The 134,010-nt window shown below is 38.2% G+C and overlaps 2 protein-coding genes across 2 annotated transcripts; both read left to right on the forward strand.

Moving 5' to 3' along the window:
• Positions 1 to 51,958: 51,958 nt before the first annotated feature.
• On the forward strand, positions 51,959 to 101,623 carry prkx (protein kinase X-linked). The gene is made up of 8 exons (XM_056254411.1): positions 51,959 to 52,667; positions 76,854 to 77,022; positions 77,992 to 78,255; positions 88,187 to 88,306; positions 95,484 to 95,579; positions 97,905 to 97,962; positions 99,475 to 99,552; positions 100,642 to 101,623. The coding sequence occupies exons 1-8, from the start codon at positions 52,505 to 52,507 to the stop codon at positions 100,765 to 100,767; spliced, it is 1,074 nt and encodes a 357-aa protein (XP_056110386.1). The 5' UTR covers positions 51,959 to 52,504; the 3' UTR covers positions 100,768 to 101,623.
• An 11,426-nt stretch (positions 101,624 to 113,049) lies between these two features.
• On the forward strand, positions 113,050 to 117,897 carry LOC130087776 (asparagine synthetase [glutamine-hydrolyzing]-like). The gene is made up of 3 exons (XM_056254254.1): positions 113,050 to 113,793; positions 113,980 to 114,509; positions 117,853 to 117,897. The coding sequence occupies exons 1-3, from the start codon at positions 113,088 to 113,090 to the stop codon at positions 117,895 to 117,897; spliced, it is 1,281 nt and encodes a 426-aa protein (XP_056110229.1). The 5' UTR covers positions 113,050 to 113,087.
• Positions 117,898 to 134,010: the final 16,113 nt, after the last annotated feature.

The following is a 134,010-nucleotide window of genomic DNA, read 5'->3' on the forward strand; positions in this document are numbered from 1 at the left end:
TATTTACTAAGACTCTGTGACATATATAGTAACACCAGGAAACCATGTACAACAGGAAACAACCACAACAAACTGGCAAAGGACTGAGAAACTCTCATTTCTTTTTTGTCCATCCTCATTTCCTTTCCACATATCTCAGGGATCGAATGAAATCTTATTTGTATATTGGAATATTCTTGATCGCTTGAGCGTCAGTTCATAGAGTCTTCAGCTGTGCTTAAGGGATCTTCCCTTATTTTGATAAAGTTAGCTTTTTTAAGAAATTCATAAACAATAATAATAAAGCAAGATGCCCTGTTGAAATATATATGATATATGCAACTGCAAAGGTAAAGGATAAATTAAAATTATTGTGAGGGAGGAGAATTTATATGTGTGTCAGGCTTCTCGACAAGAAAGACTTCCATATAGGATACACCTGCGCATCCTCACTAATAGCTCCTCTGGAAGCCTCCTCGCAGTGCAATTAAAGAATTGAGATGTCTTTAAAGATGGCTAACTTTGATCGGTTTCTGGGTCACAGGCTGGAGGAGCGAGGAAGCATCAATTTGAGTATTGAGAAGCACCCAAGGAAATGAGGAGGGTTACAAAGGGAGAGCAGGTGGGGCAAATTAACCAATAATCAGGTAACAAGGTCAGGGTTAAGACAATAGACAGCAGAGCACATGTACATGCAGCCAATGAGAGCTCTCATCGACTGAGTGTCCACACCATGACAGGAAAGCATGTGGTATGCTACACAGAACACAACATGAAAGTACACAGCCAATGATAAACTGGAGCTACGTGCAACACAAAATACAACAACACACAGACAAAGGAGCTTAGGTATTACCTTCTATCAAATGAGCAAATGAGTAAAAGGGAACAATACAACCAAATTCTTCCTGTGATAATGATTCGACCCGTTCATAAAGAGTTGCAGTTGTTATAGACCGTTAAAGAATGCGACACACTCGTCTTCCGGACAGAACTGTGCCATATGCATCAGACGTTTAGCCAACGGTCTGTGGGCGTGACGTCTGAGGCTAGGACTGCCCGAAGCACAACCTCATTACTTCAAAGCATTGCCTATATGAAGCTATCGGCTCCGTCAGTTAGAATATATTTAAATAGGTTAAATGTTATAATTATAATAGAAAAATATTATTTAACAGTTATACAAGGCATCTTTGTTTAGTGATAACTATGAAGAAAACAGATAGGCTGTAAAACCAATCTAAAACCTAACATAACCGTCTTAAGTAATTGTACGCACTTCAAGGTAAAGCCCACCCCTCTTCCGGTTTTATCTGAATATAGATACGAATAATTTTGAAATTGTTATGGATACAGAAATTGGCTCCGCTGCAAACCCCTAGCGAGGAGCAATCCAGTCAAAAAGATCAATGGGTTGGATGCAGGAAATACAGCTCACACATTCTCACCTCCTACTTCATCTGGAATGCAGCGCTTCCTTTCATGATGTAATGTGGTCAGCATAACATTTCCAATATTTTTCATAATTTATTCTGTATAATGTTTTCTGAAGTAATTCAGACACATAAATCAACATTTTGCTCTCTCACCCATTTTACAAAAGCACTTGAGCCTTTATTATGCAGTTACTCTCAATAAATTTTCTACTGCAGACAAGTAAATATATAACAGCACCCATACTTTTATGAAAAGCTGCTCTCAAAAGCATACATATGAAAGAAAATTGTGAAATGACATTGATCATGCTGCTACTAAATTAGAGTAATTACAGTGAAATAAACATAAGGACAGGTTTTTTGTTTTTTTTTTCACTAGAAACAGTATATGACTCCAGTCTGAACAATGCAATTAGATATAGCTTAGGTGTTTGGTTTCTTTAAAATGCTGAAGAGGTAATTAAGTGGAGATAGTGATAAAAAAAAAAGAGAAAAAGTAAGAGTTGTTTGATGAATATACCGGTGTGCATTTTTTGATAGAATACAATTGCATCATTGGGTCATGTTACAAGATGAGGATGAGATAACAGGTTCCAATACAAAGGTATTTTAATAAAATAAACTCAGGTAAATCCAACAAGAGTAACAGTGTGTGTCAAACAGACAACAACTTAAAGTGAACAAGGAGGCACTTAAATACTGAGAGAATGAACTAAATGATATGCAGCTGTGACGATTAATCTGTGTCCGTAGAAACTAATGATTGGTGGAAGACTAAGACAGAGGAGAACATGTGACTGAAAAAAGTCCATGAAAATGAAAACTAAACTATTGCGCCGAGAAGGCGCAACCTCACGCCATAACTGAAGAGGTGAGGGAGGAATCGTGAGTGCTTAGGAGGTTGACTAGGAGATGGCGAAGGGATGGTGAAAGGAGATGGCAAAGGGCTGGTGAGAGGAGACAGATGAGACCCTGGAGGCGATGATGGTAGACCCAGAGCGCAGTTGGGATGACAGGCCATGGCAGAGCTACAGGATCCTCTTGCTCAAGCAAGGCTGGTGGTTGCATGACCTGCAGCTTCAGGTACCAGCAAGGCGTTCCCGGGGAAGACGAAAGGCTGCAGGCATCCAGCAGAGGCGGGGCTGGAGGACTGGCTGAGTTTAGAGGTCAAGGTTACAGGGGTAAGCTTGACGGTATCAATAACGGTAATCCCAATTCCCAACAGGTCAACAAAACGGTCTCAGTGCTGTCTTGAAACAGCAATGATGACGAATAAACAGACATTTCACAGTCCATACAAGTTTCAGTTCTGTCTTGAAACAGTGATGATGATGATTCAGAACAGACAGATAAATGGGTGAGAGGAAGTACCTCCATGTCCAAATCCATTAGCCAGTCCCCAGTTTACAAATCCACTGGGATTCCCTCTGTTTCTGCTGCCGTGGGCTTACACCCCTGGTCAGACTCACTCTGGGACTCCTCTTTCGGGGCGATGGTCGGCGCAGTCCTCTTCTCCTCTGAATCTTTTCCTCGGGATCGGGCTCATTCATCATGGCAGGCGGGTGCTCTCTGTCTGCAGCAGGCTCACGCAAAGTCTCCGCGGTCGAGGGTGGTGGTGGTTTTGTGGGAGGTGGGTGCTCTCTGTCTGCGGGGGGCTCACACAAAGTCTCCGCGGTCGAGGGTGGTGGTGGGTTGGGCTCTGGGGCTGGCTGTGTTCTGGATCGGGGATAGATGCTCTCCAAACCCCTGATAACGGCCTCCATCCAGTCAAGTCCTGTGGTGTCTGGGAGGTCTACTGGTTGGTGGTACTTAACACCTATCCAAAACAATGACTTCAGGGTGTCATCGTCATAAGTGCAGGTGATGGTGAGACAACAAAAGTCAACTAAACTATCCAATAAATGAAGGCTTCGGAGGGATAAAGCAGCGAATTATGTAGTGATGGCAATTTCAAAACAGTGCTTCATGAAGCTTCGAAGCCTTTACAAATGAATTGTTCTGAATCAATGGTTTGGAGCGTGTATCAAACTGCCAGAGTCACGTGATTTCAGAAAACGAGGCTTCATTACATCATAACTGTTTCGAAACATTTCGGAACACTTCGGAATTGCAATGGTTCACCACTGGGGGTGATGATCTCTGTCAACCCATGAATCATGAGGAGTCACAGAGAACCATTGGACAAGTGTCTGTGGGTTTTACCTGATCTCTGATCAGTTTTATACATTTGTAGACTATTTAATTAGACATTAGTATAATTAAAATAACTAATGGTAGTTAATAGTCTTATTGGCCTGTTTAGCTGAGCCATTCATAGAAATGAAAGCTTTAGCATAAGTTCTGCCAGGAAGACTTAATTACTGCGTCACTTGTTACCTTCAAGTTTATCCAATCACGCCCTTATTCTTATCGTATAAAAGATCGGTACTTACACATGTTTGAGTTCGCAGATGCCGATGCGACAACACCCTCCACCCTCCCCACCACCACCAGGATTCTTCCCTGGGGGGTCGGCTGCGCCCCTGCCTTCGTCTTCAGGCAGGAGATGCTGATCCGCTACCCTCGGATTACGATCTATGGACGGGGCCTACGCCAAAGAACTTTACAAATAATTGCTTGCTGGGCTGCCAATAAATGATCGTTACATAATTTTATCTCCCGGGTCTTTCTGGTAGAACTAACAAAACAAGCCCTGACAATTGATAAAAGAACATATACTTGATAATCTTATTCGATGATTAGATAATTGCATTTGAAAGATTTTACTTTCAATAAAACATTTGCAACAGATTTGTGAAAGGGGTTTTTATGCATGTTTGGCCCGGGTTTTTGTTACATTCACACTGTTCTGACCACTAGGGGTCACCATGGAGACAGGTGTCGGATTGTTTCGAAGCCTCGGCACAATTGCTTCAACTGTTTCAGTGTTTCACCGTTCAAAACATTTTTAATAATAAAGTAAATCCAACAGGCGTAGCAGTGTATGTCAAACACACACAACAACCAACAACTGAAAGCTAACAAAGAGGAACTTAAATACACAGAGATAATGAACTACATGATATGCAGCTGTGACATTTATCTGTGTCCATAGAAACTAATGATTGGTGGGAAACTAAGACAAAGGAGAACATGTGACTAAAAGTCTAACTAAACTGACAGTTTGTGACAGCTCAGTTATTACAAACTAGTCTAACTAAAACTTTCCGATTTGTAGATTTGAAATAAAGACTGAAAGACTTGTCGGAAGCTTAGTGGTGGTGGCATTGAAGTGATGTAACTTTGGTGTAGTTCTTTTAAAGGATAATTCCGGTATTTAGCACTTTGAGTCTATTTTCTAGTTTGTTTTGGATTAACTAGAGTGGTGGACACAGAAATTTTGACGATGGGTCCTGTCTCGACTTTTTGACTATTTTAGAATCGCCTCTGACCGCCTCAGAGTGGCTGTCTATGGGCATGCACAAACATGTCCTTAAAACAACCCTTAACATTCGTTTTCAAAACTGTGCAACTCACCGAGTGGTTAGTGGTGTTGTAGTTGATGTTCTAAAACAAGTAGCGTAGCGAAATACAGTTTCTGTCGTGTTTTTATTTGGCATTTTGTAAAATCGCATGATTTCTGTTGGAGGACTCAGTGCTCGTTGATATTACTGCGCTACCGGAAACTGAAATGGGTCTGTTTACATTTGGTTGTAGACTTTTCGCTCGGTTCTCCGTCTCTCAGAAGGCTAGCGTGTGAGCTGAGCAACTGCGGCAAAGTGGTTGTCGCCATCAAGTGGTCGGGAGTGTGCTAACGCTTCAGACTCAAATATCGAGCGGAAGTTTATATGCGGTTGTGAGGTATCTGAAAAAATAGTTCCACTATAGCAAATAACACGGAATGAAATCATACATTGCGCCGATATATTTGTTTTTAATCATCAACGAACACCACTAACCACTCGGTGAGTTGCAGTTTTGAAAACGAACGTTAAGGGTTGTTTTAAGGACATGTTTGAGCATGCCCATAGACAGCCACTCTGAAGCGGTCAGAGGCGATTCTAAAATAGTCAAAAAGTCGAGACAGGACCCATCGTCAAAATTTCTGTGTCCACCACTCTAGTTCATCCAAAACAAACTAGAAAATAGACTCAAAGTGCTAAATACCGGAATTATCCTTTAACTTTAACTTCTGGAGATTGTATTTAGGCTTCAAAATTCATTAAACTTCAGTTTATTTGTGAATATTTTGTTGACAATAGTTTATCTGAAGGAGAAACCTGACAGTAAAAAAAGAAACAAATCAGAAGACTACCTGTCCCATGTTCAACTTCCATTTCCTTTTCCGGTCACATATATCTCTGTGAATCAAGCTCTTTCTTTCCTCCTTTGCCACAAAATTCCATAAACTGTTGTCCATTTTAATTTGCAGCTCATGCTTGTTAATGTAAGGGTCTCATTCTGTTTAGTTTATATTCTGTTCCCTGTTTTGGTTTGCCTGAGTTCTGTCTACTAGTTTGTTTCCATAGTTACTCATGAGTTCCACAGCTGTTCTTAGTTCTGTTGATTACTCTGTGTGTATTTAAGCCCTTAGTTTCCTCTGTGCATGGTTCAGTGTCTTCTTAGGGGGCTTTTACACTGGGCTCGTTTGTTGCGGTCCGAGCCCGAGCGCGTTTGTTCCCGGCGCCCCCCGCAGCGTTGGTCTGGTTTCACACTCAACTTGATTCTATCGAACCTTGGTGCGTTTGCGTGCATATTACGTCATCGCAAACGTGCACGGCGCATGATAGAAAACAGAACGCGGGGCAATATTGTTTTTTTTATTATTAATTCGCTGCTATTATGCGCAGTTGAGTGAACAATACAGGTTTACTGTGCGTGTGTCACATAAGGTGGCCTTCTGCTGCTTGCAAACGGACGCTTTTGAGGAGACAGGATTTCCAAATTTGGTGCCCTGATTTCACGCGCAATGCACGAATACACTGCAGGCTCACTCTCGCTCGTATCCAAGGTAAATCATCAACACTATCATCCCTTACAAGTGTTTTATTTAACTGAATACATCACAATGAGCTGAAACGCATGCGCAGGTCACTTTACTTCCTGAACAAGTGCGCACCCGAGTCCGTGCTGCTTTCACATTCACGCGAACCGCAGCACGGTTCGGGAGCAACCGAACTCAGACCACCTCCTCCAGGTAGTCTCGGGTTCGGTACCCCAGTGCGCACCCGGGTCCCATGACAGCGTTCACATTAGCGATTTTTCATGCGAACCGTGCCCCGTTCCGAACTAAACTGCCAGTGTGAAAGCCCCCTTAGTTTGAATGTTGTTGTGTTATATTATTTATCCTTATAATTTTCCTGTGTGTTTCCTAATTGGATTTATTGAAGACTGTTTGTGTTATTGCTCATCTTCATGTGATCTACCACCACCCATTCGTGACAAATTATGTTAGAGAGATGTACCATGTAACTAAGAGCCTCAATGTTCTTTCATAATGTTGCGAGAAAGCTACCGCTTATCTGTAGGGCTGAAAAGTTATGGAGCATGAAGTCCTCTGTTTGAAATTGATAAAGCCTGGAGAACTGTGTTTCCCATGAGGTCACAAAGCTTATCGGCACTACCAGCCTGGAGTGATGGCCTGCAATTCTGCGTTCTGAGGACCAACACCAAGCCAGTCATGGGGGATATTCTCTTTGGAGACTGTTGATGTGGCTGAACTGGAGGCTTTTCTTTATTAAATTGAAGAATCCTGCTGGTGTTTGGGAAGTTTTCAAAGGAAACTACTTCCTAAGGGGAAACACATGTTCAACTGTTGTTTCTGTAGAAGAACTGACATTAAAAGGTGGTTGAAGTTTGGGGAGGGGATTGATCATGGTAATGATTCAATGAGAGTGTCCACGATAAATAAATGGAAAAATATTTATCATTACTTTAAAGCCCATGTGCCAAATTCTCCACTCTTTGCTTTCATGCAGTTTTCATATGGTTTTAAAACCATTTTCAAGAAAGTTTCAAATCACTTGCTGTAAAAATTTCTTATGATTTAACAGTAAATCACACATTTTTATTTTATTTTTACATTTGAATGATTAATTTTAAAAATACATATATATAAAATATCATTTTGCTGCTAATCTTCATATTGAACGAGCGCTGCTGCGTGCATGCGCGGCAAATAGGAGCCCAATAATTCTGACTAAAATATACATTTTGCTTGAAAAATTAATATGCAATATTTTATAGCACTAGAAATATCTTCTAATTATAATAATTTCTCTTTAGGATGTTGGATAAGTTGCAGTGAACTTCTAGCTCATTACACTCATATATTTTATACTTCTAATAAAAAAAAAGAAACTGAACAGAAGTAGCCTAATTCAGGGAAGATTTTTTTTTAAGAAACTAAATATATAAAGATACAAAATATAGTTTTGGGTATAGGACCTATGCTACTTTATAAATATGATATATACTTATTTAGAATGCTGAGAATTACAGCTTTCAATGCAATAATTTTTTTGAGAAAGCAAGAATCCCCAGTTTTAAATGAGTGGTTAGATTTAATTTCTAAAGTACATTATGGAGAGGATAACATTAAATTAAGAACAAATGTATACATTTTGAAAAGATATGTGCAACTCTAAAATCAAAGAATATTCCATAAAATAAAGGAATATATATTGGCCTACATTAACTACATTTTTATGTAACCTTCCCTTTTATTTCTAGTTATTTGTTATTTTATTTATTTACTTATTTAATATTTAAATAATATTACTTGAATAACTATTAGGAATTATGTGTCATTCATTATAAGAGTTTGATATATGTGAATGTTATATTTTTATTAATATTTATTTATTGTTTTTATTTATATGTATGTGTTGGTATTATCACAAAAGAAAAAAAAGTAGAAGAAGAAATAAGGAATATTTATTGGGGGGAAATATGATGTATTTAAAGGAACTGTGCATTTGTATAATTGTGTTAAATTTGTTTGAATTGAAAGACATAATAAAGTACAATATATATATATATATATATATATATATATATATATATATATATATATATATATATAAGAGACAGTGTAGAGAAAGAATTCTCTGATAACCGAGGCATTCCTTAATTAAAATGTCTTTATTACAAAAATGACATGTCCTAAACGGACAACTTTAAAACGCCTTATATATGTGTCTATATTGTAGCCTTATTTAAGTTGATTTTCTCTATACTGTGTATTTATAAAGTCCAATAATGGTAGAGACTGTCAGTGGTAATATCATCGTGTTCTTGTCGGTCAGTGTTGAGGATCTGTGTAACGAGGCTTAGCCTGACAGTTAGCCTGCCCTGGACCAGGCTAGTTTCCCAGCATAAGTTGCCAGGGTAACTGAGTTTGAACTTTTTTAAGTTTGATTTATGAAACCGAATCTACCAAAAATAAGCCTGACTAACCGAAATAAGCCTGGCTTATACTCTAATCTTGGTTTATGGAACAGCCCCCTGGGGGCTGTTCCATAAATGAAGCTTAGAAAAGCGGGGATTAAACTCCAAAACCGGACTTGAATGAGCCTAACAAATAAGTTGGGGCTAAAGTGGTTCCATAAAAGGTAATTGAAGTTCACGCAATCTCACTAATTTGATCCAGGTTTATCTAGTCTAGATAATTGCGTGTGCACGCGTTTCTGAAGCAGCCCTAGAGGTCGATCGTGGATCAAATCGATCCACCACCAAACAGCGTATATTTTGTGCTGTTTTATGCGTTTGTGACATGTTTTTTTTTTTCCTCAGTGCAAAAATGACATTTTACAGTTATATTCTCCATCTGTAAATGTTAGAAAGTAGTGCAAATGTATCCATTTTGCTGCTAATCTTCATATTGAACGAGCGCTGCTGCGCGCATGCGCGCCAAATAGGAGCGCAATAATTCTGACTAAAATATACATTTTGCTTGGAAAATTAATATGCGATACTTTATAACACTAGAAATATCTTCTAATTATAATAATTTCTCTTTAGGATGTTGGATAAGTTGCAGTGAACTTCTAGCTCATTACACTCATATATTTTTATACTTCTAATAAAAAAAAAGAAATTGAACAGAAGTAGCCTAATTCAGGGAAGATTTTTTTAAAGAAACTAAATATATAAAGATACAAAATATAGTTTTGGGTATAGGACCTATGCTACTTTATAAAGATGATATATATAGCCTACTTATTTAGAATGCTGAGAATTACAGCTTTTTATGCAATAATTTTTTTGAGAAAGCAAGAATCCCCAGTTTTAAGTTTAGTGGTTTAGATTTAGTTTCTAAAGTACATTATGGATGGGATAACATTAAATTAAGAACAAATGTATACATTTTGAAAAGATATGTGCAACTCTAAAATCAAAGAATATTCCATAAAATAAAGGAATAGCCTATATATTGGCCTACATTAACTACATTTTTATGTAACCTTCCCTTTTATTTCTATTTGTTATTTCTTTACTTATTTAATATTGAATATTTGATATTTAAATAATATTACTTGAATAACTATTGGGAATTATGTGTCATTCATTATAAGAGTTTGATATATGTGAATGTTATATTTTTATTAATATTTATTTATTGTTTTATTTATATATATATATATATATATATATATATATATATATATATATATATATATATATATATATATATATGTTGGTATTATCACAAAAGAAAAAAAAAGTAGAAGGAAAAATAAGGAATATTTATTGGGGGAAAATATGATGTCTTTAAAGGAACTGTCCATTTGTATAATTTTGTTAAATGTGTTTGAATTGAAAGACATAATAAAGTACATTTTATATATATATATACATTTTATATCTAGACAGCGTAGAGAAAGAATTCTCTGATAACCGAGGCACTCCTTAATTAAAATGTCTTTATTACAAAAATGACATGTCCTAAACTTTAAAACGCCTTATATATGTGTCTATATTGTCTATATTGTAGCCTTATTTAAGTTGATTTTCTGTATACTGTGTATTTATAAAGTCCAATAATGGTATTAGAGACTGTCAGTGGTAATATCATTGTGTTCTTGTCGGTCAGTGTTGAGGATCTGTGTAACAACTGAGGCTTAGCCTGACAGTTAGCCTGCCCTGGACCAGGCTAGTTTCCCAGCATAAGTTGCCAGGGTAACTGAGTTTGAACTTTTTTAAGTTTGATTTATGAAACCGAATCTACCAAAAATAAGCCTGACTAACCGAAATAAGCCTGGCTTATACTCTAATCTTGGTTTATGGAACAGCCCCCAGGTGTGCTAAAAAAGGTAAACATTAATGGGAATATACTTCAGAGATATTTTACTCGTAAAAAATTCTAGGGGTACCAATAATTGTGGCCAACGTGTTTTGGAGAAAAACATTTATTTCATAATTTGATTTCCCACCCACTTTCAATTATTTTACTTCAATTTAAGGTTAGATTAATGAAAGATCAAAAGGATAAACGATGCAGATTTATTTTTTACAGACTGTTTTGATCATATTTACCAGGGGTACCATCAATTCTGAGCACGACTGTATACAGTTTTTTTTTCCTTGTGGCCAAATGTACAGTATACTCTTCCAGTATGTACAGTACATTGTTATTGTGGTTAAAAAACAAACCAATATTCATTATTAACCAAATAAGCGCCTCAAGAAGGTAGGAAGAAATCTGTGGGGGAAAAAATTCTGAATCTGTTTTTGTTTGGACAAAAACAAGTCAGTTTCAAATATCTTATGCTTCACAGTTGCTGAAAAGAACCCACGATTGTTGTTCTCTCTCTCTGTCTGACAATCTGTCTTTAACCAGTCAAACACTTTACTTGACATTCTGTTTCACCATTAGTGTCCATCACACCCCTGACTGCAGTCTGTTGCAAGAAAGTAAGGTTTATGTGTGTGCATGTGAATGAGACTGCGGAAGCAGAAGGCCCACAGGGCAAACTGCTGTAACGTTCTGATAATTGAGTTTCTCCCAGCAGTGAGACAGTCAAACCAGGGCTGAATCCAGTTGTCCTGTTCTTATCAGTAGTGTAATACAAGGAGCAGAGGTGCCTTTCCACACACAGGCAGTATGAATTAGAGCGAGCGAAACAGGGAGAGAGAGAAGTACACACGCTGTAAGAAAGTGAGGCTTTCATATAGAGGTGTTCAATGGGAGGGGAAAATGGCAACTGTCATACAGACAATAAAATGGTCAATGCTATCTCTGCTGAATGGGCAGCACTGCCTTGCACTTTATGTCTTTAGTGTGTTTCTAACAACGGTCTCTGTTCCTGATTGCCTCCACTCCATCAACAACAGAGTGACACAATCTGTACACTCATAAATCCTGCTCACTATCAGTGATGAAAGGGGGGTTATTTCGAATCATGCCTGCGAGAGATGTCTTTAATTTCTTCCTCTCCCTCTCCCTCTCCCTCTCCCTCTCTCTCTCTCTCTCTCTCTCTCTCTCTCTCTCTCTCTCTCTCTCTCTCTCTCTCTCTCTCTCAGGGTGGTGCTCCCTCTCTCTCTGATTGGTCTCTAGGTATTCCCAGCGTTGGCTGACAGAGTGAGCGCCTATAAAACATACAGAATGCCATCTGTGACTTTTCCCTTTGGGCATGACTTCTAATCAACAGCAGTCACAGAGCTTTGTTCATTTCTTTTGTTTTGTTGATGCACACAGCATCACAACATCCAAGCACTTCACTTCAATTCACCGCTGATAATTGGATTGCTCGAACAGTACGTTTTTGCAGATTTATAAATATCTTATTCTGTGGTTCACAATATGGAGTGTGCCATGTTTGTGTGAAGAGAAGTAAAGTTCACTGAGCTTTTATCGGTGTGACTATTAAAGTTTTCCGCAAGCAGTCTCAGTCTTAGAGAGCACATTTCTGGTTGTCATCAAAAATGAGTTTGTTCAGATTACATAAAGGATTGCATTTCTGAGGTCTATGTTCCCTGAAGAAAGCTAGTTAACATTAGCATTCCTGGGCATCTCAAAGGCAGTTGGAAGGTACTCGCATCTCTGCTAATGCTTTTTTTATTAATTACCTGAGCCATAAATTATATGTCACTAATTACTGTGGTGTCACAGAAAAATTGTGAAAAGTTAATCATTACACAGCAATTTCCCAATCGTTGTGATATACCCTTGTGAAAAAGAAGATAGCATACTTAATATGGAAATAACATAACACATTTAAATGATACTTAAGTGCAAACAAATTGCATGTTAATTGCAATTTAATTAATGTATTTATAGTTTACATTTATATTAAATGCAATTAGTTGAAATCAAGAGTGCTTTTTCGACCAACTTTAGAAGGATTTAAGTACATTTTTATTTGTAATTTCATAATTACTTCTTTTGTCTTTGAAATATGGTTAAGTGGACTACTGAATGTACTGACAAGCACTTATGGTAAACTAAACTTTAATGTAATTTTAAACTTGAATATTATGTGTTCAAACATGTTTATATTTATATTTTGTAATAATGAAGTTGCAATTTGGTATATTTATAATATAATTTGTAATATAAAATAACAAAAAAATTATGTGTTTTCGAATAACTACATTTATTGTAAGTACAGTACTTTACATGTAGGCCTATGTTATATAGCATCCAAATACGTGTATTTTTAAAGCCCAACAAATGATTTAAATGGAAATAATTAAAATGTACTTCAAAATACAAATTTTTATTTGTCATTATTACAAAGTGCACTTTTTAAAAAATGTGTTAACATATTTATACACTTAAGTGGCCTTTTATTTCATTATATTCTGCATGTACAGCTTTTTAAAAGTATATTTTTAAGATTTAAAGTACACTACAAGTGCACATTTAATACGATTGAGTACAACGTTTTTGATAAGGGTATGTCTGTGCTCCTGGTACATTATTAAAAACATATATAAAAATTAAACATGGAAAAATGTATAAGCTTGATTGTAGCTGTCACAATCTGGACTTTCATGGAGTTCATGGACTTTTAGTTTGTTTCTCTTCAGTCACATGTTTCCCTTTGTTCCATTTCCCGCCACTAATCTGTTACCATGGACATTCATTAACTGTTTATCACACCTGTTTGTATTCTGTTCATCATTAGCCTGTCTCTTGAGGTCTCATTCATTGTCCGGTATTGTTTTCTCTTGCGTGTCTGTGCGATCTCAGATTATACTATTTGCCTTTTTAATTAAACTGAACTTTGATTTATTATCTACCTTCGTCATCCTTGGACCTAAAATGTTACAGTAGCATGTGTGACAATTAATTGTGTATGGACTCGGATAGTTTGCGCTCTCAGCACAGATAGGCTACAATAGATGGCTGTTATGGCAAAGAGTACAGAATTACCATTTTTATTTGATATGGTTCTTTACATGGCTTCAATTTATATACATCCTTTTTTCCTCCAGCATGTTTATTGGTGCTTTTAACCAACATAATGGTGTAGTTATGACACTTACCAGCATGGGCTAAGTGCCTTGCATGCTAACCAGCCATGCCTTGTATTTTTTAGACTGAACATCAGATTTTGCACTTTTGATTTTCACTTTGCAATTTATTTAATTATACATGTATGTCTTTCCTTTTCAGCAGATTAAAATTTTTCTCTCTTTCTCTCCTTAGAAACCATCGTATTGCAGTAACCAAAACACAAGCTAGGGGGCAATAGTAACCACCGAACAGATGGTCGGGACAAGAGACATGTCAACACAGGGATATGTAGACACATTTCCAGCCTTCTCGTATAGAAGCCCCTAAATGAGAAATTACACACTCAGTGATTTGAGTGATGAGTAACTTAAGCAGATGGCTTAAGAATCTAGGATGTACGTGTAGGCTGAGGAGTTTGCATGTGGATTTACCACAGTGAAATTCATTGGATTGGTGCCGAAAATAAGCTTTTTGCTATTGTTGCATGTTACTGTAGACTAGAGTATAGTACAGTTTCAGATTTAGTTGACTTTGATTCTAACAACTGTGTAATATCAATTTAACATAATGAATGAAACGGTAATCAATTAATCAATCAATGAGCAGACAACTTTTAAACATGTATGACTCCTGATGTGCTGCCTGCTACTTCCGTCCTTGATTTATTAAGGACATTAAACACACAGACTACTCAGAGGTTACTCCATAAAAAGCAAGAAAAGTCTCTGTTTCACCTTTTCCTGCAGTTGGGATCCAGCTGCTGTGGAGTTGGAGAATGAAGTCTGGCTGAGGATATCTCCATTGGGGTGACAGCTGTGGTTTTTTCATTATGGATGGTGATGTGTGTATACATTTAAAACAAATATTTCTGTCAGAAAACTGAATTTTCTAATGATGGATGAGAGTTTACTTCAAAATGGTGCATTTATAAATAAGGGTAAACTAATGTACTGACATTTTTCCTCTGTCTGTGTATAATCTCACTCTTCCCACTGGAGTGGGAGCAGCTGGTCATCTTCAACAAATGTTGCCCTGCTATAAATGGCAACCCAGACAGCTGAATTATGGGCCTAACCCACTTCTTTTTCAGCAATATAGTCTTTTTATAAGACTGGCAATCATCGCCTTTTAGAGACTATGTTTCACAAACAGGAAGTGCCGACATGGAATTTGGCTCTGCTTGTCCATTACGCTGATTAATGTTTTGTGTATGAACTAACTGTGTATTTTGCAGTACACTATAAAATGCAGTTGATTTATTCAAATGGCTTTGCATGCAATTTGTCTCCATATCTTAACTGTATTGTGCATTTAATTTTGTGTGGTATGTGTATGGAAGTAAAATAATGTCAAATGTTTTTGAAACAAAAAAGCCTGTTGAATTGCACTACTTGAAAAAAAATATGCATTGCATTTACCATGCTTGCATTTTAATGCATTGTATTTTAGGGCTTGCATTTGTATGGGCTGAAATTCAGCATGGTTGAATATTTAAGCTGTGAATATTTCAATTCAAAACATTTTCATTATTCAAAATTCAATAATCCACACTCACCTTTCATATTTCACTTCCAAAATATTCAAACTGTTTAAAAGTACAACCTATAATATTCAACAGGCAATTTGCGGTCCATTTTATTTCGCTTTGTAAATTTGCTTCCACAAATTCAGTGGTTCAGATTCGACAGTAAATGCAACGTTGACATCCATGAACTGCAGGAAAAGCAGTAGATTACTGATCATAATCTCCATCTGCTGTTAGTCGACCTCACCAGCAGGGGGTGCAAAAGTGAGTGTTGTTGACGAAGACCAGAGCAACAGTTAGAGCAAGCCATAAAAACAAATTTACAGCAATGTAAGTGTATTTGTGATTATTATGATGACTGTTTTATGTTAAATTCAGTGTCTTCACGGTTACTTTTCCTGTGTAGCCTACATGCATCTTTCTCTACCGTGAACGAGATTATAATGTTATTCCCCCGATGCGGATGTACAGATCCAATGTTACATTTGAGGTAGACATATATTTCTCTTGGTTGTTTAGTTGCATGCAGTAGGCCTATAGGGTTTCCCTCAATACTTCAGGATTCCCCTGCTGGACATATAAAACGCTTAACATAGCTTGATGGACTAATACAGTGATATAAAAGACCAAAAGACGAAACTCGCAGGCAAGCAGATGGACTCAGAATATGAGTTTAATGCTGAAAGTTTAATGCGCAAAGTTTAATGCTGAGCGTTTCCCAGTGATATACTGGCATAAAGTTGGCTTGACATTGGACATTCGCACATTTAGGGACCGTCTCTAAAGTTACATACGACATTAGTATACACGTTTCTAACTTCAATAGCATTTGAAGAGAACGACTTACAGTCATAAAACCAACTGTAAAGTGTTCATGTAGGTGTCAGGCATAATGCGCACCTTTTAGATTTTTGATATTTATTCAAATAAATTGAAGTTTGCTATTGAAGTTAGAAACGTGTAGGCCAATGTTGTATGAAACTTTAGAGACGGTCCCTAAATGTGCGAATGTCCAATGTCAAGCCAATTTTACATTTACATTTAGTCATTAAGCAGAAGCTTTTATCCAAAGCGACTTACAGTTAAACAATAGGACAACAATATTCAAGTGCTATGACCCTTCCCAGTTTAATCTAATGCAGTACATACAGGCATACATATATATATATATAGAATAGAAGAGAAAGTGTTAGTATTATTGATCAAGTGTTGATTTTATGCCAGTATATCACTGGGAAACGCTCAGCATGAAACTTTGCGCGTTAAGTTCATATTCTGATTCCATCTGCTTGCCTGTAGGCTATATATTACAGCCTACATCCCCAATAAGGTGTGAGTTCAGTTTGGTCTTTTATATCACTGTATTAGTCCATTAAGCTACGTTAAGCGTTTTGTCCCAACGGAAGGGCAATCCTTGAGTATGATGAGGTAGGCTATTGAGGGAAACCGATTATAATCCCGTTCATGGTAGAGAAAGCTGATAAAATGTAGGCTACACATGGAAAGTAACAAGGAAAGTTATTGAATTAAACATAAACACAGCTTTTGTGTCTTTATCATCTTTTCCGCATAATACTGACCCAGATAATCATCACAAAAACTTAATGCATGCTCAATTGCTGTAAATTAGTTTTTATGAATGAATGAATGACTAGCTCTAACTGTTGCTCTGGTCTTCGTCAACAACACTCACTTTTGCACCCCCTGCTGGTGAGGTCGACTAACAGCAGATGGATATTTTGCTCTGTAATCTACTGCTTTTCCTGCAGTTCCTGGATGCCAATGTTGAAAATACTGTCGAATTTGAACCACTGAATTTGTGGACGCGAATTATCAAAGCGAAATAAAATGGACCGAAAATTGCCTGTTGAATATTATAGGTTATATTTTTAAACAGTTTGAATATTTTGGAAGTGAAATATGAAAGGTGATGGATTATTGAATTTTGAATAATGAAAATGTGTTTGAAATGTTTTGAATTGAAATATTCACAGCTTAAATATTCAATCATGTTGAATTTCAGCCCATAAAAATGCAAGCCCTAAAAATACAATTTATTAAAATGCAAGCATGACTAATGCAATGCCTATTTTTATCAAGTAGTGCAATTCAACAGGCTTTTTTGTTTCAAAAACATTTGGCATTATTTTACTTCCATATATGTGATTACATAAAATGGAATAAATGTGGTGTAGTTCTAGTGAGTCATGTTCATTTGAATGTACTGGATTCAGCCTTCTTTTCACATTCAGTTTACTGTTTCATTGAATGCATCTGTGAGGGACCAAGCAGTCAAGGGCACAGAATGCAGGATTTCCAACAAAAAAAATATATATTTATTAAATGCCAAACAAAGTTACAAATTAAATTACTTGAAAACTGAATGAAGTAAAGTCAGGTCTGGGCCCATAAAAAGGGTCAATTGAACAGAAGCAAACTTAACAGTAATCAAACCAAACTAAACAAAAAACATGACCTCCCAAATGACACACATGGGGAACTTACACTCACCTAAAGGATTACAAAGGGAACATCGCGCGCGCGTCTGTGCCATTCATTCATTCACACACAGATGCAATTCATATTTAAACAGTCTTTGTGCAGTTTACAGACACTATTCAATAACGCGATTAGAACAAAACACTTAAGAATAAACTTACTTCATCAGCTGAATCCGTGCTCCTCGAAATGAAACTACCAGCACTTCTGAGGTAACCTTTCCAGGATTAATACGATAGTATTATTCCTCACAGCGCAGCAAGACGAGGTAAAGTACAAGATTCTTATTAAACTGGATGTTTTATCCAGCTGATGTGGGCGTTTTCATGGCTTGCCTCAACATTTGCGTTTGAATAGCACGCGCTCTCAGTGGGCGTGGTCAGATTAACACGTAATAAACTATAATGACCTAAAAGGAAAAAGACATCTCTCTCTTTTCATACAGATTACATAATCTGAGAATATTTGTTTTTTTTTATATAAATTACTTCTTTTAAAAGAAGAGAATTTCAGCTTCATAACGAAAAATCTTTTGTGCCTGTGTGACAAGTATTGACTGAGTTACAGTTCATTTTCGGACGCGTTTCAGAATGAACTTCACTGACAGAGAGAAGGGAAAATTTGCATCATGTTTATTTTTCTTTATTTGACAAAAAGCAGAACACTTTGTTTTTATTGTGAGTATCCACAAAAAAATAGACACTTAACAGGATCTGATGATGTACAACACTTATATGTAAGATCAAAATCAACAGAGTAATTTGAGTCTCTTTTGCACTGATAAGGAAAAAAGTGAGCTCGTCGCGCCGGCGCGATAGCCGACCCCGGAGGGTTAAGAGTTAAGGGGATTTCCAGTGCTTAATTTGTAAATAATTGCCGAATCAAAAACAGCAATTAAAAGGCACTGTATTAATACCATACAACTTAAGTTTTCCCAGAACATTAAATGACGTCATAAACAGTGACGGCACGAGCATCATTCACAAGTTTCTGCACAGCCCTAGCTACAGCCTAGTGTGTTATTCCGTCATGTGTAAAGCTACGTTGAGACCAAGAATCATTCAGTTGATTAGTGATACTCTCTCACGGACGCTGTCATTGCCTTTTCCAATTCTAATTGTCAAGTGTTTTTCTAACTGTTGAAAAGGACCAGACTTCGGATTTCACTCAGAAAAAGATTTATTTTTGACCAGTTGACCAGGATCAAGATTAGGAGTAACAGGTGAAAAACCTTTAAATAATAATAATAAAAAAAAAACACAAAAAGCATGTTGAATAAACAGGTACTTTCCCAAACACAGGAAAGGTAAAATGCATTTTACAGAAACCACAGCTCAAGGTAAGTATTTTCTTGCCTGATTTATGTTACGAACCCCACTATTGATGTGCTCGTTAAAGGAGGGGGTAAGCAACATAAAGACACGAAATGCAAGATATAAACGTTTAACAATTTATTCTTAGAACACGACTCACGTGTCAGAATACAACAGGTAATATTGACAGAGATTAACAACCATAGACCCACAAAACACGGAAACAAACAACATAGAAACACAGCTTATCAGCGGCTGGCGGAAACATCCTGACGCGCACAGGGCTCTCTCGTCCGTCCACTCATGCCCTTCTCCTCCAGTGCACGCCAAGCTCTTGACAGAGCTAAAACAGTGATCGAGACGATCACGCCGCTATGGAAAGCAATCGTAGTTGGTCAACCTCCGCGCTCTTCTCCTTCCGCTCTCACATTATATATCCAGCCCAGGGGCCGTATTCACAAAGAATTTTATCTTACCACTAGGAGTACTCCTAAATCGCACTAAAATATTTTAGCTAGGAGTTTTCTCTTAAAAGTTATTCACAACGCCTTTCAGACCTACTCTTAGTAAGGAAAAATGACAACTCCTAAACTAAGAGTGAGTCTTCGTTGCTATGGATGACGTCAATTCTCATGCACGAGCTTCCTCGCAATGATCACGGTGATTGGTTGTTAGATGACAGGGCCATCATGCGGAACATAACACAGACGCAACCAATCATGGAATTACGACATCTAAATATGTCTGTGTCCTACACAAAATAATAATAGCAGAGATGTATAAAGTACTAGAGACCCAGACTTGAGTAAAAGTACAAGTGCTCTATCAAAAAAGTGACTTGAGTAGAAGTTGAAGTGCTCTTTAAGCACCACACTTAAGTGGAAGTACAAAAGTATTCCAAAAAAATTGTACTTAAGTATTGAAAGTAGTTTATTTTAAAATTCACTACTCAAGTACTGAAAGTAAAAGTACAAGTATTGTGTTATGTAGTTAATAAAGAAAGCATATGTCCCTTCCCCCTTTAAAGCATCTCTCCCTTCTCTTCCCTGCTTGTGCCTTTTTTCATTTATCTTCATGTTACAGCAATCTCTGAAAGCTTTGTTTATGTCAGGGAGTTCCTGCCTGGAATGTCACATGATATGGCTCTTCTTCATGTGTTCCATATATGGACTAAATGTGCATAGGGCGCCCTCAGGCTGCCAGTATGGATTGAAAACACAGTATATCAGATTATCCAACGCTCATAATGATTACATCGGCCCATTTTGGGTATAAATTCTATAAATTCTACTCTCTATAGAAATCTGACGTAAACCTATGAAAATCTATCAATATTTGTCCAAATCTGCACAAGCTTAAAGCCCAGAGGGACGTTGTTTTGTCATGAAGATCTCACTGGAGTTTTTTTTTTTTTTTTTATGGGAGCGGCTGACGCTCATAATTCATATTAAAGGTATCGACTCATTTTTTGATTACATAACTCCTGACACAAATTAAGACATAATTGTCACTATAAGTTTCTGAGAATAAAATAGTGGTCAAATACTGAAACTTGAGTCTTATATCTTTTTAATGATGTATAGTTTGTCAAGGTAATAACATTAAATCTAATAGTAACTTTGAACTATTTAAACAAAGAACGATTCAGTGCGTCGGCGTCCTCGCACATTCTATTTGAATTGTCTTTCACTCCGACAAATGAAAACATGGACTCTAAGTAGGGCCAGGGGTCTCCTTCCTCACCGCCATGATCACCCAAAGTTGAAGGTGGTGTTTCTGGTTCTTCCATCTCGAAACAAACTAACAAATCTCAAGTGTTCTCAATGGAGGCAGGCAGCAGCGAAAGGCAGAACAGGAGAACGCGTGGTCTTCTTGATCGCTTGATTCCCTCAATGATGAGCAAGCTTCAACAAACCTGGTGACAGAGCCATCTACCGCTCTGGCAGTGATTATGTGGGTTTGGAATGATTCGTAACATTTTTATAATTGTAACAAGTAACGATGTAGCACATAAAAAATGTATCGGAGTAAAAGTATTAAACTCATCGAAAATATGTACTGAAGTAAAATGTATCGGAGTAAAAGTATTAAACTCATCGAAAATATGTACTGAAGTAAAAGTGGAAGTAGGAGAAAAAAATAATACTCTACTAAAGTACAGATACAGCCTTTTAGTACTTAAGTACAGTAGTGAAGTAGTTCTACTTCGTTACTATACATCTCTGAATAATAGTAATGTCATCGAAATGCATATCATATTTGTGCATGCCCCAGGGAAGTGTAATTCTAAAAAGGCAGAGAGAGAGAAAAAAAGTTGTGAATTAAATTAAATTAAATCAAGGTAGCCTAATAGCCTACCCTAATGAAAACAGCCACTTGCCTAATAATGAAAAACGACACTTGCATTAACACTTTGCATTAACACATTAATTGACATCCTATTAGCCTAAATAGACTAAGGAAATGTTGCTCCTATTGAAGTAGCCTAATGTAATAGTTGAATGACGGTGGATTATGAACTCGACAAAACGGAAAAGAAAGCCCAACTGGACGCAGGATCAGTTATGGTGTGTTCACACCGAACGAGAATAGAGCGTCAAATAGCCTACGCGTCTATCACGTCTAGTTAGACGCTTGAACATTCGCTCGAGTTAAAAATTTTCAACTTGCGCGGAAGACATTCGCGGCAAACGTATCGCCCAATTCGCGTCATTCGCAACGCCCGGCGCGAATGATGCGTCTATTCGCGTCTTTGCATTGACTTTGTATGTAATCTACACGCGCAAACAGTTAAATTCACGTTCGGTGTGAACACACCATTACTGCTGCTGGCTCAGTTGGTGCTGAAAAAAAAAAAAAAAGATAAATGGGAAATTCGGCACTGGGATATCAAGCTAAACTAAGCGTGAGACATGGGAGAGGATTTGTTTGCAGATCAATGCAGCATTCCCGCTTGTGTCGCGGACCCCGGACGACTGCGAGAGGCAGTGGTATGCGCTACAATCCTTTGTGAATAGGTCTTAGTGAGTTAGGAGTCCTCTCGACTTCTTTTAAGCTGTCCCAGACTTAGGTGTTACTTTTAGGGCTAAAATGCTTCGTGAATTACTCAGTGAAAAAAATTAGGAGTCCTAAAGTTAGGAGTGACACGCCCATTATTTTTAGGAGTTGCTCCTAATTTCGCCAGTTAAAATTATTTGTGAATACGGCCCCAGAACATCACTAAACAGGCTGCAGGTGTGCAGGGGCGGAGCCTATTCCGAGAGAGAGAGAACCAGATTAGCCCAAGTAATATATGCCAAAAGATCAAAACAAACAGGAGAACTCGCTGTCATTTCAGCCGCATTCAAAGACTCCGGAAAACTATTGTCTCCCAAGATTTTGGAGAAAACAGAATCACTGAGGTTACTTTCTTGAATATCATGTTTTACTTGTGCTCGTGTAGTAACAGCACTAGCTGAAAACACATCTGGAAAACTTTTATCCAGTACATCAGAGTGCAAATCAGTTTTCCGACATGCCTCTAAACCCTCAACACTAGGTTGATATATAAATCTGTTCAAATCAAAAGTTGTCTTTTTTTTTTTTTAGATTGTTTAAGTGGAGTAAATAAGGAAAATCCATACGCAACCCAGACCTACCTAACAAGAAAACTAACTACGTTCTAGCTAGTCTTCAGAGGGTACCGATTAAGAGATTTCTCTCTCCCCCGGAATACCTCCAAAAACAACAAACTAAAATAATAAAGAAAAACAACAAAACAGTAAACCATAGCCAGAACTGGCGCTAAGCACAGTCCCGTTGGCTCACTCTAAGGCTATGTTTACACGGAAACGATCTAAAGAGAAAACGCAAAAGTGGCGTTGCGTTACCACTTTTTATTCTGCGTTTAGACGAGCGTTATGGTTGGGAAATCCGCGTGCATATGGTGACGCAAAAGTGTGTGAAATTCGATGTAGTATGCACTCCAGGCGGCTAGGTGGCAATGTGAAGCACTGCCACACAACAACACCAATATCTTAGAATATTTTGTACAACTGCTGAAAAGACTCTTGTATGTTTTTCAGAGCTGCTAGGGCAACTTGAAGGTCCGACGTATGGAAATAATCTGACATGTTGGTTGTTATTGTCCTGTACAGGCGGATGCATGTGACGTAAACGCGTACGCGACGAGAGCCACCGTGAGCAGATTTGCGTTTTTTACCGTTTAGACGGGAACGCGACGGTGGAGCGTTTTTAAGATTTCCACTCTGGAGGGTGGTTTCACTTTTTTTGCGTTTTTAAGTCCCCAAAACGCCGTTGCCGTGTAAACGAAAGGCACATCCGATAAAATATTTTTACGTTTTCACCCGGAATCGTTCTTGTGTAAACGGGGCCTTACTAACCGGGAAATGCGCAGGACAAACCTGACCCACACAAAGCAAATCAAGTAAATGAATTACTTCCAGCTGAACTCTCAGGACACAGTATTTACAAGGTATCCCAGATGAGCCCCCATTTATGTTACGAACCCCACTATTGAAGTGCTCGTTAAAGGAGGGGGTAAGCAACAAAGACACGAAATGCAAGATATAAACGTTTAACAATTTATTCTTAGAACACGACTCACGTGTCAGAAGACAACAGATAATATTGACAGAGATTAACAACCATAGACCCACAAAACACGGAAACAAACAACATAGAAACACAGCTTATCAGCGGCTGGCGGAAACACCCTGACGCGCACAGGGCTCTCTCGTCCTTCCACTCATGCCCTTCTCCTCCAGTGCACGCCAAGCTCTTGACAGAGCTAAAACAGTGATCGAGACGATCACGCCGCTATGGAAAGCAATCGTAGTTGGTCAACCTCCACGCTCTTCTCCTTCCGCTCTCACATTATATATACAGCCCAGAACATCACTAAACAGGCTGCAGGTGTGCCGGGGCGGAGCCTATTCCGAGAGAGAGAGAACCAGATCAGCCAAAAAAATACACACACATTAACAGAAGGCATTTAGATGCTAAATCACACACACAGGTAAGTAATACACAACTAAACAAAGATGAACCAAACTCTATTTTTTTTTACACAAAATAACTTGGTTCTTTTTACCCTGCATTTTACTAGACTTTCCATATAGATTAATTCCTAATTCTTTTTAACTATACCAATTTAAGCATTTGATCAGTTTAGTATCTCTTTAAGCCATGCAATAACAATTACTTTAAAACTTTACCCGCAACATTAACACATTAAATTAATGTTAAATACCACCTTTAATACAGATTAAATACCAAACAGACAAAGGATCCAAAACGAGAGTTCATGTGAAACAAGAGTCCATATGAGCTTTAGTGATGTTACGTATGACACTGAAGCTTCGATGTGCGTATCGCGAAAGCGAAGCAATTTCTAGTGAAGCCCCGTATCGGAGTGTGTATTGGTTTCCCAGAGGTCACGTGATCGATGACAAACGAAGCCTCACTTTCTGTCCAATCACGTGCGCGTTTCGCTTTGGGCGTCAGAAGGCTCGAACGCTCGAACGCTCGACCCCAGATCTTACTAAACGAGTCCTTGTTGGCTCAGTCTGGTTGATGGGTTTGTGAGGAGAGTGCTGTACTTTGAAAGTTAATCAATACATTACATTTAAATAACCAAAACTACTTATTATTTTGTTGTTGTTGTTGTGTCTTTTTGTTTTTGTAAGACTGTTGCACTTTTGGTGTTTTTTAGGTAATTTGGTGTTGGTATTTGGGTGTTTGGTGAAGGGTTTGTATTTAGGCTACAGCAATGGCAACAGCCAAAAAAGGAAGACTTCCCCTAACTGGGAATATTTTGAGTTTATGGCTTCCAATTAATGCATTAAAATATATATATATATATATATATATATTTATTTATTTATTTATTATCATTTTATTTTTTATCATTGACACATCAACGGTCAACAATTATACAATTGTATTGTATAATTGTTGACCGTTGATGTGTCTTATATTCAGTCAATGTACATACAGTAATTCCCAACACAAAAAATTCTCACACTTCTGAGGTGGAAACCTTTGTCTTCTGTTGGAAAGTGCTGTAGACCAGCACAGACAAAGCTCAAATGCCACTTCTGATGCGATCGTAGAAGTGGATAAACACCTTACAGAGACAAACATACAGAGCTGAAGATCAACTTGGATACTGGAGAATGCAGAAACATGTCTACCCCCGTCTATATACATTGGCATTACAGAATAATTAAAATCTTTATCACCTTTCTGTCATTCCTACAGTTACATAAGCACTATCACTGCCAAGTGTCAGATGAACAGATGATCCTATCACACAATGTACTTATTCACTATATGTATATGTGTGTGTGTGTGTGTGTGTGTGTGTGTGTGTGTGTTTGTATAGAGAGAGAGAGAGAGAGAGAGAGAGAGAGAGAGAGAGAGAGAGAGAGAGAGAGAGAGAGAGAGAGAGAGAGAGAGAGAGAGAGAGAGAGAGTAGGCCTACATTAGATCTCATTAAATAATATGCTCATTTTATATTTTATTGCCACACTTTAATGGGTAAAATAATGTATTTATTAATGGACAAATCAAACACAAACGTGTAAGGCTTTTTATTTGTACACATAACATTGAAATTATGGAGTGTGTAGTGGTTGCTTCATCTGAGCTTTTAACACAGGCTTCTGGCTGCTTAATTTTAAATAAACACCAGATGGCGCTGTTCTCGACACTCTCGAAGCTTTGAATCTTTTCCCGGAACAGTCAGGGGAAAGCCTCATTGCTTCACGAGGCTTCATTTCCCCATCCCTAATGAGCTTACCGATAGCCCGTTACGATCAGAAGTCCCAGTTCCTCACAGTGAATGCGTTTGTGCCTCTGCCGTCCTCTTAGTCCGTCACACCCCAGTCAAATGACTGATGCGCGTATTTGAAATCCACCGATTGAACTGATCTTCTGATTTCCCCAATTCAATTCACCTGGTCGAGCATGCACCAAGGCATGCACGAGAAAGAAATGACGAGTACACGGAGACAGCCACACCTCCACCGGGTTAGCACGACACTAATTCCCGTTAATCGTGTCTCCTGTCCTGCTATTCTGATTATTATTAGCAGTTCCATCTTCGGGATCACTTTTGATCAGAAAAACTACCAGCTTTACTCGTGGATATGGAAAATAAAAAAATGCTTGACCGTCTTTCAGACATTTTGGCGATATGAACTTAGTTATATTCGAATAATAGGCTTTATGCACAGCTTCACTACTTCCTGAACTTCAGCCAGCCCTTTGTTTCCTGTCTGTCATTATTGGACAAACTGATTAATCCAGGTGTGCCTGATTATTGTTACTGAGGCCAGGCACACCTGGATTAATCAGTTTGTCCAATAAAGACAGAGAGGAAACAAAGGGCTGGCTGAAGTTCAGGAAGTAGTGAAGCTGTGTCATAAAGCCAATTCACCAGGGATATATGCTATCTCCAAAATTGATCCTACTCTCCAAACGCTATGCTTTACTTCATGCAAAACAATAAGCAGTAAGCACCAACAAATGATATTGATGTTGAACATAAGAAAGCTGATCAAAATATATTTGCTGAGGGCCGATAGCAAAACAACCTCCAAATACCTTTGCATTAACCCGTTTTTGAGTTCACATAGTGTAACAGCGCAGCGCTTCTGTGTTGTACGTCACACACATGACCAGCATCGGCCAATAGTGAGCTTACATTCTGACGTACAACCCAGAAGCGCTGCACTGTTACACTACGTGAACTCACTCAGAGGCCCACACGGAAGAAAATTAATAGTTGAATAAAGTTGTTATTTTTGTTTTCTTGCGCACAAAAAGTATTCTCGTCGCTTGATAAACTTATGGTTAAGCCACTGTAGTCACTTGGACTATTTTAAAGATGTTTTACTAACTTTTCTGGGCCAGCAAGTTTCAATAACACAGAAGCCTATGGAGGAGTGAGACAGCTCTCAGATTTAATCAAGAATATCTTAACTTGTGTTCCGAAGATGAACGAAAGTCTTACGGGGTTGGAACAACATGAGGGTGAGTAATTACTGACAGAATTTTCATTTTTGGGTGAACTAACACTTTAAGGAGTTGTTTAAAGCAAAAACAACATCCCCGTTTCCTTGTTTCAGTCAATTTCAGTATAAAAATCTTTGCTGCTGACTCACTCATAAAGACAGTCTTTGCTGCCATCTGATGGTGTAACAGTAGCTAACTTCCAATGAAGTCGAAACCAAAATCACGAACGGACCCTTTCTTAAAACCAAATACGGTTATTTATATAAAATATTACTTATTGATCAATAATATTTAAATAAACAATATTAGACATTATAAAAGTATAACAAGTTTGTACAATAGGAAATAAACAAGCAAACAGTTCAATCAGAAGTACAAAAGCAGTGCTAGTTATAGTAGCCTACAGAAGTTATGAAACTATGCCCTTAGCCAAAACAATTTGCTCTGGAACAGGTAAGAGACTAATAAGACCAAAAATTGCCCAATTACGCAAAATTAATTACATTTCATTTTTACATTGCATTCATGTTTAAAGGGGACCTATTATGGTAAATTATCTTTTATAAGGTGTTTGAACACAGATGTGTGTCCACAGCCAGTCAGCATTTCAACCAAGGTTGAATTATGTTTCGATTTTGCAAATTGAATCAACGTTGATTTTGCGATGTTGTTTCACCGTTGATATCCTGGCGTTGTTTCACCGTTGATGTCGCGACGTTGTTTCACCATCTCTTCTTTCAATATGGGTGAATAAATGTATGTGTCGACATTGAACCAACGTTGAATTATGCTTCGGTTTTGGAAATTGAATCAACGTTGATATAGTGACGTTGTTTCACTGTCTTACCTTTCAACATGGGAGAATACAATTGTACATTCAATTACAAACTAGTTTGCAGTTGGAACATGAGTCATGACAATGCTAACAGAATTAGTGATTAACTATACAATAAAAAATTGTTGAACTGTCAAATGACTGGGAGCAATTGCTTAATTACAAAAACATTTAATAAAGAGTTAACACATGAGCAAGATTGTTTTATTTTGGAAAACAAAAAAAGTCTAAAAATACCTTCTAAAACATCTCAAACTTTAACTTGCAGAGTTTTCGATGTAATGTTAAAAACCTGTAAGTACAAATGGAATATTTAAAGACAGTTTTTGTTCAATTACAGTTAACCTTAAATTAAATACAACATTTACTATTTAAAATGTAAAGTAACAGTAGAAAAAAGTTTTCAAATTCTCAATAAAATGTGACAGCCTTGTGCACTGCTCCGACAGAGTCCCAGCTCGAGTTCCTTTCCGATGACATCGCTTCCTTTCGCTCCCTCTTCACTTCTTGTCTGCTGTCGGTACTATCCTTTTATAAATAAAAGCTAAAACACTAAAAACTGAATACAAAATAAATAATGTACAAGATTTTCACTTTACAGTTAAATTACAGTCGGGTTGAAAACAAAGTATCACAATATCCGTTCTAAAAAAACATATCTTATGTATTCAGATGTAAATTAACAATATCAACCATTTATTCACAAGCAGTTCTTCGGAGCCCCAAGGTGGAATTGAAAAAATGTAAATATTACTCCATGTGTCAGTTACGGTTACTATCATCATAAGGTCATGATTTCATCTTTGAAACAGACGAAGAAATAAACAAATTGTGGTGTTGAGATGAGAGGGTTGTGGTATGTTGTTCTTTAGCTTATATCTTTCAATGCAGGTCACCGACTCATACAGTAACGGACGTACATGTATTTTCAAACATAAAATAGGCACGCACATTGTCATTGGCCAGTTTCCTGGAAGACAGACAGATTAACCAATCATGATCAAAGTAAAATGGTGAAACAACCAATAACAATAGTTTCAGCGTGGTAACATAGCGAATGTGTACAGTGTATTTAGTTTTATTTACAGTCTGTATTATTTAATTAATAGGTCAAATTGTGTTTTCATGACTGTATGAATAAAAATTGGTAACACTTTATACTGTTATACTTACTGCATAACTAATAGGGAATTATTGAAGAACTAATAGGTAATTCTTCATTAACTACTTCTTCAATACTGTTAACTACGAAGTAAGATGTGTTAACTAATCAGTATGTCATAGAATTTTATGATTGTGTTAAGTAACAGTTAGTAAATCAATAACTAATGAATTCTGTCATACCTCCTGAAGAACTACTACTAATTATCTACTAATTAAGGTTCAAGAAAAATAACTATGAAGTAACTAATGAACAGTCATACAAAACTACATTGAGTACATTGTACATTCTTATTCACTGATGTTATTAATAGAAGTAGCAATTTTAACAAATACATTTAATGTTAAAGTGAAATGTTTGCCTGTGTGGTTTTGTGAGTGTGTTCTGTAAGAAATCAACAGAAAGGAACCCCACACAAGTGCTTTGCCATAAATAACCTCAGATTAGTTTTTATATTTTATATACAGTACTGTGTGTGTCTGTTTTCCTCAGCATAGAATAGCATTGAGTAAAGTCATGTATTTGAGGCAACGACTGAGGGAAACAGAAAATATAGGGAAATTAATTGTTAATTAAAGGTGCTATTTGGAACTTTTCTTCTAATGGCTCGTTTCCACTGAGGCGTACGGTACGGTACGGTACAGTACAGTACGGGTCGGGTCGGTACAGCATGATCCGGCTAGCGTTTCCACTGCCAACAGTACCCTTACTTGATAGGCGTGGTGTTTGCCGGAAAGAAGCGATCGACGTCATTTTCGCGCGAAGAAAGCGACATATTTTACAACAATGGATGACAGACAGCAGATCTTGTTCTTGCTTCTCGGCATGTTTGTCACAAGAAACTAGCGCTGGCATTAGGCGTTTCTCAATAGTAGCCACGCAAAGTCCGACTCAGGAGAATGACTCCCGAGGACGTGAGTCCAGTAATTCTGCTGATGGAACATCGCGTTGAATGCGCCACTCAGCTCGCTCTGCTACTCCGGTTATGTACATTTTAGGCAACAATAAAACGAAATATGTTATAAAACACCACTCTGCTTCTTTTCGATTTAATTTAAATACATTTTAAACATTATAAGCACACAAATGTGGTTCAGGCAACGCATAGCCTATTGATTATATTCACATGTATGTAACGTTATATTTATAACAAAACTAAATATAAAACACAACCCTGCCTCTTTTCGTTTAAATTTAAAAATATTAAACATATTCCAGGCAATGTATTGCATATTGCATTGGTACAAATGTTGCAATAAACAACATTACAGATGATCTTGTAATAAAATAAAAAAAGGACAAAACTGTCTATTTTTGTTGAATTTCAGTTTTATCAATAATAGCCATTATAAAAGTATAAGTAAAAGGTACAAAAAGATATACAGTAAAGCTTTAATAACATAAAGCAAACAATTCAGTCAAATATACAAATTCAGCGCTCAAATATATGAAACTTCACTTAGCCTTCTGCCAAAACTATTGGCCAGGGAACGAATTATAGATTCACGAGACCAAAGATCGCCTGTTAGGTCTGTACAAGACGAATTATATCTCATGTTTAACCACTACAGAGACGTCAGAGTCAGCGGCAAACATCAGAATGACTAGCCGGGGAAAGGCTGCTCCAGGCGGGGTGCACGAGCGCCGAGCGTCCGGTGATTGCTTGGAATGGATCTTCAAATTATCATAAATCTATAAATAAACCACAGATTTGAGCTTTAAAAAACTACTTTCTCGCCTGAAAAACTCTTAAAACTACATTTCGTGACACAATAACAGTAGTATTATATTTCAACTGTATGCTTCTAATGCCCTTTGTAGCCCGCGCAAGTGACGATACTCTGTCAACCAATCAGCGTTCTGCCGATTTAGCTCCACCTTTTAGTACCGTACACCTGTGCTAGGTACCCCAACGGAAGGGTACCCAAAAAGTGGTACGGTACGGTTCGGCTTTTTGGTACCATTCACAACTTTTGACAGTGGAAACGCAAATAATTGCGTACCGAACCGAACTGTACCGTACCGTACCACTCAGTGGAAACGAGCCATTAAATGAATCCTTTTTTTTATTGCCTGTGTGTGAAGGGGTTGTAATCACACACATTACAATGATCCACTTGTTGTCGGGTTCTGCTATTACCTCTGAAGGCCAGTATTCCTATTTCTATGTGAAGTCTCCGGGTCGGATTTTCTGCGAAATCCTTCGGATGTGACATGCATGCGCGCTCCTGAGCCTCTCTCCTTTTTATATACAGTCTATGCGACGGCACTGCAGCTGACGACATGGAGTCTGATAACACTAAACACGACCTGCCTCCAACACAACACACACTCCAACACAAACACATAAATATAAAAAACAAAACAAAAATGTATCTACTGAAGCTTGTCAGGCCAAACGTGAATCGGATCGACTTAGGACGAAAACACGGATCAACATCGGCAGAGCGTTTGAATTATGGAGAGACCTCCGCTATTTTTATTGTGATAAATTACAAGTTTTCAGATATGCTGAAATAAATAATGGTAAACTGTAATGAAATAGCAAGGTAAACTACAACATGAGATATGAAATGAATACAAAAGACTGTTCCACGATAACAAAAATAGGTGCTTTAGGATGTAACTTTTATTTTATGTACACTCATCCCACTACTATCATATTGTTTATAATACACATTTCCAGACACGTTCAGTACAGTAATGTTACTTCCTACGATCTTACTGTTACACTGAAATTGTTCAGTCTAGTCACTAACCGTTTTCGTTATCATATTATACATTCACCTATGTTGACATTGCGCTGCCTGATTGTGAAAGATACACGAATAGTTAGTGAAATGCCTTATGCTAACACCACATGCCGGCTAAATGCAGTCAATGTAACGTTATCATGGTACGAGCATGGAGCATTAGTTCAACGTCAAGCTGATAAAAGAAGCCTATTATTGTAACGTTGCAGTGGGAGTTTACATGAGTTTCCAGCATGTTGTGCGATGCTTTCTCCGGTGTGTTGAAAGTCTCAGTGTGGCTGTGTACCATGAGTGCTCGCTCTTGTGTTCGAGCACGCGCAAGAGCACGAGCGCTCTTGTAAAAATTGGTTGCAATCTGAAACATCACCGATAGAGCCCGCTAAAAAATACATATAGCACCTTTAATGAATAATTATTAGATAATTCTTCAGGAATTACTTAGAACCTGAAACAGTATTCTAAAGTGAAAATATAGGGAACCCATTAATAATTAATAAAGAATTACCACATACTTCTGACTCAAATCAAACTTACTGTAAAAAAAACCCCACTATGAATGTAATTTACATTATGATAAGTTTTGCTAATGAAATAAAAAGTAATTTGCAGATCAATATATCCTATAGGTAAATGTCTGCACTTATCTTTCTTATTAGAGCTGATGAATGAATAAAACTGTCTAGAAAAAAATCAGTGCTTTTTACTTTTCAAGTACTTTAAAAATGGTTTACCTTTGTACTTTTACTAAGGTAATTTTGAAAATGAATAGGCCTAATTATAATTTTACTGGAGTAATATTTTATTGTGGTATCTGTACTTTTACTCAAGTACTTGATTTGTGTACTTCATTCCCCACTCCACTGCTAAAATAAAACAGATTATTGTAGTAACTACTGTGTATGACTGTTAGTTACTTCATAGTTATTTTTCTTGAACCATAATTAATAGTAGTTCTTCAGGAGGTATGACATAATTAATTAGTTATTGATTAACTAACTGATACTTAACACAATCATACAATTATATTACATACTGATTAGTTAACACATCTTACTTAGTAGTTAACAGTAGTGACTTAAGTGTTAATAAAGAATTACCTATTAGTTCTTCAGTAATTCCTTATTAGTTATGATTTCCATTACACGAGAGTAGATGTTAAAACTTCATGCTGATTTGTACTCGGCTTTCCCCAAGATAAGCAACACTAAGACGTAGCTTTACAGTAAACTATGCTTCACCCATTTACGCTTCTTTCCATATGGTGGTGTGACTCCCCTTCTGTCCGGCGTTAACGACTGCAGTGTACTTGGCGCGTCAGCACACACGACGGCTGCAACTACAGTGTGGTCTCCCTAGTGGACCAGCACGACAACCGTCTGGATTGAGCCAAGTAGGAGACATCTCTAGGGTCTTCAAGTGGGCACCTTCCGTCCTCAGTGTTTCGTCGACTAGCCCACGACACCTCAAGAGGGCTCGACAGTGACTCTGGCATCCCAGAGTCACCCCCCTCCGTCCCCCACTCAACTCAGCCCAGCTTACTGACCTCTACATCCCTCCTGCTGCTGAGACCTAACCTCAATCTCACAATCTCTCCGCAACCCAACCATACGCGCCAACCCGTTTGACTAAGGCTGTCGAGCCCCACTGGTGCGTTAACCCTCTGGGGACCAGAGTGTTTTTGGGGCCCTTGGGACGTTTTGACATGCACTGACATTTGTGCTTTTTTCAGTTATTTATAAACATGTTAATGGCAAAGGTGTAAATTCACTCTATATAGCACAAACTTGGCTACCATGATAAGTGAGCAACATGTATGTACATGTTTGTATTTTTAATAGAATGTTTATGCGTGGTTATTGAAAAAAATAAAAATGAAAGTTGCTGAAATAAGACCACAAAACACATATTGATTATTTCTTCACAAGACTTTTGAAAATTGTATCACATAGCCTAGAATATTTGCTCCAAAACTATGTGAGAATCATCCTGACTGCTCATTCAGATAAGTCAATAAAGTCTTTTACATTTTTAATGACGTGTTTTGTTTGAGAAAGCTTTATGCAGGAGGCTTGATCTCTCATTAATATGTGTGGCATTCCACACCTGAGAAAGACAAAGACCCTCCCATAATGGCCCTATTAGGTGCTATCAGGCTATATCATTACAGGAGCCTTGCACAAAGAATGAGGAGATTTAAAAAAGAATGGCTTTTAGATTGTTTGGATTTATATAAGGAAAATACAGGGTGCATACGTCTGGACACTTCTATCACACACCCTTCACCATATAGACATGGTTTTATTTCAGTTCAAAGTTCAAAGTTAGAGTTGGAAACATCTTGAAAAGAAAATAGTCTTTTTCCATAAATGTCTTAGTTTGATCATACATATTTCAAAGTTGAGGATTCATTATTTTGATATAGCTTGCATTGGAACAAACATCTTAGTTGATTAGTTTATTGACAAAACATAAGCTTATTTGATGTCTTTATTTTGAAGCTTATTTGATGCTTATTTGATTTGAAAAACTTTATCCAAAACTAGTCAAAGAAATGTTATTTTATTTCGTCTGTAACAGTGCGTATCTGTGCGTTCATTCATTCATTCACACACACACACACACACACACACACACACACACACACACACACACACACACACACACACACACACACACACACACACACACACACACACACACACACACACAGAGAGAGAGAGAAACATAATTCACATTTAAACAGTAGGATATGCTATTTGTCCGTTTACAGACACTAACGTTATTCTATATCGCGATTAGAACAAAGCACAAAACACTTACACTTCTCAGCTGAATCTGTTGCTCCTCCTCGAAGTGAAACCAGCACTTGTTCTGTGGTAAATGTCCCAGGATTATTCCTCATAGCCGCGCAAGACGAATCTTAATCTGACTAAAAAATATTGTGTGTTTACAGCATTTGCCTGGGGGCGTTTATCTATTTTGCAAATGACCTCAACACATTATCTTATGAATAGCGCGCTCTGCGAGTGGGTGTGAACAAATTAACGATAATGAGCTGAGACAGGAGAAACTGTACTTCTCTTTAGTTTTTGACAGATTACATTGCAGGAGAATATTTGTTTTAAATGTGAATTGTTTTATTTAAAAGTAGAAATTTAAAGCGTTCTTTAGACGTATGTTTCATGTTTGTGTGATAAGTATTAGCGGAGTTTCCGTTCATTTTCCAGACATGTTTCAGAAAGATTTTTGCGGAGACAGAGTGAGCTGAAAGCGCACCCTGTTTATTTTATTTATTTTAAAAAAAGTACAAGGTTTTGATGTTAATGTGAGTGTACACAAAAAAAGAAGACCCTCTATAGTTTATAATCATGTATTGATTTTATTTATATGACCATAAATGACGGAGTATTTTAAGTCTATGTTGCTGCTATGTGAAAAAAAAAACAGCAAAACGCGCGGGCGCGTTCTTGGTCCCCAGAGGGTTAATGCAGTTTCAGTGGCAACGGTTCCGTATGTCATACCACCTACCGCAAAACACAATATCTGCCCAACCACCCATCATTCACGCAATATACGCAGGAACGTAATGACTGTAAATACTATACAACCTATACAAATAAACCAACAGACTCTTCAAGTTTTCAAGAATTCTACGAAACTGTAGCATGGCGGCCTGTACACAGCCAGCTAGAATCTTTCCGTCTCAACCACAGCCAGTTGCTGCTCCTTTCTGCTGCTTCAGATTAGTTCTTTACTGTGCAACGCAACTCTTGGCCACTGAATCCGACGTCTCTGAGGAACCGGGTTGTAGAGTGTGCCACAAAACCTCGACAACCCACTTCCACTGGATAAACCTGGACTCTCCATCCTCGCTGTTCTGCTTCAGCGGCCAGATGAGCATACCGCAGTTTCTTCCTCTCATATGCCTCATCTACCGCATCCTCCCATGGCACTGTTAACTCTTATCAGTTGAACAATGCGTGCTGATCCAGACCACAAAACAATATCTGGTCGTAGGTTAGTGGTGGCAATCTCAGGTGGAAAAATAAGCCCCAATAAGAGGAATATTGTCTTCTGCGTGTAATGTTTTGCTAGAAAAGGCGGCAACTTATTGGTCATACTACGCTTGCCTTCCAATGCTAAAGCCAAACATCGCAATACTTGGTCATGGCGCCAAGTAAACCGACCTTGGCTAAGAGCCACCTTACATCCTGTCAAAATGTGCCTTAATGTGGCAGGTGATGAACACAAAGGACAAGAGGGATCCTCTCCTACCCAGAGGTTTAGGTTCTGCGGTGATGGTGGTGATCATATGTTGACCTAATAAGGAAACTGATCCTACTCTCTTCCATTGACCAAAGGTCTTGCCAGCCCATCTTGCATTGTTCCACACTCTCCCATCTCATCCACTCTCCCTGCTTGGCCTGGGAAATGGCCTTTATACACCTCATCCTCTCCTCCTGCTTTTGCACCTCGTTGACTACCAGCTTCCTCCTTTGAGCTGGGCCTGCCTTGTGCCATTTAGGAGGAGCTAAACTGAGCCCAAAACCCCCTCTTCCATGCTGTACCTGTCCCACGATATCCCCAATTTGAAGGTCAGCCTTTGCCTCTACTACAGATTTCTTTGCTGACCACTTTCTACCAGTTTTTAACTCAGGGGCTGCCTCCCTTACACATTTGTCGCGTGACTCTACTAAGGTAATTTCCAGTCTGACCTTGGCACACTTAAACTCCTCGGTTAAAGCAGAGACTGGCAGCTGCAAAATTCCTTTACTATAAAGTCCCACTCTGCTGAGGCAGCGTGGAACTCCCAACCATTTCCTGATGTATGAACTTATTAACGCTTCCAGCTTATCCACTGTTGTCAAAGAACCTCGTACACAGTCAGTGGCCACAGCAACCTCGGCAGTAGACCAAACTGAAAGCACCAGAGTTTTAGTTTGCCTGGTAGAGCACAGCTGTTTATGCTCTTCAACCCTTCCACTGCTTGTCGTCTAACTTCTCCCACTCAAACTTTGTCCTTTAGATCCCCATCGTACCATCTCCCAAGACTCTTCACTGGCTTCTCAGAAACTGTTGGTATTGCCTCACCATTAATGAAGAATGTTTTATCTACTACCTTTCCTTTAACTATCGAGATGCTCCTTGATTTAGAGGGCTTAAATTGCATTCGTGCCCATTCAATATTATCTGTTAACTTCCCCAATAACCGATTAGTGCAGGCTACTGTTGTTTTTGCATTGCTTTAGGTCCCGCCTTCTCGCACGCCACCATTGGTCAGTCGGTCATGTACGCAGGAGCGCCGCCAGCAATTTTGGGCCCTATGAAAGAATAAGAGGTTGGGCCCCCTACCGCACCTATTCCATTAATAAAATCGATCTCTGGGGCCCCCAAAAGTGCGTGGGCCCTTAGAATCGTCCTAAATTTCACACCCTTAGCGGCGCCCCTGCCTACGTAACGCAAACATTGGTCAAACTGCATCTCAGTCATTACCCTCAGCACCACGAGAGCACAAGAGAGAGACAGAGCAGCGTTTGCTTATCAACAGTGGCACATGGCTCCTGAACAGTGTAAAAAAAAAAGCCCAAATGTAAATTCACAGATGATTTACAGAGACAATTCCCGTGTTTTCTTTTCGGTCAGGATCCGTGTAAAGCAGAATGCATGACCTGCAAAGCTGGCACGTAGGCCTAGTTGTCAGTGTCAAATAAAGGTGCTATATAGCGACCTGGAAGCCCACATAAGGAAAGTATACAAGAGAACATCAGGAGGATTGAAAATATTTTTTACTGAAATAGTGTAGTAGCCTATATTTTTTTTTATTTTAACCTATGGCCATGAAAAGAAACAATGTCATGTAAAAGGTGTTAAAAGCTAAACTATTTTTTCTTTATATATATTATTCTATTGTTGCGGGCCAAACAAAAGATGCATTACTTTATGTATTAAAGTACAATAACATAGTTGCAAGGTTGTGAATGCATTTGTCAAGCATTTTTTTATGCATTAACCCCCCCAACCACGCCCCCACCCCTACCACCCATCTCCCCACCCCTCAACCACCCATCTCCCCACCCCACCCATCCTCTTTTCTGAAAACTAAAATATGGTCACCCTATATCAACCTTGTTTCAATTCAACTGACATTATTTCAACCATATTTCAACATTGAAGGTCGGTCATGTGCCACCTGGGCAGTGTGTGTAAACAACCAGCCTATAATGGTAAAAATCCATCCAATACTTTTTTATAATCCCCATATATCATTATCAATCTCTCAGAACAAGCGGTTTCAAATTTACCCCTACTCCAACGTAAGAGTAGGGAAACCCCGCCCAGGACTGGTGACGATCTGCACTAGATCCCACCCTGAAGCTGCCTTTCCACTACACACGACAAACGACGGACCGGAAGTCATTCATTTCCAATGGAGAGTCGTACGGGAGCTGCGTGGAGTTCCGATCATATGCGAATGCGGAAAATTCTGATCCGATGTAAGCTTTGGATCCGTGGAAATATCTGAACTACTGCGAATAGACCATATGCGACCGGCCGACCGGATGTGATGTATTCTAATCAAAACTATACGCACAACTGGCACAACAGATTCACGCCCACTTTTAGGGGAAAATAAACTAGACTTTCCATAGACTTCAATACAAAATAGTGTCACAAAACAACGTCCGTACACAGCCGACAGGCGTGAATAACTTAAGAAATCACTAAGATTAAACATGTTTAAGAAATCACTAAGATTAAACATGTTTAAGAAATCACTAAGATTAAACATGTCAAGTAATTATATGTCCACCCTGCCCGCCATAGAGCGTGAAAGATACATCAACAAACTTAATTTGGTCAATTTAAAAACATGTCCCTTCATTCTCCCAGCGTCAAATTGGTGTAACAACCCCACCCAGTGGCCAGAGGTGTCTTACCCACTGATCTATATAATGACTGGATAGCTCATGACGTTCTAAACTGCCACCAAGCAGTGAAGCCACCGGAAGTGTTCGAGCGGCCATCTTACGATTCCCTACCAGCAGAGGGCTCCAACGGCCGTTATTCAGAGAAAGTAGCTCCGACGGCACTTTTACGATGACCCGCTGTGCATCAACAAGTGTAAAACGAAGATCACCAAAGGATCTTGAAAAACTGCTCACAGGTTGTACTTTAAGTCCATATATAGTAATTTATATGCACAATTGTCGCTATTTCCGTGTTGTTTTAAAAAAATGTATAGCCTACTATGCATTCTTTCACAGACGTATTCAAGTTTAAACCCAATAAACGTATTATTCAATGCATTACTTCTTATAAATTGAATTAAATGCATATATGTAATATTTTCATGTCAATCCGTGTTCAGTTTGACCACGAACCATGCGCTGTCACTTTAATTCAGCGCCTGCAGCACAAACGATCTGCACGCACCGCACAGGACGGGCATCCGCGTGCAGTGAAAGCTCCAACCTGTTGACATGGGTATGGTAAAAAAATATGCACTGCAAACGGAGTAGGCCTATGTGTAAACCCCGATTTGTGGGCGCGATCAGCTCCGGTAGCCGTGTCGCAGCTGTAAACGCGCCGCAGACGTGTGCAGTGTAAATAAGGGGTAAATAAGAGGTGAAACAGGTGTACATTAACCCATACAATTTGTATTATGCATTTCCTGGACATGTTCTTGCTAACTAATCAAATACTTGAGCAGACTACTGATCTATCTGTAAAACACAATCAGAAAGAGCTAAATTTTAAGTTCACAATTCACATATACTTCATTTTTAGTAAGCAGGAATAATTTCCGACTTTAAACAAATACCCATTTAAATGCTTAGGATGTTTGCGTTGTAAGACTGTTCAGGGAGACTTTAGTTTTAAAGACGGTGTCTCGTTATGCAATGTTTTCTCAGTCAAATCATACAATTTCCTATTGATTCAATAGAACGCGTGAGCTCACTAGGGAATCACAATATGGCGGCGCGGTGGCTTCACTGTTTATGACGTCATGAGCTATCCAGTCATTCTATATAGATCAGTGGTCTTACCCAGACATTTACTCGTAGTCGTACAGCATCGAGTCACCATGGTAAGCAGAGAATGATTTTACTTCGTTTTTGAAAGTAAACATCTTTAAATGTATATATTATGTCTTATAATTTGTTGATGTATATTTCACGCTCTATGGCAGGCAGGGTGGACATATAATTACTTGACATGTTTAATCTTAGTGATTTCTTAAGTTATTCACGACTGCCGGCTGTTTACGGACGTTGTTTTGTGACGCTATTTTGTATTGAAGTCTAGGGAAGTCTAGTTTATTTTCCCCTAAAAAGGGTCGGTGACGAAATTGACAGTTAAGTTCCCGGATGTGCCGGTAGTACGTATGAGCGCGAGGCTAGAATTACCAATATTTTAACTCTTTAATGTTATTCTGTAAACGCTATTTCTGTAAAATGTTGGTTATTAATAATTATGGCAGAATTTTTTTTTATAATTATTAAATCAATATATTGATTAGCTCTATAAAATATACTATGTTTTTATTTTAGATGTATTGAGGGTCATTTGTTTTGTGTGGATATATTCATGCATGCATTACATTCATTAAAATCATTCATTTTACCATTGTGAATAGCCGAGGGTAACGGTTGCTTCACGACCAATTTCTAAGTTCCGTGCGACTGACACTAGGGGGCGAAATGCGACAATCGTATGCGAATGTCGTGTGCAGTGGAAAGGCGGCTTGATGGCTCGAGTGAGGAGGAGCAGTCCGACATTATTACCGCAAACAAAACGATACCTGCTCTATCTCCATGCAGCATATATATTTTCTGGCTCTGTGGGCATCCTAATACAATTCCCACAGAAGCACTATACAACAGTTTATAGATTAACATGACAGTACAGGCTAGTCGATTAGATGAATCAACATAACTCCACAACAACTAAGTTACAAAATGTATCCACTGACCTTGAGAAACGTCCATGTATACAGCCTAACAGTTGCAGCCTCTTCCTGAGACTCTCCATCTGTGTCTGACTCCGGTTCAAACATGTAAGGCTGCTTTCCGCTAATGGGTATTAATGGCATTTTTGCCTGAGAGAAATTCGGCTGTTATGTTGTTCCAGTATCCGAAGCTCGTGTAAAGAACATAGGGCCGTCGTCTGAACGGAGGCGGGGAGTAGCAGCTCATTTGCATTTAAAGGGACACACACAAAAAACTGAGCGTTTTCCCTCACACCCAAAAATGGGCAACTTTGACAAGCTATAATAACAAATCTGGGTGGTATTTTGAGCTGAAACTTCACAGACACATTCTGAGGACATCAGAGATTTATATTACATCATGTGAAAATGGGCATAATAGGTCACCTTTAATCAAAATCCACTTAAGGTGAGCAGTTAAACCCTTGTGCAGTAGGCTACTTATTAAATCCCAAAGTGATAGAGTTGTGACGTTCGCGAACGAACCGATTCTTTTGAACGGCTCATAAACATGAACGATGGGAGCCGAGTCGCGGCTGAAGGGGAGCCGTTCTTTCTGTCGTTCTTTTTTTATGCGTGTTTCACACAGATGCACACAAATTAGCTCCTCAGTTATAGGGGAAGGGGCGCACCCAGCGCAGGGGTGCTACTGCCTAACAGCATGATGATAGTTGTGCACGCGCGCGCATCCTTTACGTGAGTACTCCAGTGGGAAAAAACCCTACGTGCTGTCATTGGGTAGGAGCAGAGCCAATGACTTATGCCGTCACATGGTTAAGGCCTGTACACACCGGGACGAATATCGGCTCGCGTTATTCGTCAGCGTTTTTCAACGCGTTTTTTGTGTTCACACCCAAGCGATTTTCGCTGACGATGAGCCGAGTGAACACGCAAATTCATTCCCTGACATTAGATGGCGCTTAATGTAAAACAGAAATACCCCGGTCCACAAAGTGGCGCTGCGCAACTACGCTTCTGACACTCGCTTGTCACTCAGAAGAAGAGAGCAAGTTTGTCGCGTTTGTCATATAGTTCTTTATTGTCGTTGGTGTCTCTTTATAAAGACACCAACAAGACCAGCAGCTCTACATTCATCTAGCCTTGCATCTTCCTCGTCTTATTTCTTCCCGGCAGAGTATAGACGCTGTATATCTTCTTCGCCATTACGTATGTGTGCTCAGCAAGACCGTTTTGTGTTTGAGCGCCCCCAAGTTGTGTTTTACTGTAACTTCAGAAGCTCCAGACACGTGAGCAAAAGCGGCAATCTCATTGGTCGGATAGTTTTTGACGTGGCGCGTCAAACCAAAAAAACGAACCCGAGGCGTTTTTTAAAAAATGACGCTTTTACGCGTGGCTTTTTACGCGTCGGTGTGCACACTCGCATAGGCGCCCTTTGTTTAGTCACGAGGCGTTAAACGTCGGCGAATAACGCGCGCGAAATTCGTCCCGGTGTGAACAGGCCTTTACTCCAGTTAAAAAAAAAAAAAAAAAACCCCACTAAAGTAACACTAAGTTCCTTTGTAAATAAATACAAAGGAACTGCTTTGTATTTATTTACATTGCATTTTGTGTTCATGTTATTGTATCTACAGTATATATTTACAACTTTAAATAGTTTTTGTTTTTTATCAAAATGTTCTTGTGGTATTGTATGAATAACATAAGTCAACATAGCTTTACACATACACATACTTTGTACTAAAGGTAAATCCAAAATAGTGATATCACTTTCTAAGCAGAGGGATGTTGTGCAACCCTATGGAATATAGTCCACACATGACAAATGAGGTAATAATCAATATTTCAGAATAATTCAAACTCAGATATTGGTGTGTGATATCTGAGTTTTAATTAATTGACTACAAATCTCACCTCATCATTCCTCCCAGTGATTATTTCCAGGATAAACTGAGATTCCCCCAAGCTGGCTTCTTTAAACTGACTAAATATTTAAAAAGAGCCAAAAGAGCCGTTCTTTTGAACGGCTCTTTGAAAGGAACGGATCGCAAAGATCCGGATCTCCTCAAAGAGCCATAAATCCCATCTCTACAAAGTGAATAGATACAAAGTAAACAAAGAATTGACTTGACTTGATACTAGTGATGGCGATTTCAAAACACTGCTTCATGGAGCTTCAAAACCTTTACAAATCTTTTGTTCCGAATCAATGGTTCAGAGCGTGTATCAAACAAGCGGCAACATTCTAATCTGAAAAATGAAGCCTACCCGGAAGTGCGAAAAACTGCAATACATCGAAAATCCCCTAGGGGCAGGTCCCAAAAGGGAGCAAATATCCATAGACCCCATGTTAAAATGTCCATTTTCACAGCATAAATTCATGTTTTTACAGGTTGGTCCCATGGACTTTTATTGTATTTTTCGATAGGTTCCGAGTGCCTGACAACTGTGAGGGGGGTGAATTTTTTTCTAACTCGTTAGTTTAGATCGTATTTAGATATAAAATGTATTACAAATAAGGGCGTGGTTAACTTTGATTGACAGCTTGATTGACAGCTGATAACGGGCTGCGCCGAGTGGAATTCCTGAAATTTGACGTCTCGGCCATGATCTGACAACACATCATACCACCTCTGTATCCTTTCTGAACATTTGTATTGTTCAAATATATTGTACATAAATACCGTACATAAAACGGGTTGCTCTGCTATAAACTGCACTAACCGACACTGAGTACTTCGCTCCATTTTTTCCGGTAAGTGACATTCCACTACTATTTCACGTAGTTAGCACTATTTAGCATCAATGTTTGTGGGCAGTGGCACTGCAACAGTTAGCATTAAATCGCCTCAGATAAATTAGCGTCCGAGGTAGGGACAGGTGGGGTTTTGGGGGGCTAATACAATGCTAAATCATAAATCAGATGTACATGTACAATAACATACCGATGTCCAGCAATCGATTTAAATAGTACATTGTGTTTAATTTGTCTTTTAATGAGATCTAATATGTCGTTGTTGGTGAGAATTTTCACGTGAAGAAATACATAAATCCGACAATTACATGCATGCACTTTAATGGTCAAGTGGGAGAACTTTTGCCAAGCGTGTCAGAGGTTCTGGGTTCTAATCCGCACTCGTATAGTTTTTTGTTTTTTTCTCTCTCATTAAAACCGATTATGTTTATCAGTGGTTGTATATCAAGCAGGGACACATTTGTGTGCATTTTACTTTGTGATTTCACCGGAACGAATAGAGAGTATCCGCAACGGATTAAAGCGCGCGTCCGAGTTCAAAATTGGTGGGGACAATATCGATTCTGGCAAAAAAGTGGTGGGGACATGTCCCACCCGCAAATTACGCCTATGCCTATGGTTATAACCGGTTATAACTGAGGTTTGAAACACTGTAAATGCGTCTGCCAAATGAATAAATGTAACATAAGAATAGACTGATATGTCCCACATTGGAGTGTGAATGTAGTAGCCATAGACTGTAAAAAGCCTAGTCTGCCAGTCGATCTTGTAACGTTACAGATAGCTGCGGCTGCTTGGCTGAAGAGGCGCGTCCACCGGCCGGCTCAGTCTCACACAAAGCCCGCCCTTTTACCCATATATGGATTGGCCAGAAGGTGGGCGGGGTTAGGATTTCCCAAGATTTTCAAAAGATGGCGCCGCCCATACCCCCATAAACGGCCTCAAAACCGTTATTCAGAAAGTGACGTCACAGACGCTTTGTCCATTTTTTTTACAGTCTATGGTATCAAACTGCCAGAGTCACGTGATTTCCGTAAATGAGGCTTGCGTCATAACTGTTTTGAAACGTTTCAAAACACATTTCGAAATGTCAATGGTTCACCGTTGGGCGCGATGATCTCTGTCAACTCATGAATGATGAGGAGTCACTGAGAACCAATGAACAAGTGTCTGTGGGTTTTGATCTCTGGTCAGTTTTATACATTGGTAGACGTTTTAATAGACATTATTAACTACCATTATTCATTTTAATTATAGTCTCTATTGGCCTGTTTAGCTGAGCCATTCATAGAACAAACAAAACAAACCCCGACAATTGATAAAAGAATATAGACACTGTAATCTTATTAGATGATTAGATAATTGCATTTGAAAGATTGCAAAAGGTGTTTTTATGCATGTTTGGCCCTGGTTTTTGTTGCATTTACACTTTTCTGACCACTAGGGGTCACCGTGGAGACGGGTGTCTGTTGGATTGTTTTACGAAGCCTCGACACACGGCACATTTGCTTCAAACTGTTTCAGTGTTCCACGGAGCCTCAATCTGCCCGCCTCGATCCAAAGTTAAAGCAAACCCAAACCAACATGACATTATGTTGAAACACTATCTTAGAGCCAGCGGCAAATTCTCGATGACTGGCCGAGATAAAGTTATTCTCAGAGAGTACATGCGCTGAATGGCCACTGACGGTCTGGAGTTCAATCTCTGAAATGAACTCCATGTTTATGCTCTATGTTTAAGTACAAGTCGCATATTTGACATCTAAATAAACATTCTTGCCTAAAAAAACTCTTAAAACTGCAACAGTAGTATTTGAAAAATTATGCTGGTTTGTTCATCCACCATGACACACTCCTAGGTATGATACAAAGGTTCCAGTGCTGATACTGGGGAAATATCACACGGCTAGAAAAGGCTCTCAGCCAATTACATTCGAGAACCAGGACGAACTGTTTTGTGTGTGTGTGCGTGTGTCTTTTGTCTCATTTTAAAGTTTTTGTCTTATTTTAAATAATTTTAAGTCAGTTCGAGACTCCCTTGGAAGTTTGCTAAGCCTACCTGCTTCAAAATCACTGCTCTTACCATCTCTGATATTGTGTGATTGGTACTGCTCAGCCAATGATGTGAGATAATAATGGAACCCTGCCTCATCCACATCACACATTAATTATATAATTCCTGATACACCATTACCATGGCTATACGTATACATTAATCTGATACATTTGAAAACGGCGTTTTCGTTTCAAAACGATCTCCGTTCACACTAGTGTTTTCAGGAGTTTTCCAAATGTTTCTCATCCACACTGAAACGTCAGAAAATGCTGAATTCACCTTATTGTGCATTCATAAAAGCTCATTGAGATAATACAGACAGAACAGACATAATAAAGTTGTAATGCTATTCTTCTGGCAGGATAATTTTATTTAGTAAAATATCTCACCACTCACTGATGGGTCCAGGTCGCACTCAGTCACCATTATATGTTTGGTCTAAAACGAAACTGCAGCAGCAATTGCAAGTACATTTTCTGTCATCTTTGCAGGACTGTGATATGAAGAGTGTACACTACAAAGTAACATATTGTATCTCTAGACAGTGTGAAAGAAAGTGAATAGAACATAACAGACACAATAGCAGTATAATACTATTCATTCATTCGTTCATTATGCATCACGTCTAAACATGTGTCATTGTTTTTTAAATACCATCGTTTTCAAAGTCCACGCTACAATTATGAGCAAACAGCGTTTTCAAATTCATCCACTTGGGAAAGCATATTCAAAAAACTAAATTTTTGCAGGACAAAAACACAGTCTCAATGTGGACGGAAGGCCAAAACGGAGAGAAAAAGATGCATTTTCAAACAAAAACATTAGTGTGGACAAGGCCTAAAAAGACCTAGCTGACGTACAACTGATTCATGTTCAACAAAGGCTTGCTATGCCAGTTTCTGTGAGTATAAGATTACCAGCCATGTATGTTGCAGCAGTGTCACAGAATTCTACAGATTGTAAATGTTAGAGCTGACATTGTGTGTGCATGCACTGCTGATTCTAACACTCAGAAATGCAATGTTCCAAGGGCATTGGTGGCGGCAGCGGCTGTTACCCTGTCAGTGAATATGATATGTACTCAGACTGACAGCCTCTGAAAGGCTTAATGGAGTTCTGCAAGCTAACCATGCAAGCCAACAGTCTATTTCCTCCCCCAAAGACGGCTGCATGATATGACATTGCACTACTTGCTACACAGAAAAGACTCAATCATCGTTAGGTTGCAAAATACATACATCAGAAGGACTGAAAAATACGGTTAGTGATGAGCCTAAGCTGAAGACATGCTTTACTTTGATCTGCAGGAATGGTATGTAACAGATTTCACAGAACCCATAATAAAAACACACTGAGCTGGTTTCAGCTTCTGTGCTTGAGAGATAATAAAAGGCACTTTCCATAGAGTACAAAATGGGCCTGAAAACTCTTTAAATGCAATTTACTTTACAACAAATATTCACAGAAATGAGCTTCAGAAAATGTCAACATAATAACACTTAAATGGAGAAAAATCGATCATAACTTCGGCAAACTATGGAGTGCCGCAGGGATCTGTGTTAGGCCCTTTATTATTCACTTGGTAATATTCTAAGGAAACATGGAATTAGTTTCCATTGTTATGCCGATGACACTCAAATATATATTTCATCACGGCCAGAGGAATACGCTAAATTATCCAAATTGACAGATTGTGTTAAAGATATAAAAGATTGGATGACGCGTAATTTTCTTTTATTAAATCCAGACCAGAGGTGGAAAGTAACGAATTACATTTACTCGCGTTACGTAATTGAGTAGTTTTTTTGTGTACTTCTACTTTTTTAAGTACTTTTTAAAATCTGTACTTTTACTTTTACTTAAGTATGTTTTCTTTGAAGTATTGTACTTCGCTACATTTGAAATCATATCCGTTACTGAGTAAAAAAAAAGAAAAAAGAAAAAAAAAAACACACTCCGGAAACTACAGCATTGATTGAAGGGCGGGAGAACAAACGCGCAAAAAAGGTGACGCAGACCCAGCTGAAGCTGAAACCGAAGCGCCAAGCGAATTATGGCCAGTATGAAAATACTTTGTAGAAAAAAAGCGTGGTAGTACTCGAGGATAGATATCCAATTTGCAAAAAATGTGGACGCAAAGTGGCTGCAAAAGGAGGATATAGGACACCATCCCTCCTGCAGATAAAGGTATGTCCCGATTTACGTGATGCAGAGGGAACCCCGGAATCCAGTCATGAAAATGAAATTTACATAACGCAGATGTCACGTAAAACACGCAAAATAATGGATGGATGAATACATGGAAAGTAGAACTGTCCAATAAATCCAATCGCGACATGGTCTGTGAATATTTAAGCTTAGCACAAAAATACTGCATGTAAACCCTATTTGTTCTGCTGAGCTGCGCCGCTTTGTCTACTACATACTCAAGTACGCGTGACATTTAGAGTCTCACAAACAATTTGAGGATATTAATACATGAACATTTCCAGAGCTGCTCTGAGAGAACGCCTAATGAGCATTTTCATCATTTTATTTGATAAACCATTGTCAAATACACTTTGAAACACTTTTTTACACTTTTGGTCTTCACTACAACCCGTCAAAATAAAAGTTTGGTTTTACTAGGAGAAATTAGGACAGAAATATATTACTATTATAGGCATACAATAGAACGTAGCCTACTTCTCTAAATAATAATAACAACAACAATAATAATGCATTTTATTTAAACATTATTTAAAGGAATATATTTTTTGTCCATGGTTTAATTTAGTAAATCTGTTTTTGCAGCGCTTCCCCAAAAAATAAAAGGACACAATTTTAAATCTACATTTGATTACAACCGTTTTTGATCATATATTTGGATTAAATCATAAAAAGAAACATTAATTTTCTGAATAAAATACATTTCATAGGACAATATTTTTCTTAAACATTTTCATAAATTATTAATGTTAAAAATAAGTTGTTAATATAATTCATTATCAATTATCAAATTTAATTGATTAGACATGTTTTATTGAAATTTTAATAAACAAAACAAACAAATGGTTTCAAGTTTGTTATAATAAAAGCATTTGTTCAACCAAAAAAAAAATCCTGTTTTCATTAAAGGGGCACTTCACCTCTGGAAAGATGAATGTGTATTTAAAATGGGTCTGGGTCATTTATGTAGAAGAAATGAGCACGGTAATTCGAAAATACTACAGGTTTTCTACTGAAACAAAGCTTAATGCTAAATCCTGAAGTGACCCTTTAATTTAACTGTCATTTTAACTGATGATGATAAATAATAATACCCATAATTTAATAATACAGTTTATTTATTTATTAATTGATTAATACTGTAAACCGTGATATTTTCTGAGACGTTATCATACTGTGAAAATCTCATACCATTACAAGCCTACAAGGGAGAGTCCCCCACCCCCCCCTGTTAAAAAAGTTACTCAGTAACTTTTACTCTGAGTAAATTTTAAATGAGCTACTTTTTACTTTTACTTGAGTAGATTTTTAGACCAGTACTTTTACTTGTACTTAAGTAAAATTTAATTGAAGTAGTAGTACTTTTACTTGAGTAGAATATTTTATTACTCTTTCCACCTCTGATCCAGACAAGACAGAGGTAATACTTATCGGTTCTAAAAACCGTCCACAAAACCTTTCACAGCACGACTTTAACATATTAGAATGCCCTGTTACTTTATCCGCTACAGTAAAAGACCTGGGTGTTACATTAGACTGCAACCTGTCTTTTGAAAAGCATATTTCATATGTTACAAAAACAGCCTTTTTCCACCTTAGAAAAATTGCTAAGCTACGTAATATGCTATCAGTCTCTGATGCAGAAAAGTTAGTTCATGCATTCATGACCTCGAGACTAGATTACTGTAATGCTTTATTAGCTGGTTGTCCTGCATCTTCAATAAACAAGCTACAGTTAGTCCAAAATGCAGCCGCTAGAGTTCTTACTAGATCAAGAAAATATGATCATATAACCGATTCTATCATTACTTCATTGGTTACCTATAAAGTTCCGTATTAATTACAAGGTATTGCTTTTGACTTATAAAGCCCTAAATGGTTTAGCTCCAGTCTATTTAACGGATCTTCTAACGCCCTATAATCCATCGCGCTCTTTAAGATCACTAAATTCGAGGCTTCTGGTCATTCCTAGGATATCCAGATCCACCAAAGGAGGGAGAGCATTTTCACATTTAGCTCCGAAGCTCTGAAATAGCCTTCCTGATATTGTTCATTGCTCAGACTCGTTCTTCCAGTTTAAAACTAGACTAAAGACGCATCTATTTAGCCAGGCATTCAAATAAATTTTTTTATCTTACAGTTACTGTAAATTCGGCCTCTACTTCATAAACGCCAGAGGAGAACTGGCCCCGACTGAGCCTGGGTTCTCCCAAGGTTTTTTTCTCCATTGGGTCATCTGATGGAGTTTTAGGACACCATCGGGTCACTTGATGGAGTTTTTCGGTTCCTTGCCACTGTTGCCTTTGGCTTGCTCAGTTGGGGATATTCAAATTAAATGACCCATCATACCACTGATCAGCTCTACCAAACTTGGATGTCTTTTTCCAGTAATAAACAAACACTGTTAAGTTGTTTTGATTGATACTGTGAAGCAGCTTTGATACAATCTGTATTGTGAAAAACTATAGCTATATAAATATATTTGACTTGACTTGACTTAATAAGGTCAACAGAAACTTTCATATTAGCTGTTTTATTTATTATTAACCATTATTGATTATTTTCTGTTATTTAAATGTATATTTCCCATATATTTAAAGCACAGAACAACTTGTTCTCTAATAACATTATTCTAATAACATTTCATTAGTAACACAAAATTTTTTTTAAACTATAGAAAATGACTTTTTTTTTTTTACTTCCACTATGCTGTAGAAAAGGTTCAAATTATGTTATTTCTTTGGTGAAATTTAATTCAATTTAAAAACGATTATGGGGCTAATATCATATTGTAGCAAAAATCTTACAAAATTAGACAATAAGGCATTGGTAAATTGATTGAAACTTCTTTTTATGAACTTCTTACATTTGTTTTAATTCATTAAAACTTCTTACATTCGTTTTAGGTTAATTTTATGTTGGTGTTGAAGTTTAGCTAACATATTAATGCATTTCTGCATCCAACGCAAAAGGCAAGAGGCATGAACAAATTGGTGCCTGTAAACTGGCTTATATCATCTCCCTTAGGCTGTTCAGAGAGTACTGTGCATAAATAGACACTTAAGGTTTGCACATGGGTCAGTGAGTCCATAGCAGTGAGTGTGTGTGTGAGTGAGTGAGTGGGTCGTAAGTTTTGTCTAGGGTCTAAATGAGTATTTTGAGCACACATGAGTTAAAAATAAAAAAAACTTCATTCAAATTCCCTCCTTACAACCTCCATTTTCAATAAAAGTTGTGCATATAAGCTCTATTATCATTCCAAATAGTAGTGGTCATACAGGTTTACACCTTTGCAGAATCTGCTAAATGTTTTTTTTTTTTTAAAGAAGGATCATAAAAAATAAATTTTTATTTGTATGTGTATTACCCCGAATAAGCTATTTCACATAGCAGATGTTTATAGGCTAGTCCACAATAATAATACAAAAATTCCATTCATAAGTTTATGATTCTGTTTTTATGAGTCCTTTTGTCTTGAGCAGTTACAGTTAACACAACAGATAGATAGATAGTAATTTTTTATAATTTATGAAATCGCCATTATTGCTTTACACTAACAGCTCAGATGAAGGACTGCACCTAGCCTATCTAATGTCAGCACAGCTCTCTATATCTATCATTCTTGTATTATTTTTGTTTTGTATTATGTTCAGTATTAGACACATCTACTTGAGAATTATAGTGCTGTGCTAACGGATACACGTGTTTTGATGAAATGTTCAAGGAAAAAAAATATTAAAATGAAATTTATAAATAGCCTAGATCTTATCTGAAAGGTGAAAATTCTCATGTCAAAAAGGCTCGAGCTACAACGTGTCCTCCTCCCCCAAAATAGCATCCAATAACCAAGGCGTGGTGATGTCTACGTTGTCTACATGTGCTACAAACCACAGGGAAAATACGTACACTCAAGCTGTCAGTCAAACAGTGCTCCGCCTTTTCTAACGTTCGATTGGACATTACCTCAAGCGTGCTGAATATTATTGGTCAACACCGCTGCCTGTCAGTTTTCAAGCGTTTCTTTGCTTCCTTGCCGCTGAGCGAATCGATGTTTTGAAGGGGAAATGGGTTCCGATTTCTTGATGGGTACGGAAGGGGGAAGTAAATAATTTAAATGTCTCTCTGGTATCTGGCAATTTACATTGGGGGACCATCAACCAGCGTTTATACCGCATCCTTGAAAATGTTCGACTGGATAAACTGCCTGGATTCGTAAGACTTTAAGTTTGAATCTTGTCCACTCCTGTCTTTGTTAACGTGCAGTAGTCGCACCGGGAACGTCCGTAATAAAGTAGAGAATAAATGACAGTCCCGTTGACATGAATCGCTTAACATTTTAATGACAAGGCTGTTTACTAGTCTAGTCTATTGTTCTGATACATTTCTGTTTGCCAAGCGATGGAAAGCAGAGGGTCACAGTCTGGTTTGTGCGAACAAAGGAGATGTTAACTTGACCAAAACAGATCAATGTGTATGTTATCGATAGCGCGTTTTCCAAAAGCGGAAATTCTGGATTTGATATCTAGAAGTGGCCATTAATGTGGCTAGAGTTAGATTGGTCATATACGGAAGAAGATGGCATCAACCAAAGGCAAAGCTGGAATAAATAATGAAAGCAGTTCTGGTCGGGATAGTGGCAGGACAGACGCAGGCAGTCCCACGATATCCGCAGGGGCCGCATCCCTCACCACCAACAGGACCTACACACTAGATGACCTGGACACCATTGCCACTGTTGGTAAGTTGGTCCTTCTGGATCAGATTAAACACGTTATAGTCAACAAATAATATCCTCCAAAATGTTTTCATATTTCTCTAAAATGTATTCACCCATGTTTGTCCTACAAGTGATTTATTGGTTTAGCATTTCAAGGTTCGCTTCTTATCCAAGCTTACCACTATATAAAGAGACAAACCAGAGCTTTGTAGCATATTAACTTGCCCTGGGAATTCCCATGGGAATGCATGCAGTAATGGGTTGTCAAGTGCACCTGCATCCTTTATAGAGCAAGACCTAAATATAGTTCAAAAATACATTTACATACACTTGTTACCAATAGATTGTTAAGCTGATTTTATATTTACTTGAGGCCATTCTCTAAAACTAACATTCGACTGGTTTTAACTGACATTTTGAAAGCAGGCTCAGGTGGGAAATCCCGGAAGTAAAGATCAACATTATCATGAGGGTGAAGAAACTGCTAAAGTAAAACTATAAAATGTATCAGGAGTGCAACCCCTCCATTTATATTTTCAAGGGTGGATGCCATTAACTTTTCACGAATGAACAATACCAGGAAGTTTAAAAAAAAAAAAAAAATGTTTTCAAAGTTGCATCAGCTGAAGGCTAGTTGCACCCAGTTGCATGCATGTCTATCTCTCATAGCCTCGTTTCAATGTCTGATAGTCACACATGTCTGGGTTATATAATCTGATATCACAAAGAAAAAAGCCATATTAAACAAATAACATTTTTGGAAGTAAATCATAATTTGGCATTATAATCTTTTTTTAGGATGTAGTAGTTCAATGCAGTGAATATTAAAAATGATTAATACTTTTATTCGGCAAGGCTGCATTAAATTGATTAGTGATGTAAAATGCTGTCCTTTTAAACTTCTGTTCATCAAAATATCCAAACAAAATCATAGTTTTCACAAAAATATTGAGCAGCACAACTTTTTTCAACACAATAAAAATATGAAATGTTTCTTGAACACCAAATACACATGATTTCTGAAGGATCACGTAACACTGAAGACGACTGAAAATTCAGGTTTGTCAGCCCATCACAGGAATAAATTACATTTTAAATTACATTAGAAAACAATTAATTTATCAATTATTTTATTTGTAATAGGTAATATTTTACAATACTACTGTTGATACTCTATTTTTGATAAATGCAGCCTTGGTGAGAGACTTCTTTTTTAAAAAAATCTTACCGACCCAAAACTTTTGAATGCTAGTAGGCCTATATATTATAAACAGTCATTCACTGATCTAATTTTTTCCCCTCATTTTTATTCCAAAATGGCAGATTGCACGATATTACACTTAAACTGAAAGTCCATCCACTCAGCAGCGCGAATGTTTTAGCCTGCATTTATTTATATTTCACATACATCGGTCCAATGGTAATTATAAAATTAGGTTGTATTTATTTACTACTACTAATTTGCAGTTTATGGTAGTGCTTTTCTTGCTTTTAAAACTTAACCCAATAAGAATACTTAATACCTTTTTTTGTTCTTCCTCTCACTTCTGCCCCTGAAGACCTCACTATCTTAGTTCTCTCACACCTCTAACACATTTTAATTAGTTTTATTACACACCTTCTCTTCTACTCCCACATTTGGCAGTGAAAAGTAATTTAAAAATGTTCTGCGCACACAAATGGAACAAGGCCTGTCTGACAAGGAGTAAATCTCATGTGACCAAATTGTATCTGTTAAAAGAAGGCTCAGTTTCTAAATGCATGGCAAGAACATGTTACCTCCTATCTGAGCACCACAAACTGCCTCTTTCTCATTAGCGCCATGTGAGTTCAGGCAGAAACTGGCAGGATTATTACTCAAGCCATAGAACAGACATCATAAGAGAACAACCTACATCAGTCTAGTCTAACTCTGTGATCTTTAGCCAGCCATAGGTGAGAGTAACCGTGCTTGAATACATTTAAAAAAAAAAAAAATCACCTGGCAATGTGAAACTGAAAGGACAACTCCTTGTTTAAGGTCCTCAGGGCGAGGAGGAGAACAGTTCACATTAAGAAAATAACCAGGTCAGGTCGGAATGTGTACACAAGTATGTTGCACATGTCTCAGCATGTTTTGTTATTTTCACACATTAAATGCCATTAATTTTATCCAAAGCGACTTACAACTGAGGACTAAACCAAGCGAGTCATCGTGAAGAGGCAAAAACAACGCAAGAAGTGCTCAAAATACAAAGTTCAGACATTGCTCGGAGTAGCATAAGCCAGACAAGCGAGGATTTAAAGGAAAAGGAAAGAATGTTTTTTTTTTTTTTTTTTTTATGTTAAGTGCTCACGGAAGAGATGAGTTTTCAGTTGTCTTTTGAATGCTGTCAGGGATTCTGCATTCGGGATGAGGGTGGGCAGATCATTCCACCAGCATGGTACCGTGAATGAGAATGTTGAACTTTGCACATTTAAAAAATGATCAAAATACTAATCTATTTTAAAGACAAAAGTTCAAATAAGAGAGCAAGTGACAAATATTGGTATCGGAATCATCCGGAAAAAAATTCCTGCCGGTGCATCCCTAATTTGTGGTTTTCAACCTGTGTGGGCCGTAATGATATTGCAGGGGGGCCGCCACTTTCTAATAAAAATAATAATTAATTGTTAATGTAAAAATGTCATATTAAATAATTAAATATATAATGAGATAAAAAAAATATTAAACTGTGTATTCACTATTTATGCTTACTGTTCGGTTGTGTTAAGAATAAACCATCAATTTATCTAGTACTTTTGCTGCATACAGTTAATGTAGGCTACAACATATTTTTTTAAACATGGATAAATGGTTATCAACAGTGTTGCTGAAATGGACAAATGCAGATCTTTCTTTATCTACAAGTAAGGATAAATCTTCATTAATGTCTGACATCAAAATGCTAAAAATAAAGCTAAACAAAGAAAATACAGTATAGTGACTACCTAAGTCTTCACATGTCTGGGAGAGAAAAACAAGCAGCTGCTTACTCTGTGTTTCTGAAATTAAGTTTTACATTATTTAGCTTATTTTAGCTTTATTTTACTAATTTTGCCAGAACTTCACGTCAATTCTGATGTCCGTTTACAACTTTCTTCTCTTCAGCCCGACATACAGTGCTTAGTAAATGCTAAACAATACCAACCTTTGCATTCGGTGAGTCACAAAGATTTTAGTTTATAAGGTCCAGGGCTCAACCTTCTACGCTTTTTTAAAGGGGTGGTATAATGCCCTTTTCACAAGATGTAAAATAAATCTCTGATGTCCCCAGAGTGTGTTTGTGAAGTCACTTTTTGAGGGTGAGCAAAAACGCACCGTTTTTGTGTGTGTCCCTTTAAATGCAAATGAGCTGCAGCTCCCGACACAGTGCGCGGAGCTTCAAGAGTGTGTGTGTTAGCAGCTCCGATTACCTCACGCAGACACGCTAAAATGTCAGAAACTGTTCTGCCTTTTATGTTTAAACCGGAGTCAGACAAAGATGGAGAGACTAAGAAGAAGTGACAACATGTAGAATGCAACAGGACGTCTCTGAATGGTTAGTTGATGTATTTATCTTGCTGATGTGGAGTTTACTATCTTTAATTGGCATATTCTGTCAGGATAATCTATAAAGCACTTGTATAGGAGGAACTGTTGTGAGATGCACACAGAGTGACTACAACAGCTCTTCCTCTTCTCAACATGGACTGCGTGTTCCCGGGGGCGGGGTTTATGTAAATTTTAGGGTTAGTGATGTCACTAACCCGGGAGGAAGCTCGTATAGTCCCTACCAGCCGTTTGTTGTAGTCCTTAAAAAAACGATTTCTTTAAAAGCAAATATCTCCCTTTGCTTTGAACTTTGAGCGTTGTGACTTTGCAGATGTTGTTTATGCTCAAACAGCAACATTACACACTAACTAAAGTTAGAAAAGTGAAATCATAATCAACCACCTCTTTAAAGGTGCAAGTGAAAGAGAATTTTACTTGCCCGACCGGACAAGTAGCCTGAAACGTCAATAACAAAAAAAAACCTTAGGAATCACTAAACCATGAGAATGATTCGGATTTTATTTGTATTTAGTGGTTATTACCCACGATTGATATTGGATAATAATATAATGTAATGTAGGCTACTGGCGGTATGTTGCACTGTTGATGCTCGCGCAGCCTCTGGAGGAGAAATCTAAACTTAACCCTTGTGTTCTGTTCGAATTCTGTGTACTCCCCTTATGGACCGGGTCAAATTGACCCTAATTGGATTCAATACAATTCCTCAAAAATCACACTATGAAAAACAACAAAGATTTAGATACAAACTGTAAACTTTTAATATCCGCATTTGTCAAACATTACAAAAACATTATATCTGAAAATATGATTTATGAAAATGTTTTTAAAACATTTTTTAAAACAGTTTTGTTTTGACAAAATTGGAAAATAAACAGTATACTGATTTTTTTGCATATATTTTTTTTTCTTTTTTTTTGTGTTTTTTTTTTTACATTTTATGCTTTGAACATCGTAACTGAACAAAAAAAAATTGCTGTATAATGAAAATTTTTCATTTTCCTAAGTTAACTTTCCCTAGTTTCCTAAGACCTATTTTCCTAGTTTCATTATTCACTCACTGGGAAGTGAGAAACCAAACATAACAAAAACATACATCAAATAAATGTTTTTTATTTATTTTTTGGCTCTGTGAATCTGCCTTTGAAAATCCTACATAAAAGTTTTGGTTAAAAGCTAGGTATTTTAGATATTTTGAATATTGAAATGAGAGCTTATTTTACTATCTGTGTCTGACAAACATTTTCATCTGTAATTTGCAAATAATTCTGAACACTAATTTTATCTTTTTCAAGTGTGTTTGGTTAGGGTTAGAGCACTTTTAGATGCACTTGCACGTTAGAACTGGAGTTGAAGTGCCCTTACATACAGAAAATAAATGTTTTTATTTTGTGTCTGTACAGTTGCTTTTGAATGGCTGCCTATGAGGGTCAAATTGACCCGCGAACATCACGAACGTAACAGTAATTTTGTTTGTATATGTCAAAACACATCAGCATGTTGAAACTTTGCATGCATGTTCATCATGATAAATGAGAAAAAGTCACAAAATATCAAGAAAAAAAACAAGGGTTAACCAGTATTTCCAACAACTTGAAAATCGAAACGGGTCAAATTGACCCGCAACATAACACAAGGGTTAACATACAGTTGTAAATATTCAAAATGTGAGTTTTTACATTTATAACATATGAGCAACATCAGTTAAAGGAGAACTCCGGCGCAAAATGAACCTTTGGTCTAATTACACATTGTTACCTAGTCAACCGTTCTCTGAGATTTGTTTTCATGATTATCGAATGTAAAGAGTTTTATCTCTAAAAACTGTTTAGCCTATAACGCTAGTATAACGCTAGTATATTGGGCATAGTCATGGCAAATAAAAATCGCTAGTTAATACCACTAACAAGGCTCAAAATAGCCCCACACTTACACGGTAGCGTAATGAGGGTCCCTACCTGCAAACCGAAGCATTGAGAACTTTGTCAGAGTCCAGACAGTTTAATAAGAAGATACTTTGTAAAGACAGTCCACTTCGCGTATACAGGCAGGAGCCATCTTTGAAAATCAGTCTCGACCAGTAGAACTACGAACGCCGATCCAAGTGAGCTGAACTGTGTCTTGGAATCTCATATGGTCCGTTGTTTCCGGAAGAAAGCACTGAGTGCATAAGAGAAGCTCTGAACGCAACACAGAAAATAAATAAATAAAAATAATTTTAAAAAGAGAGACTTAGATCGGCACTTGGATCGGCGTTCGTAGTTTGACTTGTCGAGACTGTTTTTCAAAGATGGCTCCTGCCTGTATACGCGAAGTGGACTGTCTTTATAAAGTATCTTCTTATTAAACTGTCTGGACTCTGACAAAGTTCTCAATGCTTCGGTTTGCAGGTAGGGACCCTCATTACGCTACCGTGTTAGTGTGGGGCTATTTTGAGCCTTGTTAGTGGTATTAACTAGCGATTTTTATTTGCCATGACTCTATGCCCTATTTACTAGCGTTATAGGCTAAACAGTTTTTAGAGATAAAACTCTTTACATTCGATAATCATGAAAACAAATCTCAGAGAACGGTTGACTAGGTAACAATGTGTAATTAGACCAAAGTAGGGATGTCCCGATCCGATCACGCGATCGGAAATCGGGCCCGATCACGTGGTTTCAGACTCGATCGGAATCGGACGTTACCTCCCGATCAGGACTCGGATATATGTAAATTAGGGGTGTAACGGTACATGTATTCGTAATTATTGAACCGTTTCGGTACGAGGCTTCCGGTTCGGTACGCATACAAACCGAACGATTCCTAGGACCATTTTTCCTGCAGACAAAATCCGCGCTGGCGCGATCACCACATTGTTGCGCAACATCAGGCAAACGTAATGAAAGCAGAACGAAACTGCGCTTCTCATTATATTGTGCTTAACGGACCATTATCAGTTCGGACCAGCAACATCTGTGCAGCGCGAGATCAAGCGAAGAGATCCAGTGAAGAAAACATTTGAATTCGCCACTGAAGTAATAACATCGCTGCGAGATCTAGTGAGAACTGAGAAGCATTCAAATTTCTCCGTTATTAACCGTAGATCTCTATTAGATCAAACAGCGCTGACGTGGGAACCAGGAGAAACATTGTGCCGTGAATGAACATGGATTTAATGTTGCACTTCAAAACTCAAATATTATATAAATATATATTTAAATGTTATTTTTAATGTGATTACCAAAACATTATTTGTTCATCCTTCAAAGATTACCCCCATTTATAAACCTGAAAGTTTCAAGATGTAGGAAAACTACAAAAATAGTTTTTCTTTTAATAAATAGGAAATTTCTCTGGCATTTCTTTCTTTTTGCTGTATCCTATCGAACCGAACCGCAAATTTTGTGAACTGTTACACCCCTAATGTAGGCCTATATTATATTCTCATTATTTTTTTATACACTTTTAAAAAAATTTAATTTTTTGTTTACATGCCTGCCGGGTATTTTAAGTTGAGGTGCTATTTGTTTTTATATTAGACTTTTTCTATATTTACTGTTGCACTAAAGTCCAAAAGTGAAGATTTTATGTTATTTATTACTTGATTGTTCAAGCTACCTCACAGAAGTGCTCTGTTTGTTAACAGAGTTGTTGAATGTTAAAATAAGGTGAATTAAATAAAAAAATAAGGAACATCCTGGATCTGTTTTTTCTCTCTTCTTTATTTTTTTTTAATGTGTTATATAAGTATCGGATCGGGACTCGGTATCGGTAGATACTCAAAATCAAATGACTCGGACTCGGACTCGAGGGCAAAAAAACCTGATCGGGACATCCCTAGACCAAAGGTTCATTTTGCGCCGGAGTTCTCCTTTAAGCAACATCCCATGACCAAGAGTGCTGTTTTCCTGAATATCATCGCGATTGAAAATGTGACACTGATTTCATATAGTTCAATAAACAAGTTAATATTTAGTCACTTACATTTTAGATGCAATATCAATCGTTTTTGTTCTATTTCAGCAGCGAAACAAAGATCACTGTAACACTCAGTCAGCAGTGTAATAAGTGTACTTATTATCATGCTTCTCCAGAAAGTTTAAAATGTGTTCTTATGCAGTAAACCTAGGCCTATAATTAAAGTAAAGTATATTCATCAACATACATACTCAGGCTTAAACAACTAGCACACGCAGGGTTGTATATGGAGTTTGTACAATTATCAATATATTTTTATAAACCATATGAGACAGTTTATATCGACAGTAATTTGATATTACCAGCACATATGAAAAATAGCGTAGAAAGCGCATAATCCAATTTGGAGGCATGCTTATATTAAGGGCTTCAAAATAACTTGTAAGATATAGTTAATGTATATTTAAACACTACTTGCCCCGTCAGATCCGTTTTATCCGATATTCTCCATGTTAGAAAGTCATGCAAATATTTCCATTTTGCTGTCAGGAGTGGACAATCCTTATGCAACTCTCCTAAACTTCACAGACTTCAGTGAACGAGTGCCGCTGCGCACATAACGTACTTGCACTTTATGTTCTATAACGTATTAATTACACACACATCCCACCCCAAATGTTCTTATCTATTATTAGAAACATACGTTTTTTTTTTATTAATAAACATTTCAGCTTCAAAATTCAATTTCGATATGGGTGTGTTTAATTTACGTTGAAGAGCAAAATGTGCAAGTATCGTCAATATATGTTTAACACAGACCTTATATAACTCATAAATTGAAAAACCTTGTTATAAAACCCCATAGGAAATCTTGAGGGAACCAGTGGCAAATTAGTCTTCTGGGTTTTGATGTCATCCCTAAGCCACTATATAGAATAGACCGCAATAATTCTGACTAAAATATACATTCTGCTAAAATATTTCTTGTTTGACATTAAATGTGCCATATGTTGAATTTTAATCCTAATTGCATTTTTATGATATAGCAGGAACTGTATGTGACTTGTAATGGAGTAATCAGATGTTAGATGAGTAAATGTGTGTGCCTCTTTAACATTTAGTCCGTGCGTTTTTATTTTAAATTTTTAATTTAGTGATTTTAACTTTTACACAATATACAGTATAGCATAGTCTATTCTTTATGGTTACATTTTTACATAGGCTATTTGTTTTCATAGCCTTCGACATTGTTTTTGTTTTCGACATTGCAGGATTTGAAATAACATTTTTTAATAAATACAGGAAAAAATAATCGAAATAGATAAAAGTAGAAATTATCGAGATATATAATGTTGTATATCGCTATTCAGCCAAAAAATACAAGAAATATGTTGTTTTTTTTGTAACCATATCACCCAGCCCTAACACAGAATACAAATCCTTAATTTGCACATAATGATTAGGGGCCTCATTTATAACCGTTGCATACGCACAAAACAGGCCCTGAAAGAGGTGTAGCCACTTCCGACGCATGAGTTGTGATTTATAAAAACAAACTTGTCTGGAAAATGTGCGCAACTGCTTGCAAACTCTGACCCATGCGTACAAACATTTTGGAGACGGAGCAGTTTGGCGACACCGATGGTGAGCTGGAGTTAAATGGCTTTTTGGTCCACTTTTAGACAGAAAATTTTAAGAAAATTACACATATACAGCAAGATAATACATATAATTTCACTCTAGCCTATCACTTGAAGCAAATAACCATCCCTTCTTAAATTTCCACGCTAGCAAGCGCGTTGGGCAGTTTAGTGAAACTGACGCATACAGTATAGCCTATCGTAACAGCAGATGAAGGAAAACTGTAAATCTTCATTATGGTTCCTAATCATAAATATGTTCACAATAACAGTTTAAATAAATAGAATAATTATTTAAAATATGTTTTACATCTGATATGCACATTTATATTAAATATGCCATTCTCATTACTGGAGTTAAGCATGACATGAAATCATTACTGAGAAGTTAAAAAAAAATATTATAATATAAATATAAATATTTGCTGTGGATTTTTATGCTTTGAACACTTTTCCTGTGGCATGCTGTGTTTTAATGTTTTAACTACAGCGAGGATAGCTTACCATGATAATAGCAGATTGTCTGAGAAAATATTTCCGCAAACATAATGCACAATAAGACCTATCTGTTTCTATTAAAAATATAAATCAATTACAAATACTATTTGGCCAGTGGAAAAGATTGAGAAAAACTTTCTCTGAAATGTATTTTATACTATTTGATTAATCTATTCAAAAACAAGGCAAGGATAGGCAAGGCTACTAAATGATTTTTAACAATTTAATGTGCCGGCACATCCGTATCTCATATTTTCCTAATGTCTTGTACCGTTAAACATGGTATCACGTGGATGCATGTGTAAATGATATGCAGATGAGGATATGCATAAAACTAGGCGTTGTAAGCTCCATATATGGTTATTTTGGGGAGGAGACACATGTGCGCACAATCTTCCGCTGACTGGGATTTATAAAGGGAATTTTGCGCAGGTTCTGGCGTACGCACGGTTTTATAAGTCTGAATAATTTTTTGCTGTGCACCGTTTTTGGCTTTCGTGTGAACGTACACTTTTAGTAAGGATCCTACACACAGTTTTGTAAATGAGACCCCAGAGCAGCCTCACAGTTTTTATTCGAGCGGAAATGAACTATTTCCAAGAAACAATGATCCTTATGTGTTGTGATATCTGTGATTTACTGTACAAGGAAATTACTTTTGTGGTTTAGGGGAAAATTTAGCTTATGACATTTTGAGAGGCGATCTCCTGTATAAAAATGGGGGGATGCAAAGTGTATTCTATAGCATTAGGCCCAGCATAAATAATCCAATTTGCAGAGCTTTTTGTGGGATGGTAGAGATTTACGGTCTGGGACGAATGGTTCAAGCTCCTATCTGAATGCTCTTATCGTTAAATTGTCATTCAAATAATGAGGAAATCATCGTCAGAACTCACTTTTTGCTCTAATTTGATTTATGGTAGAAAAGAGACTGAATCTGGATAATATGGCACAAGTGTTCTTTTGTTAAGTAATGGCAAATACAGCTTGGAACATTTTCTAGTGATTTTAAGGCATTTGATATCACAGGTTAAATGTAGCTCAGTGAAGGTTATCTTTGCCCACCAGTGTAAAGTCAGATGTGATGCCAGACTATTACTAAAATATGTGTTTCATAGTGAAAGGCTGAAATCGTGCTTTACTGAGACTTACTTTTATAAAAAAACAAAACAAACAAAAAAACACCTTTTAAAGCCAGTTCAAAGTGTAAACCCCAAAGAAGAAAATGGTTTATCGATAAAATCTAATACCACACATCAACTAATCCATTAATGATGCCTTCAATTAGGTATTCATTAATGATTTAAAATAAGGTTGGTGTCTCATAATCATGATATCGCCAGATAATGGTTAAGGTTGATAATTGAAAAAGTAAAAGCTATTCCCATATCCAGATAAAGGTGCATCCGCCACCCGAAACAAAAGTGATCCGCCTAATTAGAAAACTGGAAGTATATTTATACATATTTATTAAACTGATTGTTTGAACCTGGTTTTCTATATTAATTAGGAACCAAAAACAGCCTACAATAGAGTGATGCAGGAAAGAGTCCTAAAACTTGGAAATACATTAGTATTTTTGCACTTGCAGGTCTCTCGTAATTCGTTTTTTTTGGGTTTTTGGTAAAGTCGGTATGAAACGGAAGCTAAAGTAGTCTTTTCTTATTGTGTCGTATAGTAAAACAACTTCTCGAACAAGAAAAAATGTAGGGCAGAATTTAATTTTATCCATTGGGATTGCATTGGATCGCTGAATCGGTGTCTATTGCTGTGATCTGACAGGTTGTCCTGCTCTCGCGTCCGTGAACACGTCATCAGAGAAGAAAAGAGATGCCGTTGCAAGAGAAAGGGAGGAATTATTTTGATTAATGATTACGAGGGCACATGCATTTTAAAAGATATGATTATGTTAAGAAGCTTATGGTGGTGACATTGTAGCAACCATGGTGAAGTTTATAGTGTTTATAGCCTTTTTTTTTGCTTCTGGTGAATGTATTTAGTCTTCAAAATTCATAAAAGTTGTGTTAATTTGTGAAGATTATCTTGATGAACCAAATGTTTAGGTTGAAGTCACTGTGAACAGGAAGTTGCGATGACTTCAGTATTGTGACATATTTTTCGAGTGAAATGAAATGGGCCTATTAAAGCTGCTGTAGGTAACTTTTGAAAAAATGTATTTGCTAAAATTGTCATTATGTCCTGACAGTAGAATATGAGACAGATAATCTGTGTAAAAATCAAGCTCCTCTGGCTCCTCCCAGTGGTCTTATTATTGCCATTTGCAAGAAATACATGCTCCCGGTCAGAAACAACCAATCAGAGCCAGGAGGAATGTCTTAGCAGTGTCAATCACGCTCGTGTACGCGCTGATCACACCCCTCTCTTGCACAGCGTCGTTCAAACTCAAGATTGCCGGCGTGCTGCAGCTGTGCTTATGACGGAGAAACAACCTAAACTGCCAATTCTCAAGTGACACCTGCTCATAAAACAAAGAGGTAAAAGGAAAAAGACCGATGACGATAAACAAGCGAAAAAGAAAGAATTACACAGAGCCCATTGACTCGGTGTCAAAACTCTAGCCGCATAACATGTAGATAAAATGTCACGCACTCTGCTAAGCAACAATTGAAACCTGCTAATTCACTGGCTTGTCATGTTGCTGAAATAATGTACTAGCACACCTTATCTAGCATTATATATCGCTAGAATAATTACTTACATACTGTAACGTTAGTTACCGTTATATTAACGTTATCTTACTAGCTATAACTTATAGAAAGAGTGCAACGTTATAAAGTTACATGTAGGCTATTGCAAAATACATAATGATTTGAGGACTAAGTTTGTAGTCAAAGTATGGGCATGCCATAGTCAATGTAAAGCATATTATTGATGTTTAGTCCCTATTAGTGAATGTGCCATATAACTTTTTATCCGCCGTTATGAGTGGCCCTGTTTACTAGCCTGCGCGTTCACGACAGGCTCCGCTGTGGAGGACGAGCTGTGGAGGGAGGGCTGTAGCGCAGCAGAGAGCAAGGGGGAGGGACCTGTAAGTTGTGCTTGTTCAAATTTTCAGGCTAAGTCAACGTTTTCTCAAAACTCCCTACTGCAGCTTTAAATGAGAAAAACAGAGGGCGTGGCTTTTCTTTTTTTTATGGATTGGGAATTGATTGGATCTAGAAAAGCGTGCATTCCATCAGCTCATTGTCAAAGCTTACAGCAATCTGACAAACTAAATTGCATTGGTTGAATTGTTCACCTCAAGACTAATGTGCACTACTAACAAAGTAAATGGGGTCAATTTTGATTTCATGCCAACTTTATGAATCTAGACATGTTGTTGGTCACATAATTATGTTCTGCAATAACGCAAAAGCCAATATAAATATATTTTTAGCTTTTTGTAGAGGGAACCAGGATGATGCTAACTTTGGTTTTTAAGGATGTCATCCCTGCAGAAATCTATTAGACCAATGAGAAATAGGCTACTTAGGGGAATAATTTCAAATAAATAAAATTTAGTTCTTGATTAGGGGTGGGAATCTTTTGGAATCTCACGATTCGATTAAAATCGATTCTTGGGGTCACGATTCAATTAAAAAACGATTCTCGATTTTTAATCGGATTTTGATTCGATATGGATTTGTTTTTGAATTTATGTAATTTATTTGGTTGATATCTGGCAACCCTTCACTGTAGCTTTAATAAAGAGAGGGAAGAGTTCAGAAGGCAGTAGATAGAAGGAGAGCAGCGGTATGTAAACTGAACAGCATCTACTGTTAGTGGAGTTATTTAATAAGGTAGTTTAAATTGTACAAACCTTGTAACCGCATTATTATTTTACTCAAGCCCGGTCGAGACTGAGACGCCATTGCTGCTCAGCCTTTTATATTCGCCTCTCACGGCTTGAGCACTCGCACGTATTTTGCATCAGCAAAATGTGTGATTATCATTGGCCGAGTTTTATATTATATTATATTATATTATATTATGTTATATTATATTATATTATATTATATTATATTATATTATATTATATTATATTATATTATATTATATTATATTATATTATATTATATTTGGAGTTAGAAAAATATAATACTCACTGTTGCAGTCTCAATATTTAGTGATTTAGCCTCAGGTACAGGATATGTTTATATGCTTTTACAAGCAGATATTGTCCGTTATCATAGCAATCGCTTACACATCCATGTTGAACGCGCTTCTCATGTGTAAAAACTAGAAAAAAAGTACCGGACTGCCAATTGTAACGTACGGACAGAGGCGGTCGGATCCATGTGCAGCACTTTATTTAAACTTAAAGCCAAGCAGACATAAACTCAAGCAGACAGTTCAAAAAGGGGCAATGAGGAAACTCGTGGTCAAAACAGGCTTAGGTCGAGGCAGGCAGCACAGGTTCAAACAGTCCAGGTAACAGGCAAAGATCAGGAGTCCAGGGAAACACGGAATACTAAAACAAGGAATAATGCTCAGAGATGCACGCTTACAGTGTAACAAGACTTCGCAAAGGACAAAGGAGAAACACAGGTTTAAATCAGGAGCTCAATCACCAATAATGAAACACAGCTGATCATAATAAAACATAATGAGTCCATGGGGAAAACATAAAACAATGTGAGAGTGCCCTCCAGAGGCTCTCGAGGGCACTACAACTGCTGATCGTCACATAACCCCCCCTCTAAGGAGCGGCTTCCAGACGCTCCTAAGAGCTCCGGGGGGAGGTCAACGGGGGCTGGGATGGAGGGCCAGGCCCGTGGAGAGGCAGGAGGCAAGGCACATGGAGAGGCCTCGGGCCTGGAGACCACAGCGGGGCAAGAGACCACAGGGAAGCACGCGTCGAAGACAACCAGGGTGGAACACACTTGACAGGAGACCAGGGTTGAACACACTTGACAGGAGACCAGGGTTGAACACACTTGACAGGAGACCAGGGTTGAACACACTTGGAAGGGGACCAGGACGGAGCAGACTCGGACGGAGACGAGGGAGGAGCAGAGGGAGACGAGGGCGGAGCAGACTCAGACGAGGGCGGAGCAGACTCGGAGGGAGACGAGGGCGGAGCAGACTCAGACGAGGGCGGAGCAGACTCAGACGAGGGCGGAGCAGACTCAGACGAGGGCGGAGCAGACTCAGACGAGGGCGGAGCAGACTCAGACGAGGGCGGAGCAGACTCAGAGGGAGACGAGGGCGGAGCAGACTCAGATGAGGTCCATGTCAGCGTCACCTCCATGGCCCTCACAGAGTACCTACTGCCCCCCCCAAAAAAATACTTGGGGAAATTCACAGGTTCAGGAAAGCCCTCCCGGAGCTTGAAGGGCGCAGGCAGGGCGAGGCGCAGAGGCGGGACCGGCAGGGCGAGGCGCAGAGGCGGGGCCGGCAGGGCGAGGCGCAGAGGCGGGGCCGGCAGGGCGAGGCGCAGAGGCGGGGCCGGCAGGGCGAGGCGCAGAGGCGGGGCCGGCAGGGCGAGGCGCAGAGGCGGGGCCGGCAGGGCGAGGCATCTGGGAACGCCTTCCGGAGCCTGGCGAGCCAAACGAGTCCTCCTCCTCCTCCTGCGACGGCGCTTCACTGGGCTTGAAACTTTCACTTGGCTGGACTCACTTGACTTGGAACTTGACTCGGCGGCACTTGACTCACTTGACTCACTTGACTCACTTGACTCGGCACTTGACTCGGGACTTGATTCGGGACTTGATTCACTTGACTCGGGATTCGATTCTTTAGAGTCGGCTGGCACGTGCTCAAACTCCAGTTCGGCCGGCGAAACCTCCGCTGTATCTGGATTAGCAAGTTCAACAAAACCAATGCGGAATACGGGCTCGAGGGGTCCGATACGATGAGTGGGTTTGGCAGGAACGATAAACTTGAAAGCCCCTCTGACGGTCCTCAAGGGAGGATCAAACAGTTTGGCGAGCTGAGGCTTTAGCGGCGTGCGGAATGAGTGAGAGAAATCCGCCGCATACGAACCTCCCCGACGCAGAGACAAGAGCAGTTCCTCGGGATCCTCCTCTTCTGCGGGGAGTTCAAAAGCCTCTCTGAATAGGGCGATAAATACCTCATAAGAAGGGAACGACATCCGACCTGGTTCCCAGAGCGCGCCTGCCCACTCCAGAGCCTTTCCAGTGAGCAGTGAGCAGATGAGGGAAACGCGGTCGTTACCCGAGGTGTAAAACTGGGGATAATGATTCATGTACAAACTGCACTGCTGAAGAAATCCTTCACACGCCACAGGTGAGCCATCAAACTTTTCAGGAAATGACTGACTGGAATAGTTAGATGCAGTACTCACACTGGTTTGCGGTGGAACAGGTGCAGCGGGAGCTCTGGCTAGATTAGCGGCTGTGCTTGAGCTCTGCGGAGATAACGTTAGTATGGAGCTTGCTAGTTCATCGAGGAGAGAGGTTAGTCCCGTCAGCTGTAAGTGATGAGAGGCTAGCATGGAAGCTCGAGTCTTGACCACGGTGGATAGATGCTGAAAGTCTGCTGGATCCTCGTTAGGCGAAGTCTTCTGTAACGTACGGACAGAGGCGGTCGGATCCATGTGCAGCACTTTATTTAAACTTAAAGCCAAGCAGACATAAACTCAAGCAGACAGTTCAAAAAGGGGCAATGAGGAAACTCGTGGTCAAAACAGGCTTAGGTCGAGGCAGGCAGCACAGGTTCAAACAGTCCAGGTAACAGGCAAAGATCAGGAGTCCAGGGAAACACGGAATACTAAAACAAGGAATAATGCTCAGAGATGCACGCTTACAGTGTAACAAGACTTCGCAAAGGACAAAGGAGAAACACAGGTTTAAATCAGGAGCTCAATCACCAATAATGAAACACAGCTGATCATAATAAAACATAATGAGTCCATGGGGAAAACATAAAACAATGTGAGAGTGCCCTCCAGAGGCTCTCGAGGGCACTACAACTGCTGATCGTCACACCAATAATTATACATTATTTAAGGATATTTTTTTTTATATGACATTCTTCTTTCAGACGAATACAATCAGTTCTATTAAAAAATGTCCTGGCTCTTCCAAGCTTTATAACGGCAGTGAATGGCCGTTTCTGTTTTGAAGTCCATAAAAGTCCATTATTCATCCATGATAAAAGTAATCCACACGGCTCTGGGGGGTTAATAAATGCCTTCTTTATTAAGAAAAAAATCCATATTTAAAACTTTATCGACTAAAATAACTAGCTTCCGCCAGACGGCCTGCAAGTCGACTTACGCCATAAGAGTGACACTTGATGACGTAGGAGTGGCGTAAGCTTTGATGCCTCTCGCGGTTAAAACTAATAGGGCTGGGCAACAAACTCAAGCACCTCCGACATTTTTCTTTAAAAATTGTCGTTTTAGACTTCTAATTCGTGAGTGACTGGTGTTTTGTTTTGCTCTATCCTCTGCGCTTCCGCATTCGTAATTACGTGTGCGAAGTCAATGGTGCCAAACAACTGCTTGGTTCCAATCGTTCTTCAAAATATCTTCCTTTGTGTTCAGCAGAAGAAAGAAACTCATACAGGGTTGCAACAACTTTAGGTGATGACAGAATTTTCATTTTTGGGTGGAGTATCCCTTTAACAAACGTTTAGAATTAAAGATTTTTTTTATTTATTTATGAATCGATTCAAATTGTTAGAAGATAGAATCGCGATTGTTAAAGGTACCTATTAAAAATATACAGACTTTTGTGTGCACAGAAGGAATTTCCATTACAATTTCAGGTTTATGTATACTATAAACTATCTCTTTTGTGTGTAAAAATTTGGCTTTTGTTAGGGCAGTTTATAATATCACAGCCTTATGTCCGCTTTAACACATTCTCTGTGATGGCCGTGAAATGGGCTAATGGCGCAATATGGCTGTTTCTTGTTCGCAAGTGAAAGTTTGTCTATTTTTATCTGTTAAATTCTTCCACAAAGTGCATTTACTCTAAATCCATTTGTGGTTTATTCTAAATGAATGTAACTAGAGGGAAAACTCATATTTCTTGTTTTATTATTTTTTTCAGTGCATTGACACTGTATCAATCCTTCAAAGAACCAAAGAGTTGAATAGCCTGTAAAAAACAAATAAATGTAAGCAATGCATCTTTTTTTTACTGTGTCATCACGTTTTCTCTGATATCTGAGCTGCTGAAATATTATTTATATTTATTTGATGTTTCTTAAAACATGATTCATATCATATTTTTCCTTTGACACATGCATGGTTGATGTTGGCTTATCAGCTGAACTATGACTCACTCACAGTCAGTTGTTTGAAGTTATTTGATCATGGCACAAAAGTATATTTCTGAGTGTGTATCCATATAAAAATGTTGTAGAACCTGAATTGGCCTTTTAATGCAGACATCAGCAAGGTTTTGTACAAACAAAATACATCATTAAGTCCATCTTTTGAACTTAAAATGGCCCTATTAGGCTTTTTGGATATTACCTTTCATGTAACGCTGTAACTATACATCGTTATATCGAGATATCGCGATATAAAAATGTGGCGAAATGTTTGAAGTTTTGAAAATGTAGCTAGCTGAATAAGATTTTCCTTTAACTGGCAGGAAACATGATCTAATAATGTGTCATCATCACAAGTGTCTTACTTCACATGTTACCAACTCCATCTCCTCCCTACTGACAGCCAAGACATTTGTTTTCTTCCATGGTTGTGTAACCATGTCAACATTGTGGTTTCTGAACAAAGATTCCTTGTGTGTGAGGTAAACGTGTTGAATGCCAACATTCCATGTCAGTTATTCCGTCTGTGTTGTAGCTCGAATGCAACTACGAAGGAAATGATCAGTACATTAAACATTTTTCTTCTAGTTCTATTTTTTTGCTTGTGTCATGAAATATAACTTTCTTTGACATTTGCACTTTCATTGTTACTGTACATGGAATAAGAGCCATGAGTCTCAGAACTATATTGTCCTTGTAATATCACTAGGCAACAGTTTTATGAAATAGTTTTCAGAAATTGCATTAATAAATGTTTTTAGAAATGTGGGAAAATGTTAAGAATCTTTATCAAATATCAAACTTAAAGATCTTATCAAGTTATTTTTTTTGTAAACATTTGTGAAATTTATTTATGAATATAGCCTTTTATTGCATATATAGCTAAAGAAATACACTACTGTTCAAAAGTTTAATAAATATAATTCACAAGAATATTATGACATATTATTACAATTTAATAACTGTTTTCTGTTTTAATATATATTCAAAAAAAAATTTCCTGCACTGTAAAAAAAACTTAAGTTCTGTTGCTGCCTTAAATTTGTAAGAACAATCAGATGGGCTATATACAGTAAGTCATCTAAACTTAAATTATATTAAAGTTAATTACTTACATTAATTACTCACCCTCATGTCGTTCTAAACACAAATTAAAATCTTTATTCACTTAAACATTCATCAACTCACACATCAGTTGTGGTAAACGTAAGCTCAAGCATGTTCTCTTGACATGCAAGAACCATTTAGGTTTATTCTCGTGTTACGCAGCACATTTGAGCTTCAGCAAGAATGAGTGAAGTTTGTTCTCGTGCAACAAGCAGGTTCGGTTGATCTTCTGTTTATGTTCGCTGATCAATATTATATGTGAATAAAAGCCTGAAATCTGAAAAATGAAATGAAATAAAAAATGAAATCTGTTCATCATATAAAGCGATTCCATCTCTTCAGAAAATTTGGTCTAAACCGCTCAATTCATATGGATTAGTTTTATGATCTCTTTATGAACGTTTGTAGCGTCAAGTGGTAGTTGCATGGACTGTCGATGGAGGGACCGAAAGGAGATTTCACCAAAAACTTCTTCATTTGTGTTCCGAGATGAACGAAATTCTTACAGGTTTAGAACGAGTAATGACATAATTTAAATTTTTGGGTGAATATATATATATATATATATATATATATATATATATATATATATATATATATAAAATTATATTAAACTGGCTGAATTTTCAGCAGCAATTACTCCAGTGTTTCCAAACAAAATTATTACATTTATCTTGCCTAAATGTTTGCGCTCATTGCATTTTTACAATGGGGTAATATTGTTGTTAAGAATTTACACATCACAAGGAAGCTTGATTTAAATTGTTTAATTAAATTGAAAAAAGTAGCACAAATAAATACAATAGAATAAAGATACAAATAAAGACAATTAAAGAGAAACGTTTTGAGTAGGTCTAGTATTCATATGAAACTGAATAAAGTAATCAAATGGAAAATAACACTGGGTAGTATTTTAGTCCTGAATAAATTAAATACATAGGCTATTAATCCTGATTCCTTTAACTTAAAGCTATCTTTTGTTGATTTGACAACAAAATTAATGACAGACACATATGGCTGCCGTCACTTTAAGAGCTAGTGCACGGATCCTGTGTTCATTATACTGGCATGCGTTTTATGCTTATTAAAGACAAAACCGACTATGTTTAGAGTATAGCCTACTCACAAAGACCGAAATTGACAATTTTGCGTGTTAAAGCAATATAATCCGCGAAAAATAGTTACTGGCCAGCTGTTTTTGAGGTGGATTTTCTATGAATGTGCGCATAGAAAATAATCTCTCAGAGAGCGCGCGAGCACTGATTAGTTTAAAATCACTTGAATGTTTAAACTGGTAAGGCTTAAAAAGACTTCAGTCACGATGCTCTGCTGGCCCGATTGTGCAAGTGAATATTCCGTCATGTCCCCACCTTACAGTCTATGGTCCCGACTCCAAAACGCGAGTGTGTATTATCGCCGCAGCGCTTGATGCTTGCCTTGCACAACACATTATGAGAGAAGAGATAGAAGACGCGCGGCACCGCTGAACACTCACTTTGTTTGTGAAATTGCGTCTGGAAGATAGTTGTTAAAAGAATGATTTGATTTTATTATCTGTGTGGATTACGATTGCGGGAATTTCCCGCATTATAAATGGGAGACCTGCGGGAATGATTAGAATTATGCGCAATACCCGCAATCCCGCGCCGAAATTCGAGCCCTGGTGTCAATCAAAAGGCTTTTTTTTTTAAAGAGATATCTCTCAAATTGTTAGCCTAACTTTATATCATCTTACATTTAAGAAAACTGATCCGCAAAACTGATTTTTTATTCGCACACGTGCTCCAAACTACATTTTACAGTTCGCACACATCTATTTTTAGTCACAAATGCGAGTGAAATCGTCGCACGGAAGTTTGGTTGAACAAATAAAACACAAGCCTATTTTTGGTATCTGCATGATCCACTTCATGCCCCTTAAACTCAAACTACCACTCCACGACTGTGGTTTTCCGCCTCTTGAACCGAGTGCTAATAGTACCTGCAGAGAATGCCAACTCCACACGTACACTCACAACAGGGCTTTTTTTTCTTCTTACCATGCTTTAAGGTTATGTTTGGTTTATCATCAAGAGTTAGTTGAGCATTTAGTGTGAGGCTTAGGTCTAAGAGCATATAATAGGATGTATTGGTCCAAATAGCCTGTCGAGTTGTATCCTGTTGTTAGTATTGACCTGTCCTGTCAAGCTTGTAACAGCGCTCCGGTGAGACTGAGTAGCCTGTAATTTGGTGGGTGGTCAAAGGTGCCCTGCTCTCTCAGCTTGAAAGCTCTCTCTGTTGTTATTCATATGTGTGTAGTGTAATATTTTACCCTCTACAACAAGTGTCCCCATTTATGTTTGCCATCAAACAGTAGACAGTAGAGACAGTAGAAATCAAAGACTTCTTTGAGGTGGGTCATCTTTGAGATTTTTACGCTCCCTGCTCTGTGTGCCATTCATCTGTGGAGTACTGAGCTCTGTGGAGAACAAACACAAACATGCACTGTAAAAAATTCACCCGTATATTTACAGTAAAGAACTGGCAGCTGTGGTTCCAGCCCTTTACCGTAATTTTACGGTTTCAACAATACTGTAATTTTACAGTAAAGTACTGGCAGCTGTGGTTCCAGCCCTTTACCGTAATTTTACGGTTCCAACAATGCTGTAATTTTACAGTAAAGTACTGGCAGCTGTGGTTCCAGCCCTTTACCGTAATTTTACGGTTTCAACAATGCTGTAATTTCACAGTAAAGTACTGGCAGCTGTGGTTCCAGCCCTTTACCGTAATTTTACAGTTTTTAATTTTAAGGCTGTGCTGTAATTTCACAAAGTACTGGCAGCATAAAGTTAGAATATAAATACTGTTTTTTATTTACTCTATTGTCTGATATCTATTAACATCCCTATATGTAGCATAATGTATACAGACATTCCAAACAGACTTTTTACTCAATGGAAAAAATAAAGACAAAATAGATTATGTATTAGTACATTGTTTGCCATTTATTTAAAATAAGTAACAGGTTTTAACAATACATTAACAGTATTTAAGGAAAAAAAGTCACAGAAAATACATTTTAAAATTCAATGAGAGGAACCAGTAGGCAAACACAGAAACATTACAAAGAGGCCAAAAAAAAAACCAAAAAAAAAAAACACTAAAACCAGCCAAAATGTCACATCAGCAACCAGGCCAGAGATTAAGTCTGGGTCTGAGAGGAAAACATTGAGAACCAATGGATGAAAAATCCTTGATAGAGGAAAAAAAAAAAAAAACACTGCCAAAATATCCCAAACCTGCTTTTGAATGATCTGGCCTGAGAGGAAGTCCAGATCTGAGAGGACATAATCACGAGAACCAATGGGTGAAGAAATGTAGAAAGAGGCAAAAAACAGCCAATACGTCCCACATCAGCTTTTGACAGATCTGGTCTGAGAGGAAGTCCAGGTCTGAGAGTAAAGAAAATCAAGAAAATCTTAGTGCTAAAATAAAGCACATTGCAAAAAGTGATCACATACTCTGCAAAAAGTGATCACATACTCTGCAAACACTTTTAAAAGAAACATAAAATGATCATGTTAATGTACTTAACTAATCTTAATTCTTCTGTCACTTAAAAAACAACACCACGATCGTAACATTAATTCACAAGGCCACCGTGGATGAATCAATGTCTTCTAAATCTGAAGCCAAACGATAGATGTGTGTAATAAAAATATTAATCGTTTTAACTCATTTTATTTTTGTGTAAGAAAAACAAAAATAAAATAAATACTAAATGAACTATAAATCATTACTTACGATCTACTGCCATAAGAGTGTTCACCAGGGACATGGTGACGTGACAGAGAATTGTGAAGCTCATGTGTCGGTCATCCTTGCTTCTGTGTTACTTCTGGAATATCAAATGCAAAAATGGTAACGTTACTGCATGATTGTGCACAAAGTTTGCAAGTAAGTTATACATGGCGTGAAAGTTAAACTCACCAAAGATTAGGGCAAACTGTCTCAGTAAAACATTTACATCAAGTGAAGGATTCCTAGGGAAAAAAAAGAAAATAATTATTTCGAAATCTTTAACCAAGCAAAGAAAATCGACGTCAGAGTGCGGAGAACATTGAATAGTGAAATGCCTCAGCTGTTGATAACTGTCTGTCTGCAAAAACGTGTTTCGCGCCGCAAAGAATATCCGTCTCTGCCTCGTCTTTCAAACACAACCTCTTTGACTTAATACTATAACGTTAGGCCTAACTTACATGTGAATCTCACAAAAACGCAGGTACTTGCATCACTAAATCAAAAAAAAAAAAAAAATACATATCTAATTTGCTTTGGGAATTTTAATATTATTTGCATGGAAACTAAACAAATTGACCACTACATTTTAATTACAACATTGGATCTGGATATTTCGAGTTGTTTTGTAATTATTCTCCATCTTATGTGCATGATATTATGCGAATTGATGCATCTGGTAATTCGCACCGTGTAACGTTACTGAATCACAAATTCATATAAATCGAGTTAAGGGTTAGGCTACTACAAAAGAAAGCCCAACTAATTTCTAAATGGTAACAACTTTAGCCAAGCAAAGAATTCGCAGTAATAATCGCATAGATTTACGTTAGTAATTGGAGCTCAGAGAGCGTTCATTAGCAGCTAGGCGAAATGTCTCAACCGTCGAGCTGTCTGCAAAACGCGATTCGCGCTCAGTAAGCAGTTAAAAAAATACCTCATGAAAAAGGCGATTTTACAGGTACTCTGGAGCAACATAATAGAATAACAGCAAAGAAATAAACTTACCTTGAACAGTGGCCTTCTTTAAGACAGCAAGAGCGTTGCGAAACCATTTTGTTCTTTGACTGCTTTCTGTTCGAAAAGAGACCGCGTTGAAGATGCCCCGCCCACACGTGCTATTTTTTACAGTCCAAGACTGTTTTTTCCAGGAACAAATTGGTTTACACATAAATGCTGTAAATTTACAGCAAGCAATTAATTTATGGAACATAGGCTGTAAATTTACAGGATAAAACTGTTTATTGAAATAACAGTATTTTACTGTTGGAAATTGGCTGTATTTTTACAGCAATTTTTAACAGTGTGCTTCTGTAGTCTCAGTATTAAAAAAATGGGATAGTGGTCGTAAGTAGCTTAAGTCTTCATACATTTTGGGTCCAATGTGAATTAAGTTTCTGTTGAGGCTATTATGTAATTTTTGCGTTGTAGCCATTCTCATTATGTCAGTTCTCCACACTGTTGCAGGTACAGGAACCTTTGGAAGGGTTTTTCTGGTGAAGGATAAAAAGACAAGAGGTTTCTTTGCACTGAAGGCGATGAAGATCCCAGATGTTATTCGTCTAAAGCAGGAGCAACACGTACATAATGAGAAAGAGGTTTTGACGGAGGTGAACCATCCTTTCCTTGTCAGACTGTGAGTGAACACTACACAACATTAACAAATAGGCTAACAGATTTTTACACTGTTATCTCATAAACATACACTGGGTTATGATCTGTATAAACATTTCAGTGTGCTGTATAAACATTTAAACGTGCTGAAGTACCAAACATGTCAATGTCAAATGTTGTTTGACCTGCAATCACTTTAGTCAATTCAGAACATTGAATTTGCTATCTTTAAACCTATCATTAAATATTTCTAAATATAGATACTGATCTATACTAGTGGGTTTCAACCAGAGGGGCCTCAAGAAAAAAATCAAGATATTTCTTATTTTATTTCAACCCCTCAACAACTTTTTTTTTCTTTTCTTTTTTTGAAGAACCAGGACTATATATATATATAAAAAAACGGGATATATGAAGGGAGGTAGCCTAATTTTAAAAGTATGATTTCTAGACCTGGAAAATTTTATCAAATTAATTAATAAAATTGTATTAAAGGTTCTCTAAGCGATGTCGGGTGACGTCACTTCTTGTTGACGTTTAAAGTATTGTCAAACAAAACGGAGGCTAGCTAGACCCTCCCTCCTCCTCATCCGCGCACTAACCCCCCAAACCCCGCCCCCAAGTCCTTCTTGTCGGTGATTGGCTGGAACTGTTTGTCATGTTACGTGGAGCGGGTTAGCCCAGTTTGTTTTTGTTGCTGTTTGTGGAGCCTGGGCTGTCTACAGAGATCGCGTTTCTTTACAGTGTGTTCAGGGGACAGGCAGCCAGTGGTTAGTGAGGAGATGTTTGCTGTATGTGACAAAAAAAATGTTTTTGCCTAAAAAACGCGTGACATCGCTTAGAGCACCTTTAATATTATTGTGTAATGCTTTAGTAATTTAAGCCCAGGTCTTATAATGTATAGCCTGTCTGCCTCCAAGCTCATGGCCATTTTACAAATGACTGATGTATGACCTAATCACATGTAAATATGATGTGGACATTTTTTCAGGTACTGGACGCATCATGATGATCGCTTGCTGTACATGTTGATGGAATACGTGAATGGCGGTGAACTCTTCAGCTATTTACGCAGCCGAGGACGTTTCAGTAACAGCACCGGAATGTTTTACTCAGCTGAAATCGTGTGCGCCATTGAATACCTTCACTCCAAAGAAATAGTCTACAGAGACCTGAAACCAGAGAATATACTGCTGGACAGCGAGGGGCACATTCGACTGACAGATTTCGGGTTTGCTAAAAAGCTCACAGAAAGGTATGTTTTCATTGGTTATCTATACAATATTTGTCTACATGCAATATACAGACAATATACTGTTCAAAAGTTTGTGGCTGGTAAGATTTGTTTTATGTTTTTGAAAGAAGACTCTTATGGTCACTAAGGCTGTAGAATATTACAATTTTGTGAAATATTATTACAATTTAAAATAGCTGTTTTCTATTTTAATATTATGTTTTCTATTTTTTATTCCTGTGATGGCAAACATACATTTTCAGCAGCCATTACTCTCATCTTCACTTGATCCTTCAGAAATCATTCTAATATGCTTTGGTGCTCAAGAAACAAGAAATGTATTATTATTATCAATGTAGAAAATAGTTGTACCATTTAATGGTTTTGTGGAAACGGTCATATAATTAATGTAAGGTCGAATTATGTGCTTATGTACCGGTACTCGAGTCCAAAAGCCAATACCGTGAAGGATTAGAGCTGCAGACAGTTGTGTAGGTTCTCATATTTAGTCTCTAAAAATGGCATTGGTGCATTCCTACCTCAAACAGTCAACATATGATGGAATTTGACTGCAGATATCACACTTTTTTCTATTTGTTGAATTAGTACATTGAAATATACAATTTCTGCTTAATACACTCCTAGCATTGTTGGGTGTAATGTATTACTAAGTGAAAAAGTAAAGCAAAGGACTACTAATGTTTTTTTCTGTAATTTAAAGGGTTTGTTCACCCAAAATTAGAAAAAAAATAGTCATTAATTACTCACCCTCATGTCGTACCAAACCTGTAAGACTTTCGTTCATCTTCGAAATGAATTAAATCTGAGCGATTTCTGTCACTCCATTGACAGTCCATGCATCTACCAATTTGTTGCTTCAAAAAGTTTATAAAGAGATCGTAAAACTAATTAATATGAATTGAGTGGTTTAGTACAAATTTTCTTGATCGCTTTATATAATGAACAGATTAAATTTAGGCTTTAATTCACATATAAACATTGATCAGGAAACAGAAACTCAAACCAGCATAACAAAAGAATGAACCTCATTTACCGTATCAGATCTGTGCTTTATTGAAGGTGCGGCAGTGGCTCAGTGGTTCATGTAGGTTGTCTACAAACCGAAAGGTTGGTGGTTCAATCCCCGGTTCCACCTGACCAAGTGTCGAGGTGTCCATGAGCAAGACACCTAACCCCAGCTGCTGACACCGCCGTCGGTGTATGAGTGAATGGGTGAATGTGAGGCAAATTGTAAAGCGCTTTGGTGGCCATTAGGTCTGTGAAAGCGCTATGTAAATGCAGTCCATTTACCGTTTACCATGTTTATATGTGAATAAAAGCCTAAATATGTTTATCATATAAAGTGATCGTGTCTCTTCAGAAGATTAGGACTAAACTACTCAATTCATATGGATTAGTTTTACGACCTCTTTATAAACTTTTTGAGGCGTCAAAGTGGTAGTTGTGGAGGGACCGAAATCTCTCAGTTTTAATTAAAATATACCCATTTGTGTTTAAAAGATGAACAAATGTCATATGGATTTGGAACGACGTGAGGTTGAATAATTGATGACAGAATTGTCATTTTTGGGTGAACTATCCCTTTAATTACAGTTACTTCTGATGTAATTGCATTAAATCAACCCTCTACGGACACACTGAAGCTTGAGTCGCCATTGGCTAGTATGTTAATTATTTTACTCGCAAGACTTTTTACATGAAATGCAAGAACAATGCAAAAGAAAAAAAAAGAATTTCCATTAATATAATATAATATAAAATATAAATTTCAAACACTATTAAAGACAAGTAAACAGTCTGTAATAAAATAAGAACAAGTAATCAAACTACAAGCAATAGCACAAATAAAAACAATAGAATAAAGATACAAATTTAAATTGCTTTTTTAAAATGTTTTTTCAGGTAGATCTAACAGTAGTTAGATACAGATTAGGTATATTAGGTACAGAAATTGAATAATCAAATGTAAAATAACACTGCATAGATTAAAAATAGATTAATCCTTATTAAAGTTATTTAGTCGAGCATGGAGTTTTTTTTTATTATTTTTGGCCGTTCTTTTGTTGTTTGATTAACATATAAAACACAGACAGCAGTGTTTTTAATGTTATGCTGCTGTCACTTTAAGACATAATGCACGTATCCAATACACTGATAATGTTAGTTACACATGCGTTTTCTATCAACTGTTTACGTTCACAAGAAGACGTGAAAGAGCTCAAATCAGTATTTGCCTCCTCTCAGATGCGTGTGAGTTATCTTTCTTGCCTTCTTGAGCTTGAATGTTTAAATAGGCAAGTCTAAAAAACAAGTGCAAATGATCAACTTTCATGACGATGCCACACTGACCCGATCAGGACAGTGACAGTTCTGTCAACTCTTGGTTTAGTCCTGTCGAGCCCTGCACTTAGATCTAGCGTGTCAATTCTCTTTACATGGCATGTGTAAAAGCCTCTCTCTTTCTCTAACATTAAGTGCGCGCGTGTGAGAGAAAGCGACAAAGGGCGCTGTGCTCTCAGCCAAGCGATGGTGCTTAAAGCTCAGCAGGCAATGAAAATGTCTGTGCTAAACTTATTTTTTTTCCCTCTAACTCAATCACAGGTGACTGAAATCATACAATTTACAAGCCATTGGCTATTTAAAGACATTTTTGTCACCTAGCGTGAAATTTGGTCGCATATGTGAGTAATTTACTTTTAATGTAGAGGGTTATAAATGCTGTAAAGACTATAGAACAGTTCTATATAAAACAATAGGTGATTTAACATCAAAATTGTATGTGTAATGTTAAAATGTATTTTTTTAATTTAGCCCTTTAATCTCCCTTTAAATACTTCAGTCAGTTCAAAAATAGTGTATTCAATTTTGTATTATTTATTTAAAATAATTAAAAGAGCAGTTTCATGTTTCTTGTTCAACTGGTCGAGGTTGATATGGGATTTAGAAAGTAAGTAATGCAATACTTTTTAGAGAGGGTAATTAGTACAGTAATCTAATTACACTGTTGAAGATGTAATAAGTAGCTAGTAGCTATTACTTGATAACACTTTAGTTTAGGGTCCAATTCTCTCTATTAACCTGTTGCCTATTAGCATGCATATTACTAGGATACTTGCTGTCTATTAGTACGTATAAATCACATATTTAGGCCTACGCCTTATTCCACATGACCATATTCTGCATCCCTTAATCATACCCAATACCTAAACTTAACAACTCCTTACTAACTATTAATAAGCAGTAATTAGGAGTTTATTGAGGCACAAGTCGTAGTTAATAGTTAGAATTGGACCCTAATCTAAAGTGTGACCATGTACTTTTTTAGAGTAACTTACCCAACACCTACTCCTAGAGAGGTCTATTGATGTTGTGAAATCTTTTGAAGTTATTTTTAAATACATTACCAGGGAGAGAAATAGCTGTGCAGCAGTTATCTGAAGTGCGTGTCCTTGAGTTGATTTTAAGATTGGATTAGGCATGCTCCAGAATTTTTACATTCTTTTCATGGCATTTTAACATTCCTAGTGTTTTCATTGTCAAATTAAATGTAAACTATACGTCCTGCATTGCTGAAATTCTGTAGGCGATCAAATTCATTTCAGTTTTTTTTCAGAATCTCAGCTGTGATGTTAGAGAATAATTATGTTGAATGGGCTCAGAAACGAACCTCCACGTCACTCTTCATCCTTCAAAATCCCTCTTGTTTTATTCTTCACTCACACAGTGTGACTTCCCCTACAAAAGTCATATAGAAGTGCTTCTCTGTGGGTATTAAAGCTGTTCTAATATGAGCCTCTTTAACAAAAAAGGCGCCTTTGTTTGGCTCCAGAGCATCCACCAACCTACCGTTATTAATTCTGAATGAGAGTGACACAGACCAATTATGAAGAAAGAGAGTAACCTTTGTTGAAATTGAAAATCCATCTGGTTGTCCCCTCTTACATTTATCTTTCAAATAAAAAAGAATGAGAGATTGTGATTTGTTTGTTTGTTTTCCATCTGCAGTGCGGAATACTGCAGTCAGTGCTTTTTTCAGAGCAACCCATGACCCCTCTGGTGTGTATGCATAATGGTCACGATTCTGTTTCTCTGTACATGGGGAAGGGGCCCAGTACAACGAGGGCCTGACTGTGATGCGCAAGTGACCCACATATAGAAACTCAAACCAGTGCCACTAGTCCAGTGTAGAAGACACCGGTCCCTTCAAGCAACAGCTTTGGCTTTTCCAGTTTGAGTAGATAACATTTAGACAGATTGTCATGTGGCAACATTGCCATCTGGTGGCTATAGTTTCATTTGGCATTACAGACCGGGTTATTTGCGGTTTGCATTGATTGATGGCCATTTAAAGTGGCTATATTGTTAAGATCAGGACAGGATGAGGACTTTGGAAATCTGGTCCTACAACAGGCATGACAGTTTTTTTGTTTGTTTTTTTTTAGACCGCATTATGGCATTTTTATCTGTTTTTCTTTTATCTTGTAAGTGTCTGCTCAACATGAGGGCTTATTGTTGTGCCACAGTTACTGATGAATTGCAGGGTTCTTATTGTGGTCGTATTTGTAGTTGGAGTGAACTTGTCAAACGGTAGCTGCTCAGCTTCGAGTGGCCAATCAAAAAGAAAACATAAAAAGGAATAGGAGAAAAGTCACCATCACAACAGCGTTGACATCCTAAAGGTCCTTTTTGAAAATTCGGCTGTGAATTTTGAGATGTTTACACACTTGTTTCAGCATTGACAATGACAAAGAGTTACGGATAAAGGTAGGGTAGGCAATTATTTTCATAAACACTTTTGTTCGTATCTTCTGTGGAAGTCTCAGGACCAAAAAATGTTTATCCAATCATTGCATTCGTTCCGATGATACGATCTCCTACCTGCCCTTCAGCATATGTCATCAGTCACACGTTCCATGAGGCTATGCAGAGTTGTAGACAGACAGTCACTGAGCACTGCAAACAAAGAGCAGCCACGATATACTTCAAGTGAAACCGAAGAACAAACTGATGTGCCGTAATTTCAAACAAAATCAGGTTTGGTTAATTTTGGGTGTTCAAAACGGCTTGTCAAAGTAAACTTTCTGGAAAAGTTTGCTACTGCCGGTAAGTACCACCATTGGTCCGTGGCGATTACGTAATAATATTACGTAGGTGTGCGCGGAGGCTCCGCTGAAGGATTTCACGCTGAAATCTTTTCCAGTTCATTTCTCCTGTCCAGTCCGTCGAGGTAAGACGTCCATAAATAAAAACATGAACACACTGGAGAGCCACTTTATAGTAGAAAATGAAGTTGTACTTCTGATGAAACGAGACACTGACACTGTTTTTAAGTCTATTTTTAAAATGGTAAAGCTGCTTAATTTTAAGAAATCTTTTGGAAGTGCTATATAAATAAACTTGATGTGACTTTACTAGAGTGCCGAATTGCAGAGCTCATGCAAACATATCCACTTTGCTATGATCACATGCTTTTCTTATGCTTTATGAAAATGCTTGCTGTTTTCTTAATTTCGTTGTGTGTTTATTTTGTTATTGAGAGAAAAGCATGCAGCACATATTCTATACATAATCTAAACGCTGCTCTCAGCAGTGTAGGCATCTTTGGATGGTCGCTAACAGTATATCACGGGTCATGTATTTCGAACTTCATTTTACCCCTATAAGCGAAGAATGAAAAAAATCTTTGCCGTGATTATATCGGGGCCTTTACAGTTCCTCCTGAACCAAAACAACAAGCTTATGCTGCATGCATTCCATGTCGTAACTCTAATTACAAGATGGCAACCGGTGAAGTTCTACCCAGAGCTGTTCACTTCCTCAGACTCGGATGTATGCGTTTCTCTTGCAACACTATCAACGCCTAAATTAAACTGCAGCAGTCAGGTGGTACAAGTAAGAGCTCTATACGTTGTTTACGCTCATTATTATTGTAATGTTATGTGCTTCGAGACATGAGGCAATTTAGCGCTGTCTCTCATGACGCTTTGCAGACTACTGTGCTCGTTCTTTTGGAGGAGGCATGGTTTTGGAGACTCTTCGAAGGGAGGGTGGGATCTATTGCTTACATAGGCCAGCTTGCTATTGCTAGCCTCTCCGAAATTGCCTACCCTACCTTTAAATAAAACAGGCTTACATTTTGTAGTCACAAAGACGCAGAAACACAGCCATACAGGCAAACATATTGTTAAGTGAGTCATCGGGTGTTCTTATCTTAATAACAGGAACTGATCTTGATAACAGGATCAGTTTCTTTACTGCTCCTATTAGTATGCTGTCTGATATAATTAGTGTAAACATAAATCATCAGAGCCAATTGAAAACCATGTCACACCAAACTTCTCTTGCGGTTCATTGAAATGCTGTTGTGAACTGACACCGAGAGGCTTCAGTTAACACAAGGGAGACTAATCCTCTCTATTACAGAGAGAAGGATTAAAACCATACAGCTGAGCACAGAAAGATAAAGAAAGAGACTAAAATAGAGAGCAAGAAAATAAGGAAAATACTGTGAGAGATATGCACGCAAGCTGTTCCAGACCCTCTTGCATTAAAGTTTCCTGCTGTCATCATGGCAGTTTTAGGATATTATCAGCAGTAGTATGGCCCGATGAGGTTATATATACATATTGAGAATAGAAGGGCCAACACTGAACCCTGAGGTACCCCAGGTTTGTGATGTGATTTAAACACCCCTTGAAGAAACTTTTGAAGAATCTATATCTACCCATCAGATAACCTCAAATTCAACACTCTTGCAATATGCTTTGTCCAAATGATTCATGAGCTGAAAAATGTTGAAGACCTGAAAGCTATAACTATCAATAGGTTGAGTGGAATCTTTTTCTTTTTTTTCTGTTAAAACTGCAAGCGCAAAATAAATTTTTGTTTTACAATTTTTATACAAATGATTAGTCAACAATTTTCTGATCTTTTACATAACTCACAAAGGTCTTTTACATATTTACATATCCTTATTGTCATTCTGGTATCAACAGCTACAATCTTATAATTACATTACAAAACCAGGTCCAGACAAATAAGCAAAGGGCAGCCATTTGCTGAAGGACAGGTCAACAGACTCATTTATTGACCAGCCTCATGGCCCCAAACAAACACAGAGAAGTTGCAGCTCCATGGGGTGAAATGACATATCTGTGTAATCAGAAACCCTCTACTACAAATAAAAATTTGTGTAGTGGCTTTCACCCTGGCTTCTAGCTCAATATACAGTTACACTTATAGTATCCTTGGCTTGAAGTGGATATGCTGTCTCTACCTTACACCAGCCAATACAATCCGTTCCAGATAGCCAGCTGTCATAAGGTGTACTGTAATTACACCCCTCTGTGTGCTATCTCAGCAGTCACTGCAGTAGCTGGGCTATGTCATATGGCTATGGTTATATCTCTATTTTTTACTGTGTTAAATATATAGCCCCAAAAAAAACTGTAAATATCTATGTAATGGTGTAATAATGTACATTAACACAAAATAAACCTCCAACCCTTCTTTTTTTTATCGTAGCGTTGGGGGGATTTTTAATCATAGTTAATTTAATGATAAAATTACTATTGTAACGATACTAATAATACTAATAATATTGCATGTTTGTTTTTTTGGAAATTTGACAGTAAAGCACTGAGGTTGAATTGAGATGCAGATAAAATTAACTTTTATTAACAACAGTATCGTGCAAAAGCCCAATTTTTGTAGGGAAATTTCAATATTATATTCTCATTAAATGTTGTTCTCATGGTTCTTAGTATCATACTGAACTGACCGACAGCTTCAGTGATTATAAAATGAGCGCTCTCAACTTGCTTCGTGTAATTTAGACACAATTTGAAGAAAAGGTTTTGGTTTTCATGAGACTTTGTGACTTCCTACTTTTTTCCATTAGGGACTGGAAATGGCTGCCATCTACTGGTTATAATGTTAATTTCATGTCTTTTTTTAATAATAGTGTTTGTTTGCCGTGGAATGTTAGTTTTCTTACATCTTTAAACTTTTCATTTTACAAATCATCACATCAAAAATAACATGCACTTTAAAAAGCCCTTGAAAAGTTTTTTGACTTTCACTCTCAAAAGGTTGTACGAACCCTGAGATGAATAATGTAAAAACGTTCGACTATTACTGCCACAATACCATGGTTGCAGTTAGCGTTTCTATATTAAATCTACGGTGAATGATTTGTGGACTGGAAAGCCTTCTATAACTTGTTCATTCTTGGCACAATGTCTCTCCTGGTTTCCACGTCAGCGCTGTTTTATATCCGTGGTTTATAACAGAGAATTCTGCACCGAATTTGAATGCTTCACCCTAGATCTCACTGCGATGTTATTAATTCTGTGGCGATTTCAAACTCTTTCTCACTGGATCTCACAGCGCTGTGTAATAACGGTGTCGCATGCTCAAGATCACACGCAAGTAAACATGTTCTGAGTTCTGCGCTGTCTATTATTGCTCCGAGCTGATCATTTGTCGTTAATTTTCCGTTTGATTTTTCTTGAATGCAACTGGAATTTCTTATCAGTTGGGCAATGTGGTTGTTGCACCAGTGCGACCTCGAACAAAATGTTGTCGCACTGGCATGAAAAAAGTTTGGGGGTCAATAATAATTATTGCAATCATTATTTGCAATGACTGGCAGATACTTATGCAAAAGACGTTTTTATTTATTTGTTTGTTTGTTTGTTTATTTATTTATTTATCTATTTTGTGTGACAATATTATTATAAACATAACAAGTTGAGTGAAATTTTGATTTCACTCAGTTTTCTTGCTTTCATTAGAGCACACTTTGTCCCAAAGAGCATTGTGTGCTCTAATGAAAGCAAGAAAATCTGACATTTTAATAAAGGTGTAGTTCAGCCGAAAATGTTAATTGTCATAATTTACTATATCAATTATGTCACTCCAAACCTGTATAATATTATTTCTTCTGTGGAACATAAAATATATTTTGTCAGAAATGTCTGTTTTTTGTTGTTGTTGTTGTTGTTTTTATTTTTTGTCTTTAACTCTAAACATGGTCAACTTCAAAAATGTGATTATTATTTTATAGCCTTAAAGGAACACTCCGACTTTTTGGGACTTTAGCCTATTCACCTTATCCCCCAGAGTTAGATAAGTCCATACATACCTTTTTCATCTCCGTGCGTGCTATAAGTCTGTTTGACGCACCCACCGCTAGCCTAGCTTAGCACAAAGACTGGATGTAAATGGTTGCAGCTAGCATACTAATCCAAATAAGTGACAAAATAGCGCAAACATTTTCCTATTTACATGTTGTGATTTGTATAGTCACAGAGTGTACAAAAAACTACGTCACATGAGACACAGACATATTTTAACAAACAGTATAAATACTGGGAACTATATTCTCTGAAGGCGAAGCACTGCTACTTGGGCGGAGTGATAACCGCAGCACATGAGACGCACCGTACCCAAACTCTGAACGAACTCTCTGCTCCTCACCACGGCGCGTCTCAGGTGCTGCGGTTATTACTCCGCCCAAGTAGCAGTGCTTCGCCTTCAGAGAATATAGTTCCCAGTATTTATACTGTTTGTTAAAATATGTCTGTGTCTCATGTGACGTAGTTTTTTGTACACTCTGTGACTATACAAATCACAAATCATGTTTGCGCTATTTTGTCACTTATTTGGATTAGTATGCTAGCTGCAACCATTTACATCCAGTCTTTGTGCTAAGCTAGGCTAGCGGTGGGTGCGTCTTATAGCACGCACGGAGATGAAAAAGGTATGTATGGACTTATCTAACTCTGGGGGATAAGGTGAATAGGCTAAAGTCCCCAAAAGTCGGAGTGTTCCTTTAAAACATTTCATTTTTTCCAAGTCTTTTGGATCCTGTAGGATATTTTTCTCTCTCTTTCTGTCCATCACTATTTTATTATTTCTTTCTTTACAGGACCTGGACTCTATGTGGTACTCCTGAATATTTGGCTCCTGAAGTGATCCAGAGTAAAGGTCATGGGCGAGCTGTGGATTGGTGGGCTCTCGGTGTGCTCATCTTTGAAATGCTAGCAGGGTAAGACCAAATGTTCATTTATATTTGAGTCTGTGTACCCCTGGAAGTTTGTAAATTACTAAAGGGGGTCTACAGAGATGTATGAAGTATATTTTTTAGCTAAACATTTGCTAATGATCTGAGTATAAATATTATATATTGTAATAGTGTTAGTTGGTGTTTTTTTTTAAATGATTGCTATTACTAAGTTTTACCTCCCTATATATATATATAAAAGTGCTTTACATAACAACCATATAATTAATAAGAAATTAATACCTGTATAACAACACATAAAACACAAATAAAAGCAGCAAACCTAAGAGCAACCTTAAAACAGGAGTGGCAAAACAGTATCAGACTCAAATATAAAATAGTAAAACCAACCTAAGAAAAGAGATCAATATGCTAAAGAAAACAGGTAGGTTTTTTAACAGAGACTTGAAGACAGACAGGGTAGCCGTCCCTAAACCTACCCGTCACTGGGGTTAATACCATTTATGAGTCTTCTCCTACCATCCTAGGAAAAGAAATATCGCTCCACAGATGTAGATATAGATTTTGCTTCGTTTCGCTCGGACATTTAACGGCGTAGACATACACGCGGAATCACTCGGACATTTAATGAAATGCGTATAGATAACACGCCACTTGAATTGAAAGTGGCGTGTATGTTTACGCAAAGTCATGATGTCATGTTGCGAGTGTTCCAGAGTCGTGGCCCTGCCACTGCAAATGCTCCCCTCTACGCTTGAGTCTTACGTGAGGGACTACCAGCAGAGCCTGGTCGTGGGATCTTAGACTTCTGGATGGAGTGTAAGGATGAATGAGTTCCGAGAGATAGGCAGGAGCTATGTTATGTAGAGATTTGAGAATCGGAGAGATGTGGTCATATTTTCGACACTTATGAATAAGTCTGGTTGCAGCATTTTGGACTAACTGAAGACGGGCAATTTGAGAACTTGATATACCGCAATATAAGGAATTTGCTTAATCTATCCGATATGTAATAAATGCATGAACACGGAGTTTTCATTTCCAGAGTTTTCGGAGTGAGAAAGTCTTTGACTTTAGACAGTAGACGAAGTTGATAGAAACCGGAACTGATTACGGATGAAATGTGTTTGTCAAGTTTTAAAGGCTGGTCAACAAGAACACCTAAGTTCCGCACTCCCTGGGATTTAAAAGCAGATAGACTCCCTAAATCAGGGCTAATACACTGAGAATTTTCATTTCAAAAACACACCACTAGAGGGCAGCAGTGGAATATCGAGCTCTGCCAAGGGCCTAAACCTCCATGTGCATGTCTCGGTGTCCTCTCTCAGTGCTGTCTTGATATTTATCCTTATTGTGATATTTATCCGTATTTGCCTTGACGTTAATTCCTGCAGCCCATATTCAGCATGCACAAACTGGCATATTTAATATGCACACAGATAATCTGCTCGCATTTACAGTATCTCAGGGGGCGGATGTGTATCTTGGAATAGATCTTGTTTACAAAAAGATTACATCCAGATTAATCTGTTATTGCCAACACATGTGGGCATAAATGTGTGGTAGAACAGCATGTAAAATGTGTAGATTTATTTCTCGATCAGCAAGTTCCACACTATGGAGGACCAACTCTACCATATTTAAAAATAAATACAGAAATAAATAGATGCTCAATAAATAAATAGCCTAAGCATACAATTAATTGCCCCAAAAAATACAATAAACAAATAAATGTAGGTAGAAATTAAATTATACAGTGAGACATAAATGTGTATATATCTCTTTTAATTAGCTTCTTTATTTATTCACCTTTGTAATAATTACCTTATTTATTTATTGTCCATTATAATCTTCAACTTTATTTATTAATTACTTATTTTTTGAAGTATTTATTTATGTGCATGTTATAATATTTGTGTCTGTTTTATTCTTCCTTTGTATTTTTTTACCCTATTTATTTCTTCAATGCTATTTATTTCTGCCTGTCGTTTCTACATTTCTGTATGCATTTCTGCCTCATTATGCAAATGAGGAGGGGCTGTGTCTTAAGGGGTACATTTCCTCCCATAGAGAGCCTAAGCCCCTCCCCTCCGCTTCCGGCTCATGGGACCTTATTTCGGAAAAAAATATGTAGGCTATGGTAGTCAATGGCGAGAGACAACTTATCTTTTTATTCCGTCTGAACTGTGCCCTGAATTATACATATGATGTTTGTCAATTTAAAAGATAATTATGAAAGTCAAGAAAGTCGCAGTTTGTCATAAAACAGAAGAGTGACATTTAGTTTTATGTGAAAATCGCTCAATGAACTAGATCTCCCGGGAAGCGAAACAACGAGCGAGATCCGCTGCTCGTGTGTGTGCAGTCTGGTACAAAACACTCCGGCATGACGGCGTAATGTTACGATTATAACGCAAGACTACAGAAACAATGACAGACGTTAGCTTCAGTAAAGTTAGCTTCATTCATTGAGAGAAAATGTGCGCCTTTTGGGTTTGTAGTCTTTTTAATTACGTATTTTCACAGTCTTATACCTCAACAGTTTTACATCAAACTGCGACTTTCTTGACTTTAAAATGTATATTTTAAATTGACAATCAGGGATGAGTTCCCTAATGAATATTAATGAGTCTTCCCCTACCACCCTGAAAAAAAAATAAAAAACCGCGGCCGGTGGCATGTAGATTCGACCGATGCAGTAAAAGACTAACCAACCAATGGGCAGAAGTTGACCCCTTAAGACACAGCCCCTCCTCATTTGCATAATGAGGCAGAAATGCATACAGAAATGTAAAAACGACAGGCAGAAATAAATGGCATTGAAGAAATAAATAGGGTAAAAAAATACAAAGGAAGAATAAAACAGACAAAAATATTATAACATGCACATAAATAAATACTTCAAAAAATAAGTAATTAATGAATAAAGTTGAAGATTATAACGGACAATAAATAAATAAGGTAATTATTACAAAGGTGAATAAATAAAGAAGCTAATTAAAAGAGATATATACACATTTATGTCTCACTGTATAATTTAATTTCTGCCTACATTTATTTGTTTATTGTATTTTTTGGGGCAATTCATTGTATGCTTATTTATTTATTGAGCATTTATTTATTTCTGTATTTATTTTTAAATATGGTAGAGTTGGTCCTCCATACCACACAGCTGCACTTTGTGCATAATCTTTGTGCTTGCACAAGAAAATGTGTTCATTTTGTCACATGGACTCCAAAGCCGGTGTGAAAATAAACTTCTTCCCTCCTGGTATAATTTTGGATGCTGTAGTGTATATCCATTCCAAACTGCTCCATTCTCCCACCTGCATGTTGCTGAATCTAAATCTGCCCTAGAGCTTTCACAGGCTCTCGTGTGGAGGAAAGAGTGACCCACCCTCTTCATTCATCCCAGACTTCTTTTGAACTATTTGCTCCTGCAAGTCAGTGAGAGAAAAAGACCTGGTCCCTTATTTTTCCAAGAGACAGAGTCACAGACATAGGCTCAGCTTGCCCAGACATACAAAAAGCTCTCTTCAGTCATATCTGGGACTGTGTGTTTGTCTGTTCGAATGTTAAAGGTTGTTTGACTCTCCTTTACAGGAAATATAGCAAGAGTTTGAAATAGTTCCTCCTGGGCCATCAAAGGGCTAGCAACCTCAATGTAGTGACCGACCGTGTATGTGGGTGTGAGCAGATGTCTTGTGGGTGTGTTCGTATTTCTGTCCTAACTACTTTTAAGGATACAATTGGTGAAAATGTCAGCTAAGTCTGAGCAAAAACATTTAGAGTTGCATTAAAAAGCAAAAATGGTTCACAAACCAGGGTTTCCAGAAGATGTATTTTGAATTAAGGATTGGGTTAGGGTAGGATTGGGTATCGTTTGAATTTTAACGATTCCAAAACTGCTTATCGATTGCTTATTTCGATTTCAATTAGATAACCTTTATTGCAAAACATTTCATTGTAGCTGAATACCATGAACAAAAATCAGCAGGCTAAAGAGCACTTAAGGAACTTTTGCCTATGGTTTAAAAATATCATAGCAAAAACAACTAGCCTAACTAATATACATTTCCAACATTATTAAAGAAAAATAAACAAAGCAAATAAATAAACAACGGAACAAGTATACGATTGAAATAAACAAACAATGTTTAAGATTTTCAGGTATTCAGGTACAGAAACTGTAATCAAATGTAAAATAACTGCACTTTATGAATAAAATATAGGCTACATTACAAATATAGTTACAAAAGTTATTCAGTCAAGAACAGAGAGTTAATTTTCTCTTTGTCTTTTGTTGTTTGATTAACGTTATTATAGAGACAGCAGCAGGAATATCAGGCTGTTGTCACTTTAAGAGCTGCATTGATCCAATATAATGTTACACATGCATTTTCTTTGTCAACTGTTTGTTCAATTAAGACATAACCAACTGTGTTTGCGATACTATTTTGACATATTTTTGTGTATATTTGTCCGTTTAAGTGCAAAAAGATGCGGAAGGAACTCTGTTCAGTATTGCGCACCACTATTCAGTATGAGAAGCGACTTTCTGTGCGCACCGGTTTAAATGTACCTGGCAACTCTTACATTTCTGTTTGGCTTTTCTTACCATGTTGATTCACTTTAAAAATCTACATAATATTGTCATTGAAGGAAATTATATATATATATATATTTATATATATATACAATAATAAGAACACACTGCTGCACACTGTTGACTTTACTCTTTTATTTTATTCATTCAAAACATGGATCATGTGACTGGAAATTAAGAGACACCTGAGAGCTCAGACCATAACTGAGCGAACCTGAGGACGCTATATGCGAAGCGCGTTGTTCGCTTTGAATGAATAAAATAAAAAAGTAAAGTCAACAGTGTGCGGTAGAGTGTTCTTATTATTGTCATTTAAATTCGTTCCTGCTATCTACCTGCACCTACCAGGCTGTGCATGGACCTTGGGTTGAATTGTAATATATATATATATATATATATATATATATATATATATATATATATATATATAATGTGAGTGTCTTAGTTATAATACAATAGATGTTATAAGATCCAGCACTTCAAGAGCACAATTTGAAAGGCTTCTTTTGTATTCTCTTTCTCAGTGGAATGTTGGCGACACCTGTGGTGTTGTGTAAAAGTTTTGAGTTTTATAATTCTCCTTTTTTTCCCCTGTCACCAGCCACTGCTTACAGTAAGACTATAGAGACTAATATGCCTCTCTTGCTCTCTCTCTCTCTCTCTCTCTCTCTCTCTCTTTCTTTCTCTTTTATTCTCCTTCACCCTATCTCTCTTTTCCATCACCCACGAGAAGGAATAGCTACAAGTAATGCTCTCCTGAATTCTCTCTCTGTTTATGGTTCCACACTCAGTCAATACTGTCAGTCCTGCTCAATCCATTAAGTTGAACCACCTTATTTTACTTTTTAGAAGGCTGCAGCTAGAGGTCTCTTAAGGAATACACAATTCTGTCATCATTTACTTACCCCCCGTGTCATAAATAAACCTAAATGACCATTTTTCTTCATTTACACACAAAAGGAGATTTTTATGTTTTTATTTTCCATTCAATGAAAGTGAATGGGGACCAGGTGCTGTCAAGCTTCAAAAATGCACTATACAAGAATAATAGCAGTAATGTATATGACTGAAATATGTGTGCTATATAAATTACAGTTATGATTCGTTATGCATCATATTTGTCAAGAATTAAAAGGTACAGGGTTGGTCTAGGATAACACGAAGTATTAAATTTTAAATAAAATCGTACTGTGGCCATTCTGTGTAATGCTCTTTTAAGCCATCACACATGTGTCATCCCCGCTGTGCAACTCTGAGCTAATGGCTTATTCTTTGTCAAACACTGCAGGGTCTTTCACTCTATATTTTGCTGCTGATGTATGTCTCATCATGTCATCTTCACTGTTGACACTTGAGTTCTGTCATTGTCAGTGATCTGTGCCCTCATGAGACTTCAGGTGGTCGCCTAGTAACAGGCTCATTAGCATCTCTCACCTTATCTATCCCTCATATTTAATGGCTGTTTGCAATGCCACCTGGACTCAGGTATTAAACACTTATAAGGAGAGTTGAAGGATGTTTGATGGCATGTTGGTTGGGGCATAGCAGGACTAAACTGGAAGTCTGTAATGGAGAAATGGATTACACAGCATGAGCTGGAGAATCACATACCAGACATTAGAGAACACACATCACATGGACACAAATGAGTAGAAATGGCATTATACTGAGACACAGTCCACAGCAGTCATTCAAAGGCCTAAACTACACATTCAGCAGTTGGGGTCCTCCTCCAATGCTGCTACTTTTGGTGATTTAAACAAGTGCAGACCAGGAATGCATCTGTGAAATTAGCCATTTTGAAAGCAAAAACTTCAAGCCTTTATTCAGTTAACTCGCTTTAGATTACATTGGAATATTTGTATTAACTCTTTCCCCGCCAGCGTTAAAAAAAAGGAAAATTTTAACAGTGGAAAAATTCATTAAGTGGCGGGGAAGCTTTGTCTCATAAATGACGGAAAATTCCTTCACCGGCGGGTAGAGTTTAGCAAAAGTAACATTATTGACGAGGTCTTTTATATTAAATAGTTCCAAGTAACATACTGACAGTAAAGCACTACAAAATGACAATAATAATTATCATTATTATTTTAAATGTAGTTAAAAAAAAATGCTTTGTTGTCAGTATGCCATTTGGAATTATTTAATAAAAAATGTAATGCATTTATGTAAAACTTCCCTAAGAAAAAATATTAAATCAAAACTTAATGAGTAATTCTATCTTTGGTAAACCAGATTTATTTATTTGTTCATCTATGTGCTTGTCTTGTCTGTAGTGTCCAGGTCAGGTCTGTTAATGAATCATTGCAGAGGTTTTTATTAGACTAAGCTGACAGAGATAAAGTCTGCATTCATTTTGGGCATTTCAGCATTAAATTCAGCTAAGCTGTCAATAAGATGAAGAACATCTTTAGAGACCTTTTCTGCTCTCTGTCATACTGACACATTAATTGATCATTATTTTAAAATGTCTTTGTCAGCATAAAAATATTGCAGTCACTCTCTGGTTGGCACATCTTTTTAAGGTTTTGGGATCTTGGATTCATCACTGGCATTTAAAAATCTCTACTCTTTTACTGTCTTTCTCTGTCTAAGGTATCCACCATTTTTTGATGATAATCCTTTTGGCATCTACCAGAAGATTCTAGCCGGAAAGCTGGAGTTTCCACGGCATCTGGATTTCTATGTAAAGTGAGTTTGATAAAGAAAACACAACCCAAAAAAATGACACATGCCATATTTATTGCATACATAAAACACAACGTCTAGTGAAATCATGTCAGCATAAACAAGAAATATTTTATCTCTATTTATTTATTTATTTTTTGGTTACTAAAACTTACAACCAATTTCATTTATTGAAATTAAGCTGAAATAAAAAATGTATTAAAAATATACCATTATTAGATGAAAAAATTGCAAAAATTGAAAAAAAAAAAAATAATGAGAAAATTACTAAATCTTTAACATTAAAATGAAAACTTTGAAACCTGAAAAGATTAAAATTATTCAAAATATCAATAAATACTGTAATAGTATATAAATATTGCTAGACTAACTCTGGTAAAACAAAAATACATTGTTAAATTAAAAAAGCTCAAATTCAGTTTCATTGCTCCTCCCACATTAAAATATATTAAGTAAAATAAAAATGTATATCTCTTTGAACATCAATAATGAATATTTTAATAACAAGTAAGCATCTTCAAGTATTTAAATCCATTAATATAGTATTAGACCACACTTAAAATGTAACAATATTTTTTCTATTCAGTGATAACATGCTCTCTCTTTCCAGCAAAGGGTCCTTGATATGAAAAAGGTTGAAGACCCATGTTTTAGACAGTTCATAGTTCAAAGAGAGATGCTCTCATAGATACACACAACACATGCCCTCTAATGAACCCATCTAAACTTGTCAACTAAGCACTCTGGCAGCTGCAGGAGCGGAGGCATCCTCTAGATTACAGACAGACGGGTCTGTTTACTCCACTACTCAGGGTGCTTTTGAACTGAAGGAGCTCAGGATTCAGCAAACAAGCTGCCGTTTCATCTTGATGTTCAAAAAATACAAAAGTAATCCTTAATGATATAGAACAATATCCTCTCTTACGTTGTATCATCTAAGAAGTCATTGCAGCTGTACAAACATGTACACAAAATGACATCACAGCTGCATTTCCTAATATGACTTGACTTTTGTCCACTAACCGTTGGGGCTAACTGCTGTTTATTCCTTCAAACGGTCTGCACTCCAGAGACAAAGACAGCTTAAGGAAGCTCTCGGAAATGGAGACAGACAGTCACTTCAGGCAAAGCAAATCCGTGTTTCCTTAACTGACATGTTTACTCTAGTTACAATTGTGAAAGTAGCCGAACGACGTCTCCTGTCACTAGAGGTTTAACAAGCTTGATAAGATAATAGTATCGTGAAGTCAAACACACACGATCATTGGAGAATGAATAACATCTGCCAGGGAGGCTTGAGTGAATGGTAAGGTCATCTGTAGCAAGATCGCTCCAGGCGTCTCTCGTGTTAGGTTGAGTGAGAATATCAACGTCACAGCAGTCAACATGCTAATGCGCTCGCCTTCACAGCTTGAAGCGTGTTGGATCATAGATACAGATTATTTTTGTCAAAGTGCAAAGATTTGAAGAAATTGTTTTTATGTTCATAAGCTGATTGAAGCTTTTGCACAATGAATAATCTCTTTATGATAGTGGTTCTCAAACTTTTCAGGCATTTGTCAAAAATAAATTTGCATGTTTGTACAATCTGTATTTTACAAAGCAGGCCACTCTTGTGTAGGGACGCACAAGATATCTGCAAGAATTCGATATTTTGCTTTTTGCACATTTATTGATATATAGTTTGATGGTGGATATTAGATTCCTTAAATATATTTCCACATGTTTTAATAGAATATATAGATTTGCATTTGCCATCATCTAGCATACAATTTAATTGTATTATAGTGAAGATTTATCTCTTGAAAAAAAAAAGTTGCATTTACAATCATTTACATTTACTAGACGCTTTTATCCAAAGTGACTTACAAATGAGGAATACAACAAATGATTCATCTTAAGCAGGCAATAAATACAAGAAGTTCTAGTAATACAAAGTTTCAGACATTGTTCAGAATAGTACAAGCAGAATAGTTCAAACTTTATTAATGTTACATATTGAAACGTGCCATAAACTGTTTCCGACCACACACATTCCTAGATCATTTTTTGAAGACTTGCTTTTATATAGTATTTGTATACTTTTACTTTTATTTAGCAGATTTCAATACTGCACATTTATAATGCTATGTTGCCAAAATGTAGTATACAGATCATTTATTTTAGTTTTTTAATTTCATTTTCTTTCTTTTTTAGCAAAGTGGTACAAAATTGGAGTGTTCCTAATCTTAATTTCTGCCTTGTACATCTTAACTTTCCTGTGTGTATTGAATAATGAAATAATGTGCCTTTTTACCATAGTGATTCTCATCTTCTGTCTTTGACTAGGGACCTAATCAAGAAGTTTCTGGTGATTGACCGGGCAAGAAGGCTTGGAAACATGAAGGTAAGCAAGGTGTTTGTAACAGATATTTTCTATAGTGCTTGTATGGTTGAGCAAGGTATTTCTGCAGGAATCAGCATCTGGGATATTTCCTTTGAGAACATTATTATTTTGATACACTCTTCTTTCTGTCCATATGGACTCTTTATAGTCATATCACATTCAAGGCCAGGTTGAGAATCCATGAATCATCTAACATATTAAACTCTTTCTAGGCCAGTTTTGCATCTTAATAAGCAAATAATAAGACCTTGATTGAGTCCTGCGAGATTTTTCTCCCAAAGGCCACAGTTGGCCACATGTTTCCATTTACGATAAGGAGGCTGCCTATCTGCCTAGAGGGGATGAGATGAGGCTCTGGAGAAACTCCCTGGACACTCACAGAGTGATTCTGACACCGGGAAACTCTCCCACCATACCTCCCTTCCAACCCCCATCAGACGAGGTGGAAAGAGAGGAAAGAACTGCAGACAGAGTCCTTGTGCAAAATGTTTCTGCATCTCCAGCTTGAGTAATTCAAACAGTTGTGGTTTAATGGCAGTTACTTTTCTAAATTGTCCCTTGAGAGGAAATAATTCAATAACTGGCGCCAGATGAGGTGGCAGTAGTGTGCCAGGCCTGTCACGCGTGAATGTGATGCATATCGTGACGGTGATGTCATGGGAAGTTTGTGAATGGTTGCGTCTGAGCGTCATTTTCCAATTAGCAACAGTTAATGCTGTTATTCTAATTCTCCGCATGTGAGGAACGAGCTGTGCTGAAATGTATATCTCTCTGTTTGTTTGTTGTTTTTTTTAGATGTAATAAATTGTGATTATTTACTTTTTGTTGCCAATGCATATTCAGAGTAGGAGACAAAGATGGCAAAGTTTTGAAGAAATGTCACTTTGGGTGGACTTATCAGGCTAGATGTTTCAATTGTTAATTTAGCTTTCTTTCTTTCTTTCTTTCTTTCTTTCTTTCTTTCTTTCTTTCTTTCTTTCTTTCTTTCTTTCTTTCTTTCTTTCTTTCTTTCTTTCTTTCTTTCTTTCTCTCTCTCACTCTATTCTCCTCTGACTCCTTGTGAGAGTTTAATAGCCGGCAGCCCAATCACAGCTGTGTTTGCACTGTTTCCACAGCAAGGCTAGGTCCTGCTGGCAGCGCTCATTCACAAGTGCAGATATCTGTTATTCCACTTGAGTGGTCCCACAGTGCAATGCGTGGCCCAAATTCTGAGGTTTCTAGAAGGCTTTGCATTGTTGCCCCACTTTTCTTTTCCTCTCTAAGAAACTAAAAAGACAACACAGTGGCTGAAAAGACTGTTTGGTATAAAATGGATTCAAATGAATGTTCAATGTCAGATCTAAAAGCGTTAATAGATATATTATTCATTGTAGCACATTTTAAGGTTTTTGTTCTTGTCACAGTTTTAACTGTGATGGTTTGTCTCAGAATGTAAAACTTGATTCTACTTTAATGTTCATTTAGTTCTAGTAATCCATCACATTATTGTGTATTATTTTTGTCTTCTTCCAGAATGGGGCTGATGATGTGAAAAAGCACAGATGGTTTAAGTCAGTAGACTGGGAGTCTGTGCCCTGTAGAAAACTTAAGGTAAGCACCGCAGTTCTGTCGTATAGAGTTTTAGGATATGCCCTGTTATTAAAGATTCATTTAATACCAATAATCATTTTTGTAAGATTTCCAAGTCATTGCTGGACACATAAGTGTCAACGCCTCTTTAAAAAGTCATTCTGTTTTACTGTTTTACTTGCTTTATTGTTAGAATTACAAAGCCAGAATATTCCCCAAGGTTTACTGGACATATTGCATAGTTTCCCAGAAGGCCTTGCTAGCTGGATAATGGGAAGTACAGTGTACACTACCAATAGTCAATTATGCTTACCAAGGCTGCATTTATTTGATCAAAAATAAAGTAAAAACTGTAATATTGTGAAATATTATTACTATTTAATAGATCTGTTTTCTATTTTAATATATTATGTAATTTAGTCCTGTTATGACAAAGCTGAATTTTCAGCAGTCATTAATCCAGTCCTCAGTGTCACGTTTTTCATTCTAAGACCCAATTCCGATTTTCTTTTTTTTTCCCTCCCATGTGGCAAAGATCGTATACCCACGAACGTGTAAACAGGAACACAAATAACATGGATTCTGATATTAGAAAAAATCTGATATGAATCGGATATGTGCGTTTGCCTCTACCATGTAAAAAGTGACGGTGCATGGCGAATGACGTCAACTCAGGTAGACACCAACCGTGATCACATAACTCTTTTTCGGTGGGTTTAGGGTTCAGTGGGTTTATCAAAACCAAATGTTTTGATGATTTGATGATCATTTTGTCTACGTCCATCGGCCTAAGCCGACCTTTCCGGGTCAGTATGTCTACCTTGGGTTGTTTTGCCAAGTGTATAGCATAAATGCAGATATCATATAAATATCCATTTATCCATTTATCCAACCATTTATATCTGCATTGATATAGATATCAATGCAGATATAAATGGTTCTACTGCTTAATATTGTTGTGTAAACTGATACATTTGATCAGTTTAATGCATCCTTGCTGATTAAAATTCGTTGTTGTTTTTTTTAGTAGTAACCCCGCACGTTTGAATGCTATATTTAGCTGTATCTGAAGCTTTGTTAATGAGTTTCTCTCTCTCTTTCCTGTGACAGCCACCCATAGTTCCAAAGGTATCTCATGAGGGCGACACGTCTAACTTTGACACCTATCCAGAGGATGAGTGGAAGAAGGACACACCTGTACCAGCTAAGGATCTGGAAATTTTCAAGAACTTCTGAAAGGATATTCTTTTTAATGACACAAACGACAGGACTTGGTAGAAGATAATGAATTGGAGCTAAAGGTTTAACCTAGCCATTCAGGGGACATTAAAAGGTCATAGTTGTATTATTATAGGTATGTCTTCCCTGCTTGTCCCTGAGTCCTGCACACTTGAGAAACAGAAATAGACTTCTTGTGATCACCATTATTGGCATCATAATTATCATCAAACGAATAAGGAGGAAACAGTTTATCACTTCAGCATCTACTAAGTGATGAATAACATCATTCTTCACTGTCTGAGTCTCTTTATATTATGCAAAAATATCATTTAAATTAGCAATAATAACAAGGTTCTGTTTCAAGGTCCCTATTGCGGGATCTATTCTAGACAATGTCTTCGCTTACCTGATCATGTATGGTCATGCTTTTGTTATGACTATATATCTTGAAAAGCTTGCTGAATCAAAACTTTAAGCCTGACACATTTTCTTTTCTGGTTATCTAAACTTACTGTGTTGATCCTTTACTCTTACATGGTTTATCTATATACATTTCATAACATAAGGCCTGTTTCACACCGGACACTTGAGCAGGCACATACTCAAAGCAGCAGCATAACTGCAACACGCTTTTACTCTCACAGCTTTTCAACTGCGTAACAAAACTGCCAATCTATACTAAAAAATAAATAAATAAACAGTCAAATTTAGTTGTTACTATTATAAATATTTCCTTTAATAACGGCCATACATTTTAAAATGGTAATTTTTTTATTCAATAAAAATGATTACAAAAATGTATAGTCTGAAATGTAATTACATGAGGCTGTGGGCCACATCCAAATAGTCATTAATCTACACAGAACAGAACCCAAACTGCAGTCTCCTGAATTGTACTCCCAAGTCTCCTAATTTCAGTCATATTTACTGAACAGAAAGTGCTGCTTGTGTCTATTTTTTTTTAATAGTTTGCCTCCGGTATTCTATTTGAAAACTAACCTGTTCATATGAATCATGGAAGCCCATTTCCAACACATTATGGAAAAATGCTTTGGTAAATCTTAATTTTGACATAGTAAGTCGTAACTATGAAAAAAAAATTCTAAATTGTTTATATAAGTAAAAAAAAAAGACTATTCATAATGGCTTTTTGTCATAATTATGACTTTGTATCTCAATTTTGTCCGTTATAATTGAGATGAGTCATGACAAGTCAAAATGAAGATAAAAATTCCCTGACTTAATCATTTTTATTTCAATTTTGACTAAGAGATTTCATTTTTACTTCTTATCTCATCATTTTGACTTGTCATTTGATTTATCTAAATTTTGACTTTATCTCATAATTATGTTTCATAATTTTGACTTTTTGTAATCATTTCTACTTTGTCATTTTTTTTTTTTTTTTTTTTTTGAGTGGTGGGGAAAAAAACTTGTTCTGTGTGAACAGCCCCAAGTATCCAAAGAGCTTTTGAACACATTTCTGCCAGGATGTCATACTGAGAATAGCAGGTAAAATAGAGGTACAGTAGCACTTACCTAATCAAACATGACCTCACAAACCTGTAGGTAACTAATAAATCGGCGTTAATGCTTGTATTATCAAATGCCTGTTCAAATACTTTGGCTGTTCTGCTTTATGTTTTATATGTGTTTACTAATTGTTTAAGTGCATAAACACTTAAAATTTTACTAGCCATGTGTTTTCTAAAGTTGCCTTGCATTTATATGGGGGTGAATTTAGCGAACACTGTTTACATTGCTTTGTAATGCTACTTAATACATGGTTGGCACATGGAAAGCCTTGCATAATGGGAAGAGAACTGAGTATGGTGAGAAATGCTTCTAAAATGTAGCTACTGTGTGTATGTTCAAAACGGTTCTTTTTTTCTGGACTTCCCTAGTTTGTTTGTAATTGCTTTTGTTTGAAGCAGTTATCTATCATTGTAAAGTGTCTACTGAAGATCATTTCTTGAAATGGCTGTTCTTTTTAAATTGCAAATGCAATTTTATACTGAGGAACCTGCAGATTTATTGTGGACTTTACAGCTGTTACCATCTTTTGGATTTATCTGTTATTGTTTGTTTGTATGTTGTTGTACCAAGTGTAGATCATTTTTGCTGTATTCTCAATTTTTAGTGTTACTTTTTTTTTTTTTTTTTTTTACACTTTTTTGAGAAAAGATTGTATTTTATATTATTTGCAACAGCAAAAACTAAAATGAAGTTCTATGAACTTAAAAATTGACACGAACCCAGCATAGGATTTTATACTGGTTTTTGATTACATTTTGTTTTAAGTTTCAGTACTTTCCTTTTTTTTGCCTTCTGAACATTGATGGTGTATTTGAGATGGTACAAGTGCAATGTTACCTTCAACCAAGCTGTTATGAAAATCTGCAAGTACTATAATCATGAAAATAAACCGAACGTTTCATGTGGGCAAAACACTTTGACTAATACACCTACTGCCTGTTATAACTTTTCAGTGTACTCTGACCAAACTTGTTGAGGTCTTATTGAGATGGGTTGGACCCTCAGTCTGATGGCACCAAGCCATACCCTCTTAGCAAACTTGCAGTCTCTGTAACCTTTTAAACTAAAAGTTATTAGGCCATTTATTTACTGTAAGAGTCTTGGTATATTCTCATTTTCCTATATACCCACGATTGAGTGTTTTCCACAGTTTCATATGCTTGAATTTTTTTCTTTTGGTCCCTTTATAGCTTATTTTCCTTAAGTATTAATGTAAAATGTATATTAAATGTACATTAGCAGTTAACAGAACAAATTAGCATCCCTCATTCCCTGCAAAAGCAGATGAATGATCTCATCCATTGAGACTTGAGGCATTTTTAAGAGGTTATTTCATTCTCCAACTCCTGTGGTTAGACTTCACCCGTAGTGAAATGTTCAAACATAACTCTTTCTTCTCTCTGCTCCTTGTAAAATTCGACTAAAGTTTAAACATTTTAATGACAGTTAGTCCTGTCAGACACACCACTGGGACAGACTAATTTTACTTAATAGTTCCCTTACGGTCTTCTAAATGCCTGCACAATGGATCTGTCCCCAACCTGATATGAAATGGTTTTTGATGTATGGTATGTATCTGTGTGCACGCCTCTGCACTTTGGCAGTTCTGCGTTATATATTCCCACATGTGACAGGAAAGCAGAAAAACATTTAACTCGTAAGATGTAAATGACATTTCCATGAAGTGTGTTCAACTTTGTGTACACTCATCTGTGTATGTTTGGGTTGCTCAAATCCAACAAATACATCGATACATCACCCGTTGATATGTATTCTCTGAAGCTGCGATGTGAAAAGTTGCAGCTGCTGTTTCAATTCTTCATACTGTCAATGCAGCACTTACCTGATGACACTTTTTGGCTGAGTCAGGGGCGCTGAATGATGTTCTCTAATCTCCCTTTGTCCCGTAGTGGAATTGTTGGTAAAGAAGACTGTTTTTTTTTTTTTTATTATTGCATCAGAGTTACTTTATTTATTAGGAAAAGAAATTACAGGATCGGTGCTGCTGTGTTGGAAATAAACCTGATGTGAATTTGTAGCTTGGAGCAAAGAACCTTGAAAGTTGCTGAGTGTGGATGAGTCTACTTCATAAATAAAGAAAAAAAAGACTACAAACCTACCATTAAGCCCTCGTTCCCCTGCATGCCGCTCACTTAACCCCTCACCTACTGGAGTAAACAGGTCAAACCACCCTAAAAAACTCCATTTAGAAATGTGGGGCGACACCTAGAAATAGCAGGTAACCACAGTGATCAGTGCAGTTCTGATCACATCAAAGAGTCCTGTCATCAGAACACCACCACACCCACAATGAGATATCATAGAGGAAACCTCACCCATCTAACAGCTACACCTCATGCTGCTTTCACGTGCTATCGGACATCAACAGCCTCTCAAGATGTTTTTACGAATGGGAAACTCTTGAGGTAATTTTGTTACCCGAGTTTCCGAGTTGGGCAGGTCATAAACTTTAAACCTGGTGGAGGAGAGTATTGCTGTAGTGACTAAGTTTTATTTGTTTTTTTCCCACAACATCTACATTGCTTTCTCTTGCCGTTACAGTCGTATATTGACATATAAATAAATAACCATTTGATGTAAATTGAATATATTTTACAAACATTTTATTATACAAGAGCTTATTTTACTGAACCTTATACATGCGCAGTACAGTGAATGCATACAATAGCACAGGTAATGTTTAAATGGTTGCCAATGAATTGGAATCTATATTTTATTCAAAATCTGTCGGATATTGAATAAATTTCTTCAATACATTTTAGCTTTAATAAGTTTCCCCTAAGAAATAGGCAAGAATGAACATGGTGTTTTCAATGTATTAAAATTCCTTTCAACAATAAAGCATTTGAATGCGACAAACTCGTAATTACAACTTCAGAAGTGGGAAGTAGGACATTTCCGAAAGCACATGAAGGCAGCATCAGACACCTTTTTGTCTTGCCAAACTAGTTGTGATATACAAGGCAGAAACTGATGCTAGATGACACTTTCCACATATGCATTACCGGAACAAATTCAATGTGTTTTGTTGTGAGAACTATTGGATATGTTGGATAACCTTATTAGCATGTCAGTCCCACTTAAGAAGTCTTGAACTTCTCAACTGTGTCCAACAAATAAAATCATGCATCGTATGTTTGACTAAATGAATATTCAATAAATGAATATTCAATTCATTGTAGTAAAAAAAAAAAAACTTTATTTTGATGGTCCCTTTAACACATGCTGTTGACTGTAAGTAATGTAGCACCTACATGTCTACTAGCTCTCATTAGAGTGTTAGTATTAGTAGACAGCAGGGTTAGGCTTAAAATAAGTTAAAATGTTGTTCCAAAGTTACTAATAGTCAATGTCTATTGGGGGACCATCATAATAAAGAGTTAGCAGATATTAAGCAGTCTACTAATACTCTAATGAGAGTTAGTTTTTTTTATTTTTGCACCTTTACAATTACATAAAAATGACAATAATAATAATTATACACAAGACATAAAATATATAAACAAAATAAGACAAATATTATCAATTTATGTGCAGGAAGAGGCAAAAAAAAAAAAAAGGGGCTTATTTAACGCCTCCACCTATAGATATAATTACAATAAAATCAAAAAGAACATAAAAAAAACCAAATAACATTTGACTACATAAAAGTAATAACAAACTAGTGATACATATATCTATAACACACACACACAATACACACGTGCACATGTATACATACACATAACATCAACCAATTTTAATGACAATGACAGTAATGGAAATATACAAACAAAAATATGATCATAACATAAAGGTAAGATAATTTCTATATTAAAATTTTAAGACAGCAGTTAAATGGGCTTTTAAATATCTTTTGTAACATTTTAATGAGGAGGAGTTTGTTGCTAGGTGGAAAAAGCTGTTCCATAATTTGGTACCCCTAAATCTGATAGTAAATTGACCTCTGCACGTAAGAATCTTTGGAAGATGAAGTTGACATGTAGTTGCAATGTTAACAGAATGTGCAAAAGGGACCACCAAAATAAAGTGTTACCAATGTTAGATCGTTTTATTAACTCATTTAAATAATAAAAATTATTTTTAAGTAGTTGTGTTGCACATTGTGCACACAACAAAAAGCTATTAGTGGGCTACACCATGTAATGTCCATCTTTTTAAAGAGAGGAGTGTGTATGTGAATGAGATCGAGCTGCATTCAGATACTGGATTTGGTTTATATTTGATTCTGATATGAACTTTTTCTCTGCAGATATATCAAGTGCAGGTCTTTCACTGATACACACCTGTTAGTACTTAGGAAGGGAAGCTAGCCGCCTGAGAGTTTTTATCTCGGTCAATAGAAAAACTGATGGTTTATCTCAGATTTGGCACACAGTCAGTCTCCCGGAGGAGCTTTGCCTTGTTCAGATCCAGCACTAGCACTGAGTCCTGCAATTATCCCTTATAGTTCATTTGGTTGTTTCTCTGTTTTAGCTTTGGAAAAATATACTTGACATTTTAACAAGCACAGGTTGATATTTCATGATTTTCCTATTCGTTCTCTAAACTAATGAATTATAAATGAAAATAAACTTTATACCATGATTTATTTGCATGTCCTCCTTACCCTATATATAGGACGACTTGGGAGTAAAGAACTTGTTGGAAAAGCAAGCTCCTGGCAAAGAATTAACTAAGTGCAAAACAAAGTGCATCTGTTTCTAAGGGATAGTTTAGTATCCCTTTAAATGTGCGGGGGCTCTTCTTGGCAATTAAAGGTGCTGTACATGGTTTCAGGCATTTTACTAGCCTCCACCATTTTGCTAACTTCAATTAGATGCACTCACTCCAAAACTAGGCCTTCCAAAGACATATCGGCAAACCCGCAAAATGATTCACTAAATTCCAAAAACATCAATGAAACACAATGAATCAGAAGACAAACAAGTCATCAGAAGAAATGTCTTCGTTTCAAGCTTGGTTGGGAACATACTTCCTAGAGATTTGTTTCAAGTAAACAAAGAAAGCAGGCAGCTGGATACTGTAACAGGAATAATTCAAAGTGCATCTGTTTCCAAGTCATGAACTAATTGCATTTCGCTGCTCATAATATCCCTGTGCCCTTAAGCCGGTCAAGGTAAACACATTATCTAATGTAGCCTAACTGCTTTTGCAGATTTGGAGAGGATTACTGATCAAAAGATGATCTAACGCATTTATATTCAAACACTGGGCAAAACATTGAGATGGCCATTTCATAACCATTACAACTATAATTAACCTTCACATATGAAATGATATAAGATTTTATATATATGATATAAGATTTTATATATATGATATAATGATATAAGATTTTTTTATATCAGAAAAAATTCACGCAACTGCACCAAATTGCATATTTTTGCTCAGTTTGGGCCTCTAAATAAAACTGTGTTTTCCTCTACAAGTATGAGCTCCATCTTCTCAATACATAATGCTATATGTGCCATAACAAGATAAAAAAAGATTTAAGACATTAAAGATTTCACAGCAAAAGGACACGTGCACCACAACCTGAAGATTGACATTTTTACAATTATACTAGAAGGACTTTTACTTGCTAAAAAATATTCAGCAACATTTTTGATCATGTTGATAATTTAAAGGCCTTGGTAATTTGTGTATCAAATATATGATACAGTTGGCTTTAGGGAAAAAGGGATAGATCATCCGAGAAAAAAAATCATATAATTCACAGTCTTGTTTACTAATTTTTACCCATACAATTTAAGTCAGTGGGGTCCGATGTTGCCCTTTCATTGGATCTTCTTTTGTTTTCCACATCTGGAACAACATGAGGGTGAGTATAATGATGACAACAATTACATTTTTAAGTGAACTAAGGTGTCAGTGAAAGCATGGGGCTATCAGGCACAAAACCCTGTCGGTACAGGGGGACAGTTAAGGTCAGCAGATACATGAAGACCATATCTAGGTCAGCCTAGAGTCCCCATTTTTTACACGCCAATGCTGTAATATTTCTTGATTAACCAGCTGTTGAGTGTAACAGCAACTGAATTTGGAGCAGGCCTCTCCGGTGATGGTCATTTCACAAATATGCTTACTCAGATCTAAACGTCCATTTGCAGAGCCTCTGGGGAAGGAGTGAACTGTAGCTCTCGTGATTACAGTCTAACGGTCTGATTAGAGGGGTAGAAGTTGCACGGAAATGAGAATCAAATTAGAGAGGATCTTCTTGCATGGAGAAGTAAAAGATCTAATTGAAATGATATTGCACTGGTTCTGTCTTATTCAAGAGCAATAGAGGAGACTTTTAAGTGAACATATATTTATGATTCATGGCTGTCAGAATGTATCAATATCATTATGATTTGGACTTGTACAAAAGACTAATCCGAAACACTCAACGCTACCACTTAACTGTAATGCTTTTCTTTAGGCCTTATAGGTACTAGATTTCTTCATTATTCATCCAGTGTTGTTTTGTGTTAATTGTTAATGGAATTTGATCTGACTTTATTCAGACTTTTACAGTAAAGCAGACACACATGTATGACACAAACAAATCATTTTAACGGTTGTTTTTCCAAAGTCTTCAAATAACTGCAAGGCTCTTTGTAAATGAATTACTTGGTGGTCATTCTGCACCATCAGACTGACTCTGCTTGGTTTTTATTCAAAATGAGGAACTGATTTATTTGAAGATTTGTTATGTCTCGTCTTTGTTCTTGTTTGTGAGTAATGGCGTCAAATATTTTGCCTATGAAAACAAGTTTTAGGATCTAAACACAAAAATCTATTCAAGGATGTCTTTGGGTATTGCGCCTGACTAGGCCTATTATTTAATTATTTAATTTGACGCTTTTTAAAATGTCTAGTCAAAAACAAGAAGTGGCTTGTAAAATGTGTTGCAGACCCTATGTTAAGTTTGTTTTGGCAAGGTGCATTACTTGTAGTAGAAAACAAAAAAATATAAGGAAGGCACTTCAAGCTTGAATTTCTCCAATGGAAGGATCAACCCTTATTACAAAATCCATTTTAGTTTAAGTGTTATTTTGTATATAATTAATTGTCCTTGACGGAAGTGTGTTTTGTGGTACAGTTGTATCGTCCATGTTTATTTTTTTATTTTTATTTTTTGTGCACGCCACTTGAGGATATTGTGAGGATCTAAATGCTGCTTTATTTCATCACAACAAAACACAAAGATAATCTCTAAAGAAGAATCCAAAAACTCGGTGCAAACAAGAATTGAATTGAACAATCATTTGACAGAATTATGATCTACAAGTACAGCATCTGATTTACTAAAAATTAATAAAAAACACGTACTGTACATACATTAGGCAATTCTAATTCTTGTTCTAATTGTGATCTGCTCCCTTCTCTCTGTTGGCATGCAATGCATTTGTCACGATTCCTGTCTTGTGTTTTCCTTGTCTTGTGTGGACTTTTGTTATTTCCTGTTCTGTGCCATGTTTTGTAGTCCTTTGTAGTTTTTCTTGTTTATTAGTCTCTCCAGGTGTTTCTAATTAGCCCCGCCCCCCTTGTTATCTTGTTTAGCTTGTTTGTCTGTGTATTTAAACCTCTGTGCTTCAGTTGTTGGTTGTCGGTCGTTGTTGCTTGTAGCGTTCTCCATGTTCCTGTCCTGAGTTCCGTGTTCCTTTGTATGACCGGTTTACTTTATTAAAAGAGTGCTTGCATTTGGATTCTCTCTCTGCTTCGTCCTTGCCGCATCGTTACAGCAGTTCAGCCAATCACTAAATGTGATTTATCTGCCTTAAATCCAGTATGCAATGCTCACTTTTCCCAATTCAAACAATAACTAATAAATATTATCAATTCTCGCTCTACATCATTTCTATCTCAATTATTTGTAAATACAGAACATCACAGCATGGAAGTAAAGTCATGACTTCTGCTTTGTGCCAACTAAGTAACAGAGACAATACAATAAGATAGAAAGCAGAATTTCAAAACAAGAGCACTTGAATTTTTCAAGGGTGCTCCAATCTGACATGTGTCGAGAACTGTGGTCTGTTCAAGCTGTAGGTTGTACACAACAGGTGTCATCTGGCCATGTGGATATGGCCACATAATGCACCTATGCATCTCTGGTGTGATGTCATTATAATCTATGTTGCATCAAGCTTGTTGATATGGCTTAGAAAAATGAATGAGCAGGCAGCATATTTCAATCCTATATGCAAAAACAGAATAATATGAATGCTGCAGTATAAATTGTGATCACAATTCTACTATACAATTTGATTTGATCATGGTGAATGCAGTGTCCCAGCTGTCATTCCTTTTTTAATCCCCTATAAAAGGGGATTAACCCCCTCAGTTCTTGACACACTGACATGCTCAACAGGCACCAGTAGACAAGTGAGTCATGCCCTGGCAGAAGTGAAGTGTATTCTGGCATAGTTTCCAGGAGATGTCTTAGCTTTGAGAGAGGAAACATAAAACTAAAGCTCATGGCTGAAAGACAATCCAAAGATTTATCATACCATCAGCACACACTGCAAGTTTAAGCACTGCCTGAGGCCTTCCTATCAACCCATCTTGTTACTGAATGCAGTTTCCTTTAAAATCAGTTTAGACATTTCCAGGTCAGTGACAACAGGTTGATTTCATTTCTTAACAGAAGTATGTGTATATGATGACGAGGTATTTGATACAAACACTTTATAAGGATTAATTGAGTGATTCAGTTTTCTTCAATTTTACTTTAACATACTATATAGCTGTTGTGCCACATTGAGGAGATTTTAATGAAATCAAGAGAAGAAAAGAGCTATTAATTTGCTTATACCATGAACCCTTTGTAACTCTTTATTATGCAAGGTATTATGCAAACATGGACTCCCATAAAGGTCGACCCCTGTCATCACCCTGTTATTACTGCCTTGCAGGTAAACTGCCATTCGTTCACCATCTCTTCCCCTTTGAAGTGTGACCAAGGACATTTTAGCAAAGCCTTTGCAGTTGTAGCTTTAAACGTCAAAACAGAGGTTAGGAATAACTAGCAATCTGTCTGGCCTTATTCTTCATCCAACAAATAATAAAAGTGTTAGAAAAGTTTCTTGTTTGAGAAAGGTTGGTCTGTTCCATGAATTGGAAAATAAATCACCAAGTACATTTAAGGCCCATAAACACCAATAAGAATATTTGGTGAGAAATTTGGCACAATAAACATTTTCATTTGAATGAATGAACATGAACGCATGCTTTAAAGGTGATATTTTAGTCACATTTTCAGAACTTCTGATGTTATTTAACTCGGAGATTAATAATAATAATAATAATTTGTTACATTTATATAGCGCTTTTTCTGGGACCTCAAAGCGCTTCACATATGGAAGGGGGGAATCTCTTTAACCACCACCAATGTGCAGCATCCACCTGGATGATGCGACGGCAGCCATATTGCGCCAGAACGCCCACCACACACCAGTAATGTCAGAGAGTGAAAGTGCATTTTCATTCTGCACCCTTTCTCTGAACAGTCAAAGAGCATGTGAAAATCAGACAAATTTTCATGCCCAACAGGACACATTTTTGATTGTGTGACCAGGCCTTTACAGGCCTTTTGAGAGCTCGATTTCAATTGGACAAAAACCTTAATTTGTCTTATTAATATGTCATGTTTTATTCTGACTTAAAATCGTATTAGTCCTTGTTTTGCGAAGTTGGACTTACAGACCTGGATAATGTGATTTTGTTAATCAGACTACAATCGACATTTATGTTGTCCATTTGCTCAAGAAGACAAAAGTGACATACAACATTTGCCACACGTGCAAAACAGTAACTGTAAATGCAATCGTAAATGAGCATATAATTGTAATTGATTCCAAATAACAGTGAGGTGATTCCAATAAACTGGTTTCCTATCTGATGATTGGACTGCTGCTGTCGTTTTTAGTTCTTTTTCTTATAAATATTCTGTGGCTGCTGTTGATGGACACTCCGATTGACATGTCTTGCTTTCTCACTCATTAAACAGACATCAAGTTTATCTCATTCCAGAAGCAAAAGGTCAACACAACTTTATTTCAACACTGGCTGTCAAGTGTGATATTGCAACCACATTAATGTCTGCCACATGAGGAGATAAAACTAATTGAATGTATGCTTCCAGATCGTATCGTAATGTCATCATACAGTTGATCTATACACTAATGAGCAATATATGAAATTCACTTAAAAGCCCTGTAATTTAATTAATCTCCCATAGGAGCCCCTCTGTGGATCCTCAGCTGTGTGTTGATCCTTCCTCTGGGGGTCAAAAAACTTTTTTTCCACATTCTCGCCTTTCACTACATTCCTCCAAAGGAGTCCATGTGGATTTGTTTAGAGGCACATCTGTTAAAAATCCAAATTCTCTCAGTTACTATTTGACAAGACTTCAAGACAAGAAGTGTTTTTAAAAACTTGCAATGGTGTGATATCAATCTTTGCCATTTTAAACATAAGCATTCAGAATTAGGGATTGCAGATTTATTCACTAGAGAAATGTAGATTCAAACCTATACAGTTAGCAATCAGAGAACTACTGTATTAGTAGACCATATCCGGTGCACCCCAACCATGTCTAAGAAGTTTCAGAAATGGTTTAATCAAAATCACAATTTAAAACAACTGCTCTGGAAGCATATCTGGAAAAAAAAATCTCACTTGATCACACTTTTGTGGTCAGGCTGGTCTACAGCAGATGTTACATAGGTCTGTTACACCATTTAGTCATTCGAAATACACCCAAATCAAGCATCTTTTAAAGCATCAGAATGTGTGGTATATGGGCCTTGTTTGGTAGTGATGAGTGCCTCGCATCTCAGTGCACCAATGCCATGAAGATCGCCCATCGGGGTCCAGATGCTTTCCGCTTCGAGAATGTCAATGGATTCACCAACTGCTGCTTTGGGTTTCACCGCCTTGCTATTGTGGACCAGCTGTATGGCATGCAGCCTCTGCGTGTCAAGAAGTTTCCCTACCTCTGGTTGTGTTACAACGGTGAGATCTACAACCACGTCACGCTGAAGGAGCACTTTGAGTTTGAGCATCAGACCAAAGTGGATGGAGAGATCCTTCTGCACCTGTACGATCGCTTTGGAATCGAGAAGATGGCATCTCTGCTAGACGGCGTGTTCGCATTCATCCTGTTGGACACTGCTAACAGAAAGGTTTTCTTGGGGAGGGACACCTACGGTGTGAGACCACTGTTCAGACTGCTCACCGACGATGGCTTTCTAGCAGTCAGTTCTGAGGCCAAAGGTTTGACAGAGATCACACACTCCATGTCCACCCCTGCAGAGATCACCCCCTTCCCCCCTGGACACTTTGAGATGTTTGACTTGAAGCCCACTGGAAAAGTGAAGTCTCTTCAGATGGATCGCTTCCACTGCTGCACAGATGAACCTAAACATGCCTCCTATAACAACCTTCAGGGCCTTGGCACAGATAAGATCAAAATGGCGGCACGTATGCGGACAGGTGCAGCTGTCGCCGTATACTCAAACAATGCTACCAACTACGCAAATCCCTTGTCTTCGTACAAAACTGGCTCACGTCATCTCATACAATCAAGGAAAAGTGCTACGATCACTAAAAGTTTGTTTGTAGCAAGTCTTGTCTTTGTGCTACTCCTACTCTCTGTGCGATGTTGTTATGCCGGGTCAGCTGGGCTTGGAAAGTTTCAGCACGGCATTAGACCAAACGCATCGAGCCAACACGCTATTTACGAAGCTCTGCTAAACAAAGGCCAAGCTACCCTGCCAAATCATACAGGTATCCGAAGGAAAGTAAAATCAAGACGGCCCTACCAGGATATCCTTTTGCTGTTGACAATCCTTCTCTTGGCTGGAGATGTCGAGCCTAACCCTGGTCCGTACGGATCCGGTGTTGGTGACACCGGCCTTTCCATAGATGCACATGGCTGTCGCCTTGGACCTGCCCTGGACTACAGGCGAGACAACGGCAGCGATCGGGGTCGGAACGTGGGAGGAGGCCGAAGATCATGCGGGTGCTCGTGGATGGCATCGATGGACATCATGCTGCAATCTTCCATGGACGCGCTGAATCCATGTGTGGTCTCCGGTTTGGATTCCAGTTTACACGGAGCGACACGCGAGGAACACTCCAAAACTTTGACGCACGCCAGCGGTGAGCTTTCATCACTCATGCCACCGATGCTGGGGATCTCTAAACCGGTAAAGTGGCCTGTTCGTGATAAACGAAAACTTACCGATCTCAATCCAGCTATCAGGAAACACCGTAAGTTTACATTTTTCCGAACTCTAAACCATGCAAAAATTCTATGGGACCCACGCTCTAAACCAGGGGGATTACTAGGCGGACATATTAATATCCGTAGCATGGTCTCAAAGAGCGATCAAATGGAACATCTACTAAATAATTCCAACCTGGATTTTCTTGGTGTCTCAGAAACGTGGTTAAGTAAATATTCACCAGAGGCAGCTGTTAATGTATCTGGATACAATGTTTTCAGAAAGGACAGAGATAAAGGGCGAGGGGGAGGCGTGTTAATCTATGTGAAAGACACAATCAAATGTAATTTGATTGAATGGTCGCCTGTATTAGATATTGAATGCCTTGGATTGAATGTTTGGCTATCCCCTGAAATGTCATTTATTTTAGTTTGCCTGTATCGTCCTCCTTCATCTACCATTGCTTTTTATGATAATTTACATAAACTGTTAAAACAATGTCAAGAAAGAAAGGAGCTAATTTTAATGGGTGATTTTAATATAAACTGGGAAAATAACTCTGATCGGAAAAAACTTAAAGACATAACAGATAAATTTAATCTTACCCAGTTAGTTCTTGGACCAACCCGCATTACTCACTCCTCTCAGACGCAAATAGACTTAATGTTTACAAATAGACCAGAAAGGGTAACAAAATCATACAATTTATTAACAGGATTATCTGACCATAATATAACATTACTGGGAAGGAAACTCACTAAAAAACGTTTTAAGAACACAACCACAGTGAAACAATATCATCTGAGAATTCCTAAAAATGATATGGACAAATTCAAATCTGTCTTAAATGATATTGATTGGACTGATCTTTTGGCTATTGAAGATATAGAAAACAGTTGCAACCTGTTTTCAAGCACTGTTAATACTATAATATCTTCATATAGCAGAAGAATGACACACAGACCAAGACAGAAAAATGCTCCACCTTGGCTCAATGAGGCTCTCTGGAAACAGATGAGGGACAGAGATTCCTCACTAAAGATTGCACTTAAGTCAGGACTCAGAAGTGACTGGTATAGTTATACATCCCTCAGAAATAGAGTAGTAAGGAACATAAGGAAAGCCAAAGCAGATTTCTATATAAAAGTAATTGATGATGCAAAGGGAGACGGGAAATTAATCTGGAACAATCTTAATAAATTAATTGGGAAAGATACTCAGCATTGCGCACCGGCACTTGAACTAAAATTAAACGGAATCATAACCAGAGAAGACAACATTATAGCAAACACTTTTAATAATTTTTTTATCCAATCAGTTGAGGAATTGGCACAGAATTGCATTGCTAGTAATATAGTGAGCACTCCTATTGATATTGACAAACCTGTTTTTAGAATTGAGGAAATTAGTGAACTTGAGGTAGAGAATATCATAAGTTCATTAAGGAACTCAAAAGCTAAAGATGCCTTTGGTTTTGATTCTGTATTTTTTAAAACTCATAAACAGCCTTTAATCAAACCTCTTACACATTTAATCAATTTATCAATTAAACAATGTATTTTCCCAAGTTCCTGGAAAACAGCTGTGGTAACCCCCATTTTCAAGGCCGGTGATAAAACACTGGTGGAGAACTACAGGCCTATCAGTATACTACCTGTAATATCCAAGGTAGCAGAGAAATGGGTGGCGAAACAGCTGACTACTCATCTTAGTAAAGGTCATACACCACTGCACCCAATGCAGTTTGGCTTTCGTAGTAATCACTCTACAGAAACAGCCAACTGCTTTTTTATAGAGAACATTAAAATGAATCTAGATAAAGGAGGCGTGGTGGGTGCAATATTTTTAGATTTAAAAAAAGCATTTGACACCGTCGATCATGACGTTCTTTTGTCAAAATTATCCTATTTTAATTTTTGTGGGAATGCAATTAAATGGATGAAATCTTACTTATCTGACAGAAAACAAAGCACACGCATTAACAACACTCAATCTACATATCTAAACTGTAAAATAGGTGTCCCTCAAGGATCTATACTGGGCCCCCTTCTGTTCAGTCTTTATATAAATGACCTGCCTACTGTTTGTCCATCTGTACATTTACAAATGTATGCAGATGACACAGTCCTCTACGTGCATGCTAAAAATAAACAACAAGCTGCACACCAACTGACTGAGGCCATGAGTAAGGTATCCATATGGCTAATTAATTCATGCTTACACCTGAACATAAATAAAACAGTATGTATGTATTTTACAAAACAAACTACTGTGACTTATGACCCTGAGGTAATTGTTAACCAAGAGAAGGTTAGAGTGGTATCTGATTTTAAATATCTTGGAATTATCCTAGACTCACAACTCTCATTTAAAAAGCATTCAAAAAAGGTTGCCAATATTGTTAAATTTAACCTGGCAAATTTTAAGTATATAAGATCATATCTATCAATGAAGGCCGCAAAGCTCTTCTTGCATGCGATGATCTTCTCACATTTTGCTTATTGTTTAACTAGCTGGTCGCAAGCCAATAAAACAACATTGCAACCATTGGAGTCACTTTATAAACAGGCATTAAAGACATTGGACCGTAAGGGAAATAGCTATCATCATTGTCACATAATCAAAAAACACAACATGTTTAGCTTTGAAAACTTTAGACACTATGCTGATGCCTGTCTTGTCTTTAAGGTACTTCGTGGGCTTGCTCCACCACCACTATGCCAGTTTATAAAACAGAAAGATAAGGCCAATAGAGTAACTAGATCAGCCACCAGAGGGGACTGCATAGTTCAATATAGACAAAGTAGGATTGGAAACACAGCCTTTTCTGTCAGAGCTACAATTTTTTGGAATAGTCTGCCCAATGAGTTAAGGGAGTGTAATAGTCTCTCCTCTTTTAAAAAACAGCTTAAATCTTGGCTTAGGGACAATTACAATTGTAATCATACATCAAATACTTAAGTCCATGAACATACTTTATTTTATTTTTTATGCTTATATTGTTTTGAAATTTCTGCTGTATTTATTATTATTATTATTATTTTTTTTTATTTTTATTATGCTTACATTGTTTTGAAATTCCTGTTGTATTTATTACATTGCTACTGTATAGTGTATTTTTATTGACTTTTGTATTTTAGGGTGCCTGTTAAGATCTGGCTAGGGACAACAGATGGAAACTAGCACTTGTAGCTAACTCTGGCTTGTTTACAGCAAGTAACTTGTTTGTTGATCAATGAGCATTGTCCCTATCAAATAAAAAAATAAATAAATAAAAAAAAAATAGTGGTTCATTAGGAAGTTTATGTTCGATTTGATCTCTTAGAAACATCTCATGCCTCTTACTGATTTCACTGGCCAGAACAGCTAAAGAAGTGTCCATTGTTCTTTGAGGTGGTTGTTTTGAAATGCATTCCTTGAACGTGTTCTACAGCTGTTGAGTTAATTATGTGAGCAGCTTTGTGTTTAAGTCATTACTGCTGCTACAAGTACAGTATCTGTTAAATAATCCTGCACTTACAGTAGAGCATTTCATGTGCTTAGCATCTGTTTGTGATCTGTGCCAGACATGTTGAAAATATGTTACACTGTGTAATCTGGGGTTTCTGGGATAATCCTGATTTATACTCTCGCTTTGACCTGAGAGGTTTTCCAGTCACTGGGGTTCAACATTTGCATCAATTAAGTTTTCTTACCTCAAAAAGTCAGAGCTGTAAAAAGAATAAACTAATAAAAAATGCTCAGATCAGTTTGTGTTATCTTTCAAAAGTTGTCTACTTCACATAGCATCACTTAAGAGAGTTCATTTTTAGTTTTAATTTTCTTCTTTCTCTTTCTGTGACAACCTGGAAAGAAAGGTATTAATTTCAGTGCCATTCCACAGATGGTCTTCATTAAAGTGTTTTAATCAGAATACCCAGGGTCTGCTTCCGTCTCTGGAGACTGAATTTGTGAGAAAGTAAAATCCCTCTAGAGGACACAAACTAATCTAAGACCTGGATAAGGCAGGAGATTTCCATAATTTAACTTTAACCTGTAAAAAACAAAATACGAATGTGCCAGGGCATGTTTGGTTTAGTGTGCAATCACATCCAGTAGTTTCCACATACCTTGGCAATGATCTCAGTAGTACACACAGTTATGTGATTTACTGTCATCTTATATCACAGTAAACAAGACCAGGTGTTATTTTGCAACTGACAACATGTGATTTAGTTGTTGCAGGAAGCTGTTCATTACTAAAAGTGGGGTAAAATGCATTTGTGAGTAAACTCATATAAAGCTTGCCTGCCTGGAGATTCAACTGCTGTTTTGATGGACTAGTGAGATGCAGAAGATCTTTCCTGCATGCTAAAGACAGATGTGTTTGTGAAGAGATCATCTTACCTTCATTGCAGAGAGATTGCATGTGCTATTTCTATTTGAGATTTATTCAGGTTTTTTTTTTTTCTGTTCAAGATTAACAGTATTAATCTCTAATATGAGATCAGATCTATATTTATCAAACCAGCTTTTATATGACAGATAAATGTGCACACTAAAGGAGTGCTGTGCATTTTTCTGTGAATCATTTGCCTAAAGCTTGATTATGTGACTTAGATACGCAGTGTTTTCCTACAGTTTCTGGATAAATATTGACTCAGCTGAAAAGCATTATGAAAGCATTGGAAGAACATCAGAACAGTTCAGTATTATTTTAGACTGTAGAATGCAACAAGCAGCAAACACATTTAGAATTTCCTTAATGTAATTCTCTGTGATCTATAAATACTATATCTTATCCCTGATTATGCTGGATTAATATATATATATATATATATATATATATATATGTATATATATATATATATATATATAAGTACAGTATATATATATTTCTTGATTGATTTCCACAAAGAAATTGACATAAACTCTACACTACAGTGGCATTTGTTTGAGCACCCTATATGGTGCGTTTCCCAAAACCATCGATAGCCAAATATGGCCGCATTGATTTTGTGACTCTGGCCTTTATTTATAATATTGCCATAACAATGCAACACATTTTTTAAATATAATGCCTTTGTTGTTTCTGTAACATATTATCAGTTATTTCTGTCTTAGTTTCACTTTCATGGACTTTAAGATTGTTTCTATTCAGTCTCCTTTGTTCTAGTCCCCGTCAGTCTTTAGTTGTCATGGTAATTGATATGATTTTGCTATTCTGTCTGGCTGTGTGTCATTAATATTCATAGTTTGCCTTTGTATTTATATGCCTGTTTTCAGTTCTCTTTGTCGGTTGTCGTTAACGCTTATGTTGAGTTTGGTGATGTCGTTCTATTAAATAAGTTTTGTTTTACCTTCATCTTTTTCATTGTGTTCCTGTTTGACACCGCGCTTAGCTACAACATGACAGTTTCTACATTAATTTGGATATTAAATGTGAAAATATACTATATTACAATATAAAAAAATATATTACAGCCTCGAAAGGGCGCAAAGAGTGGTCCCTATCACTACAAAGCTGTCACTCATCTCAGAAAAAAACAATAAAGTTATCTACACTGCATAATGAATCTACGGAGCTCCGCACATGACGTGTGCACGATTTACTAATTAGTTCCCTAGATTTATAAATTGTTGCACGATATAGCAAATCAAATGAACAAAATAGTAAATCGTGCTCTCGATTTATAAATGCAGGGAATGAAGTTGTAAATCGTGCACGCGATTTAGTAAATGGAGGGAACGAAGAATTAGTAGCCTAAATCATGCGCTCGATTTAGCCTACTATTTTTTTCCTGCATGTCATGTGCAGGACTCCTTATGAATCTCTTAAGTTGTGTCTTTGCTTGTTAATGAGAGGATTCGAGAGCGTGCAGAACTCAGCATTGAACAAAAACCCAGGCGTTTTGACCGATGAGTGTATTCTGATTAAATTAAACGCCTCTGATTGGCCATTGCGTTCAAGAGATCAACAAATATATCTGTGATTGGTTACATTTCTAACCGCTCCAAAAACATGTTGTAAATAAAAACATTTGATGTTCTCTAGAGCGTAAACACAAATACGCACTGGAGCGTTTGCCAGATCTGTTTTACCAAATAATATGATATTATTACAGTATCAACTGAGGGTGCTCTTGCTTTTGTATGAGGGTGCTTATATTAAAATTTTACTTTGTATTTTTACCCATGTTTTAATTTTTTAACATTTAACATTAATTGGAGGACCCCCTGCATTACTACTGTGGACCCCTTAGGGGCCCTAGGACCCTTGTTTTAGGGTGTCAACAATAAACGCCGTTTTTGAAGAGTGCGCATGTGTCAAATGCGTAAGAGGGAAACCGCAAAGAATCAAACATCGAAAGCAAAAATAATCTGAAAGCAATTGCGAAGTCCACGACTTGCATGTGATGTCGTTAACAGCAGACCTGTATTATTTAATCAATGTTGGTCAAACGACAGAGGTGCGTCCTTGCAACAGTTTTGCGACTTGCTAGTTAATTTCTCCAACAATTCATATTGCAGTGGTTAAACAGCGAGTTATGTCATTGTACAGGAAACGCACCCCTGACCAGCCAACACAGCAACTTTGGCTCAACCAATGGCGTGAGTGGGGGAAAGGTTTAGGAAACCTGTTTGAAAAACAGCAGTTCTGTTGGTGCAGAAACTTGACAGCTCAAGTTTCTTTAACTATTTCTTTATAGCCTTACAGTCTAAAGTTTTTCTTTGTAGGTTGAAGTGTCCATGGTTTTCCACTCTTTGTCTGGATTCTAGCAATAGTCCAGCTGCACTCAGTGGGTTGGGAGGCTGTTTATTATACAGTCCTGTCCATGTGGAGGCCCTGGGGATCTAGGCCAGAACGGCAAGACAAAAGACTATGTGAGAATTCAGGGCAATGGCCAATAAACCTGAATGCTACGATTTAATACTGACAGACTGAAAACCACATAGTCTGCTCTACAGTAAGTGCCAAAAGCAAATACAGAAAGACTGACTAAAATGGCACATCTTCATTTCTGTCTTGTCAGTGCTTGCCTTTATACTCTTTTCTTTCTCAGATATGCCCTTTAAATGTCCATCACTCCTTTTTTCATTAAAGCTGAGATAAGGTTGGAAATATTTCAAGAGTCATGGTAATAACAGAAGTGATAAGCTATTAATTGCAGGACTCATAGTTTGTTTTGCATGTTTTGACAAAAATCTGTAATAACATAATCCTTTATTAGAAGTATGACAATAAAAATGAAAGCTACTTTACCCATTATAGGATCATTTGTCTTGCAGTTTTCATTTTAACATTTGTGGTCAGACCACCAATGAAAATAAACAGGACTTCATTGTCTAGATAATGTTGTTTATTATTTGTATTCTACAGGTCGGTTTTCGGCCAGATGGTCAAACAGGGGAGTCTGGTAAATATAGATCATAGCTTGCAGCTGCCTTTTGCTGATCCAAGGCCAGCTTTACTGTTTCCTTTTCAATTACTAAAGCAAGGACACTGATCTGGGAGCAGAGCAAATGGGCAACTGTTACTTTTTGATGAATGCAGGAGGAAATTAATAACACAATTCCGTTTCAGGTGACAAAAAATGGAAAAGATGAAGCTGGAAAAAATATTGTAAATCACTGAGGTTAGAGAAAACGTGATACATTTCACATCTGCCACAGCTGCTGTGGGTAATGCTGGAGAAAATAAAAAAATATATATATACAACAAAAAAATATGTTACCTGTATCTGAACAATACCAGTTAAATAACACATAATTTTTTTTTTTCAATAAATCTGATAATTACTAATGAAGAATTATTTATTTATTTATTTATTTGTTTATCCATTCATTCATTTGTTCGTTCGTTCGTCCATTCATTAATTTTATTTTAAATTTACAACTTGCCACAATATGCTTTTTAAAGTCAAATTAAATTGGACACTGAATGAACATCAGTCTTTTTCTACATGAAGTATGAAGATCTCAACCTGCCTGAAACAAAGCTTTTACTACACCTGAAAAGTATTTGCAAGGATATCATGCATGCACTAGGTCCTTAGGTCATTTCCATGTCAGATGAACTACCGCTCAGGGACCACTGGTAACATGTGCTAACCAGGTGGATTGTGTCTGCATTGCATACTGTAGATTCATTGTTGAATGGTAGCTACATTTGCTTTCAAAACAGTGTCTGGAAAAACAGGTGCAAAGCTTTGATGCCTCCCACTACACCAAAATAGTATTAATCCAATACAGGTTGTTGTTAAATTGTGTGCACACCCTTTAATGTTAATTTTAAATTATGACAAAAAAGGTCTTTGATTATAATCTTAACAAAGCACCTTTGACCTTACAACCTGTAAACATGTTACATCCTCATGCCTCCCTGTTATTAAGCTGAATTGTCTCAGACATAACAAATTTGCAACAAGCTTAAAAGTATCATCTTTATTTTTAGTGCATGGGCACTCATAGAACTTGAAAAAAAAAAAAGATTAAGCCTTTAATTGTACACTTGTTACAGATATTTTGCTCATCCTGGTATTTTCATAGTGCACACTCATTTTCCAACTCTTGTATTTATGCGATAAATATATGCACATTATGCTACACGCAGCCAGAATTTGTTTTGGAAAGTTGAAGTTGAGTCATGGTGGCTGATTCAGCATAATGTGAGCCTGCTTATGTGCAGTGTGTGAATCGAAGGCGATGGAGGATGAACTCACAGTCTGCTCCAGGTGCACTAGTTCATCTGACCGCTGTAGAAGTATACCGGTATTCAAAGAGCATTCAGCGTGACTGTGGGTCATTTCTCTCTTCTTTAAGTGAGGTCTGTTTTTTTAACCACTCAGTCAACTGTTGTTAAAAGATTCTGACATCAGGTTCTTACACTGTTTAGAAGTTATTCTGCCATTAAACAAATGACATGTGAAGGTCACAGAACATTAAATGGAAATTAGTTGAGCATGTTGTTTGAAGAATGTGCTCACTAAGAAACCAGTCACCTTGTAAGACTGTTTTGATTACCTTTTAACAATGCCCTGATTGTGAATGAAGAATGGAATTTATCTATTTTCATTGTTTGTTAACCTTTCTGACTATAAAAACTGAACTGCGATTTCATAAATCACTTTAATTTTCCCTTGTAATGTTTTCACACAAATACCTATTCATCAAAGTTTCTTCAAACTGTTGTCTTGAAATCAAAAGGAAAACCTACTTTCTTAATGTACAGTTCTAGTCGTACTGTGTGACATACTGAAGCAAAAAACAACAACAACAACAACAACAACAACAACAAAAACGTGTTTTTTTAACCCTTGTGCTGCATTAGGGACATTTTTGGTCTTTTGCAGTTTAATGCAAATGGTATGTAATTTGGCAAAATTGTGCCTTTTAAATAAATGTAAAAAAAATTATCCCATTTTGCAAAATATGTATAACACACTCTGTGTAGAACAAATAGTAACACTCAGCACCATAATGGACAAAAATGTCCCATTGAAACCCATTAAAACGTCGTGTAAAGCCGGGGCCATCATTAATACACGAATCATGATTTATGTTGAAACATCCTTTCATTTTGAAGCAAAAGCATTATATTTGCATTATATAGTGTATTCCACCAGATGACGTCACTACATAGGTATTCCCTATGGGTGGAAATGCATGTTATTTTCCTGGTTTCCACTAGGGGCACTATTGACTGTGTTATGAAGTATTTTAATGGCTCAATGACCTAAAATTGTTTCTGAGTATGTGTGGATGTCTGCGAGCAATGTGTGTCTGCGTTGAAAAAAGTGTGTGTGTGTGTAGGGCCTAAATATAATACATGGTGTTTAGGCGAGTGACAAATCACAATATCCTGAAGGTCATATTTTACCCTTTCTGTCTACTCTCTCTCTCTCTCTCTCTCTCTCTCTCTCTCTCTCTGTGTGTGTGTGTGTGTGTCAGGGGTGTATGATGTGTGTGTAGGCGTGTGTGTGTGCGTGTGTGTGTGTGTGTGTGTGCATTTAGCAAGAGAAAGCGCTTCTCACTGCATTGTTTTCTTTCGGTTTGATTCATGTGTATTTTACGCACAGACATGAACCTTTGACACAGCTTCGTTTTTTTTTAGCAGTCTATGTTTCAAAGTTAATTGATAATTTCTCACATACGTAGAGGCACAAACACAGCCATGCAGTCAGTCCTTAGACAATAATAACACCTTTCATCTTGCGGCAACAGAAAGATGTAGCTGCGAGGGATCCAAAACAAAGTCTGCCTTTGTTTTGGATTAGACTAGTTGAGAAATCATACAAGTGCAGTTGATGCAAAAGTTATAAAGCTGTGCACATCTTTGGTGCGGCAATTTCAAACTGAGCAGAAAATTCAGAGGAAAGTGGGTCTGCAGACACCCATGACAAGAGGAGGAGGGGGTGCAGTTTCTGCCCTAACAAAAAAAGAAAAATCTCCACCACCTCCTCAAAATGTGGCATTTACATCTGTAAGGAGCATGCATTGCAATTCTGCAGCTCCTGCAAATGAGCTGAAGAATGATTTTGTTTTGAAGTTTTGATATGTTTTAATAATAATAATAATAATAATAATAATTCATTACATTTTATATAGAGCTTTTCTCGGCACTCAAAGCGCTTTACATAGAAGGGGGAATCTCCTCAACCACCACCAATGTGCAGCTCCACCTGGATGATGCGACGGCAGCCATACTGCAAATTTGGCCAGGATGCCGGGGTTACACCCCTACTCCGAAAGACATCCTGGGATTTTTTTGTGACCACAGAGAGTCAGGACCTCGGTTTAACGTCTCATCCGAAGGACAGTGCTCTTTGACAGTATAGTGTCCCACTATGTTAGGACCCACACAGAGCACAAGGAGAGCACCCCCTGCTGGCCTCACTAATTTTATATTTATAGAATTAAATTGTTTATAGAAAAAATAAAAATTCATGTTCATGGTGATCTTGTAGTTTTGCTTTCTTTCTATAGCAAATTTTGATGTGTAGTGAGACAGGCACAGGTTATAATCACCTAGTAGAAATCAGGAAAATGTTTGCAGTACTATAGATGTTTGCAGTATGTCAATTATATGACAAATGGTACCAACTGGTGGAAAACAGTAAAAAGTAAATATTTTACCCCAAGGCTTGGTAATGACAGGGTATTTGAATAGAAATTATGATTTTATGATATTATGACAATGGGTTCAAAAATGGATATTTGAATGGGTTCAAATAGGACCAAATTTGTCCTTAACGCGCTATGTGTGATTTTTTTCAAAGATCTTACATATCACAAAAAAATAAAAATGCACCAAAAATAATGTTGCTGCTAATCTTTGACATATTCAAGACTGTGATAATCCAAAGCCAAGGTTTTCACTTTGCATTTAGTATATGGAAAATAATGACATTTTTGTGTTTTTTCCTCTTATACAAATTGATGGTATCACCACCAAAACTGGTATTTAAAGGGTTAAAATCCTGAAATTAAATAAATATTTGGTAGTTATGATGAGGACTGATGCTGGTTAAAAGATTTAATTTGGTAAAAGTGGAAAATAATAATAATATATAATATTTTAGGCAATGTTTAATATGTGGCCATTTTTGTCCATTAACGCGCTAAGAGGGATTTCTTTTTTAAATCTGACATAACACAAAATCTTTAAATGCACCAGAAATAATGTTGCCGCTAATCTTTGACATATTCAAGACTGTGATAATCCAAAGCTAAAGTTTTCTCTTTGCATTTAGTGTATGGAAAATTCTTACATTTTTGTGTTTTTTCCTCTTATACAAATTGATGGTATCGCCACCAAAACTGCTATTTAAAGGGTTACAATCCTGAAATTAAATAAATATTTGGTAGTTATGATGAGGACTGATGCTGGTTAAAAGATTTAACTTGGTAAAAGTGGAAAATAATAATAATATATAATATTTTAGGCAATGTTTAATATGTGGCCATTTTTGTCCCTTAACGCGCTAAGAGGGATTTTTTTTAAAAATCTGACATTACACAAAATCTTTAAATGCACCAGAAATAATGTTGCCGCTAATCTTTGACATATTCAAGACTGTGATAATCCAAAGCTAAAGTTTTCTCTTTGCATTTAGTGTATGGAAAATAATTACATTTTTGTGTTTTTTCCTCTTATACAAATTGATGGTCTCGCCACCAAAACTGGTATTTAAAGGGTTAAAATCCTGAAATTAAATAAATATTTGGTAGTTATGATGAGGACTGATGCTGGTTAAAAGATTTAACTTGGTAAAAGTGGAAAATAATAATAATATATAATATTTTAGGCAATGTTTAATATGTGGCCATTTTTGTCCATTAATGCACTCAACGGCGTAAAAAATCTAATGCAGCACAAGGGTTAAATGATTTTTTACATTTTTTAAATAAGTTTTGTGTGCTCTCCAAGATTGCATTTAATAATCAAATTTAAGATAACGTCTCGGTTACGGATGTAACCCTCGTTCCCTGAGTAGGGAACGGAGACGTTCCGTCGGATGACGACGAATGGGGGTTTCGCTTAGAAGCCAATCAACTTCAAGTACTTCAAAACGAGCCAATGGCAAAGAAATGCCATGGGTCTGCGGAATTTGCATAGCGTAACTCCGCCTCACCTCGTGAGTATATAAGGAGAACGCTGGCAGCAAATAGGCATGTTTCTTCACTGAGGAGCCAACCTGAGTTCAGGCGATCCCCGCGGTACAGCGGAAAGTGGCAGGAAGACGGAACGTCTCCGTTCCCTACTCAGGGAACGAGGGTTACATCCGTAACCGAGACGTTCCCTTTCGTTGTCACTCCGAGTTCCGTCGGATGACGACGAATGGGGATACCAGTCTAATCACGCCACCTTCCCAGCTGTCTTCCAGTGCCCTGCATAAATCTGAGGTCCCTGTCGTGAGCCTAGCACGGACGAAGGACTCCTATTTAACACAGGAATACCAAGGTACACTGGGGAGCATATCCCAGGTCTTAGGGAAGTATGCAATTACTGCCAACCCAGAGGGGGGGACTTAGAAATACACATATGACCCGAGGGATGCATATGGGGAATCACTGGGGTATCCAGCCGCAGGTGGAATATTTCAACCCCAGGGGTGGCAAGGTGGCTTGCCAAGGGAAAGACACATGCTCAGAGAGGCTTACAGTGGGAATACACATGTGGGGGTAGCTCCGGGAGGTACCATGCACACGGGAGGCACCTAGCCGACGCGCAGGCAAGAGACACTGGCGCCGACGTCAGGAGTGCTGGAGGAACTCAGGGCTTTCGGAGAAGCTCACCTGAGGAGAATATCGCACGTATCCAGTCCGTAGAGTGGAATGGCGAGCAAGCGAAGACACCTGAGCGGGTCCGGTACTAGCTGGTTGAAGCGAGTACATGAGAGGACACAGGCTCCACTCGGAGATTGTAGAATCTGGCGAATGTGTTAGGTGTCGCCCAGCCTGCAGCTCTGCAGATGTCTGTTAGCGAGGCGCCATGCGCTAGAGCCCAAGAGGATGCCACACTCCGGGTGGAGTGGGCAGTCACACCAAGGGGGCACGGTCGACCTTGCTGCTGGTATGCCAAAGCAATGGCGTCCACTATCCAGTGAGACAACCTTTGCTTGGAGAGAGCCTTTCCCTTCAGCTTCCCACCATAACAGACAAAGAGCTGGTCTGAGGTCCTGAAACACTGCGTTCTGTCTACATAGATGCGAAGAGCACGTACTGGACAGAGCAGTGCCAAGGCTGGGTCTGCCTCCTCCGGGGGCAGCGCTTGCAGGTTCACCACCTGGTCCCGGAAGGGAGTGGTAGGAACCTTGGGCACATATCCAGGCCGGGGTCTCAGGATCACGTGAGAGTACGCAGGCCCGAATTCCAGGCACGCTTCGTCAACGGAGAATGCGTGCAGGTCCCCTACCCTCTTGATGGAGGCCAATGCAGTCAGAAGCGCCGTCTTCATTGACAGGAAGTTAAGCTCGACTGACTGTAAAGGCTCAAAGGGAGCACTACGCAGGGCGGTTAAGACCACTGCGAGGTCCCAAGAGGGTACGAGAGGAGGGCGAGGAGGATTCAGTCTCCTCGCTCCTCTCAGGAACCTGACGATCAGGTCATGCTTCCCCACCGACTTACCTTCTATAAGATCATGCTGTGCGGCAATAGCGGCGACATAGACCTTGAGGGTGGAGGGAGACAGCCTTCGCTCCAACCCCTCTTGAAGGAAGGAAAGCACGACGTTGATCGAACATCTCCGGGGGTCTTCTCGGTGAGAAGAGCACCAGTTGACGAAGAGGTTCCACTTCAACGCGTAGACGTGTCTCGTGGACGACGCTCTAGCGGAAGTGATGGTAGCCACCACCGCTGGTGGTAGGGTACTCAAACCTGCTTCGTCCCGTCCAGGAGCCACACATGGAGGTTCCAAAGATCGGGACGAGGGTGCCATAGGGTGCCCCGTCCCTGAGAAAGTAGGTCCTTCCTCAGAGGTATGGGCCAAGGAGGTGCTGTCGCGAGGAGTACAAGTTCGGAGAACCAGGTCCGGGTGGGCCAGTACGGCGCTACCAAGGTGACCTGCTCCTCGTCCTCCCTGACCTTGCGCAGGGTCTGCGCAAGGAGGCTCACTGGGGGAAACGCATATTTGCGGCCCCGCGGCCAGCTGTGCGCCAGTGCATCCGTGCCGAGCGTGCCCTCGGTCAGGGAATAATACAGGGCGCAATGGGTCGAGTCGTGAGAGGCAAACAGATCTATCTGTGCGTCCCCGAACTGGTCCCAAATCAGCTGAACCGACTGGGGATGGAGTCGCCAATCTCCCGGGAGGGGCTGAAACCGTGAGAGCTCGTCGGCTGCACAGTTCAGAGCTCCTGGAATATAGATGGCACGAAGCGACCTCAGATGCTTCTGACTCCAAAATAGGAGGTGGCGGGCGAGTTGCGACATACGGCGAGAGCGCAGACCACCTTGACGGTTGATGTACGCTACAGTCGCGGTATTGTCTGATCGGACTAGTACATGCTGGCCCGAGAGCACGGCTCGGAAGCGGCGCAGGGCGAGCTGTACAGCCAGCAACTCGAGGCAATTGACGTGCCAAAGGCGGTGGGGTCCTGTCCAGGAGCCCGCGGCAGCACGTCCCTTGCACATGGCACCCCAGCCCGTGGCAGAGGCATCTGTTGTTACAACAACGTGCCGGGAAGCTCGTTCCAGGGGCACACCGGCCCGTAGAAAACTGAGGTTCGACCACGGGGTGAAGGTCTGACGGCAGGTCGGAGTAACTGGTACTCGGAGAGTGCCGTGTTGCCATGCCCACCTCGGGACTCGGTCGCGAAGCCAAAGCTGAAGCGGTCTCATATGAAGTAATCCGAGCGGTGTTGCCACGGCTGCGGATGCCATATGCCCCAGGAGCCTCTGAAAAAGTTTCAGTGGAACCGCACTCTTGCCCTCGAACTGTCTCAGGCAAGTCAGCAGTGACTGCGCGCGCTCGCTCGTAAGCTGCGCGGACATGGCGACCGAGTCGATCTCCATACCGAGAAAAGAGATCCTCTGCACGGGGCAAAGTTTGCTCTTCTCCCAGTTGACCCGAAGGCCCAGACGAGCTACATGGCGGAGCACCAAGTCCCTGTGTTCGCATAGCTGGTCTCGAGAGTGAGCTAGGATTAGCCAGTCGTCGAGATAGTTCAGAATGCGAACCCCGTGTTCCCGGAGGGGAACAAGGGCTACCTCGACGACCTTCGTGAAGACGCGAGGAGACAGGGCTAGCCCGAATGGGAGAACTGCGTACTGATATGCCTGTCCCTCGAAAGCAAACCGCAGGAACGGTCTGTGTCGAGGGAGGATGGAGACATGAAAGTAGGCGTCCTTCAGGTCGATCGCTGCAAACCAATCCTGGTGCCGCACACATTCGAAAACGCGTTTGGCGGTGAGCATCTTGAACGGCAGCCTGTGAAGGGAGCGGTTCAGAACGCGCAGGTCCAGGATTGGCCGTAACCCACCGGTTTTCTTCGGGACAATGAAATACGGGCTGTAGAAGCCGGTCTTCATTTCGGCTGGAGGGACAGTCTCGATCGCACCCTTCGCCAGCAGGGTAGCAACCTCCGCTCTCATGATAGGGGCATTGCCACCGACCATAGTGGAGCGGACTCCCCTGAAGCGGGGAGGAGACCGCGCGAACTGAATCGCGTAGCCGAGCCTGATCGTTCGTGCGACCCAGCGGGACAGGTTGGGAAGCTCTAGCCAGGCTCCCAAGGACTGTACCAGCGGGGTCATCCGAACCACAGACTTCCCGTCGGTGGAGCAGCGAGGCGGTATGGCTGACCCAGACGTGGACGGCATAGCGGCCCGGTGTGGGGGTACAGTCATAGACCGCGTCCTGACAGAGCAGACCAGGGAAGGACGAACGTTCCACGGGGGTCTGCTCTGCCAGGGGTCTGGCGACAGAGGAGGATGAGAGCGGCACGGTCCGGGGACGGCGCGCACTGTCATCCGGCTCTGGGACAGAGGAGGACGAGGGGTGCACGGCCCGGGGGCGGCGCACCGTGTCGTCCGAGAACTCTGTGTGCTCAGAGATGAATGTGTCACTTCTTTCTTTAACCACATTAGGGTGCTGCCCACCCGTGGGTGAGCAGCGGGGAGTGGAAAACAAAAGATTCTCCCCCGGCCCTCCACCGGGGGAAGGAGTGGTCCTGCTACCATCTCCTGAGAAGTGGACATCATCTCTGAGCAGCCCGTCTCAGGAGCGCCGCTTGGCCCGGCGTTTAGCGGGGGGCGGGGCTGGAGAGGGCTGGGGCGCCTTCTTACGGCTTCCTCCGCGACCGGGCCCGGGTGGAGGCTGCTGCTTGGGCCGGGCGGGAGGGGCGGGACCCGTAGGAGGGCGCCCTCGGCGGCGAACAGACTGAGTACTCTGCCCGGTCGGCTGGGTGGAGGCAGCAGCGGGCCGTCGGGGCAGAATATGCTTGATAGCCTCAGTCTGTTTCTGAGCAGTCGAGAACTGTTGGGCAAAGTCCTCGACTGCACCGCCGAAAAGGCCATCTTGTGATATGGGAGTGTCGAGCAGCCGGGACCGCTCGGCATCTCGCATATCAGCAAGATTAAGCCATAGGTGTCTCTCCTGGACCACAGCTGTGGACATCACCAAACCCAGGGAGCGTGCGGTCACCTTCGTCGCTCGGAGAGCAAGGTCGGTGGCGGCGCGCAGCTCATTGAAGAGCCCTGGGTCTGTCCTGCCCTCGTGCATGTCCCTGAGCATCTGGGCCTGGTAGACCTGCAGAATGGCCATGGCATGCAAAGAGGTGGCTGCCTGTCCCGCAGCTCTGTAGGACTTCGCCACTAGTGTAGACGAGTACCTACAGGCTTTGGATGGGTGCTTAGGCTCACCACGAGAAGAAGCGCTCTGAGGACACAGTTGCATCGCAACAGAGCGTTCAACCGGGGGGAGCCCAGTGTACCCACGGGCAGCGGCCTCATCGAGGGGAGGAAAGGCGGATGAAATCATCGAGCGGTCGCGGGAAGACATGGGAGTCTTCCAGGACTTCGAGATTTCATCATGCACGTCCGGGAAGAAAGGTATCGGGGCCTGACGGGGACGGGGATCCGCAGCCCGACCCAAATACCAATCATCCAGCCGCGAGCGCTCGGGGCAGGGCGGAGGGGTCCACTCTAACCCGATGCTCGCGGCGGCTCGAGACAGCATGGCCGTCATCTCTGGATCAGACTCTGGCACAACTGTATTCACACCCGAAGGTGGCAGCTGTGATGAGTCTTCACTTCCAGCAGACTCAGACCCACCTTGTGATGCCGCGATAGACATCGCGTCCTCCTCTGGAGCGCCAAAGGAAACCCGCGGGGCACCCGAAGATGGTCCCGCCGGAATCCCCTGAGCACTCACGGGTTGCAACACTGGAGAGGGTGCGGCTGGGCATGGACTGATAGTCGGCGCTTGGTTCCAAAACGTCACCCTCAGATCACCCTGGCCACCAGCCGAAGTACCAGCTCTATTTCTAGAGTCAGTAGATCGGGGTGTGGATGAGGGGGCTCTCACTCTTGCGAGATCACTGAGTCTTGATCGTAGTGCTGCGATGGTCATGTTCCCACAGAGAGAACATGAGTCATCCACGAGCGCTGCTCTAGCGTGATCAATGCCCAAACACACTATGCAACGCTCGTGCCCATCAGAGTCGGCAACGAGTCTACCGCAACCAGAAGTGCACGGGCGAGGCATCTTTAAAAAGACGTGCCACGTGCAAGCTCTTTTGTGAGAGAAAAGAAACACTGACTGTGTTGAAGCGCCCGGGGAGACACACACTCGCCGTCAAACCACAGACAGATAAGCAGGAAGTGCGCGCTCGCCGGAGATCGCCGTCACACCAACACCAGGGAATCTCGCTCGTCTGAAGAACTGACAGTACAGAGATGGCTGTGGAACGAAGGATTAACTTGGCTCCAAAGCGAAAACATGCCTATTTGCTGCCAGCGTTCTCCTTATATACTCACGAGGTGAGGCGGAGTTACGCTATGCAAATTCCGCAGACCCATGGCATTTCTTTGCCATTGGCTCATTTTGAAGTACTTGAAGTTGATTGGCTTCTAAGCGAAACCCCCATTCGTCGTCATCCGACGGAACTCGGAGTGACAACGAAAGGGAACAGTTGTTCCTCAGTTTTCAGCATCATTACTTCAGTCTTAATGATCTTTCAGAAATCATTCCAATATGTTGGTTTGGTGCTCAAGAAACATTTCTTCTTATTATGTTGAAAACAGTTGTTGCTTACTATCTGTGGAAACCATGATAAAATAAAAAAATATTTATTGAATAGAAAGTTAAAAAGAAATATTTGAACAAGAAATATTTGCAACATTGTAATGTATTTACTGTTAATCTATTTGATATGTCTTGATGTGAGGATTTGTTTAATATCCCCCAAACAAAGAAAGTTCCTTTCTTGAAGGTGATTACATTTTGTTTTCATTCTTCTTTGATTTCATTCTTCTCTCATCGTGATCATAATCTGTTTATGTTCACCTCTCTTTCCATCACTGAAGATGACTGCAGATACATGTAATTTTCAAGCAGGTGTGCTTTCTGCTTGAAATGACATGATGTGATGTATGGAATCTCCCAAGTGGTCAATAACAGGGGCAGGAGCTTGTGACCTTTGCCCTTGCCAGCCCCCTGCATTTTCTTCTCTAAATGCGGATGCCTTGTGAACTCAGGGGACTTCATGCATCAATTTAGAGCATGCATTGTGTGTGTGTGTGTCTGTGTGTGTGTGTGTGTGTGTGTGTGTGTGTGTGTGTGTGTGTGTGTGTGTGTGTGTGTGTGTGTGTGTGTGTGTGTGTGTGTGTGTGTGTGTGTGTGTGTGTGTGTGTGTGTGTGTGTGTGGCATATGAGGGTCTTAGGATCAGTCTCTAGGAGAGAAATATAGGCTTTGAACCTTGTGTAACCTTTACTTATATAGAGTCTCAGTCTGAACCTTTAAGGGTCAAAACAGCATGTCATGGAAAAAGAAAAGTGGGGGAT

This window comes from Rhinichthys klamathensis, unplaced genomic scaffold (genome assembly GCF_029890125.1).
Source record: "Rhinichthys klamathensis goyatoka isolate OS25496 unplaced genomic scaffold, OSU_Roscu_1.1 h1tg000111l_1, whole genome shotgun sequence".
Taxonomy (NCBI): Eukaryota; Metazoa; Chordata; class Actinopteri; order Cypriniformes; family Leuciscidae; genus Rhinichthys; species Rhinichthys klamathensis.

Coding starts and splice junctions, on each gene's coding strand:
- prkx (XM_056254411.1), top strand. CDS start 52,505: ATGGCATCAACCAAAGGCAAAGCTGGAATAAATAATGAAAGCAGTTCT. Junction 88,307..95,483: donor ATCTTTGAAATGCTAGCAGG/GTAAGACCAAAT, acceptor TCTCTGTCTAAG/GTATCCACCATTTTTTGATG. Junction 97,963..99,474: donor GAAGGCTTGGAAACATGAAG/GTAAGCAAGGTG, acceptor GTCTTCTTCCAG/AATGGGGCTGATGATGTGAA.
- LOC130087776 (XM_056254254.1), top strand. CDS start 113,088: ATGTGTGGTATATGGGCCTTGTTTGGTAGTGATGAGTGCCTCGCATCT. Junction 113,794..113,979: donor GGCGGCACGTATGCGGACAG/GTGCAGCTGTCG, acceptor ATGCCGGGTCAG/CTGGGCTTGGAAAGTTTCAG. Junction 114,510..117,852: donor TGCTGGGGATCTCTAAACCG/GTAAAGTGGCCT, acceptor TTGATCTCTTAG/AAACATCTCATGCCTCTTAC.